The sequence below is a fragment of the Lycorma delicatula genome, chromosome 12, assembly GCF_047948215.1.
Source record: "Lycorma delicatula isolate Av1 chromosome 12, ASM4794821v1, whole genome shotgun sequence".
NCBI lineage: Eukaryota > Metazoa > Arthropoda > Insecta > Hemiptera > Fulgoridae > Lycorma > Lycorma delicatula.
This window is the reverse complement of record NC_134466.1, coordinates 57,493,451-57,631,288: the sequence shown is the minus strand read 5'-3', so window position 1 is coordinate 57,631,288 and position 137,838 is coordinate 57,493,451. Positions and strand designations below refer to the sequence as shown.

Genomic DNA, 137,838 nt, shown 5'->3' with positions numbered 1-137,838 from the left:
GTAATATTGCAGCCTAAATGTATTCAACAAACTTTTTCTTTGATATTAAAATCATGGAATAAGGTGGCATGTGAATGTATTCAAACTACACACTGTTCATCCAGATCTTTCCTAGAAGGAATCTCTGAATAGAAAACAAAGAGTCCATGGACAACCCCGAACATGTTACCACCTTAATCAAGGATATACAAAGGTTGTTGATAGGAAGGGGAATCAGTCTGTGGTAAGACTGCCGTAGGAAAACATCAATGGAAATAGATCAGTATAATATCTCAAGTAAAAAGATTTAGTCAAAAGTAATCATTAACTATTTCAGCATAAAATTTTATAAATACGTATTCAAAAATATCCAAGAATGATGTTAGTAAAAAGATTTAGGTAGTGTTTAAAAAATTAGAAACTGCTGTACCAAAAAAAAGTTATTGTATTTTCTTCTAAAAAAAAAATTGGTTCTTTATTTTAGGATTTTTTCTTCTGAAAGTGCTTCCAATCTTGGACAAGAAACTTCTGCTAGAAGCTTTTATATTCATAACAGACAAATATCAGCAAATAAACGTTACTGTTAATCATTTTTAAAAATATCATTTGATGGGATTAAACATCAAGCAAAAAATTATAAATTTTATATAACAGAATGAAGAAAAAACATAAAAAATTTCTGATCACTGTAATTTTGACCTATTTTTGTCTTAAGAAAGAAACTAGGTTTATGTAGATATCTTGTATCTAAGAGGAATTAAAATTAAAAAGAAAAAATTAATAAAGTTGACTTTAAAAAATCACACAAAAAATTTAAAAATAACATTTTTTCAAATATTCAATAGATTTCAATTTTTGTAAGTCCGTGCCAAATTAAAAACAACCAGCTATTTACCAACCTTTACACTGGTGCCGACTTGAAATTTAAACTGGTATTTATAAATTTTTATTTGAAATATAGGTAAGCCTTCAAAAAATACAACCATATAAAAAAATGCCATTTATAAATAATATAAAGACTAAAATTTGCTTATATGATGTATCTGAAAATAAAGAGAAAATTAATGAAATAAAATCATGATCATGCCTAACATTATGAAATAGGGAATATATGATTTTTTTTTATCTAAGTTCAACTACTTAAAATGGTTCCGATGATAATTCTGATGTAATATCAGAATATTACAAGGATATATAATAAATAATTCTCCATTACTAAGGATTGTCCTTAAAAAAAAGAAATGATCTTCGAATCTTATATGTAGCTTTTTTAATTATTTATTAAACAAATTGTTCACTAATTTTTCTGCAAAAAACTTACAATAAGACCACCAAAAGAACTTAAGCTACAAAGTAATCAGTCAACAGGGTCCAAAGTTATAATACATATGTACAAACGTCCATCTGATAGAAATAAATTTTTTTTGGACTTGGGAACACTGGAAATAAAATAAAAATTTCAATGATTATTTACAATTTATTTAATCTATTTTTTGATAATCATTTTTAAAAAAATGTATTCTCAAGGCACAAAACTTAAAAAAAAAGACCAATCTTTTCAGCTTTATTTTTGACCGATTGGTCATACACTATCCTGTTATAGCCAGAAAAATAATAGTTATAACAGGATATATCGCTAAATTTACAATTCAATACTGAACTAAAGACCAGAGGATTTGAAAGTTAGCGGACTGAAATTTATACTAACTGTCCATTCAATAATACATTATATACACACGTATAAATTCATAATTGTACAAAATATATAATTACTATAATTAATTTCTTTGCTCTTTAGCAGTGTATCAAATAGCAGTGCTATTAAACATTAGATTATTATCAGAATACTTATTAAATAACTTATATGATTGATTGTAATAAAATATATGAAATATACTATGACATAATACATTTCCTTATGGTTTAGCATTACTTATTACAGAAACATGATACATGAATAAGAAATTCAATTCCTCCAAACATTTCATTATATCTAAAAAAAAAGTCTCATTATTTAACAATTAAAACTTATTGAATTAAAAAATCAAACAATAAGAATATTAACTTTTATATTCTCTAGTGTTGTGAAAATAATAAAGATAAATATAACTAAAATATCATAAAAAATATAAATAAATAAAAACATTATTTTATAAGTTGTGTAAAAACTTTTGATGATCTGAAGAGAGAATAGAACGTAATGAAATTCCTTTTTGATTACAAATATGAACATGATTGTCTTTACTCATAGTTTCCTCTGTTTCTAGTTAAACACTTTTTCTGAAACTTCAGCTATGAAATAAGGGTCCATAAATAATTCTGTAAGCACACAGTCCTTTAAGCAAACAACAATGTTGGTGGTTACCAGATGCCACAGACAAAACCAGGGTCGTTGATCTATCTTCCATTGTACTTATCTTGGGAAAAAGGAATAAAAGGTAAGAGGAGGATAAACCAACAGATTCTCTGATTCAGGCAGTTGATCAGAACCAAGTTCCTGTTACTACTTTCTACAGTAGGAAGATCTTATGAGTAAACTCATTTAAATTGATGGATGTGAAATAAGCTAAAATACTAATAAAAAAAAGCATTAAATAAATTGGTTTCTACGTATCAGTTAAGTTAAAAATTCTGCTTGTGGAGTTCACATGTGGAAAAACACAATCAGCAGCTGGAAGATCGAGTGAAAAGATGAACTTGCTTTGATTTATCAAATTACCGATTATTTAAAATAATTGATAATATATATTATGTTAACTGCCATTATTATCATAATGGCTGGAGGTGACCTGATATGACTTACAAGTTAATTGTGAAAATGATATAGCCATATTTAAAAATAACACGACCCCCCATTCCTGGCAGTCAGTTTCTCATCAGTAGTTCAACTGCAGTCTATATTCAGTTCAACAAATAAGACCTTTATTCTGTTCATCACAGGGAATGGCTGTATAATGAACATCACTAATCTCAAAGAAAAAACTCTGACACTATAGTTGCAGCTAAAAAAAGATTTACACAGATAATAGTGTACAATAATAGACTAAAACCTCTTGTAAATGTTTCAATATAATGATTTGATACAATGAAAAAAAATTAAATGGGCCAATTCAGTGCCTCTAATAAATATTTATATAATAAAAACATCATATTTGGTTTCTAGCAATATCACCAACTGTCAGTAAAATATAACTGAACAGACACTAAAATTTGTTTTAGAAACTTTTTTAAATAACTCATAAAAGGTCTAAGTCAAAGAATAGAGTATCGATGAATATTTATAAATTTGCCTATATCCTTTGATTTACTTTTTCTATAACATTTTTTTTTTAATGACAATTTTGTAGCATGTGAAGATGCCACGACTGACCAGGATTCGAACCCAGAACTTCCGGATTAAAGGCCGAAATGCTACTCCTCGCACCACGAAGGCCAGTTTTATGTTGTAAGTTAAGTGCATCAAACCCAACCAGAAATGGAAGAATGAAATATAATTATCTTAAATCAAAAACTATACAATTGACATAATAATAGTTTTCATTAAAATAATGGGATAAGTACAGAAATAAATACGGTTATTTATTGGATTAGCCCTAATCAGTATGAGGGGCAATGTTTGTCTAAGTGGTTTTGGTGTGATGACTCTGCCTGTATGTTTAGTCTGGTTTGTTCTTCATTCAAAGGATGAATAAAGAGACAAACTAGTGATGCAGTCACTAGTCTAATGTCAAACCTTGTGCTTCTCCTATAACCAATCTAATTTTAAGTATTATTTTTCTCACTAGTTAAGTTTTTTAATATTTAAAACATCAATAATTAAATGTGGGTTAATTTTTTGTTTCCAGTAATTTTTAGAACATTGAGGAGGTCTAATTGTATAACAAAAACCATAAAAATTAAAATACAATAAATTTGAAAATTATCAATACTATATTTTTGATAACCTAGAATAAAAAAAAATCTTTTCTCTTACCGGGCATGGAAAGAGCTTTTCAACTGTCTTGGTTGGGAATATTTTTTATATATACATTACATACTGTATATACATTTGAACAAATTAAAAAACCAACTTCAAAAAAAAAACAACCTTAATACCTTTTCTTTGAATAGTAGATAAAATATAATAACAGCTAGACATTAATAACACACTTCAAATTAATGATACCATTTCTTTCAAAGGCCTTTTAGAGCTAATTACAGGTACTTTTTCAGTGAAGTATCTGCTGGCACTGAATGAAGTGATAAACAGGCAAGTGGTACTTACCACTTGCCTGTGGTTAAATTGTGAAAAAATTATAATTCGTTCCATCAGGCATCTGTAAGAAAAAGTTCATTAATTTGAAAATGAGCTGTTAAATAATTTAAATACTTTTTTAATTCTTAAAATTTTGAATTTTAGAGAAAATTATGCAGATGAAAAATTATTGTGACTTCTATTAAGCATTAATTAAAGGCTATGGAATGTGAAAAAAAAATGATTATTTTTTTTTTTAACTTTATTTTTCCAAAAAATTGTCTTGAATTTTCATGTGAAATTTAATTTGTCAGAATAACTTCAGGATATATATTTTTATACTACAAAAATCCCACTAAGCAGCAATAAAAAAAAATTTTCTATACAATTACCTTGATAAAAACTTAAAACAAAATGATAAGAGGAACTTCTACAAAACAAATATATTTTTATATGGGTCAAACTGAAACTTCTTTTTTTTTGAAGTCGGTTAAAAATAAATAAATAAAACAAATAAATAAACAACACTAGAGGTAGATTTTACATTTATTAACTATGTAAAGTACAACTGATAATAATAATTAAAAATAATTACTGATATTAATTGAATATTTATTAATTAACGATAACATGTGATTATTTATTAATTAATTAAATGGACTATTAATGTGTCTTTATACAAACAATAACATTTATTTCTAAAGTAAAGTAATATAATAATAATTTATTATTCTTTTTTAACTGATTGACTAAATTAATAATAAACAAATAAATGTTACTGAATTATATGTACGTATAGTTAACAAAAAAAACAGTGCAACCAACTAAACAATGCATAAAAAACAATAAAAATAATATTCTGTCCACCAAATAAGTTATATTTTATAAAACATCTATAATAATAGTAATAATAACATAACAAAAAAATATAAAAATTACTAATAAAATGCACCCAATTCTTTCATATAAAGTTTAGTGAATTGTTTATATAAATAAAATGAATCATACAGATTCTGTTTATAATAGATCATGATCCTTGCTGAACAATAATCATTAGTTAGCACATGAGATTATATTAATTTTTTTATACGTATTATGGTCAGTAAATTACCATAAAATATTAGCTTCTAAAGAGAAAACCATCCCACGAATAAAGAACTATTATTTATTTATAATTAGAACATCCTTTTTTTCTTTATTTGATAGCTTGTAGAAAATGGACAGTCCGATTGGGATTCAAACCTTCTGGATGAAAATCAAAGACGCTAACACTCTGTCCATGGAAATTGGCAACCTATTATACCTTTCCAGTGCTGTCTATATTTTAATTAGATGATACTCAAAGTGTTCATGTTAATAAGTTCTACAAAAAAAAAAAATATTTATAATCAACATTTACAAATTATTTGACGATGTAGTGTAGTGTGTAGTTTTTTTACTTTCTGCTTAGAAACATACCTTCCTGACAGGCAGTGATGTGTAAAGATAAATAACTTTAATACCCGGTTGTAATAGATAATTTTTATTGCTAACAATTCACTCCTGCACATGATGTTGTACACCTGTATCACAAATTATATTGTTTAACTTCTATTCAAATTTTCCAAACAGGATATCAACTTTTAATTTCCTAATCATATTTTACATTATTAATATATTTTAATTAAATAATAAAACATCTTGACTGAAAAGAAGTAGAGATCTAATGTAGCAAAACTTAAGAAGGCAATTCTGTGTTAACATCTTTGAAAATGACGTAAATACTGGAATAACGTTAATTCATGATACGTTCATCAAAGTCTATAATAATAAGAAGCTATTACATTTCAGTCAATGAGGGGGGATTTTAAATGTACGATTTTATTAGAATCAAAACAAGAATATCATTTTAAAGGAAGCCTTTATATACATTAACATATAAATTATAAAGCATAGACATCAGGAAAAAGAGAATTGAAACTTTAGAGATACGGGTATGGAGAAAAATGAAAAGGATGGATCAAGAGAGAAATGAGAGGGACTTAACAAAGTGCTCATATTGAACATATCATGTAGAATACAGAGAAAAGGAAAATGGAATGGACATGCTCTTAAGAGGGAAGGATTGCTCATAATAGCGCTAGACATAACAATTAAATGAAGAAATTGAAGCAAATAGATAGTCAAAAATAGAAATGTATGACAAAAGAGAACAGAAACAACTGGATACAATACTGCTGTATTGGACCTTCCATTCAGCAGAACACAACATGAAAATAATTTAAACCTTTTACATTACATGCTTGTAGATTTACAAAATGTAATACGTTTTGTAGCTTTAGAAATAAAATATGAGGAACAAAAAACTAATATGAATGGAGATATATATATATATATATGAATTTGAAAAACATATTTTCTATAAGTGTAAATGGACATAGGCACATATCTAAATGAGTTTTACCAATCCTCTACTTGATGGCAAACAATATTTAGTCATCTTCAGTTAGTGCCTTAAGTTTTTTTTTAGAACTTTGTATAGATTTAAAATTCTTTCATTTTTTTATTATCATATATAATAATTGAGTGATAATGACCCATAAATTAACCAATTAATTTTATTCAAAAATATCTATGATTAGAAAGATTTGGAATATGTAAAAACATTTTTCTGGTGAATATGTAGATATTATTTATTTAATTTTTATTCTGAAAAAACAGAGAATAATATATTAATTTAGAAAAAAAGATTCACAATTAATATAATCAATTGCAATAAATAATAATTAACAAATTTTTTTCTGATAAAGTAGTTGTTAATTTTTCACTGATCACAACTCTAAATTAATGATTTGTTAGTAAAATTTAATATATGGATCACAACAGCATAAAATGATAAAAATTTGTACTACTTTTGTTTTTATATTTTTAACTAAGTTCTAATTTAATTTAGATAACCAAATTTTATGCAAAAATGTCTCTATTATATTCTAACTTTTTTTCATGAAAATTGGTTACGTAATTTGCAAAAGATATATGTAAGAGCATTCTTGCAGATTCACTCATACAATTTTTCTTTTCTATAATTTTATCAAATATGGATCGGTACAAAGATAATTATCAAAATTAATTCTATCAATGTACAAGTTACTGCTACAGTAAGATAATTGTATCTTAAATTTTTGCTTTAGTTGATAAATTGGTTTAGAATTCTTGTTGGGCTGTCTGAAAGGTAACTTCATATAAAAAGTGTAATCAATGAATGTGCAATGCAATTTTCTAACAAGTAAGAAAGAAGTACAGAAATAAAATCTATAAAAAAAATTTGAGTAAATACTTTTCTATATTACAAAATCATTCTTTAAGAACTTACTGGATTTAAAATAAAATCTATATATAGAAAAACCTGCTGCAAATTAAAATTTACAATTAACAACATTTTACACCTATTTTCCTAGATCTTCCAGACTATCCAAAAAATTATAAACCCTAAATATTAGAAATTTTACATTATTGAGATTCATTGTTATCTGGGTAGGAGACCTTGATTCTACTTTATTTTTATTATGAGAAATTACCAGTATTGTAGCTCCACTTACACTAAGCCCTATTAATAGAACACATCAATTTTACAGACAAAGTTGATCGATGATATATTAGAAACCCATATACTACATAAACATGTTTCACTGAACCTTTTGAAGGTGGAAAGTTTAATATTGACATTTGATAATACAATTTTATTATAATTTAACAATTGTTTCATATGTTCCAAATTTCTCAAAATATACGAGTGTTGAAAGTTTTCATACAAGGTACAGTTTTTAAGATTTACAGATTGGGAACCAGACCTTAAGTATATCGTAGGAAAAACTAATAACTAGTGGTACACAAACACTTCTTCAATGCGACATCATCAAAGAAATAAAGACTATTATTGTTAATGTAATTATGTATTATTTGTTTAATTTTATACTTATTAGGAAAATGAGATTAATGAAATTATAGGCAAAAAAATCCTGCTGGGAATCAAGCTGAGACCAGCTGATCAAGAAGCAAATGTGTTAATTACTACATCAATAGTTTGAACTCAGATTTCATAATTATTAAGCTTTTGTTAAAATTATTTCTTCTTGACATCATATTTAGGTCACATAAAATATACAAGGTGCAGCAAATACAGGTGATCAGACTCTTGTCAAGCGATTATGCAGCAGTTTTTCAGAGATAAGAGTACAATAGGGATGAAATCACTACTGCTATTTTGTAGCTTACTAAAAATAGATTTTAATGTAATATAGTGGAGAAAGTGTTTTACAAAAACAATGACAGTTATATAATCGTACAGCATGAATTTCGAAAACAATAAACAACTTGTTAAAATCATGCTGTTCTATCAGATCATGCCATCAAGACTTTGGTTTGAAACTTTGAGGCCACTGGTTCTATGCTAAAGAAGAAAGGTGGTAATGTAAAAATAGTACAACACCCATGAACATTGGGACTGTGAGACGAGGCATTTGAGTAAAGTCAACATAGGTCAGCATATAGCCATTCTGTGTCACTCAAGACTGTTTGACCATAACATACAGCAAATTTTACACAATGACCTTAAAATTCACCTGTATAAAATGCAAATAATATATGAATGTGACTATGAAATCAGGGCAAATTTCTGTCAATTTTACAAGTAATTAATGAAAAGCAAAACCTTGTAACCAAGCAAAATTTCCAATATTGGACCTACAAAAACCCTAGAATTCCCCTAGAGATGCTGAAAAGAGAAATGGGTGACTTTAGCAAGACTTACTGAAAGTGTATGGCAAAATGGTGGTCATGTGCAAGACGTCATTTTTGAATGATAAATTTTTCTTTTTGCAGACTTAAACCAAAAATAGAAAATGCTGTGTTAAAATATTGTTAAAACCAAATAAAATTAATAATTTACCCTTAATAATGATTTTAAAATTGGCTGATTCACTGCTGCATCCTGCAAATAGTGGGAAATGAGATAGTTGGATCTTGTAGCATAACAAGAAGTAAATTTATTTAATTTCAATGCTGAATTAGAAACACTAATTAAAAACAGTTATAACTACTGGGTTTTGAATTAAAAGTTAAATAAACTATAATCCGCCATTTGAGCTCTAATTAGGTTTTAAGTGAAATAAATAAAATTTAATATTAATAAAAAGAAATAACATTTAAAAGCTACTAATAATATTTTCTCCAAATGTTATAACTTATGTAAAATGTAACTATCCTGAATTGGTCTATTTATTTCTAGTTATGAAAGATAAACTAATGTTCGCTTGGAGTAATAAGAACCTTGATTATTTTTAATAATCATTTTGCTGTAATTTGATTAATGTATAAAACTCGCGGTATGAATTTATAACCATTAATCACAAAAATCTTTATTTTACATTAGTTAATAAATTCTTATTCAATTTAGAAGCAACTTTTTTTTCTTGTTTTTTCATACATATTAGATAAATTAGTTATAACAATAGGAAACCTGACTACCCAGTAGGCACTTCGCCTCAATTTTTTATGAAACTCCTAAATAAGAAATATAACTCTTTCAACAATTACACATGCCATACATTGTTGCTAAGTTTAATCAAAGAAGAGGCTATCCTGCTGACTACCAGCATTTTCCATCATTGATGGATCCAGGGTAGTTAACTTACCTTCAATGGCATTTGTCCAAGAAAGAAGAAATAAAGGATAAAGAAAATGGAGTGTAGATGAAAAAGATGACCATCCCACACAGTTATTGCCTTTGTTCAGGGTAATATCAGTGCATGACATCATACTGAAATAATCTTCTTAATTCAAAATCATTTATACATTAATTCATAGTATAAAGAAAAAAAAATTAATAATGGAAGACAAGCTAAGTTATGTGTAATAAAATGTATACAAAACAAATAACATTAATAAAAACAGTTAGGGCAATCAGTCAATTAAATTGGAAGGGAAAATAATTAATTATTAATAACATATTTATATATATATATAAAAAAAAAAACTATATATCCATAAAGGTAGAGGCTAATAAATAATTAAAAATTTATATGAATATAAACTAATAAATGAATTTTACAATAAAACAAAATTAAATAATAATTATTATAAAACATAAGATAACTATGATCCTGTGATAAATAACAACAATAAAATAATTGATAAGGCATTAATTCTGAGGGGGAGAAAAATAACAAAAATTGTAAATAAAGATTACAAATTTACAAACTTAAAAAAAAATTGGTGCACACATAACAAAAATAACAATGTATGTAAAATGTTGTGAACAAAATAAATATATATACACAATTTATATAATTAATTATAACTAATATTTTATTTAATATTAATGATTATTAATAAAAGTCATTTGACCAATAACTGAAATAATTTAACAATAAAAAGGGTGTTCCTCTTCCAAAGAGATATGAATGTGATTTAAGGATAAAATAACTTTAAGAGTACGGTGTAAGGATCATAACTGTTCAGTTGATATTATTTATGATACTGTATGATCCAGATTTTCAAATTTAAATAAATATTTCTTTAATCTTTAAAGGACTAATATCACATGTACATGACAATTACAAAAGTAAAAGTATGAGCTATATATACTTGTCTTCAAACCATACTTATCAATCCAGAGGTGTGATCAAATAATTTTTGTATTATTGTCCAAAAATAAAATGTGCTACATGGTATCGATTTTAAAATTAATTATTTTTACTATTGAAATGTTAAATTTAACATTAACAGATACAGGTGAAGAATATTCTATCAATATCCTTAACTAGGATCCAGTACCCAAGTAGACAAGCATGGAAAGTTCACTGCACTCATATTTACGCACGTTATATGGATGATGTGGGTAGTTGAAATGAAATCTTTATTAATTCTTAAGGGTGTGATGGATGTACAAGTGGTAATTAAAATGTAAGTGAGAAAATCTAGAATGGGAATAGTAAAGGTATTTTTTGTCAAGAATAGTCACGTACAATAAACTTATGATTTCAACAAAAAAATTTTAGTCTGTTATTAACATGGATAAAAAACTTATATAAGTAGATAATTCTTTATAAAATGCTATACTGAAAATATTAATTATAATTAAGTGATTAACACTTATGAACCAATCAATACATCCAAATATCAACCATCAAATACACTTCTGTCCTTAAAAAATGTTTTCAACTTCTTTAGATTAATCTTTACGTATTGTTTGTTATCCTGAGAAAGGCTACATCTTATATATATAACATTTGTTGTATCTTAGCAATGAATAATCTGTAATCTTAATTTGCTGTGGAGGCTGAACAATAAAATCAATTTTATACATTTCACTGATTTTTAAACAGTATCACTATTGCAATTTTTGTATTTTTTATTGTGCAGATTTAAATTAACACCAATACTGTTAATTATTAAAACGTTATGAGAATACGTTGCCAAATGGCAATAAGCTACCTATACTGGAATATGTATATAGTTTAGATTAAAAAAAAAATTTTTTTTTAATTATTTTTTATTAATAATGAATGATTAATCCACCAAATAAGCTTGGAAGATTATGCATGGAATACGATATGGAAATATAATAGCTTAGGAAAAAGGTCAAATTTGACTAAGATTGAGTCTGGAACCTTAACATTACCAATTTGTCAATAAAGTTGGTACCAATAATTAAATTCTAGCAAAAATAATAAAATATTTTGGTATTATATAACAATAAATCTGTTTTATAGAACATCAAAATTTATAATATAAATCTGAAAAAAAAATAAAAAAATAGTTTCAGACAATAACTAATCCTGTCAAAAAAATGTATAAATGAAAAAAAGCAGTGCGATTTATTTGGCACCTTCTTAAAAAAAAAAAAAAAATGAAATCACGATAAGGGTAAAGGTGATGAACACAATTTCATTGTAAGACATATAAAATAAACGTAATAAAATTATAGGGTATAATAATAGTGTGTAAAGTGTTTTAGGTATTTAAATATAACAGAATTAAAATAAAAAAGGGCATATATAGAAGGGTTAAAGATATCAATTTATGAATAAATAAAAAACAAGGTCTAATGTTGATTCAAAAAATAATAAAGTTGTAGAATGATTAAAGAAATTAAAAATCTGATTAAAAATGTCAAAAATGCTCAACATTATTATAAATCCAAAAGCATACATTCATAATTTTATCAATTTAATAAGTCCATAAGACTATAATGATAGATCACAAGTGTAGGATCCCTTAGGTAAACTGAACTGATTTTGTATGCTTTGATTGGAGTGATGGACTAGTTGAGAGGAGTGATCAGTGGAGGAATGTCTTTGTATAAGGCAAACAAAACTAATGGGAACGAATGGTATACTTATACTGTTGTATATAGATGCTGTTGATGGATTTCTTATATGGATTTTACTTCTTTTTTAATAACTATACATTTAACTGGTAAGTATTTTTAAAATTTTCTTGAATGAATAGCAGTTAATTACCTAGTGTAGGAGGAACACCCTAACTGAACACTATAAATGATTTCATTGGTTAAAGAAGGAAAAATACCAGTTCTAAGTCTAAATTAATTATTATAATGCAATTTCTAATAATAAATAACTAAAAACAATTATATATCAATAACTACTTTTATATCTAACAATTAAGCTACAAAAAAAATTAAATAAAAACCTAATAATTGCACATTCACATATTTTATCTATATACAGATTCAGAAGAAAAATCTTATATATTATTAAATGATTATTAATCTGGTTAAAAATGAAACCGATTCAATGGTGTCAAGTTTGTGCATTAATGTTTCAATAGTAAAACCAATGAAAACATTTTTCATCCCACAGTAACTTTATTTAGAAGAAATATTGTAATTGTAAAACCAAAAATATATCAGTAGTATAAAAAACAAATAAGAAATCAAAGATACTTAGATTATAAGCCTTTAATAGATGTGTAATGTCTAAATCTACAAAAATATTAAGAGGAAATAAATAGCATCAAAAAATGATTACTTTATGTTAAGAAAATCGTATAAATTTTACAATTTTTGGCAAGGCCTGACTTAAATTGAAAGAATGTATCTTGAATTTACTACCAAAACAGCTGATCAAAAATCATCATTATGAGTCACATAACGATAAATATACAATAACATCAGAATAAAATATCAAGATGAAAGAAAAATTTAACTTTAACTTATCTACAGTATATACTAAGTTAAAATCTATTAAAAAATTGTAACTTCATTAAAACTTTTATAGGGAAAATAAAATTTTATCAAAATCTTACAAATAAACTTTTAAAACTGATGAATTTACAGTATAATAACCTGTTATCAGATTCAACTCTTAATCCTCTATGGAAAAATGATCAGAAATTAAAATTAATAAAGAAACCATTAAAATTTATAAACAACTCTGTAGAAGAATTACAAAAAAAGCATTCTTAAACACCCTCTATCAGTTATAAAATTATTGACTGTGCTTATATTAAGCCAATACATTTCAGTTTAAGGACACCATTTCCCCCAAAAATTAGTATTTTTCTATCCTATTTTCTACTTACATCATAACAAATTAAGAGTATTTTTGTTATTGTAATTTTATTTCTTTTTCAGTTATTCAATGTTAATTTTTATAATGAGATTGCATTTTGAATTGTTCTATTGAATTTTTTTCCATTTTTTCATTCCTACTCTATTCTCCTTCCTTCTGTTGGTGTACTTATGGGAATACAACAGTAAATTAACAAGGGGCAGAAATAATTACACGTTGAGGAATCAGCATGGGTCTCATAAATATCAATGGAAAGAGTTAAAAACTGTACATCTAAGATTGTAAATTGCAATTCTGCATGAAAATAATCACATCCGAATTATAACATGTTTCACTGTGCAATCAACCGAATTAAGTATAAATTAACAAATGATATTAAAATAAATTTAGGCATAAAGTAACTGGCTTAATTTATAATTCTTGGTTGAGGATACCTGTTTAATGATACCTTAGTTTATTATATATCAATTAATGGTAGTTGTAGAACATTCAAACTTGCTTTCAAGATGACAAAATTTATAGATTAAAGATAAAGTTTATGATCATTATTTATCTATAAAAATAATAACTTCAGGAAAACAGCTTTAACAAAAGATTATAGGGATATTAACTGATATTGTTTTAGGTGTTTAAAAAAATAATCTAATAAATTAAACTGACGAATCTAACCAAACAACAGCTAGGTAAGGTTAGTAAATAATTACTACAAAGGATCACAATACTTAAATAGATTATGACCATAAATTACAAAGAGATGATGCTATATACACAAAACATAAATTTGTAAAAAAACCAATATGAATGTTAAATCAGAATAAAAAAAAATTTGAACAGATGAAAAAAATTTATGATTTTGTAAAAATAAAAAATCTAATATTAAAAATATGCTTATCTAATGTAATAATATTATAAATAAAAGCCAACTTTTAAAAAACTGGCCATCAGAATTAGTTTTGTAAAACTTAATATATATATATTTTATAAATATGTATAAAACAAAGAAAAAAACTATTCTTTCACCATTTTTTAACAAATATACAAAACAAACAAACAAATGAATAAACAAACAAACATCCATTTATATCTAATATGGAAATACAATAGAAAAAAAAAACTAAAACAACAAAACAATCAAATGACAAAAAGAAAATCAACTCAAATCTTACTCTGTTCACATATATATAAAAAACCATACCCAACACATTAATAAGTTTACAAAATTAATAAAATACATAAATCATTTTTTCTTTTAAATCAAATGTAACAAACAATTAAGAAATAACCCATGCAAAATTTTATTTTATAAAATGAAAAATCCCTTTACTCTTTATTTTTTTTAATATTTAGAAATTATTTCTATAAAAATGTAAAACATATCTATTATAGTGATAATATTTATAAAATATTTACTTTATACATTATTTATATTTATCTGCTATGCAGAAGTTAAAAAGAAAAACTATAAGATTTTCCACAATGTGGATGAAATTTTTATTTTATATATATATATTTTTTAATTGATATTATCAAATTTTAAACCTTAAAGGTTCGTTCACTGATTTTAATATAATATAAAATAATAATTTATCATTAATATTATAATATGTAACAATAATAATAAAATTATAAGGTAATAAATACCTTCTATACAACAATTAAAATAGTATTAATAATATATATATATATATATATATATATTTATATATATACACACACTGAAAAATGCCTTGTAAGCATTAACTTTGTTATGTTACTATAATAAACATACAATTACTTTTATAACCACAAAATTATATATATATAAAAATGATACTGTACATTATTATTTATATTAAATAAAAAAATTACCATTATTACTGCTTCTATTGTAACTATTATTGTTATAAACAATTATTTTTGTTATCACGTTTCTGGTTAAAATATTAATTAAATTACAGTAAAAGTTTGGTAGTTCATCACGGTTAATAAAGATACAGTTCCAGCAAAAATACTTTTCCCTAATATGACTAAAGGGATATTTCAGTCTGCTAATAATCTTCATCGATCAATGTAGAAAAAGATTCTGGTCTGAAATTTTTTCCAAGAAAAATGTTCAAAATTAGATATCTTTCAAGAATCTAATATCTGCTACTTAACCTGCTTGAAAATAGGGGTTTAAATGAAGAGGGGAGGTAATTTTTTGTTTTTTTAAATTAATAAACGTTGAGATTTCTTTCAAAGATTTTAATACTACCTTTTTAATTATTTTTATTTTTTTTTATGATAATAAACACTCACTGGGGAGATCTTTTGTTAGAAATTCTTCTGCATGCGTTTCTTGGATTTTCCTTGAAAATGAGGGTTATATGTAAAAAAAATAGGTCATACAAAATTAAAAGTTTATTCAATTTTTTATTTTCTAAACAAACGATTTTAAAATAGGTCTAACTTTTTTCCTTGAATGTAAGTAAATCAGAATATGATTGACTAGGTGAGTCTAGGTTGAGGTAGCAGGAAGGATGGTGGCTCACAGTGATATTGAAGATATAATAACAAATACATTAGAAGAAAGTGAAGAAGCAATAAGTACAGAAAGACAAAAAATAAGATGCTTAAGGTTTATTGATTATATGGTAATTCTAGCTGTTGGCATACACGTTATGCATACTTTAAAAGCTCTGGAGGAAGGAATAAGAGTACAGGATGAAAATACATGTAGGAAAAACTAAAATAATGGAAGTAAACAACAACAAGAAGGATTTAGTGGTAAGGACAAGTGAAAGAAGTAAAGAAAAAGTAAAATTGTTTAGATATTCTAATGTACAAGCTTCAAGCTTGTGTAATTCCAAAAAAAAAATAAAAAAATTGGGTACTATGATGTCAGAGGTCTGGAAGAGCGCAATGGAAATAAAAGGAAGGGTAGCGATGGCAGAGGAAGCTTTCAGTGAGACAGAATTATTTCATAGTAAAAGTCTTTAAAGAGTTAAGGAAGAGGTTAGCCTAATGCTAGGAGTGGTGTGTCTTCTATGAGAGTGAAGCATGAGGAAAAGGAAGGTAGGATTGATTGGATTGAGCCTTTTGAGATGTGAATATGAAGAATGATGGGCAAATAAAGGAATGAGGAAACAATGAACATGATTAATGAAGAAAGAGCACTTATGTAGGAAATACATAAAATGGAAATCGGTTCGGACATATGATTAGAGAAAGTTGAATCAACAACTGCATTGGAAAGATCAGTAGAAGTAGAAAGGAAGAAGGATGAAGTGAAGATTGGAAACTAAAGGAGGGAGGGTTAAAGAAGGCTTGGGGTGAAATGGATGGAGATAGCAGTGGCATAAGGAATCTAACACCAGATGATTAAAATAAAACTTTACAGCCTTTCTTTTGTTGTTCAACTTCAAAAAGTAAACATTCTAATAAGGGGGAAAATATATAATTTCCAACAATTTTGTATTTTTCTGTCTTCTTTGATGAAAATTTATTGATTTTTTTTTTTCAATAGGAGATTTCCTGATTTTTCTCTCTTTAATATCTATGTGAAATATGAAAGAAAATTTAAGATAAAACATTCTACGTAAAAAAACCTGTAATAAGGTAATCTTATTAAAAAAAACAAAAAAAAAAAAAAAACGAAGAATATGTCATGTAAAATTTCAAAGAGTATTTAAAAATACTCAAATTGATTTGCGCGTATCACTCACTGTAAATACAAACAAATAAGAAATTAAAGGAAATTTTACAACCTTTAATAATTTCCAAATATTAACTATTGTAAATTCTAATGCAATACATTTGCAGGCACATTTATTACACGCGTTTATTTCACAGGAAAGTATATGAACACATTTCTCAGCATACTTATTAGTTGGATTAATTACCTTATTTTTGACATAATAAACTAATTAATTGATAAAATTGAAGAAAAAACTTAACAACATTAATTATATTATAAATGAACGTCTAGCTAAACAAAAGGATAGTCTCATTTATTGGACTTCTAATAGCTATGATTTAAAGAATTTTTTTTTTTTTAATATATAAGATATGGTATACAAAATCATTTATTTATAGAAAAAAAAGTAATTTACTTATAAAAAAACATGGCAAAAACCATGCAGTGAAAAGTCACTAGTCTCAAGTCAAAGTCACAATTCTCTTAAAATTATTATTTTTTTGAGCTGTTTACCTTAATCGGCCAAACGTTCTTCAGTTCTAATTATAGATCGAACATGTTGCAATGTTTTTGGGCTATTTTGATAATTTTGATCCGGTAAAGGACCTTTGATACATCTAACATCAATACTATGTGAAATATCAATAAAAATGATACTTCCTTGGAAAATAAGGAAGTTCTTTTTTGTCAAATTTAACGCCAAAATTTCATTATGTTTTTTCTTTCAGGTAATAAATACTATTGCCTAAAAAAAACTGTTTTATTACCTGATTCCTGTAATCCAGTCCAGATATTATCTCAATTGCACAATTAGTTTTGCTATCACCCCTTTGTAGCTTAAATTGTAATATATAATCATTCTAATTTAATGTTTGTTTGAGATTTACTGGTAACAGAAGTGCACAAAATATTACTGATATCACTTAAATAACAATTGCCAGGAAATTAGATTTTTTAATGCAACATTAAGGTAGTAAATAGATAATTGATTTGATATGTGGAAATTGGCTAGAGGGGTCAATAGAACTAATAAATAAAAATAAAACTGTTAATCAGAAAAAGTTAATGCACAGATTTTACTTTACCGACTTTACATGCAAACTTTGAATTCTGAAATAGTTAAACTAAAGTTAAAAAAAAAAAAAGGTTATTCACCAGGAGAAAGACCAATGCTGGTAAGAGTGCTTCACCTGCAATCAATATTTTTCACAGAAACTAAGAAATTGTTTTTTTTTGTATATACCACCAAATAATTGTGTTTCTATTGTTTGACCTTGATTTAGCTTAATAAAAAAATACAGTTGTTCAAAAATTGTTTTAAACCAACTGAAAAAAAAAATCTGAAGAACTTGTTCATATGCAAATATTGATTCAATTTGGGTTTAGATGAAGTGGAAGAATAATTTCATAAAATTAAAATAGGTTACTCATACATAAAAATTCCAAAAAATTATGTAAAGAAAAGAACAGATAAATTATCTCAGGTATTTTCTCATATTTTTTTCCTAATCTGTACATTACATTACAATCTGTTAAACTAGTGAACATTAGTACTCCTCCCCCATGGCCCAATGAAATGAAGATGATATGTATGACATTTAAATGAAGAGCAGTCTTGTACAAACTCAGGCCTACTGTTCCTAAGACATATGGTTAATTGAACCCCAACCACAAAAGTACACAGATATCCACTATTTGGTATTTAGATCTGTACAAAAGCAACTAACTTTTACTATGATTTGAATCTCAGAACCTTTGACTTTGATAATCAGCTGTTAAACAACTGATTTGCGATGAAGATTTAACCACTAGATCAGCCCAGTGAGCTACATTTTCTCATATAAAATTATTTTCTCTTTATTTAATAAGTAAAAAAAAAAATTAAATTATTTTGTAAAACAAGCAGATTTGATATGTGTTTGTAACATCTTACATTTGCTATCGACAAAAATAATACAGTACACTTACATTTAAGAAAGGAAATTGATGAAAATAAAATATTAGTTCATTATAATAAATTATAAATAAAATGAGGAATTACAGTATTTATACAAATCATTGGTATAAATGTTTTGAAGATATTATATAATTCAGCTAAATGAAATGACAAACTAGTACAATTCTAAAAAAAAAAAAAAGAGTAATAATAATAATCACCCGGTACTTAAAGTAGTTCTACAAACTACCAAACTTCCACTGTCTATTACAAATAATAATTATTGAAAATAATCAAAATACAAATAAATTATTTTAACTTAACCTATATCTTAATAATTAAATTTCACCGGAAAGTATTTTTAATATATATAATCACTATTTTATTCATCTTAACAATTTTTACAAGTTTCTTGAATTACATTCACAGTTCTAAACATAACACGTTTATTGCAAAATTATAAATAAAAAGGTCATTATTTTTAAACATATTATATAGCTGACAGTTCATTTTGCTTCAGGTTTAAATTCTCTTCTATGGTACATGTGCTTTCAAGATTTATATTGTAGTACCAATAATGGCACTTAGATGAAAAATTCTCATGCTTTATTTTAATAGAGCAGATTTCATTTTTATATCTACAAACCATTTTTACACTTTCAAAAATGAATCCTATATAATGTACATATAAATAATAAATATAATTGTACATATGTACAAGTACAAATTTATTAAAGCATGTGAAAAATTGCTATGTTTGGCCAGGATTTGAACCCTCGGGTGAAAGGAGATGCTACCAAACTGGTAGCATCTCCAAAGCTAAGACGTATGGTATACATCAACCTAAAGTTAACTCGAATTCAGATGACATCCTTTGAAGTTAGAATTGTTACATATATATTTCTTAATCATCCGATTTAATATTGTTACTGTATTAATTCCTACAAAACATGTTAAATGTTATTTTTGATGAAATATATTAACAGTAATTTGTTTAATACTAATCACATTTTTATAATTGTAATAAGCAAAATATATTGACAGGAAATATTTACACAATAATTAATGAAGCCAGTTAGATATATTCAAAAGTTAATTTTTTAAGAAACAATACAAATAGTTACAAGAGGAACTTTGCTTTGTGGCCGCCTAACCAACAACTTTAAATCACAGACTACAAGTGAGTTGGAATTCATTTTTTTTAGCAAGATTTTATACTCTTAAATAAAACAATGAAATTTAGTATTAATTTCATTTAAACACCGTAAAAAAATCAATAAATTATCAAATAACGGTAATAGAAACCATTTACAATTTAAATCTAAATACAAAAAAAAAAAAATGATCGAGTTCAACTGCTTCTTTTCTAGATCTATTTTAATTTAATTAAATTTTAGAAGGAATTACAAAGCCTGATTTTATTTAAAAGATATTTCAGTGATTAAATTTATTGCATTCCTACTGGATTGAAACAGTATATGCCAGGCCACTTGCAGCCCCTTACATCACACAAAGGATGCAATAGATCCTGAAATCCACTTCATGGTTCTATCAGAATCTAATATATACCCACATAATCAAAAGTATGAAAGAAGGGATCGATAATAAAAACAAAAAAAGTGTGCGATAAGAAAAGGCTATTTTCTAAAATAAATTCACTCAAAACGTTTTCTAAGCAGCAAGAAATTCCAGCCGAAATTCTTTAGGAGATGGACATTTTTATTCAGATGGAGTCTCTGTACTTTACTGATTTACAATTTTGTGTTGATCAGCTTAACTATTATGTAACAAAAACTGATTTTCTTCCAAAAATTAAAAATGGATCCTAAAGGAAGAAACTATTTCATTCCAGAATTACGTACAATGTGGAAATACATATCAACTCACATAAATACATATCAACGCACCTCATTAAAGTGCAGATCTATGATAGTAGAATTTAACTATACAGGAATGTTGAATATAATTTTATTTTTCTGTAATTTTTTTTTTAAATCAAATTTTGCAGATATCAATTAAATCGGTGATGACCCTAATAATTTATTTTTATTCTTCTTATCTTGCAGCTGAACTTACAATCTGCATAGGTTTATGGAGTTAGGGATATATCAATAACTAGCTTATGGTTTTATTGTGTTTGTCAATACGGGGGAGAATTGTATTATTATAATTATGATAGATATAAAAGAGGAAACTAGGGGTGTAGCTAGATTAAGATGGTTAAAAAATGAAAACAGCAAGACATAATAAGGATAAATTGAAATAGAAGGAAATTTGGAAAGGTAAATAAAACGTTTAATGAAATATGAACAATTACAATCATTATGATTCAATATTGCAATGCTTTTCTAACAGATTAAATAAATACAGTAACAGTACAGATAAAATTTTAAAAACTTAAAAAAATAAAATAGACAACATAAAAAACGTTTAGAATAAATTTTGAATAGTGTAAGAATGATGTTGATATTGTACAAGTAAGACAAAACCAAGTTAATTTCACTAAGACCAATAGAAGAGATGTGATAAAAATAAAATATATGTATAGAAATATAAAACCAGAAATAAAATGTTGATTTATTAAACTGATAAAAATTATTAATTAACTATCAAACAAATTAGAATAAAATTCTTAAAGAATAAAACAATAACGGTTATATAACATAAAACAATAAAAATTTTTTTATAATATTAATTATAAATACATATATATGTTTTTCTAATTTTTAAAATATACCACTGTAAAACAAGTTTCATTTATATTTTCTTAAGTTCATATCAACCCCAAAACAATAGCTTCAGTTTTCTTTTTAAAAATTTCAGTCAAGCAATAGAAAATAAATAACAGAATAATTAAAGAAAGTAAAACTAATTAATCTACAGAAGTTGAATTTGCAATAAAAAAAGAGAGAAAAGAATGATAACACATTTATAGCATACTGTTTTCAGTTTTACCACATACTCACACACTCAAGTACCCTTAATCTGAAAATATGATCTAATTAATCATAAAAGAATAAAAATTAATTAAAATAAACTTATATCTAATTCCACTGAATTATTTCTTTGAGTAAAAAAAAATTTTACAGATTTCACAATTTGTTATGCATAAAAACAATTTTGTTTCAAATTATTATTATCAAGAGGCAAAATATGTGTATGTAACCGCAAAACAAAAATGTAAATTACATATTATAAATATTTATTTTCTAGTAATTATTATATTATCCATTTCTTAGGATACAAGCCCAGCAAAGAAACGCTTACTGTCTTGTGTTGTAGCAATGCTTCATGGGAGCATAAACTAAAACTGACTGTCACATGGAAGTCAGAAGAACCATGGTCCTTCAAAGATTCAAGTGCAAAAAACCTTCCTGTTCATTATTATAATCAAAGAAAAGCCTGACGGACATGAATATTTTTGAAAATTGATTTAAAAACATTTTGTTCCCCAGGTTAAAGAATATCTCAGCTCCAAAGGCTTACCACAAAATGCTGTACTGATTATTGGCAACGCATCATCACACTAAGGAGAAAGTGTTCTTACAACTGAAAATGTAATTTTTGTAAAATATTTAGTGCCCAATGTTACTGCTATTATACAGCCCATGGACCAAGGGATTGTAGCAGTCAAGAAGAAAAATCAAAGGCTTTTGGGAAAACTACACTATTCTAGATGCCATTTATGACATACCAACTACCTGGAATTCAGTTAAAACTCCTACTTTCACGAAATCATGAAGGAAAATGATCCCAAATGTGGAGAGTTTTCAGCATTTTAACCAACAAGTGGAATCAGTGACAGTCTGTGTCTTGCATAACTGATTTGACAAATTTAGCAATTTAGCATCAGTAGCCAGAGGAGGATGTGCAAAAAAATATTTCTGAGTGATTGAAATGTGACGTAAATGAATCAACATTTGAGTACTTAGGTAATGAAGAAATCATTAGTAGAACCAAAGAGGGGGGCTGAGGATGAGGAAGACAGCTATGAAGAAGAAAAAAACTGCACAGCCTAAGATTATACACAAACGGTACTCTTATATGGCAACAGACCATTGGATTATTTGGAACAACAAAATGACTCATTGCTGGCCGATAAACTAATGCTATGTAAACTACAATCTAAAATAAAGCAATCAACAGATTATTTCAAAAAAAGTTTAAAAAAGGTTTCTTTGTTTATATATATTATATTGAAATAAGGTAACATATTAATGTATTCACTTGTATAATTTTCACAATTTAACATTCATTGCTTTTTTAGAATGTTTATTATACTTAAAAATGAAATATAACAAAAAGAATTATAAATAAACATTTTCATTACAAATTTACTTCAGTATTAGTGGATTATCAATGAATTTCATGCTAGCTATTACCGCAGATAATCTAGGTTACTGTATGTATATCATTTACTTTATATATAATTAATTTATTTAAAATTACCAGTAACTAGACACCAGAAAATAAACCATACCAAATATAGTCAGTCAACAGTTATCTACAAGTAATGATCCAGAAGCTTTTGAATAAGTTAAATTATAAGTACATCAAAATATTTAGAGAAAACCTAATAATACATAAAAAAATTACTAATTGTAATTCAAGTATTACCATGAAATTGGGGTTAAAAGCTAATGATCTTGTATCATAATTTATATATATGTATAGATAGCTCAAAGATTATAGAATTGTAATATACAAAACATTATTTTATTAGGTGTGTATATATATATATATATATATATATATAAAGCTCATAGGTGAAAAAGAAATAAAAGAGTTTTTTAGGTAAAGTGCAATTACTGGATAAATGAGAAATATACAGTATCTTGTATAAGTTAAAGGACACCCTAGAAAGATTGTTTTATGCGAGTCTGGGCTTTAACTTATGAACAACATTCAAATCGCATATATCAAAGAGCTTTGAAAAATACACCTTTTGGTGATTACAGCAACCTTCTAACTTATATGATTAAAATTTTACGGGATAAGTTCTTAAAAAATATTTAACTTGGCTGTCAAGTGTATAATTTTAAAGATGTTTTTTTACCGAGTAATTAGCAAAATAAAAAACAAATCATTTTTTGAGTTGTAAGGGCTTAACTGATTTTTAGCTTTTTATCAATTTTAGTCTAAAAGTTGTTCAAGCAATACATTTAAAAAAAAAACACCAATCATTTTAAAAGCGTCAGGCATACCAATTATTATTAAACATATTAAGTTGGCACTATAACCAGCTGATTCTCACCAAAAATGTAATGAAATAGCATCATTTTCTTTGAGATTAGCTTGGTGACAAGTTGTTTAATTAACAATGGGAAAGAAAAGTACTCGAGTCGAAGTTAAATTGCAAGCAAAGTCTGTGGAAAGATAATAAAATGTACAGACACATTGTAGAAACATTAAAAATATGAGCACAAGTTGTTTAAAAACATTGTGATCATGAAACTGTTGTTGATAATAACTGGTTGACCAAGAAAAACTTCAACAAGGCAAGACAGAAATATCATAACAGAATCAAAATTAAATTGATCAGAAAGTTTGCCTGATACAGCAACAGAAGCAGCACAGTTCAGGTTATTACTATTACACTTTCTATTAGTTTAAAAGAAGTTGCAGTGGAATAACGTTTTGCACTCCCAAAGCTTCTTTTAAACAAAGTTCATAAATCTAAATGTTGTCAGTTCTGTAAAGAAATGAAGAAATTGTTAAAAAAGGTTTGGTGAAACATTGTATTTTCTGATGAAAGCAGATTGCAGGTGTATTCAAATTGAAAAATTAGGGTCAGGTGAACAAAAATTAAAATTTTTATCAGCCTGCAACATTCCTGCTATGTTATGCTACCCCATACCTTGGTATGGGGTTGCATAACATTATATGGTCCTGGATATCTTAGAATCATTGATGAGATAATGAACAGCGTAGAATACATTGAAACAACGGAAAAATTCATGCTTTTTAGTGTCCACAACCTGTTGGAAGAGAATTTCATCTTCCAGCAGGACAATGCACCTCATCATAAATCATGAGTTACTAAAGCATTGTTTGATGGTAATGGTGTGGAAGTTTCGGACTGGCCAGCTCGTACGCAATACAATTGAAAATTTATGGAATTGGGTGGCATTGCAGCTGACTAAAAGAAAACCAAAACAAAAGGCCAAATTATGATTTAAATTTGCAAGTCTGTGGTAACAGGTGATGAAAGAAAAATGTTTGAAACTGATTAACTGAATGACTTACATGCCTAAAACTGTATTGAGGTCATACAAAATATTAAATGTTTCTCAAATGACATTATGTTGTTTCTGTAATTTTTTACTCATTGTGAAATAAGATTTCTGCAAGAAATACTGTTTTTTTTTTTTTTAATGTGTCCTTAAACTTATGCAAGATAACTGCAGTTAAATTAATTTCAACTTCATAAAAGAAGATGAACAATGGACTCATAAGGAATGCCATGGCAAAAGTACAGTTGATGAGGTAAAAAATATATTCCAAAAAAGGAAAAAGCAAGTGGATTATTACAGTAGGAGTAGCAAAATAAGTAGAGGAGTGGAAACGTGGTAGTAATTTCAAGTGGCATATCCTATTTCCAACAGAATCCTACAATCAGTGATTATCATCTGAATGATAAAACACCTTTCAGCTCTTGTTTATTTGATAAGACATAAATAAATTAAACAAATCTCTTTATAAAATAAAATTCTGAATACATCTGCTGTTTTGGTAGGGGAAATTTTTTTTGGCATTTCATTGTTTAAACAAACTTATATAACGAAAGGTTAAATTATTTTATTTAATTAATATAGATATTCAATGTTTTAGTTTAAAATTTGTAAAAATAATAGAAAATGGAGACTTTCTATTAGAGCAGAACTTATTTTAATAACATTAAGGTAGACTATTTGTGTCAAAAAAATTGAAGATTATGTACTTGACTGGGTCTGGTCTACTTCATAGAAAACATTTATGTGACGAACAAATATTGCTGTAGAACACTCAGCCATCACACTCCTGTAAGATTGCTCCTATTGGTGCCATTGTAATGGCACCAATTCAATTTTGTTAATATGAGTGTCACCACACCATTCTATGGGCATTCAAAATGACAATTATTTTCTAATTTTTATTTTTGCAAAATAAAGTTACAGTATAACAATGCTAGATTGCATGAAGAAGAACTATAATCTTGTTTATTTGCATAAAGATTATCGCTTTATATATACAAAACATCACTGTTGAAAACAAAATTAACTATCATAAATTTACACAGTACATACCAAAGAGAATTTGAAAATACAGAAAAATAACCTAGAAATAGAAAAGTCGTCATTTTTGTTTAAGTTAGTCTGAGTAAAGCAAAAAACAATATAACTTCCATGCTCCTTATACGATACAAAAACCAGCACCACATTTATCATACAGGATTCATTGTTTAACCCAAAAATTAACCTATTTTTTATTACTCATTGAGTTTTTACCCCTAAATATAATTTTACATTGGCGTAATAAGTGAGAAGCAACCAATATTATAAGATTGGATTTATTTTTAGAGTTTAGACTCATCAATCACAAATTAAACCTACAAGATGTATAACCTATATTTCTCAGGTTAATTTATTTTACTAACCTCAGGTCAGTTTATTTTATAAAAACTACTCAAGTAATTCCAGTTCTTGATTGAAACAAAAATTAAAAATGTAATTCATGCTGCAGTCAGAAGAAAAAAGTAATACATTATTCTTATTCTATATAGCTAATTAAAGAAACAAACTTAATATTTAAAAAAATTATAATTTTTTTAAATATAACCTAAAGCAATATTAATGGTAGTTTTGTTCATTTTAATGAAGAAAATAAAACAAAATATAAATTATATAATTTATCAATATTTCTCTTAACAAAAATAAGAATTAATAACATTTATATTAAAAGGATCATTGATGCTGAAATAAAAAAAATACAAATAAATAAAAACAAAGAATCTTTAAAAGACTTTTAATAATAAAATGAGGTAATAAATATAACATTAAATATTTAATGTATTTTTTATTTTAAAATTCCATTCATTTGATAACAGAATAAAATTAATATTGCCACAGATTAATTTAAATAAAATAATGATTATTTTATTTAAATTGAAACCTACATATTTAATATATTAATAAAAATAATTAACAAAAACTATCAATAAATGGTAACTAATAAAATATTTTTAGATCTCATCAGTTATATTTTGACCATAAAAAATACTCAATTTTACAATGTTTTGTACTTACCCTGATATTAAGTAAAAAATAATTTAATTAGAAAATAATTATATTCATTATTATAAAACTCTGATATATGAAATTTTAAAATTTAAGATTTAGGTTATGTTCTTAATAAAATATAATTAAGATATTTTATAAAAATAGTGCCAAACATTTATGGTAATGGGATTCAAAATTAAATTACAAAATTTTACAAAGGTTATAAAAATTCAGTTTTCAGTAATTTTTTTTTTTGTTACCTCTGGGACCACCATTAGGTATTACTTCAGAGGATAAGATGAATGACAATTTTTGTAGTGCGTGAAAATGTCATGCCTTATCAGGATTTGAACCGAGACCAATGCCACAGAGGCTGGCAACTTTCAGTAATTTAATTTTTACATATATATATATATATAAATAAATATTATAAATTTTATAAAATCTTTTTACAAGATATAAAAATAGCAATAGATTACAGTACAGTTTCTAGGATGAAAGTTCTAGGTAATGATTTTGTTTTAATTTACAATTGCCATGTTTATATAACTTTTATAGTTTACTGCAAAATTAAGAATATATTTTAAACAAAATTATGTGAATAAATGCTTGAATTATTACTGTAAATTTGAAGGTGAGATCATTTGATTACTATAAGAGAAAAAACTATTAAATTTTAAAATACCATGGTCAAATTGAAAACAATTTGAATATGTTGCAAACCAAAATGTTTCTTTTTTCTATTGATTTAGGCAAAACAGTATCAGTCGAAATTAAGAAAAATTATTACGACAGATTAATACCAGAATATGAATAAATGTGTAATTAATCGGACAAAATCAGATCTGAAAGATCAAATATCACTGGAGTTCTAATGTCATGCACACAATGTTATAAACTGTTAGCACTAAGAGAATAATGGAGTGATCACGTTTACATTTTACGAGAGATGACCAATAATTAACAAGACAAATTGATGTAGAGAAAAAACTGTTCATTCAATGGCAATGAAAAATTCTGAGGATCAAGTTGGCAACCTCGGGAACACATTTTATTAGCTGTTCAATCATAATTAATCTAAACATAATCTGTTCTGTTGATTTCAGTATGTCAGCTCTGCTTGATATGTGTATGCCGGAAGAGCAATGTTCAGTGATAAGATTTTTGTTATCAGAAAGTGCGAAACTGGTGGAAATTTACTGAAGAATGTTGAAACAGTTTAATTTGAGCAGAACAAGGGTGACTGATCTCAATCGCTCTGGAAGACTGGTTGAAGTTTTGACTACCACGCTGCAAAATCGCATAAATGATCTTACCTGCGAAGACAGGAGAGTCAAATTTCCATATTGCTAGTTTGTGTAATATTATTGTTGGAACTATGTATTCAATCATTCATGACGTGCTGAATTGCAAAATGTGTTTGAGATGGAACCCATCTCAAACACACAGCTGACTCAAGCCCAAAAAGACACCCAGATTTGCATTTGTTCTGAGCATAAAGATCAGTTTGAGTAGGATGGTCTTTTTAATTGTATGAGCTGATTTTAATTTGTTTGGCCTGCTCAAAGACTTTTTATGTGGCAAGAAGTTTGACGACAATGAAGCAATCAAAAAAGCGGTACACAAATGGTTCAAACAGCAAGGTAAAGCTCACAGAACAGTGGGACAAGTGTCTAAATGTTGCTGGGGACTATACCGAGAAGCAGTGCAAATTTCATTGTCATTGAATAAATCATTTTTTTTCTCTACATTAATTTGTCTTGTTAATTATTGTCTTCCCTCGTATTATATTACAGTTTGTATCAGCTGGATATGTTGATTATTTTCAACCTAGGCCACACTGTTTCAGTCACAATTTTTATAACGGTAATTTTAATCTTGTTCCTTTCTTCTTATGTACTTAGCCTTATTAAGTAAAAGTTGTTAAATGTTACAATAGCATAATCATATCGCATTTAATGTTCATTTATAAAACCAGATTTAATGAAAATTTTCAAGTTGTGTTGATTTAAACCGCGGTATGATTGATTTTAGTAAATTAAATTTATCAGTGTAGGTTTAGTCAACGATATAATAATAAATACATACTACTCTTCAACAAGTGTTTTTGAACGTTTATGTTTGTGTATGTATGTATGACAGTGATAGCAGGGTCTTGTAGGCCACTAGTAGGAAAATAAGGTAGTTAAAAGCTTAGTAACTGACAATAAAGTATTCTAGTACTTTAATCTGAGAAAAAATTTCTCACAAATCAAGCAATTTTTTAATCCTTAAAAAGATGTATAACTGCAGATATTTCCTATGTAAAAAAAATTTCATAAAATGATGACCTTATCTTACCAGAGTATTATTATTTTTTATTCTGAATGGGTTTTAAGAAAAAAATCTCTGTATAAATATTAGTGAAAAAAAATTAATGTTAAGGATTGCAATAAAAAAAAGCAACAGACATACGAGGTACTTTTAATATTAAGCATAAACTAATAAAGAATAAAGATAATTATTTCCATATTAATAACAAAAAAAAAAAAAAAATTACTGTTTTTCCTTTATTGATTAACAAAAAGAAATAAAATTTAAATCATTTATAGTTTTATATAAAACTATAAAAAATTTAAGATCACTGACACTAAACAAGCCACAATATGTAAACATCACACACATAAACATATACCAGCAGTTCTTTTTAAATACAAGCATACATTTTCACTACTTCTAAAGTTAAATATGTTATTTGGAATTATTTATTCCTAAGTATATTCTTTTTTTTTTGAATTCACACACTAAATAAATAGGGAAAACACTGTTATAAAAAAAAATTGGTAAAATCATTAACTGAACTACAAGTCCAGTTGGACTTTCATATTTTTTTTGAAATTAAAATTCTCGTTAATTATAATTTAACTATAATTTTGAATTCCATAGAAACAATGAACAAGTGATATTTTGAAAACAATGAATTCCCTTAAATAGAAAATGCAACTGTTAAAAAATCAAACAAAAGATCAACTTTGATAAATTAAATATTAAAATAAAATTTGATGTTTATTCTAATTTCATTACAAATAGGAGAAACACTTTAAAAGAGCAAAATTAAAGAAAATAATTTTAATGAAATACTTACTAATTTTAGAATTCTAATAAAAATAAAAAAAAATTTAAACGGTTAAGAAATTACAAACTCTTGGGAGCATATAATGTATAATGATGTGGCAATAACATCATAATGATAATATGGCTACTATTTGTCTGGGTAAACTTAAAGGGAATTATTGGTATCAGAATCGCAAATTACAGAAAACTTTTAGCTTGACAATTATTAAGTAAAAGACCAATAAAATCATATAGCAACATATGCAGTCTATAATTTTTTCTCCATTTGTCTTTGGTTTTTTAGCAAATTTTATTTGCAGTTGGTAATTTATGCCTTTAAAATATACATTCCTTTAAGTAAACATACTTGTAATCTGTTCACTGTCATGAATACACTTATGTGCAACAAAACTTTTTTTCAACCTTTCCATGGATATGAAGCATATGAAGCTTCAGAATTATCTAGTATGTCTAGATAGCTACAATTAAACACTTTTCTATAAAAAATAATTCAGAATAAAAGTGGGAATATTTCTGAAATCTGTTTTAAATAACATTATGCACAACATTAACCTTTTTTTTTGTTTTCCTAAGAAAATGAAGAAAGTCGTGAACATGATATTGTTAAAACGGTATATTCTTTAAGTTGTAGCATATATCTAGTTTCTAAAATGTATCATGAAAAATATATAAGATTGCGAAGAAAAAATGGAAAAAAATTAATCAAAAATATTCCATTTCATCATTAAACAGAACAAACTTATATAAATCAAATCAAGAAACTGCACTAATATTTATTTATAAATTATTTTATTCTTGAAAAATTGGTTAAATATTACGTACAGTAACTAATAATTATTTAAAAAAAGTAATTATGTGTACAGTCAAGCTTAAAAATAGAAATCTATTGAAAAGCACGTTTATAAAAAAAAAGATCACAGAATTTCCTAGCTGATGACTTCTATTACGAATGGAAATAAGATTAAAAAAGATTTTTTAAATTTTTTCTTAGCTGGCAACAAGTGTTATTTATTTAAAACACACAATGAAAAATAGGCTCTGGATTATTTTAATTTTTAATTAAAATAATTAAATCTTACATTATGAGAGTTTATCCTTGCATACGTACACTTAATCATCCACACATGTAACCTGGAAATGTTTCACATGAGAAAAAAAAATAGAATAAAGAATATTCACACTAGATTAGAAAAAAAAGAATAAAGTATGAGGAAGAAATTGAAAAACAAAGAAAAAAACCAGTTTATAACAAAGAGAACACTTTTGAAGTGTGAAAAATACAGTAAAAAGAAATTACAGAAGATATTATTTTGGGTATTAAAGCTACATTATTTTTTTTTATAATTACAAAATAAACCTAATATACATATATATATATATTTCCTTTTATAAATTTAACATCATTATATAATGTATTTTATTCACAATAATAATTAATAATATTAATTAATTGATACAAATTAAATGATTAACATAATAACTCATTAACGTTTAACTATATTTTAAAGCTTTTATCTTTATCTTTCACTCTCACAAGTTCTCTCTCTTTCAAAAACCCATTAAATAAAGATCAACAAATGAAAATTTATATATACATATATATATAAATTCATAGGTAATAAAAAAACTGTTATTTTTGTTTTCTTTCTAATATTTTAATTAAACAAACATATATAATAAAATTACTTTTTAATGGATTAAAAAAATGATGAATAAATAATAAAATTATACTTTTTTACAAAAATATCAAATATTCATCATTATTTACATCCATTAAAAAAATATATATATTAATAATAACCACCAATACATTCATATTCATAAAGAACATTAATTGCACAAACCTTAATGACCTCTTTTATTGTTATTACAATCAATAATACATTTCTTTAAGAATCATTATATTTACGAACACAAAAAAAAAAACGTCCCGACATTATTATTTTTATTCACCAATCAACTAACAACTAATCTTGTTAGTCCCATAACAATTGCTTATAATAATAATTTAAAAAGAAAGAAAGTATTAAATACTGTTAGTGTATTTTCTGGATTCTTATACATAGAAAAAAATTGTTGTCAGAAATAATTAGTCCTTAATATATATATATATATATATATATATATATATATATATGTCTAAAATTATAACAAAAAACATAAAAATACAATAACAAAAATAATTGTAGGGATTTGTAACTTTAACAAAGTTTATTTACTATTATAAAACATTAATAACTGTAGTTTTTGTAATGATTTTATAATTTGTAAAATAATCAATTATATAGAAACAAAATATATTTTAAAATTAGAAATGTAGAAAACATATTTTATGTAAAACTGTATAATTCATAAGAATAATTACAACTAATAATTTTTAATAAATATATAAGGTTTTTTAAATTTTTAAATAAATTTTTTAACAATGATACAGATTTTTTTTTATTGCTATCAAGCGATTTGCAATTACTAATTTTTGTTTCTGATATAATGTAAATATTGTAATTATATGTATGCATTTAGAAGGTCCCCATCTAATAAATTATTTTTAATAAACAAACAAACCAGAAACAAAAAAGTATTATTATTAATATTATATAGAAAGAATGGAATGTAAGAAAATAGAAATGTAGTCAAAACATAAAAATAAATTATCAGCACAGAAATACATTTAATTATTAATAGTAATTACATCTCATTCACAGTTACGATTATAAATAAATAAATAAATTATTTTCCAGCGCAAGAAAGTAAATATCAAGAGGCCTCTATTTTATTCTTTCTCAAACAGGGGACCATGGAAATTATATGAAGTCTTCTGGCTTCATCTTCGGTACCACGCTGACATATTTTAATAACCAATGGGGCAACTGGTTCTTTGCTAAGAATTAGTAAGAAGGTTACTGACTGATTGTGTGACTATGCTTCTTATCTAAGAAAGGCACACAAGTCAAACTAGTGGCTGAGGTGCCTTTCTGAGTAAAAATAAGAATCCTCATCTTTAAAAATAAATAACATGGTAAAATTAACATAAGTTCTAAAAAAAAGTAACATTAACAGAAAAAAGTCTATTGTTTTTATTTTATTTTTTATGAGTGAGGGAGGAATTAATCACACAATGCAATTCAAGACATTCATAATACTGCTGTGTATCTGCACTCAAATCTGTTTTATTAAAAAAAAAAAAAAAAAAAAAAAAAAAATGATGACATCAAGTTAGAAAACCTAATGGAGTTGTATAAAATTATTTATCTTACTGAATGTAAGAAATATTGATCATAGACAGTTAAGAAACATAATTTTAGAAACGGAAAAACTAATATTCTAACAATATTCTAGCCTGTCTGGGTTTCAGCATCAGATTAATGAATTTAAATAATTCTTGCACTGATTTTGAATGAAAACAATATTTTTTAATACTGATTATTTTTGTAGATATAAAGAATATAATGTAATATACGCAATATAATGAATTGTTAAAAAAAAGAACTTCCAAATTGGAAGAAAATCATGGCTTGAGAGATAATGTTATGGAACAAAATTTTCAACCCCATTAGTTCTAGACAGTAAATTACTCTTCATACTGCTACAATAAGAAAAAACTCCCATAAATCATTAATTAAATGGAAAATCTAAAGCAACAACTTTATAAAAATAATTTTATCTGATGGTGATTATGATGATGGCTAAAGAAAGAGATTTGAAACGAAAAAAACAACTGATAATTAAAATAAGGTTTTAAACCTTATTCATTTAAAAGTTACATTTGGATTAATATTTTAAAATGTTAGGGGTTTATATACAAGCAAATATGGTATGAATAATATATATTTTTTACATTTAACTTTTAAACTTTCTGAAGTTAATTATTAATTACAAAGAAAAATCTTTTATGCAAATGGAATGTTATAATCTTAGATTACACTATTTATTGCACATTATTGCTTTTTGTTTTTATGAATACTACTAACAGTTCTAAAGAACTTATCAAAATATAATATTTAAAAAATAGATACTAATATATTAAATATTTACATTAAATGTAAAAGGTATTTTAATAGCACATATAAAAGTATCAACATAATAACTATAAAAAAAAGAAAGATTTCTCACTATTTTATATAAGAACACAACATATGTTTGGGCACTCAAGATATACGAAATTACATTTCAAAACTACAAGAAAAATATAATACAATGCTAATCAATACCATATATATGTATAAAAATTAACAAAAATACTAGAGCTTTTCCTTTGTATTCAAATACTTTAGTATTCGCCTTTACTTTAGCTTTTATTTTAGTAATAATAAATAGTACTCTACAACAAATAACATTATTAATGAACGGTTTTTTAAAATAGCTATTTATCTTTATGAATATAAAATAGCTATTTAGTAATAATAATAAATTGATACAGAACACAGTAGAAACCAATCCCTTCTATTTCTGTACGTTTGTTTACTACTTGTTAAAAAGTCAAAGAAGAATTGATAATCCCCAAAAAAGAAATTAATGATTTTGTTTTTTAAGATGATTTATTCATGGAAAATTTTAAACACGTATAATGTTTATTTGGAAATTTAATAATAATTAAGTATGAGCAAAATTAGTATATGAAGTACTTGTTATTGCAGAAGATTTAAAAACAAAATGGTGCTACTGATAAGTGTGATTGGGTACATGTGTGGTAAAAATGGTTCAATTGAATCGTATAAATGTTAAGGTGTATCTGCATTTATATAAATAAATTTATATATATATATATTTACGTTGCATTCACTGATGCAGTCTTAAGTCAAGTATAATTAAGTCAAAAGAGAAAGAGTGGCACAAGTCAATTAAACAGGCTATATCATTATCCTGTAACATACTTATTACAGATAGCAGCCAAACTGTTATCACCATAAATGTGAGTTTGTTTGTACTATATTTCTACTATAAGAAATTTAAAGTACTTTTTTAATGGGACCTAGTTAGATTCTGACAAACTAAATACAACAAGCAATTACCATAATTAATTCTCATAAGGTTTAATTTTTCTGTAGTAGCATTTGGCTTCAAAACAAGCTATTCTCCACATAAAATCCTTGAAGAAATATTAGGCGTACAATAAGAAATATTTTATAAAAGAATTTTTACTTAAAAAAGCATTTTAATATTTTGAAGATTTTGTAATTTCATAATTTTAAAATCCTAACAATTTATGAAAATTGCTTAAGATTGTTGTGACTTGAAAGTGGTGGTAATCAATAAAATAAAAGGTAAAATAAAAATTAATAAAAAAAATACCTACGGGTTGTAATATTCTGCTATGTATATAAAAAAAAACTGCAGGGTATAGTACCAACAAACAAATAAATGATATTAACAGTAGTGTGTTTATTTGTTACTGTCATGATAAGACTTAAAAATGTATCAACTGCAAAACAGGAGAAATGATGACATCACAATTTCTCTATTAATATACTTCACAACTGTTTGGTTATTGGTCGTAATATGTTTCATAAAAATACATAATTTTAATATGTTACATACTATTTTTAAAACAAGTTAACTGATTTTAATTTGGTATGCTTTATGATATAATCTTAATCATATTTTTGCATTATTTGCCTCTTTGTAATATATTTCACAAAAATATCTAACTAAAAAAAAAATTTTTATTTCATAATTTAATTCTAGACCATGACTTAAAAAAAAGTTTATTTATTTTTCATCATTCCATAATCTCTTTATGTTTTTATATCATTGTAATATTAATTGGTAATTTATTTACAAGCTGCAACTAAGGTTGCTTCCATTGCTGTTACAGTTTTATCAAGTTATAATTTTGAGCTTTCAAGCCTGAGGCAATTGGATAATGCAGAATTGTATTAAAAACTAATACGTACGAGAAAGGGTGCTTTAAACTAACATTGTAAGAGGTCTGTAAAAAAAGTAATGAGACTAGTTTTTTTGGCAGCCAATGTTGCAACACAGTTACTAGTAAACAAACTTTTCGTGAAACGAGTTTTGTTATGTGTTACAAAAGTGAGTGATACTTATTATGAGCAACATTAACCAATCAAGTTTTTTGTTAAACGCTGTGAGAATGCTACTGAAACTTTTTCAAAATGGGAAAGAGCATATGGAGATGATGCTCTGTCAAGAGCCCAAGTTTTTAGGTGATTTAAGGCATTTTCAGATGGCCAGGAATCGGTTACAAATGATCCACGCTCAGGAAACATCAAAAAGTGACGACAATGTTGAGCGAATCAAACTTGATACGATTTTATTAACTGTCAGAATGATTGCAGAACAATTGAATTTGAACCATATCACAGTCCATCAAATTTTGACAAACCATTTGGTCCCAAAAAACCTCACTGTTGAACAGAAAAACAACAGGTAAGAAGCATGCCATGATCTTCTAGGGCAAATTGAAACTGATCCTGATTTTCTAAAAAAATGTTATTACCAGTGATGAATCTTGGATATTTGGGTACGATCCAGAAACAAAACGTCAGAACAAGGAGTGACACACTTTAAACTCACCACATTCCAAAAAAGCAAAAATGAGCAAATAAAAAATCAAAACCATGCTAATTTGCTTTTTCAATAGTAATGGCATTGTTCATAAGGAGTTTTTGCCTACAGGACAGACTGTAAATCTATATGTTTACCAATAAATTATTGAAAGAATGCGGAAAAGAGTTGCCCGTGTAAGACCAGCCATCAAAGACAACTGGATGCTACATCATGACAAAATGCACCTTGTCATATTGCACTCTCAATTAATGAGTTTTTGACAAAGAAAAACATTTGTGTAGTTCCTCAACCACCTTATTCACCTGACTTGAGTCCCTGTGACATTTCCCTGTTCCTGACTTTAAAAAAATACCTCAAAGGCCACCATTTTGAAACGGTAGAAAACATAAAAAAAAAGAAAAAAGTATATAACCGACTATCTGAAGGATATTCTGATTTCTGAGTTTCAACACTACTATGAAGAGTGGTAAAGCCATTTAAAACGTTGTGTGGCTTTCCAAAGGAAATATTTCTTTAAGGTGAGAGTCCATGTATAATTGAATTGTAAATAAAAAGTTTTTCCGAATCAGTCCCATTACTTTATTTACAGACCTCATATGTAAAATAAATTCTTAATTTTAAGGTTAATATCAACATATTTAAGTAAGGGATAGTAATAGTAAAAGAGAATTTATTATTTAAAAGTTTTTAACATCATTGGGATCAGGAATAGGAAAAATATTCCATATTTAAGAATATTGCTTCAGTAACTGGAATCATGTTAAATTTACAAACCATAAAAAAAAACCATGATTTCTAATAAATTGAAATACAATTTGAGCACCACATAATTTGTTAATAATGCCTTAGAAAATGTGGGTTGAATTCGTAATTAAAATTCACAGAAAAGTGAACAAAAAATATGTATGATAAACAAAATTTTCCTCATAAAAACTTACTAGGGGGAGAAAAAGTTATTTAATAGTAACAATACTACGCATACAGAGCACTTTTATAATAAAATTAATCTGCAACACATTATATTCAATATAATTAATTTTAAATTAATTTTTTACAAGTAGAACTTTGTTATTTATTACTTTTCAGTAAAATATTAGTTCTTTCTTCTCTTCCTACATTTATGTGAAATCTACAGAACTTAATCACAGAAATTAAAGCTAATATAAATAAATCAGGTAAATTAAAACAGATATTTATGCCAAAATTCTAACACTTAAGTGAGAACAAGAAAAAATACTATTATCTCATCATCACCACCACCACCACAACCGTACATGTTTTACTGACAAAAAGACGTGTACATGCAAAGTTCAATTGAATAAAGATAAATGCCTCTATTAATTTATGTTTTGTATATAAACTATAAATTTCTGACAACAATAAGAAAAACAAAATTAAAAACTTATAAATTAACAATTATTGTTACTTTGGAATGAATTTATTATTCCATATTAACTGTAAACAATAATAATAAATACCAGTTTTTATTTTCAACAACAAATAAGTGGAATAAGGATCCAAGCAACTGGTGAGTGAACAGCTGAGATCAACGGCATACATTCATCATATATGCGATGTGGTGTTCATTATATAGTAATAACAAGAATAATTATTACTATCATCATCACTATCGCAACTGTTATGGTGGTAAATAAAAACCGACTGATGGGAATACACAATCTTTAGGCATGAAACAATCGTGAACCGTTTTCATATGATTTTTCATTTTATCCGGTCTAGAAAATTCCTTTGCACAGACAGGACAAGGGAATACTTTACGTTGATGTCCTTCATGATAAAGGAATGCATGTCTTTGAAAACTATATTTATTCTTAAACGTCTTAAGAATATCTGACTTTGCGCATTCCATACATTTATAAACGCCTTCTGATAAACTCGCATACCGGAATAAATTTAAACCTCTGACAGACATTTCTGTTAGCTGTTCGGCCGGATCCGATGATGAAGTCGCTCTTCTACGGATTCTTCTACGTGTTGGAGCAGGTCTGGTTGGAGGCGGCTCAGAGAAACAGACGCCAAACAGATTTGGTGCAGGCGAACACTTTGCAGCTTCACCATCAGCAACGTAATCATTATTATTATCGTTGTCACCTTCGGATTTAATTACAATACTACCACCGCTCATACTGGTTGCGCCACTACTGCTTACAATACTACTAGTAGTGTTAACACCACTGCCTTGATTTGTACCAGTGGAATCCCCACCAGGGCCTCGTATATTTCCAGTTTCTTCATTTTTAGGCATCAAATCAGCTCGTGGTACCAAACGTAACATTGGAAGATCTGAAACAACAGATTAAAAAATAATAGAAAATTACAATTAAAAATTTAAATTATGGCACTTTTAACATCTAATAAAAATAATTAAAAAATATACAATCAACAAACATGATAAATTCTACTATGCTTCTGTATATTAATATATTTATAATAATCAGTAATATAATCAATCTACAGCAATTACATTAACTCAACCTCCTGACGAGTAAGTAAATTTTATCTAAAAAAAAAAAAAAGCTAATACCACAATCCTGAATTCACATATTTATCCAGGTGATAAAAATTTTAAATCTTTACCGACCAACTTAAAAATGTGAAAACTAATATTTCAGTTATTTATTCAAAGTAAATGTCATGTATCATGCTGGAAATCATACAGTATATAAGCTACATAAAGAGATGTTATTGTTAAGATTCCATGTGTGGCACTATTGACTTGAATATAAATAAATCTTAAACATAAATTTTACATTTAAAAAAAAATTCTTAACGTTTTTTAAAAAATTACTTATACTTATTTCAATTCTGATAAAAACTAAATGCTATTGTAAAATATTATTTTCTATCCATTTATAGTTCTATTTTTATGGTAGGAAATATATGTATATATATTTACTACAAATTAATATTTTTACAGTAATCTGAAAAAATATATGTACAATAAAACCAAAAACCAGAAAAAGAGTCAAATTTATTATTTAATGAAGAAATATTTTATGGATGGCAATTAAATACTTCTGTATTGCTGACCGTCTCAAATTGTGAGACAAATTATACAAACTCCACAATTTTAAAAGTTTCTTACATTTTAGAGATTACGATACCTGAATACAATATTTATTAATCTTATTTCAGATCTACTAAACAAAACTAGAGAAACTTCACACTTCAAAGGAAGCTTTTCAAATAGATCAAACCACAGATGCACTGCTTACAGGATCTGGCATCCTCAGAATGGGTTTGTCTGGCCTACATAAGAGAAACAACTTCACTCTGATAAAAACTCAAGCCACCTCCAGGCAGTCAGTACTCATACTATATATAATTCCTTAAAAGATCAGGACAATTTTACTCAGATAAAATGTAACCATTATTAATATATAATTTTAAGTCTATCAACTTAAATATATAGTAAAAAAAAGTTTCCTCCAGAAATCAAACAATCATTCAAGAACAGATTCTAAAAGAACCTTGCATACCTCTGGTATTGTGTGGCATATGTGGAAGTTTCCAAATGATTTAATCAAACTGTTTAGCCAGACCCTCAACTGGATATTAGAGCATGTAAGAAAATGATTATTATTATAATATCTACTTTTTTTCTATATTAATATATAAATATATATACTGGGTAATATTTCAACTATAGAAACATCTTTATACTGCATATCTGAAAGGTATTTAGAGGCAGAAAGAAATGGAGTTCTACATAGTTAAAAAAAATGATTTCAATTTAAAATTTTACAAGAAAAACAAAAGTGAAACCTTTAATGCCTTTGTTATCGAGTTATAAGCATTCAAAGTTGCAATGATGGAAAAATTGTGTTAACAATAAAATGAGGTAAAATGCACTGTATGAACAATTTTATCGCATTTTACATTAATAATGCATACAATAACGAACTTTAAACAGCGTTATAATATTGATAATAAACAATAACTAATAATTAACAACACAATAAAAAATTAAACAATTACAACTGATATTATTTTCTAAATAAAAATTAACTTCCACTGTTAATATCAGCTGATATTTGTTTCTTATCGTAAATGAACAAATCAGCTGGAAACTTACAACAATGCAGTTTGTATTGCGTTGAAACAATGCAACTTATTAACTCCTTATTTCACCTTTTTACTTTACTTATAACGGTAAAATATGATAGTGCTTGTAAAAATTTAGTTGCAGGCCTAACGGTTTAAATTTGTTTTTTGCCTTCTTAAGTAAAACCAACAGAATAAATCTGTTGATGATGTATGAGTATGGTTTTAGAGTTCAGCCTTTACAAGGGATATGTGATTATTTAATAATAGATTTCCAAACAGAGAACTAAAAAATAAATGGACTGTGATCAAGACAGTACAGCGATCTGAAGAAACCGGTACTGTAAAGAATCATCCTTACACCGTAGACCGAGAACAGTCACAACTGCTGCAAAGTCATTACATGTATTGCAGACCTTTGTTGAAGACTCTCCTTCATTAATTCAGAAAGCTGTTGTTAGACATGACATTAGTCTTCTTTTAATTCACAAAATTCTTAAAACAAATAAATTTCAGCCTTATAATTTACACCAGATGCAAAAACTTTCAGAAAATTATTTTGACTGCAGAGTTAAGTACTGTGATATTATAATGCAAAAATTAATGCAAATTTTCTAAATTTAATAATATTTACTAATGAAGCAACTTTTATGCTAAATGGCCATGTGAATAAGCAGAACTGTCAGTGTTGGAGTGAAAATAATCCCAGATGGATGTTGGAAGCTCATACATAGCACCCTCAGGAAAGTGAACGTTTGGGTGGGAATCGGTCATTGTGTAGTAGGGCCTTTTATGTTAGATAACAATCTTACAGGAGATTGTTACTGTAACTTGTTGGCCAATAAGATTTTACCAAATATCTGGGAAACTGTTAGAAAAAAATTAAATAATGTATGGTTTTAACAAAATGGGGCACGGCTAATTTTAAATGACCAATTTCAAAATCGCTAGATAGGTCATAAAGGAGGTACAGAATGGCCTGCCAAGTTCTCAGACTTCTCTCCACTAAATTACTTTTTTTGAAGGTATCTAAAACATATGTTTGCAAAACAAAACCTGCACACATTAATGAATTGGAAAGAAGAATAATTGATGAATCTACTTGTGCACCACCAGACATGATACAAGAAATTATAAAGAAATATTACTTGAGGTTAGGATACTGCCAAGATGTAAAGGGGGAAACATTTTGAATGATTATTGTAGAATTAGTAGTAGTATACTTTCAAAATTTATTTCAATGAAATTTAAAATTATAAAATAAATCTTTTAATATTTAAAGTAATCAGTTGAAACAGCCATTTAATTTGTTGTTGTGTTGTTAATTATTATTTATTACTATCAATATTATAGCAGTTTAAAAATTCGTTGTTGTATGCATAATTAATGTAAAATGTAATCAAATTGTTCATACAATACATTTTAGCTCGTTTTATTGTTAACACAATTTTTCTGTCATTGCAACTTTGAATGCTTGTAACTCAATAATGAAAGAATTAACAGAAAAACGGGTTTTACCAATGTTTTTCTTGTAAAATTTTAAATTGAAATCGTGTCATATGTCCACCTTCCTATTTAAAAAAATTAAGTTTGATTCAATATGGTGGATCCAAGATGAAGACAAAAGTTAAAAACCCACCAAATGTAGATTTTTTTAATTATATAAAACCCCCATTTTTTATGCCTCCAAATACCTCACAGATAAGCAGTTTAAAGCTATTTCCATACTTAAATATCACCTTTTACATATATATTTTTTGTTGTATTATCATTAAACACTGATAAATTTATTGTTTTGGATGAAAACTAGATCAAAGGCATGAATGTTAATCATTTACTTAATCTCAATTAAATGAAATAATTTTATCAATTTCTTAAAGTAAGCAGTGCTCTATAATTTATTAATACATCACTTGGATCAGGTTAAATTTATTCTGAGGACATTTTGAAACACATCTGTCTTTATCAAAACTAAATAAATCTGATTTCTCCAAGATTACATGAGGAATTTCTTGATTTGAAAATCCATATAATTATGATTTAAAATATTCATTTGAGAAGTAGCTAACATTAAAATTATTAATATAAGATAATCGTTTCTGCTGTACGGGAATGACATCCTGTACATGACATCTGTCTCAGCAAATATAATGCAACACTTATAACTAAAATACACAACTCTGATACACACAGAAAGCAAATTAAAAAAATCTACCACATCAATAGTTATAAACAAAATAAATATTTATAATAAACGTGCTTTATTATAATTTACACAATTAAATATATATATATATATATATATATATATATATATATATATATATATATATATACATAAAAGCCACAATATCTACTGAAACAAATGTAATTTAATGATCACACAAAATAAAAACATCAAGAGAAACTTTATTAAATAAAAACGTGTCGTACAAAAAAAGAACAAAAAATAACATTAAATACAGTGATAAATAAACATAAATAAAATAATAATTATATTTTTTGAAATAAAGAAATAAAAATAAATAAGATGTTTTTAATGATTAATTCACCATATAAACTTGAAGCTTGTGATGGGAATATGAAATGAAAATTTGTAGCATATAAAAAATGCTGTGTCTAACTAGGATTCGAACCTGGGGACCTCTGGATGAAAGGCCGAGATGCTGTTTGAAAAAATAAAGATAATTTATCAGTAAAAATACAGATGAACTTTTATATTATGAAACCTCAAGAAGTATTTGTTATATCAACAAACTGTAACTGCAGTAACAAAAAAACCATTGTAAATTGTTTTTTTCCATCACTCATTTAAAAGGCTTATTTAATGTTCTTCATTCCTTTTAGTTCTGTGCTTATCCTTAAATTTCATTATTATTTTTGTTTTTTAGGCGCTCTCATTCAATTATTTTCATTCCATAATTCTAATCTTTGTCTTCCCTCTATAGTTTTTATCTTTTACACTTCGTTCTATTACTAAATTAACCAATTCTTGGTGCCAAAATATTTTTGACCAACAGACCTAATTTTTTGTGTAGTAAAAATTTGTCACAGGCTTCTTTTCTTTGATCAGCTTAAAAGGGTTTTAATTTCAAATTTTATAAATCACTTCACTTACATCATACTTCAAATGCCTCTACTTGTTGCATTTTTGGCTTTCCTATTATTATCCATGTCTGCTGCCATACAATGCTATACTCATACAAATATTTCTTTCTCATTCCTACACTGATATATGTGATAACAGTAAATTTCTTTACTGCACAAAGGCTGTCCTATTTTTACACTAACCTACAATTAATATCATTACATTATTATACATTCTTTGAATGAAGTATGAATTTCCTATGGCTTCATACAAAAGTATTAACGAATGTAAAATCGAATTACTAGCACAATTATATTATATTTTCTGACCATAAATTGTGTTAAAAAATTAGGGCAATTTTTTATTTCAATTTGATTTTTGGGGAAAAAAGCCTGTATTTTATAACACTGAATGAACTAAAAATCAAAATCCTAGCACATTTAGTACTATCACTACAAGAGATGATAATAATAATATAAATTAGTACAGTAAAACTAATTTACTAGTTTTGAAAAATATAATTTATAACAGAAAATTAAACATTTTTAAATGAAAAACAGAATATTTGCTACAGTCTAGGTTCCACAAAATAATTATAATATGAAAATTTATATTTAAGAAAATCAATAAAATAAATTCAAACTAAAGTAGAAAAAAATACAGCCAATAAAGTAGTAAAAATAAAAATCTTCTTCTGCAAACTACTTGGTAAAAGTGCTAAACAACATCTATTTTGCTCCAAAAACTTTTAACATCAACTGACCTGCATTTAGTTAATATCCACTCAGTCTGGAAAAAAAAATGCATAAATTAATTGTAATTATAGAATAATAATAAAATAAACAATAGTATTTACTATACATTTAAAAAAAGTTATTTATTTTAATAACTGCATGCTCACTACATATCAATTTTTTTAATGATGAAATGAATTTCATAGCGTATGAAAAAATTATAGATCAACTGATATTTGAATCCAAAAAATTTTGGATAAAAGAAAAAATGCAACTACCCTAAAACATTGATCTTAGTTAATCACAATTAGTAATAGAATTATAAATTTTTTTTTCAAAAAAGTATAGAAATAATTTTATTTCTATTGTATATAACTGATACCACTGTAACCATATTCACATGCATTATAAATCACACAGAGTGAGTCAAAAAATATGCAACCCTAAATTCAAAACCATACTGCAGAGGGAAATTTAGTTTTTACTGGTGGAAATGTGTTGGCCAGGTGACCTTATGGTATAAGACTAGCACACGATAACAAAGCAATAATTTTTTATTACAGTGGTGCGTAAGCTGTGTGAGCAGACAAACATGTGTTTCCTCCAGGCTGAATGTGCGTTCATTGTTGAAAGTTACTTTAAATTGTAGTCATTCTTAAAATGTGAGGAAGACTTTAAGGTAGCTTTCCTAAATTGTGGAAGCCTAATAAATCAATGATTTCATGCGTGTAGTCGCTTGTTTTAGAGAAACCGGTAATGTGGATCAATGTAAACAATCCAGCCTACCAATGGTTTTAAGTGATGCATCCTTGGAAAGTATCCGCGTATTCTTGCTACAGTCACCAAGAAAGTAGATACAAAAACTGTCTCAACAAACCAGAATGTCTTATGGAGTGTTCGCAGAGCCATAAAGAAGCCGAAACTCTATCTGTATCGCATTCATGTTGTACATGAGCTTCAAGAACCTGATAGGGGAAAAGACTTATAAAATTTTATTCGCAGCAGTGCTCGGGTGTTGGATTATGTTTTCTACTCTGATGAAGCACGGTTTCATGTTAATTGGATACGTAAACAGCCAGAACGACAGATACTGGAGTTTAGAACCCCCTCACATTTTCCATAAGATCCCATTATATTCACATAATGTTGGAATTTGTTGTGCGATTTTGCAGAAAAAAATTATAAGTCCAATCTTTTTCATGTAAATGATAATAGCTGAATGTTACCAGGACATCATAATGCAATTTGTGTCACTGTTAAAGGCAGATGAACAAAACGGTGCAATGGCATACACAGCAAATAGCATAACGATAATGTTGCACGAGTTCTTTGGGAAACGCATAATTTCTCGTGGATTGTGACCGCCTAGATCGCCAGATTAACTTTATCCTGACTTTTTTCTTTGGGGATATCTTAAGGATAATGTCTATAAGAACAACCCTCACACGATCAACCAACTCAAGCACAACATCGAAGACAAAATATCTCGTATAAGTGTAACAACCTTTTGAAAAGTAGCAACTAACATGAAGAAATGAGTTGAGGCACGTGTAGCAGCAGATGCTATACATTTCCTGCATCTATTGTGAGAGAAATAAACAAATACAAATACTTTTCATTCACCTACAAAATACAGTGGAGTATATTAAGTTAATAAAGACATTTTAAGAATATTAATTACTGGGTTGCATATCTTTTGGTTCATTCTATAAAACATATATAAACAGATTTCCTGAAGAGAAATTACACCAAAAAGAACTTTTTTCTTTTTTTTGTTAAAATATAGGTAAAATAAATAAGGGGGATAATTAATCTTAGAATAATAAATAACCAAGAACAACATATATTAATGACTATATGTTTATCTTAATTATTGAATAACTCTTGTAATTTAGTAAAACTGCTTTCTTCAACAAATTTTTAGAATCTTCGGTAAAAATCTGATACGAATATGAATATTTTATTAGGGATTACATACAAAATTTGAAGTTATGATAATTAGTGGATATCAATGCTTCTTCTTAGCAGTTTTCTACAATATAACAAAATATAAAATTACTTTTATCAGTTAGCTATCTTAAAAAAATCATAATTTTATATTTAGTAACAGTTAATGGAGTAAAGGTTTCATGTATATTTTTATTTTTCTTGGTATAACTGAGATTAAATATATTCACTAATGGATAAAGATATATCAGCTTCAAAAACAGTCAAGACCAATCAAACTTTACTTTCAAAAACTAGAGAAAAGGCACAAATTAATATTAAAAAACTAATTAACCCATTGTTAATCCAAAGTTCAGAAATAAATCTTAAATATATTTTAGAGTACACTTACTGATTTGAAGTACACATACACACATATATATATAAGTCTGCAGTACTCCTCTAGGCCTATATATTTTTTAAATTTCTAATACTCTTATTTAAAGATTAATTTTTTCATTATTATTATTCCTAATTTAACATAGCAATCTGTTCAACTGTAAAAATAAGCAAAACTTCCGTGGTCCAATGAGATGAAAATAATATGTATGACATGACGTGTAGTCTTGTACAAACATAGCTGACTACTCCTAAGTGAATGGTTAACTGAAACCCAACCACCAAAGTACACCAGTTTATTTTATGATTTGAGAAATAAATTTTGAATTCAATAAAGTATTAAATTTTATAACTACATGAAATGAGTTTTTAAAATTTACTGAAGTTTGAAAATTCAGTCAAAAAAAAATTACAACCCAAAGATTTTGTACTCAATTAGTCAAAAAGTATTAATACAGGAACCACTCATATTTACTATGGTAGGATAAACATTTGTCTTGAGATGTCAACTAAATTAAGAAATTTTTACTTTTTTTTTTTTTTTTTTAGAGAGTATACAAAGAGACATATTAAAAAATATACAACTTTAAGAATAGATGTACATACAACTATATCACAAGGTTGCACAATCACTTCAGAGATGAACAAAACTGTAAATTATCCTAATCAGAGGCAGTCTCCTGTGAAATGATCATCTTCCCTACTAATCCTTCTTCCTTCGAGTGAATGTTTTTAGAACTGGCTCAGCTGTTGATACTACCAGTAGTGTATTACACAGCACATTCTAGTAGCCAACAAGACAGAAGTTTTCTTATAAAGACTTAGTATGGTGATTTCTCTCTGTTATGCCTGCGGAACTGTGTCTAAGAATTTTGTTTCTTATCTGGCTATTGTACAAAATGCCAACCTAGAAGGGCGAAAAGCCCACTAGATAAAGTCAATCTCCTATTCTTATCTATAAAAATCTTTAAAGTAACTAAGTTTTGATAAAAGAAAAATATTATTTTTTAGATTCTTGTTTTTAAGATCTGTTAAATTATACATTTATGTTCTATTCCAAACGTTTCCAAATATGTTCTATCGCATGATGCTATATTCGCTTGTTGAGAAATTCCAGCTGTGTATATTCTGAAAAAAGTAGCAATAAGTATATTTGTTTTCAACAATGCTCGTTATTCAAAAAACTTATACCAACAAATCCACAAAAAAATCTAATAGAAGTCATCCTTTTTTTGCAATAAATGAAGCAGTTTAAAAAACATACGAGATGATTGCTCTAACATGGTTGATCTTGAAGAATTTATACCAAAATAAAACTTAATTTCTTCCTTCTATATATTATTAACAATATACAAACAACTATTAATGTAATAAAAACAGCGATACTTTTTATAAACTAAATCAAAATTTAATAACCATTTATTCTTTAATTTGTAAAAATAACTCTTGGCTTCAACAACCAATTGGTTAAGTAACTTAATTTCAATAAAATATACTTAATAATAATATTGGACTATCAGGTTTTGAGTAACTGCTGATTATTTTATATCCCTATATTTTTAATCATTAATTTACCACATAACTTTGAAGCTTGTGTGGGAATATGGAATGGAAATTATGCACCTGACTGAATTGTATACCTGACTGCGATGAAAGCGCTTAAATATTTAGAAGCAGTGTATACAACAATGCATTGCTTCAAGTACAGTAATTTTTTGCTTAAACCACCTGGTCTCAAATTTTTTTGATTATACATGAGATATGATATTCCAAGCAAATTGAATTATATTTATTATAGCTTTGCTGACTCAGGAAATGTACATGTATTTATATGGTACATGTATTTATTTAAAAAAAACCCAATAACATGATGTAGACCAACAGAAAATGTACAGGAACAATTATGATTATTAAAATAAAAAGAAAAAAAACAAAATATAGCTGAAATGTCTTCCTCTCAGTAAAATAAATGGTACCTTCTGTACGCCAAATTTTTTTTATAGCTTAGATATATATAAATTACAGAGTAATAAGTTTACGTAAAAAAAACTTATGTATGTAATTATGTGAACATAATTACATACACTATCAGTCCCAATAGTGAACAGGGTGAGATGTCACACTGTTTCAGTGGGCAACGCTGCTATGCCAACAACAATGCTTAATTAAAAAGGAATATGGAAAATCACCTCGATTCTTATTTTCCTTAGGAAGTGTGGCATGGAATAATTATTTTTCTAAACTGACAATGCAACTTAATGAACATATCTTTTCATTTTGTTTAAAAGGAATAGAATTTGGATGAACAAAAAAAAAATAATGTTAACAAATTAGCTTATTAATATGTCTGATAATACTGATTTTTGATATGTCTCTAAAAATCACATACTTGGTCATGTCAATGTTTGAAGCTGATCTTAATTTACTACATAAAACAAATTATCAAGACAAAATAATAAAAAGACAATAAATAACTTACCTTTTAGAAGAGATTTTTAAAACATGAAACAAGTAATGATGAACTTATTTCTTTCTTCACAGAAGATCGTACAGCACATTTTAGTCAAAAAAAAAGAAGAAAAATATACACGTATATAAATTTTAATATTAATCAACACTTAACAACTCTCTTTGTTATACGTCTCCAACACAGAAGCACATTCTGATTCAGTCTGTAAATCTATATGGATCAGATGTTATAAATGTCGACTAAATTTTAACTATAATGGACAGCTAAACTGTAATTCGTTATTTAAATGTATAATAAAAATTGGAATTTTAAATCATAGAGAAAACAAAAATTAACTACTTTCATCTGATAAAGGATTCACAACTTATTTTTACAGTAAAACAACTCTAAATATACTAAATAAATATGTAAATATTTTAAATCCCTATGGTTTTTATTTTATGTTAACATATAATTTTTTTTTTTAGGGGATAGGATCCAGATGATAGGGATTACACTTTTTATTCCAATTGCTACAAGAAAAAGTAAAATTTATTATGTCAAATATACCTATTAATATTTATCTTCAGAATATGTGCACTTGTTACAACATGCAGGTTGAATTATCTCCTAAATTGTCTATTAATTAACTCGTTAATGTCATTAATATTATATTAATTATAATTATCTATTAATATGGTAAGTTCTATACATCGGCGTACATCCTATATGTAATGCGAAGGCAATAGAATAAATCATACACATTCTTGGTTTTCACAGTATAACAGATTTTTTTTTTAATTTTAAGGAATAAACATCTTCATTTAATAAATACATACAGAACTGAACATAAATATCTTTTGGTGTATAATTCTGATTGTTCTTATCAAAGTAAATAAAAAAGAATATTCTAAGAAAAGAATTCTTAAGGTTTAATATGTAATAAATACATATGCTGATTTTCATTTCATGACCACGATTTCAAAGAGCCAAGTAATGATGAAAATCAAATAAATTTATGGAACAATTATGAAGAAGAATTCATTTTAATCAGTTTTTGATTTCACTAGTTAAAAAAAATTTGTAATAAGTTCAAATTATATATTTTTATTAATAAATAAAGGCCACCATTTATAGAATACAAATAAAGATCCAAATAATTTATTCTGTACAGCAGCATTTCCTATAAGCAACATTAAAAAAGTATTTTTCTACATTTTACCATCACAGGTAAGGCAAAGTTGTCAACTTTAACTGAGGATTTGGGAAAGTTTAGTTGGACTAATTCATTACTATCATAAACAAGAAAAAACTTATATATGATTTAAAAAATAATTTCAGATTAAAATGTAAGCACATATTTTACAACTTTTTGTTAATTAAATTAAAGAAACTACACATTTTGGTGTAATTAGACTTATAAAATGAAATATAATAAAACAATTATGAAAATACAATAAAACCTAAGCAATTCAATGTTAATTCCTATAAATTCATAAAACACTGCAGTTGACGAAAATACTGAATTCTAATTGGGTCCAACCTGAAATTGTTAAAAATAATTGAATTGTTGAAATCAACAATAGCAATAGTCAAAAATAGTAAAAGTTTAATAAACAGTGGAAACTTATTTTCACACGATTAAAATAAAAGGAAAGGTATAAAAGAAATTTCAATTTTTAATTAAGTTATACCATTTAATCAATAACAAACTAAATTATTATAATCACAATTACATAATTAAACATAATTAACAAAAATATATAATAACAATTATACATAAATATAAACAATATGTTATATATTTCCCCAACATAAACAATATAATATAAACAATGGTAATAAAATGTAGTTTATGTATATATAGGCATATACATATGTATATATAAGAACCCGTTATAACAACATTATACAGAATTATAACTTTAATAATATTCTAACACATTATAACTAATAATAACAACATCAACAACAACAATAATAATAAATCATAGTAGTTAACATTTGTAAAATAAAATTAAAGGTAACTATTAACCAATGACTGTTATTAAAATTGTTAAAATAATTAATTAAAACTAATAATTTTTAATAAGTAACATAAATAAATTTTCTTCTTCTACAATCCATGAATAACAAAAAACAGAATAACTTCTCTAAGGATGGTATTACACCTTCAAAGCAATATTGCTCTGTAAACAGGCTTTTATCAGTAACTAATTATCTTCATTAAACAATAACCCCCTTCACCAAAACATATAAAACTCATTGAAGGAAAAAAAAATTGTTTTCATATAGATAGATAATGAACAAGATTTTTTATCTGACACACTTTTTAAACCCTCCTCCAAAAAACACAAAGATTATCACGTCACCTACAAAAAAACTTATTCAGCATTTTGTTTTGTTTTTAGCAGTTAATATAAAAAAACCATATTAAGAAAATTAAAATTAACTTTTAGAACCTTAAAAATAACAACGCAATCAAAATCTAAACTCGTTTTAAAAATGAAACAACCATTTTTTTCCCTCTTCACAAAAATATACATTTCAATGCACTTTAATAGAAATCAATACACAATAATTATGTTAAAAACAATAGAAATAAATTGAGAATTTCTGAAAAGGTATACAAGTTTATAAATTAAAATTTATCCCTCTTTCTGAAATACATTAAAATCTTTGGCATAATATAATGCAATTTTTAAAGAGTCACAATGATAAAGGGAACATTAGGTAATAAAATTTGTCATATGACAATACATTAACATAACCAAATTATTCATGATAAATCATTATTTAAAAATGATACTTAAATATGTGAACACATTATCATGATGCAACATTGAGATCTCGCTTCAATTGCATTAAAAAAATTTCATTTTCAGTTTATGTAATAAGACTGTAGTTAATTTTAATATTACGAATATTACTTTCTGTAATAAAATGAACTATAACAAGTTTTGAATATAAAAGACATCATGAGGTACAATAACTGAATTATGAACAAAATATATCTTTGAGCTTTTTACTGTGTCTAAACACCTATAAACTAGAAAAAAAAGTCCACTAAAAAATTGAAATACTTGTATATCCTTTTTTTTTTACAAAATTTGATTAACAACTAGTTTGATATATCAAACAATATTGGCAATGTAAAAAAAAAATTATTCTAAATAGTTTTTGGCATTTTATCTAATGATTTTAACCTGTCCTAGTTTGTATTTAAGAAAAACTACAATGGAATTCAAGGGGGGAAAAAATTACAGAAAATGTCTTATCTGTGTCCCTTAAAACCTAACTATTTTACTAAATCCACACTATCCTCGCACAAACTAGCAAAATCTGCTCAAGAATGTACCTACATTGAACACAATGGTAGACATATTAGACTAATACCAGCCATGACCAACCAGCACAGATTGTGGCAATCAAGGACTGGCAATTCCTAGTATCTATGAAGTACTTTCTCTTCCAACCGGTAAAATTAATTTGTAGCACAGTCATCCTGGTTAAGAAACCTACAATTAGGGAGGTTGAAAGGGTGTGATCCTTAATTATCACAGAAATCATTAACAGAAATGGTACTACAAAATAAAATAATGCAAAACCATAATAGATTTTATTGTATAAGAAAAACTACTGAAAATTTGTCAAAATTGAATATATTATCTTTAATAATTCAAATGAAATAATCTTATTTAGAAAAAATACCAAACAAAAACACCTTAAAATTCCCATATCCCACAAAACAAAAACAAACCACCACAAAACAGAAGAAAAACAAAACTATATATTAACAATATTATCATGGCACTGATTTAGAATATGTACATGTTTAAATTGTATCTTCTAAAGGAAATGGATAATTCCCCCCCTCCAAACAAAAAATCCACCAATTCAATTATAAATTAAAATAAACTAACATCATATTTTATTTATTCTTGCAACAATAAAATCATATGCAAAAGGATTATCTTAATAATATAAATTTATATTATATTTTCAGTAAAAAAGTTCCCACTTATAACACTTAACAACATATTGATTTTGTGTACTGGTAATAATAATAATTTTAATTTAAAACAGGCACTGTTTTATCTTATAAGCTAAAAATTGTTGTGTTTTTAAAATAATAATTTTTTAACATTATTCTTCTATTAGGATTAAGAATATTATTAAATAATATTTATACAAAATTATGGCATTTTGAATTTTACATAAAATAGCTAATGATATATTATCATATTTGATGAATTAATTATTAAAAAAAATATAAATATTTACAAGTGATATTATATTAAAATTTCACATTGATATAAAACTATTTCAGTTCACTAAGATAATAAACAAAAAAAATTATTGATAATAAAGATAAAAAAGTTATACATGTAAAGCAATTATTGACCACAAATGTAACTCACTTTTAAGTTACAAAAAAAGATGAGGAGTTTTTGATATTACAATCACAAAAAAACAATTAATTATATATCATATTTAGTAAAAAAAGAAAAACCTATCAAAAGGCAGTAAATTGTACTTTTATAAGTAAAATTATCTTAAACAGAACAAGGTACAGAATACCGACATCTACAGATAAGAAAGCAAAAAAAGAGGCCAGACAGAAAACGTAAATCAAAACTTTGCACATATATATAAAAATCCAGTGAGGAAACCTGCTGTTGGTTTGTTGTATGCTACAGTAATTTAATGGAAGGGATTAAAAACTTTAACATGAAAATACACCATTTTGGTCATGTTTGTGTTATCACAGTTCAAATTGGGTCTATGTGAAGCCCAAACCTGTGCAGAGGATTACACGGCTCAACTACAGACATGTTGAAATCCAACAAATATATGATAACATTTAAGGCTGTTAGCATCCTTGCTTCTTGATACATAACATTAATTTATTTTCTGTGTCTGGTGAAATTCAGTTTTGAACTTGTGGAGGTAATTGTAATTATAACTGAGAGCAGGCAGGAAGAATAAACTTTCAAATTTAGAATGGGCTCATCGCTGCTCAGTTTGTCTCATGTTTCATCTGATTTTTTTGAATAGTGACCTCTATCTGGCATATCCGCAAGCCAGACCAAGCTTCCTTAAACTAGGTTAGGTTGAATACTACAGTGTGTTTACTGCCTTGTGTTGTGAGTTGGCCGGAGCAAGATGACTGTGTTAAGATACATATGGCCTTTCTAAAAGCCTACAATGGGCTGCTGAACCGGTTTTGTTGCTGAAAAATCTGTTTCTGCATGCAGAACTCCACTAGAAACAGAGTTGATTTACACATCTCTCAAATAGACATACTGAAAGTGTTCAGGAGTTGGGCAACTAGGAATCTTGGTGAATATGGTTTTCAACTCAAATATGACATAATATTACCAAAATAGCATATAACTTATTGAACTGACAGCTGATCCTGCATCCATCAGGTATGGTCTACCAGGTAGATATACAATCACAGCCAATAGCAGGGAGATATTGCCATAATGCTTTCAAAGCTAAATATCCAATCAATTGCCAAACAGATTCTATAATTGAACTATAAAAATTCAAATAACGATAATTATTTTATTTCAAGTATTAAGAGTTGCTTCTACACAGCGTCCTCTGGTTACTGCAATTAAATGACTTAATCAATTTGTTTAATTAATGAATTAATCAACAGTAAAACTTAAATCTTACATTATACATTATGTCATGAAACCGTATTTACAAATACGATGTTTAATATAATTTACTGTGGTTTGATGGAAGGTTGTATCAAATCTACACTTTCTACAAATTATATATGAAACAAACTAACTCCTCTCTGTCATCACTTGCTAAGATAAATAAAACAAATATGAACGGAAAGTTAATGATGTTGATCACTAATAAAATACAACAATCATAGCTTTTTAGCCTAGAAGCAGCAGGTAAAATTTTTGATTGTATTCCGTACTAAACCATCAACACATTCTTCTTATACAGTGAATTTCAGTAGACTTAAATATAATTGTAATATTTAAAAAAAATATATAGGGAATAATATAATTAATTACCCATACATTTAATTTCTACTAAAGTGCAACTATTATTTACACTCTACGTACCACTTTTGTTGTTTATTTTTCTGTACGCTTACATGTTAAAAGTTAATTTTTATAGTTCATTCATGCTTTTATAGTTTTCTTCCTTTTTTCTTTTTATAAAAGAAATTTGAATAATTTCAAGATAATTATAGGACTGCTTAGGTTTGAATGGAAAGCTTTTATGTTAGCTTATATAATTATTTACCTATTTGATTATTATTTTTATATGATTTAAGAATGTAAATGCTTTAAATTTAAATTCACTATTTTAGTTAATTAATGAAAAAATTCACTACTTTGGTTAATTAATGAAAACTGCATCAAAAATCAACTTTAAAATCTGATATTACAGATTTTAGGGATTTCAGGAGTGCTAATTTATATGATTGTTGGCACAGCAATATACATGGTTGTTGGGAGCTAGTCTCGTCAATTAAACAGTATGGGAGGAGAGGGAGGAAGTATAAAACAACTAAACTTTCATAACTGGCAGAAACCTGTTGAGAGATTTAACTGCCACTCAAGTTGTTGAATCAAATTATCATAAAAATGCAAAAGTTAAAATAATGTTAAAGAAAAAACTGATGATACATTACTTCATATATTTTTATGTAAACTAAATAAAAAATCCCGAGTAAGATAATAAACCTCATTTTTACAATCTGATGGTTCCACCACACCAGCAACCTTTATGGTGTTTCATTCTAGAAGTCACAGGATATGAAAAAGGTCAATGTAAGTCATGTTAAAAAACCAGTACCTCTTTTTTTTAACCTCTGGGGCCACCGTTAGGTATTGCTGCAGAGGATAAGATGAATGACAAATAGCATGTGAAAATGCCATGCCCGACTGGGATCTCCAGATGAAAGTACCTCCGGATAAACCAGTACTTAAACTCACTGAGTTAAACACAGCATGATGTTGGGATTTTTTGTGACATGACCATGGGGGTAAATACGAGTTAAAAAAAACAAAAAACACATTAACCCAAAAATAAAATAAAAATATCTTTGTTAGTTATTACACAGCATGAAAACCCTTTTTATCATCAACAAAATGACAATTTGTTTTTTTTTTTATATGTTTCTGACAGCTATAGATATTTTAAACCTACCACTAACCCCACTACAGATGACCCTTAAAGTTATAAAAAATTAGCATAGTAAACAATGAATGTATAGGTTGTGATTTTTACTATGTGATCAAGGGATAAAAAAAATATATTTACAAATAGATTTGACCTGTGAACGATGATAAATTATCTTACTTTACATTTATCATATCCCCCTTCTCTAATTCTTCATACCTTCTTCCTATGGTATATACAGTGGAAATTTTATCAGTGAAAGTTTTGGTTCCATCTGTTATGCCATGCTGGCATATTCCAGAAGCTGGAAGGGGAATGATTCTACAGAAAGGTGAAAATTCTGCCTCAGGACTACATTTACTGCCTTGGATTTCTATAAAAAGACTGAATAGCGAGTGAAGTTACCTTTTTTTGGTACAGTCAGGTTGACTCTGAACTTTTCGAGCAGTGTAATAAATATGTGTAGTATTGCAGTTTTACTTCATTTAAAAACACAAGATAATTAATTGGCAGTAATGGTGGAAAGCATGGAATATTTTTAAATAATGACATCATAACAACATGCTGTTGTATGTTACTGTATAAAGAGCTGATTTTAAAAATGCATAATATTGCAGTTCTATGGAATTTCAATTAACACTTAAAGGGGTTATTAAAAATTTTAACCAACTTTGGGTCAATACACTTTGTATACAGCTTAAAAAATAACTAAAGTAAAGTAAAATTTTGAATCTTACAGGTGACCAATTTTTATTACTTCACATAATTTTCTACACCTATTATAGAAAAGAGATCATAATCTAATCTAATGTAACATTACATTAGATCATAATCTAATGTAACATTAAACTGTGAGAAAATATAAAAATTATTTTCGTAGTGAGAACAGAAAATTAATGAAAGCAGATTAATCTATCTTAGTGAAAAATAAATATGATGAAAAAATTGTTTAACCTCTTCATATATATATTACATACATAAATAAATACAAAGTGTTTCTAAAATGATGGGCTGGCAATACTTTTTTCGTTTTCTACTTGTAAAACTAAAAAAAAAAAATATCCTTAGGAAAAATGACAATTTCTCCTTCGTTCTTCCATTTTTTGTAATTTTTATAAAAAAAATTATATTTCAAGTTTGGATATACAAATCACATTAATATTTGGTAAGTGTCTTGATAATAAAGTTATAAAATTATCAAAAAAACAGGACCTAAATACCTTCGCAAATTACAAAATGCTTATTTTTTAATCTGTTATATCTCCATAAATATTACTTTTATCAAAATTTATGATATTTTCTAAAATACTAAGCTTTTATTTTGAACAGACATTTATTTTTTAAAACTGGTTAAAAAATAGTCGAGTTATGGGAGAAAATTGATGTAATTTTGTGTCATAGTTATTAGGTCTAATTATTGTGAGAAAATTATTACTTAATATGATACTAATTTACAATAAATAAGAACAATTAATATTTAATCAAATGTAAAGTGGAGGACATGAAAACAGACACAAAATTACAACATAAAGTTTCTTCCATAACTCTGCTATTTGTTAACTGATTTAAAAAATAAAATCGCCATTCTGTTCAAAATAAAAAGCTTAATATTTTAGCAAATAACATAAATTTTGATAAAACTAATATTTATGGAGATGTAATGGATTGAGAAATAAACATGGCCACCATTTTGTAATTTGCAAAGGTATTTAAGTCTTTTTTTGCTAATTTTAAAACATTACTACCAAGATGCTTACCAAATATTAATGTGATTCGTCTATCCAAACGAAATATTTTTTTTGTCTTCAGTCATTTGACTGGTTTGATGCAGCTCTCCAAGATTCCCCATCTAGTGCCAGTCGTTGCCATTTCAATATACCCTCTACATCCTACAGTCCTAACAATTTGTTATACATATTCTAAACATTGCCTGCCTGCACAATTTTTTCCATCTACCCATCCCTCCAATATCAAAGCGACTATTCCAGGATGCCTTAATATGTCCTATAAGTCTCTTCTTATATTTTTCCAAATTCTTCTTTCTTCATCAATTTTCCGCAATACCTCTTCATTTGTCATTTCATCCACCCAACTGATTTTTAACATTCTCCTACAGCATCACATTCCAAAAGCTTCTAACCTTTTGAATTTATATCATGAGATATATAAATTTTTATATAAAAATAACAGTATGGCAGACAGGGGGAGAACAGAGGAGAAATTGCAATTTTTTCTAAGGATACTTTTTGTTTAGTTTTACAAGCAGAATCCAAAAAAGTATAGCCAGCCCACCATCTTAGAAACACTAAATAATATGTGTATATATATATATATATAAAATTCATTTTTAACTATTTCATCCCAGAAGTACATAACATTTAATTACCAATCTTGCCAAAGCATATATTCATTATATTTTAATTTCAGTGAACAATAATGGATTGTTCCAAAATAAAGATTGAAAAAAAAAATTTTCCTATGATTTTTTTGGTCCTCTCAAAATACTTCCCCCTCTATTAAGAGTTTCATAAGTTATATTTTTTGTTTCTTTTTTGAATATCTCAAAAAGTTAGATATGATCAAAAAATTAGTTTACAAAAATAATAAATAGACAGAAATATTATTTTATTGCTTCCATATACAGATTTTCCTCTTTCAATTACCTTATTTGATTTTAATTTGTTATTTCACCAGATAAATAAAAACTTGTGCATGAGAATATGGAATGAAAAATGTTTTTAGTGTTAGAAAAAATGCTAAGCCCGACTTGGATTTGAACCAGACCTCTTGGATGAAAGACTGATGTACCACCACTCCAACATGGATATCAGAAAAAACCCTATATTAACTTTCTATCTACGATCTCAGGTATACTTTTTAAGGCATTTGCAATTAGTCTACAATAATGTGTACAGCAGCCTATATTTCAATCCATATGTTCAGTTCTTGCAATATTTCATCAATTTCTGAAAAAAATATACTAAATTTTAACATGAACTTATTGCTTATCAAAAATGTTAAAATAAAGCTTTGGATGAGAGGAATTGGGTCAGCCGCTATCTAGATTCCATCAGTTGCAACAGGCAAGTACCTTCTTTCTAACAATGTCAGGGAGCTGATTTTTTACTAGGTTTAGTGGAATGGCAAACAGTTTTACTTGTACCTGTGGAATTGTGTGAATACAATTTCCCACTATGAAATTACATAAAAAGCCAAACTAATATCCAATAAATTATTTATTAAAATTAAAATAACCAAAGTGAATTTTAAAAACTGTTAATAAACAAAAAAATTTTTTCAGGACAAGAAATTTAATGAAATAACATTAACAGTAATGAATAAGATTTTAGAGACACGACTCTAAAAATTAAACTATTGAAAAATTTGTAATATTTGTGATGAAAATAATACAATATATTAAAAGGAAACAGAACAATGCAAATTAAATTGAAAAATGCAAAGAATGTGCAATCATATAACTTTTTATTTCTTAGTGTAGATGATCGATAGTCATTATTATAAGCTAGTAAAGAAAACAGTGTTGTTGAGATAGAACAGAATAATGACGCAGAAACTTAAACCATTAAAGAAAAGAAACAAATTCTGCTGTCAGACAAAAATCATTGCATATACTAAAACAACTATAATTATACTTCAGGGCTTAAGGGGAAAAACTATTTACTGGTTTAGAAGCTTGAAAAAAGTTTACCGATGTGGAGTCATTTTGAGAACATGGTAAATAATTACAATACTATTTTCCTATTGTTAGTAATGATAACAAAAACATGTTACAATATATATATATATATACATAGATAGCATTTGATTAAAAAGTTAAAATTTTTATATCAAAGAAGGAAAGACTTTTTTATGACTTTCAAATTTTTGAATTTAAAATTAACAAGAATACTTCACTACATTATTTATCGTAAAATAATTTTTAACTCTTTCTGTGCCTAAACCAACTTCCCTGGCAAGAAAATTTTCTATAAGTTTCTTTAATCAGCTTAATATTAAAGTTTACTTAAACTAGTACTAAATTTGATTAAAATTGAAGGTAACACTTTTAAGCCATATTATTCAATTAAGCTTTTATCATTTAGTCTCATTAATATAAAAATGCACATTGGATTGATACATATGGGGTACAGACTATCACTGTTTAATCTCTTACTTTCATATCCATAAAAAAAAAATTAATGCTAAAAACAACACAATACACTTATAAAAGTTTGATTATGAGTATTAAGGCATACTAAATATGCCTTAATGCATAAAAATTTAAAAACCATTAATAACTGAATTTTGTAATGTGCGTCACCAAAAAATGAGTATAATACACATTAAAGAGTTCAACATGCTGATTGTGAAAAATTGATGCTGTAGTTAAAATACTTTATTATTACATTTTGGATAAATAAGAGTTCACCATCATTTTTTTACTAACAGTTGGGTGGGTGGGGGGGAGTTAGGTGGTATGAGAAGATTAGATACGGAACAAGATGGATGGAGGACTTTGATCAAAAACACCCCTCAATGGCCTGATAGGCAGAATGGGGGATTATACAAATAATAAGAAGGGTAAAAAACATTTTCGAAAAACTTTTACTAATTTAAACTAAAATATATTCTAATTAAAGAAATTAACATTTTTTAATAGTTTCCTTTGGATTTTGATATAGAAAGGCTTTCCAGGACTACAATAAAATCATTTTAAACATTCTACTGATAGAATTTAATTCTGCCGTTTAGGAAAATATTAACTGATAAGCAATGCATTCAACCACTTATAAGCAAATACTGAATTAACTAGAGGAGTTTACAAATATGATACTATCTATCTAGCTAAGTCATTTGAACCTTTTTCAAAATTTAATGAAAATTTTTGGATTTCATTCCTTGTTTGAGGAATGTGAGCCACTCCTACATATGGGATTTAAAACAATCCTTTGCAAGATGGTGTCAAGTAGCCTGCCTTTTTTTTATGTTGTACACTAATTTTAATGAATATCCAATACACAGAGGATTTGAGATAAAACATTCATACTAAAAATGTGAAAATCGAGCAATAGCCTACATTTTTTTTTAATATAAATTCTAATTTTTAAAATGTCAATAAAAAGGTTGTATGGCTTAACAAGTACTGCTAATAAATTTCCAACCATCTATGTAGAAATGTTTTTCTAGTTTAACTTCCACTTAAAATCCAGATACTTGTAAATCAAACATACATTACTATTTAACATAGCATTATCAGATTACAAAACCTTTAGTTTTATTATTTGGTACTGTACTGACTGACAAAATTAATATTCGTATAGATATATTAATTTAAATCAAAATTTTGAACCTAGCTACTTAGTTTATAAACATTTCTAGAGATATGGAGTCTCTTATACATTAAAATGTTTTAGTAAATTACATTTTTTCAAGGAGAAAAACTATTGATCCTTCATACCTCAAACGGCTCAAAATGCAAATTATTAAAATATTTATTTGCATTAGCAAAATTGTAAGTACTAAAAACCATATTAAAAAAATTCATTAGGACATTTTAATGATTTGAAATTTCTAATAGTATTAACTTTTTCAAAAAAAGGTAGTGTTTAAAACTAGTTTGTTACAAAAATAAGAAAACTAAATAACACTAAATGTAATATCAGAAATTTAGAAAAAAATCACCACTTAAATTTACAACCTGAGTCTGTGTAACAAAATTACTACACATCCTATTGTATTGATAACTTTAATAAAATCAATTAAACTGCATAACCAAGTAAAAAAAAACAATCCAAAACACAACAATAGTTGAAAATTAGAATTGAATAGTGGATTTTAATACAGAATTAAGCAGCATTAGAAATGAGATGAAATAAATACAATCTTATTGCAACAGTAGCAGACTAATAACTACTGAAAATGGAAAAACTCCAACAGTAAGATGAAATGGCCTTCAGACAACGATACACTAATGCAGTTCTATGATCAGTTGAGAACTTTAGATTATACACAATTAAAAAAAACAATTGAAACAATAATATAGATGCTTTCAAGACAACATCTGTGATATTCCATTTTGAATTCTTGCACCTTCTAAACAACTTTTAAAAATAAGTTTTAAACATAGTTTTTTTTTAATAAATAAATTTTCCATCAAAATTCATCCTAGTAGCAGAAAACGATAAGAAATAAATTACACAATTTACATTATAGAAAGGTTTCTTTTTATACTGCGTTTTCATATTGTTCATTACTTATCAGCAATATTGCATGCGTGCGCGCGCGCGCGCACACACACACACACACAATATAATATTTTTTTAAGATTCATACACTATTAAACTATACTTTCAATTTTATTAATATGAACCACCTAGTTCAGAATAATGAGATAAGATGTATATTATCATAATTTTATCATAAAAGTTATTTCACGAGATTCCGTGTTTTTGGTAATAATTTTTCTTTTAACCTCCAGGACCACCGTTACATATTGTTTCAGAGGATGAGATGAATGACAATTTTTTTAGCGTGAGAAAATGCCATGCCTGACTGGGATTCGTACCCAGGACCTACGGATGAAAGGATTTCTGTTTCATGAATGAACAAACAAAAATATTACAAACATTATACCACCGTGCATGGTTTATTTTTGTGTTTTTAATATCTTATATGCAGTTTAATTAAATGAATTCAATCATGACTGATGCGGGATCCAGTGAAAGTATTTTCATGATAAAATTAAGATAATATAAGTTTTATCTCAATATTCTGAACTAGGTGGTTTATATTAATAAAATTTAATATATATATTCCAATTAAGAATTATACAATAATAAATAGAAAGAGCTATCATGCTCTATAAATAAAATTTATTTAAAAAAAGATCAGTTATTAAAACTATTTTAAATTTAAATGATTTACCTGAAAGAACATTATTTTTTCTACTTTTTAATCATAAAAAAGTTGTTAGCGATGGTGAAAAAGTATTGTGGCTGTACAGTAAAAAACCATTTACAAATATAAGATCGGTGTACATGGTAAATTTTTACATTAAATAAAATATATCTATTATAAAAAAAATATAAAATTAAATTCATGAAACTGTTAGTACACTATTAAACTGCATAAATGAAATTAAACTTCAAGTTCTGGTAAGACAGCAAAATAAGACTGCTTTAATAAAACTCTATTGTAAGAAGCCGATATAATATCCTAGCACAAATAAACCAAAACAGTCATTTTGAAACTTATTAAACTGTCACCGTGTAATTATTTCAGTAGCAATCGTTACATGAATTCATTATATTACCCCATCTTTAAATTGCACAGCCTGACTTGTTTTTGGATTTATGTTTCAAAGTGTAAATAAACCTTAAATTAATGTCTTCTTTTTGTTTAATAGATAAATTAATTAAAAACAAGTTTCAACTAAAAATAGTTTTTCATAATACATAACAAATTGAATTTCTACAGATTGTAAATAAATATTCTTTTATAAATCTATTATATTTACAAGTGTTTTAAATAATTCTTTCCTCAATCTTTTTATAATATAGTTGTAAATTATATTACAATATTCACAAACTTTATTTTTATGACTAGTAAATAAAATAACTAAAACGACTAGGAATTTTCGTTTGAACTAGAATATAGCTGCCGATGACTAAACAATAAAATTAATTACTGAAATTTATTGAGTTAATAAATTACAAAATTACATATTTATAAAATAAATAAAACCGAAATAGTTTTGAAAAATCAGAAGTTTTATATATATATAAATAAACATGAATTAAGTCAAATCTCTCTCTATAACATATCACCTTAAAAAAAAAAAACATTACTGGTCTGTTGAAAAGTCTCTATACTGATCAATATAATCCTAATTTCTATGAATATGGCAAGTAATATTTTATAACTTTCTTTTTGACAGGGAAAACAATTCATTATAAATACCTTAATTTTTTCATTTTTTAAGAAACTTTCAGAGAAGTTAAACATAAATTTTATAGGTTCTACCAACTAACCGCTTTAGTCCTCACACACTTGTGTCAGAAAACTACATTCAGTGTAAAAATGTAAATATTTGACAAACAGGTGTGTGTGATGATTTCAGTAGAAGAATAGTGTTCATTCACCTAGCGAGTGATAATAAATTTTAGAGAAACATTAACATTTATATACATATAATAACATCCTTAAAGACATTAACATAATATAATAATGACCCAGAAGAGAAATAATAAATTAAAATAAAAAAGGTTCTAAATAAATTAACTATTGCATATATAAAAATTCTACGGAAATTTGGTGTTAAATAATTTTAACTCTTTGAATGTCAGATCTGATGAAGATTGTATATAACAGTTACTGCTAAACTGCCGCCAACCTTAAACATATATCAAGGCAATAATTCATTAATATACAGCTATATTTTGACAAATATCATTTTTACTGTTATATAATGTACTACCATATACTTTGTTCAAATATTTTTTTCATTTCTTTTATCAGGCTAAAATAACCACATTGATAGCTTTATATCTGGTCTGTGTATGCTTAGTTATGATCAAGACTAATATGGTTGATATATAATCAAGTTGAAAAATGTAGCAGTATTTTAAACAAATAACTTTAGTTAACTTCTACATATAAGCTGTTCAAATTTTGTAAAGCTTTTAAATAAACTTAATTCCCAAAATAAAACTTTTTCTAATTAAAGCGGTAAACTTAGCAGAACAGCTTTCATCAACAACTTGATCAAGCGGTAATTATTTTTTATGCAAAGAAATTCAATCTTATTGAAGTTTGCTATTCTATTAAATGGAATATTCTGAATTAAACATTGTAAAAACTACAGTAATTTTAGTTTTTGAGAAAATAAATTTCAAAATTAGTAGAACAAAATAGGCATTTAAATTTGGTACTATTAGTAAAATTCCCATTTGAGATCTGACAGTCAAAGGTTTATCGGCGATAATTTTCTTTTTTTAAATTCATTTTAGATTTGAACAGTTAACCACCCTTATACTCAAATTACCATGAAAAAATATTTTTAAGCAAAATTCAACATTTGTAAATAAATTAAAAAAAAAAAAAAAATAACAAAACATCATAATAAAATTAACTCTTCTTTAAAATATGAAAATTTAACACCACTAAAAAAATTCCAGGCTTTAATTTTTTAAATTTCTTAAAGCAAATTTTAAAATTAAAATACCTTTAATAGAGGAAAGACCCTAGAAAAGTGATAAAAAAAAATAATAATAAATAAATAAAAATATTAAGTGAACATGTTTACAATACCACAAAAATAAACAATATAAATGTCAACATTTTTAAGCTGCAAAATAAAAAACGACAAAGCTTTTTCACAAAGCGAAAAAGAAAACATACAGTAATGAATGAAAAAGAGTATTCTTTACTCATTTAAATCTTTCTAATTTTTAAAAAAATAAACAATTTTTTTAAATACGATGTATAAAAATTACATTATCTTAAATTTTATAAAAATCTGTTAAATATATTATCTGTTTTAAACAAATAACAATTAAAACACTTAATTGACATTTTGTTCTTATAAATTCCCACCACAACCATTAAAAATGGATAAAATGAATATGAATTTAAAAAAATAATGTATCCAAATTCAGGAAGTTATTATTTCACGAACTAATAAAGAAAAGAGTTATTACTGTTGATGTATTTTTATTCAGATCTGGCTGTGTTTTCTTAATAGAAATTCACACTTAAAACATGTTAAGTTATTTTAATGAAATTATACATAACTTATAACTGTCATCTATAAAATTTAAATTGGTAATCACACTGACTTGTATATCAGTAGAAAATAGTTTTTTTCTGTTTAGCCTCTGGAACCACCGTTAAGGTATTACTTCAGAGGATTAAAAAGGATGATATATATGAATGTAAATGAAGTGTAGTCTTGTACAGTCTCAGGTTGACCATTTCTGAGATATGTGGTTAAATCTGTATAAAAGCAACTGTCTAGTAAAGGCAGTTACTTTTATACAGATCTGAATACTAGATCATGGATACAGGTTTTCTTTGGTGGTTGGTTTTCAATTAACCACATATCTCAGAAATTGTTGACCTGAGACTACACAAGAGTACACTTCATTTACATTCATAATATCATCCTCTGAACTAATTACCCAGTGGTTCCAGAGTCCAAATAGAAAAAAAAGGATAATAGTTTTGTCAAATCGATTTTATTAGATCAAATTTTATTAATTTATTTAGAACAAAATTATTCGATGTTCATTAAAATAAACTCTGCTAATAACCAAGTTATAACAGAATCTTATATCATCTTTTTTTTTTGCTTTCTCCAATCAAATATTTGCTTAAATTTATTGTTAATTAAAAAATTATTTTACTAGAGGAAAAAATGGAATGAAGTTATTTCTTCAGATTACAATTAATTTTGTTGTTTTTAACAAATGTGATATAATTTGATCATAATAGAATTCTTAAAATTTAACAGTAGTTTTATCTGTATATAACAAATTTTATTGGACAATTAATCAAGAGAAAGTATTCTCTATATATTTAGGTAGTAATTCTTTTTCTTTATTTTTCCATGATTTCATTCCAGTTTTTGTCTACATAATTAAATTGTCTATTTATGTAAACTATCATTTATTCATAAGTGCACAATTAATTAAAAATAAATATAATTACTGATACGATCACCAAATTAACACAAATTCATGTCTCATCAATGAACCATATTAGATATGGTATTAAACATTCATATTCATATTATTATTACAGGGATATTGGATCCCTGAAATTTTTATTTTCTCTAGGTTTTGATATGTAAAATGTAAAAAGTTTGAAAAAAAAGTAAGTTTTACAGATTTGACGATTGTGAAGAAAATATTTCATGAGAAATAAAAGGTTCATGTTATCTCTTTCTCTTAAAAAATCTGTACATTTATAACCAGAAAACAATTCTGATTGTGTTTTCCATTTTCATTCATATTTATGAAATGATATACCAAAGACAATTTTTTTCTGTGTAAAACAACACGACAGACACCACACAAATCATTCAAATTAGTCAACTAAAACAATCAGGTGTAATTTGTCACTAGGAATAATCAACGGTTCTATTAATGAGAATTAAATATCTGTAATTAAACAGTAAAAGTTTCAATTGATTAAAGAAGTATGCAGCAGATTGTTTGGTAAAACCACCAAGTAAATCCAATAAACAACTTGTTGAAAAATTAAAGTATCTTCCTATTAATTATAATTAATCAATATGGTTTGGTAAAACCACAAGTAAATCCAATAAACAACTTGTTGAAAAATTAAAGTATCTTCCTATTAATTATAATTTATCATTTAAACCATTTTATTAAAACTGCATCTCACCAAAAATTATATGATTTACTGGTAGCACACATTAAAACTACTTTCTATACAAATTTCTGTAGTGTGTTAAGATAGTATAATTTAAGTTGTAAATTTTTTATTGATTATTAGTAATTCTTTACACCAAGGAATATAGTTGAGCGCAGAATGTGAGATATTTATAAGTGGTGTTGTAGGGAGAAGTGATATACAATTTGTTATACAAATTATATTGCAAATATTTCTAATTTGGTTTGAATGCAATTAGTAATACAAGACATTAATGAAAATCTAGCTGATCCTAACCAATTTGTATCAGGATTTGGTGCTGTTCAGAAAATAACAAGAAAAATATAAATTTCAGAACCATCCAACCAGAACCAGAAAATATGTGTTGACTGTTACCTAATACCTATGAATCTGAAGTTTAGACTATAAAATATTACAAATATCCACAGTAACAAATACTTTCATAAAGTTATTGCAATTTGCTGAGCATATTTGTCTGCCTTTGGCCTGTATTACTGTGCAAGGAACCAGTTCAATTACCTGCACATAATTAACATACAGATAAAAGAATATATATGTTAGTCATCAATGAATTTGAATTGATTATTCTCTTATAAATGGTTGTTAAAAACAATTGATAGGCGGCAGTGTTTGGGCACGTATACAAAGTAAAAATATTAACAATTTATTGAAAATGACTTTGTACTGTAAAAAGGATAAATGAATTGGTTGACCATCAACATTAACTGTACAACTTCAGAAAAGATCTTCTCATATGTCACAGTTTCCTGCAAAAGGAAAATCAAGGGCCATTGTGCTGAGCATGTGTTTTGTGTAACAAAAGCAAAAAACATAAGCTTATAAAATCTTGAAATTTTAAAGATGAAAAGGCAAGAAGTGGTATTTTAGAGAAATTTAACAGATTAAATATTACCTATCAGGAACAATGACAAGTTTCACACATATCAATCAATCATTATGAAAGAAGGAACTGGCCTTTTTTATAGGATTTTATATTTTTGATTTGTGCAACAATTTTTTTTTTTTTAACAGTTATGATTATAAATTCAACCTATTTGAATCAATATGCTTCAAAAAGATGGACAGCTCTAAACAAGTGCTTATTAGTTGAATATTTCAAATGACATCAAATTTATAAAAAGCCAAGGGTTCTATTTCTAATAAAATACATAATTATGAAATAACTTGCAAAACAACAGTAGTCAAAAGCCACATTCTATCAAGAATGCTTTGAAAAATTACTTATGTAAATACGGTGCTATAAAATTTTCAAGAATAAAAGATAAAAATATAAGAGAAAGAAGGAAAAATATAAAATTATGGCTAATAAACATGTTAACGTAATAACGATAACGTACTGTATAACAATTTTTAAAATGAATAGGAATACAGAACGTGGCAGAAAAATTTGAGAGATAAGGGTTAAAAGAATATGCAACCCTTATTTATGTAGATAAAACAATTTGGATGAACTGGCAACCCTAATGAACAGTTCTTAACAAAAGAAAAATTGTTATAAAGAAAATATCAATTATTTGATTTTAATATGAGGAAAATGGTAATACATGATAAATATCTTTAAGATACAGAAGTTAATTTACAACATTTGAGGAAGATGAGGGTTTTTTCAATTATTGAAGGTGATTAACTTTCAACAATAATAAAATTATTAGTAATAAATCGTTATTTTTATGTAAGGCACTCATTTGAAAATTCATCTTATTTCAATCAATCTTTAAATCCCTTTAAACTAATCCTTGAAGGTGCAAATCAGCTTTTTTCCTTTAAAACAAATTTATCAATATGCTAAAATGATAACAATACCAGTAATTATTAAAATATTATAACATAATAATAAATAACAATTATTACTATTAAGGCACTTCTAGTATGGTTCTAACATACATATTTATAAGTATATTTATTATTTTAGACAGTTTCTAGCCGATTTCTTCAGTTACTTTTTAAAACAAGGCACATACGATATGAATAACATGATAATGGCACTTCTTTTAAAATTATGTAAGTAAAATTATAAACCATATGAATCATATACTATAAATATATATAGACACAAACATACATACATATACAGTAAAACTATGATATATAATGAGCTCTATTTAAATAATTAATAAATTAATTAGGATACTGTAAATAAAAAATGTTTTGAATGGATGTTTTTTTTTTTATTTGTTTGTAGAAATATTTCACTTGATTTCTATTTAAAAACTAATAGAAAATATGATTTGATTCTGAAATCAATAATGATAAAAAAGTAAATTATACATATGCAGCACAAACCTGAATGCAGTGCAATTCTAGATAATGTGGATGTTCATTGTATAGAAAAAAGAAAATGTGAATTAATATTTCATATGGAACTTAAGATTTATTTTGTAACAGGTACAGCTTAAAGAAAGAAAAAAAAAACATATAAACAATTAGTCTCATATCACAGACAGAATTGGCTTATGATAGATCTATTTTACAGTATCGTTTTACTGAATAATTTTTTGCAATTTAATTTTGTCTAATCCACTGCAACTATAAAAATATTATGTCGAAACAATTTTTTATATATATAAATGATGTGCTACATATAAAAGTAATCACATATTTAAATAACAATGTTTTTTTCCTCGATATACAATAAACCACATATGCTCAAAGCTTGGAATGGGAATTTATTATATTTATATTCTGCGCATATTACAGTAATAAAAAAGCAGCAAAAATGAAGAACCAACACAATATCAACTAAGTTAATCGACAATGTTCACAAGCTAGTTAATTTTGAGAATTCTTACAATTACCAGAGGTAAATTCATCGGTGCATACATGATGATGTCAAATGTAATACATACTTGGTATATACTAAACGACAAAGTTGGTCGGGACAGAGAGAAAATCAAATAGTTTAACTGTAAATATATGTATGTATGTATATATAATTTCCATTTTCTATATATATATATATATATATATATATATATATAAAAATTACTTTTTTCATATTAAATATTTCACCACTAAGTGTATGACCATTAATAAAATTAATTATCATTGAGAATATAATAAATAGCAATATCCAATGTAATACAGTAAATATATTTTATTCACTTTTGTACTATAAATTTATAATGAATAAACAATATACAATTAAAAAGGAATCATAAATTATTCAAATAATAAAATAGTAATAACAACTAACATCCAGAGTAAAAAATTAATTAAAGCTGACAACTTGTCAGCTTGTCTTATGAAGATTTTAAACATTTCTTTAAATTAAACGCATCTTGGAAAAAGCACCAGAAATTCAAATACTATTTGGATTGCATTATGCAGTTAAGTACAAAAGAAAACTATCATATTATCCACACCTTCTACCAACTTATGAATGAAGATTTGATTTCATAAAAAAATCCTACTTTACAGAAAAACTAGAAAAATAATTCAATACAAAAAGGTTGTTAAAAAAACAATTTAGATTAAAATCAATTTAAAAATAAATAAATGGTATGATGGGAACGATGGTAAAATTTATTCTTTACATTCTATAACAACTAGAATAGCTTCCTGTAAACTAAATCAATAAAAACAAAATGCCTAACAGCAACCATGAACTGTTTTCTTATACAACACCAAGTCAGCAATGCTTCGATGTTTCTTTATTTTACTTTTTACCAATGACCATTGCTGTGTCAAATCAGTTAAAGAAAAGCTGAAAAATAACAAAATACGTATGAAAAAATAAAAAATAAACTATTAAATATCATATGCAGCACAGAATGGTCAAATCTGATGGTATTTTAATCTTCTACTGAAACCATTATTTGTTGGTTTCAATTAAAAATTTTATAAAAAGAATAATTAACATTAAAATTTTAATTGCAACTATGATTTAAAAAAAAAAATATGTTGAATAAAAAAATCATACATAATACATTAAATATTCTTTTGTAACAAAAGTAATGATATTCGTTAAAATTAACTGTCAATTTCATGCACTGATTTCATTATCATAAGGTCAACAAATGACCTGAAAGGCAAAGTGGACAGGTGTGTTAAATTTCAATCACTGTATTACATTAGATATACTAATTTCACGGGTGGGAATAAATTTTTTTCTGTATTATGAATTAAAGAAGAAAATCATCTACTTAAAAAAAAAATATATATATTCCTTAGCTAGAATCATTGGATGAATGTTGTTGCTGACCAGTGTTACCAGCATTTGAACTAGAATGTTGTAGTTGAGGATGGATTAACAACTGCTCCTGGGTGATATTACTATCGTGCGATCCAGGTGTCGTCGATGTCATACTAACACCGGAACCTCTTAACAAAGCTAGACGATGAACTTGTTTTGTATGTGTCATCATATTATCCTTACGTGTAAATAGTTTAAAACAAACAGGACAGGGGATTTCTTGGCGTACTCCATGATGAGCCGATAAAAAATGGCGACAGAAATTACTAATATGCGTATATGTTTTGGCACAAACGTTACATCTATAAACATTATCGGCTTCATGAGTACAATAACGACGTACAGATGCTTTATCTATCGGTCGATTTCGAGTTAATCTTTCACCACTGCCGATCGAAGGAATTAAGCCAGCCGTGGTCGATAATGAAGGACTAGATGACGATATCGATATTCTAGGAATAATCTGCGTCGGTGTGTTTATAATATTTGTAGTTGTACCGTAACTGGCCATCATGGATCGAAATGAATCCATCTCGTATTGGGATATATCTTCATCCATAAAGTCGCTATCACGTTGATAATCTTTCTCTTGTTTAATAACCAAAGACGTATCAGATCGATTGGATGATAAATTTATCACCCTTCTGGATGGATTTCTATCGTTATCGTAGTCTTCCTCATCATCACCGTCATCCACATCATCTTCAACATTACGATCATCATGATCTGAACCGTACGATACCGGTGAACAAGCTATCATATCTTCATAACATTCATCGGCATCATCTAGACGCTGTTGTTGAATATTGCCATCATTATTACTATTATTATTATTAGTCGTGCAATTATTAGATACATCAGTGGCAGTGGTAAATTCTTCTTTTATTTTCATGCAAACCAGATCAGTTGATGAAGAAATAGTCACTGTAAAAAATAAAATTAACAAATTATAAACAACTGTACATAAATACAAACAAACTTACAAATTATGTTAATATAATAATAAAATGCTTTTAAGCACAATCTACTAATAATAATTATTTTGTAAATCATAAAATTATAATATAATGTGAATTGGATAAATTCTAAACGGGTTATTACTGTATAGTTATAAAAAAAAAATTTTGAAACCATTTTAGTGCCAGATATATGCTGTCAAACATATCAAACAATTAAAAGTTATTTTTATCCTACACTGTCACATCATTTTGAGAACATCAATTATAATAATGTAATTTTTTTTTTTTTAATTAATTTTGATAAACGTACATATATAAAGGGGTTTATTAATTAAAAAATTAAATATCATGTAAAAAAAATACTATATAATTTATGTGTTGTGTATAATATGTTGTATCATATTATGTATTATATAATTAATAAAAAATACTATACCAAATCAGAGAATATTATCACCACCTCTAAAACTTTAAAATTAAAATCAAAAAGTTGTCATTTTTCAACTCGTCTCCATTTTTAAATTATCAAAAATAGCTTTATAATAAAAAAGACAACACAAAAAGAAAATAAAACTGTACTCCTCAAAATATAAATAAGAATATATACTGAATATCATTTTGGAAAAAAGCCAATAAAAAACCAGCAAGAGGCTGAAATAGTAGTATGTATAAGATAAAATAAAATACATATATTATATTTAAAATATAATTTTATAATTATTTTGACTTTTCAATTGAATGCAGAACTAATCTAAACAGCTCATTGCAACTTTCAAAATGTTTAGGTTGCAGTTTGAATCGCTTAACTATTCTTAAAAGAGTAAAACAATTACTAAATCTTACATAACAATTAAAATAAAACATTAATTTTAATTGGAAAACATTTATAAAAAGAAAAATTAATTTTTTTATGGAATGCTTTAAGATTTTTAAAGGTTCTTTTAAAGATTCTTCTTTTAAAGATATTTTTTATACTTCTGGTAGTATATGTAAAGAAAAAAAAAATTGAGTTGCAATGGAATCATGGCCATATAAGAGGCTAAGAATTTGTAAAAGAAGAAAAAATAAAAAAAAGCAGAAAATTTATAAGACAAAAAAAAAATTCAAATTAATTAACAAACACAACTTAGGATTATTGCTCAATAAACAAAACAGAGGTCATCATCTAATCTGTGAAACATTTGAAGACAATGATAAATCCATTAAAAAAAACTAAGAAATCTATTTTAACTTTGACAATGGTCATGCAATACTATGGAAAAATGAATGGAGATATTGTTTGGAAAATTAAAACTTTTTTGCATGCAAATAAGCAATGTCATCTATTTAAGAGTTGAAAGAGAGTACTAATGAAGATGTCATGTGGTTGTCATAGTTTATTTTCATTTGAAATTAAGATATTTTAAAATATAGGTAATGACAGTGAGGCAAGAAAATTTAAAACCTAGGTTATTCATTTGATATTTAAGTGATCTAAACTGGAAGTTATAATCAGTCATTTAATTCCATTTAGTAATCATGGAATCAGGTGCACATCGTGCTTTCTGTGTAAAAACTGTTTTATCAACATGGTGACCGCAACAACTGTACAAAGGTTATTTCAATCAATTCAATACTCTGTTCATTCAATTAACTTACAGGTTTAAAAGGTTTGAGAAAACGGGGTCCATGATAAACTTAAAACATAAAGGAATAGCAAAAAATATTGATGTGTCAGAAAACTTTGATAGAATTCGAATTGTGCAACACGCAATCCAGAACATTCTGTGAATTACACATGAATTGGCATTGAATATCAGTGAACCCATCATAAATCCATTGAATCTTACAAGTACTTAAGTTTTCACTCCTGTGAAATTCAGACTGTTCAGAAATTAAAATATTCTGATGTGGTTGATTGCATGAATTTTTGTCAAGAAATGTTGCAGTGTTTGAATGGTGATGAAAACTTAATCCACCATATGTTTGTCATATGAAGCTCATTTTTACCTCAATGGCTACATAAATAAGCAGAAAAATCAATATAGTAGAGCTGAAAACCTGCTTCGGTTATATGAGAAATTGTTATATAATCTGAAAATCACAGTGGTCAGAAGGCCATAGTGTCATCTACTTTCATCATCTGGCTTTATTAGACTATTCTTTTTTCAAGATGACCGAGGAAACGCTACAACCATTACTGAAGTATGTTCATAACATTTTTGAAGGAAGAATTAGTTTGATTTAAAAAAATTATAAAATTCCAGCAAGACAGTGCTGTAAGAGGTACTACTGTTCATTTGTCAATTACTGCTTTACGATAACTCTTTTTGAACCATGTCTTATCCAAAAATGGGGACACTGTTTGGCCAACTAATTCTCCATATTTGTTTGTATGCAACCTTTTTCTTTAGGGTTTGTCCAAAAGCAAGATGTATTACTTTGAGCAGCAACCAAATGTTGTGGTGCTAAAATTAAAAACTTACAAAGTTGCATGCATTACACTGGTCATGTTACAGTGATAATAGAACATTTTCAATTAAGACTACAAGAATGTGTAGATCATAATGGACATTGGATTGTGTAGCGTTATTTTAAAATGAAATGGCATGCTCTCTTAACAGAACACTGTAAAAATACAAAAGTTCTAAATTTTCTCACTTCATAATGTACCCTGTATGAGTACGTATGTATATATGTATGCATGAATGTGTGTGTGTATATATATATATATATATATATATATATATATAAGTATATTTATTATTGTTGTAGTAACTTAAGATAGCAATTATTAAAAAAAATGGTTTTTTTGTCAATTTGAGTGATACAACATACTAAAAAAGAGAAATTGAAGCATGGAAATGTAAACTACAATTCAATTTTTTGTGTGGTGCCATGAAAAAGAAAGAAAACTGAGATCACTGCATTCACAAACAAAAATTATAGACCTGAAGGTAGGCTAAGAAGCTGAAAGTACCAAATTAATTGCTTGGATATGGAAAAAAAATCAGGTGGAGCTGTGTTGGGGCACATGGCCGTTGGTTTAACGTGAAACATTACAGATCTTGGATGAAGTGCCTCTGAGCTACAGATCAACCAACTTATCTGTAGAGTTAAATGGGAGAGCTACCACAATATTTTTTTTTGAACAAAACTGAAAGTCTCCAATGGAAAATTTTAGTTCCTTCATTTGGCCAACTCTACAGATAAATTGGTCGGTCTGTATGTCAGCGAGTCACTTTTAGTGTATTGGATTGAAATGAAAACAAGATGTTGACTGCGTACTAAATTTAATTTTAATGTAAAACAGACACTAAATGGTACATAATATTTATTTTGACTAATATTCAATGACAATTTTGTTCTACATTGGTCTGTGATATGAGAAGTAAGGCATAACAAGCAGCGGTAGAGGTGCTTGCACTGTCTGTGTAATTCACTCTGCAATGCTCCTGAAACAGTCTTGTTCCTTCCCGCTCGCCAGTGACGCAAACTCAGTCGTATCAGCGAGGTGACCATGTAAGTTACAAACTGACATCGCATTTACGTCTCTGAGATTAATAGTTAGGGAGTTACTAAGGCAGGACAACATAGACCTTTTCGTTATGCTATAAATTTCTGTTCTGGTACCTGTACATTGTGGTGTGATTTTAAAGACATTTCAAGTCAAAAATCCCACAACCTCCTAATGAAGACTTTGAAGATGTGTCATTTCAGTTCATGAAACTTTAGGTTCTGAAATAAATAGAAATGACAGAAGCATTCTGTTACTTAGGAAAAGGAATGATGCCATAGATCTTTCACCGATGATAGTAAAATTTATTTATTAACAGGAAGATAAAACGTGAATATTAAAGAAAGGAAAAATTAAAAAGGTTTCTTTCTACAAGTCACTTCAGTTTTCTAAAAGATCTTTTAGAACATATATTGAATCATTATTATCAAGCACAGGATAACTGTAGCAGTTGGGAAGTCTAAACGAGAAAATTAATAAAAATAATTAATTATATGGAGTAGAAGATATACGTTGGTATGATTGATGGAATTCCTAGCATTTTGCTGAAATCCTTAAAATATGTTTGTGATCTTAAATAAGTTGTCAGAATGAAGCCATTAAATATATAAAAACTAATATTGAAAACTAATCTTATTTCTTTTTTACATAAAAAAAAACATAAATGTGAGAAAAAAAGTTAATTTCTTTGTTAATAAATAAGCTTCAATTATTATGAAAGAAAATTTTCCATAATTTGGATATAAAAAGAGGTAATTATTAAAATTAATAATTATAGTGATTACGGTAGCTATAATGAGCGTTACAGGGCCAATTGGAAGAGTAATTTCATTTAATGTGAAAATAATATGTATTACCATTAGGCCAGATAGCTTATTTGTAATGACAACTGATTAAATTTAGCATTAATAATAATAACTTCTCGTTCAATCTGGGATTCATTATATAAATTTCACAGTTTCTTGGAATTTATTTTTGTAAAGATACAGAATAAAATTTTAGTAATGTACATTAAGTCTGAAATGCACTAGTGGCTGATATGCAAATAATAATTTATTTGATTTTGAATATAATTTTACGATGAAGGGGACATGGTTTTAAATCAAACAATTACATTAAGTCATCATACATACAATTAAATGCTTGTTAATCAAACTGAAATAGACTTAACATCTGCAGGTTTTACTTATTCCTGTTAGCTAACAAAATTTTAATCATAACTGAGTATTAATGTAGATTTCAATCATTTTTTATTCAAGTATTTAATAAAATTGTAAAAGCAGAAAGATGTTGACAGGAAAAGAGGGAATGAAAGGCTAAAACTATGGGTTAAAGATAACTTTTTAAACAGAATCTGTAAATGAAATGAATCATATAAAAAGCAGTAAAATGAAAAATTAACACCATACTATGTACATGAATGAGTAATCTACTATAATAAAGTATGGTATGAAAAAATGTGACAATAATTTCTATTTTTGTTATTAAATTAGATTTTACAAGTTAATGGAAAATTGTAATGACTTAATTGGCAATTCTATCAAGACAAATAAAATTGTAAGTCTGGTGAAGAAGTGTATGAGGTTTGTTACAGGTAAAGGCAAGAAAATTTAATTATTATTTCTTGGTGATAAAATTAAGCAGGAGAAAATGCCAATGTAGAAGTTGATATTAAGCAAAGTCAGCAACATCTTTCATTTAAATAAAGTTATTTTTTCTTGTTTCTACAGTTAAAAATTAAGTTTATAAGGCAATATGGTGAGAGGAACACTCAATGTGTTTTGTAGCTTGCTATGTTTGAGTCAGCAACACTTGTTAGGTGTGAATAGTGACATGTGTTTAATAAAGAACCACCAAATGAAATTAACAGTTAACAATGGGAAATCAGAAAAACAGGTGGCCTACTGAAGCAGTCATGAATAAGTTACAAACCAAAAAAATCATACCATAAACATTCTATAGTTAGGTGTTACAAAAACAACTGGTCACAATGATTTATAAAAAAAAAAAAAAAAAAACTGATGTGCTTTACTAGTTAAAGGGGTTACATAAAATTTATGCACAGGGCAAAATTAAATCATCTGAATTGGCTACAGACATTATGATAGGTTACGTCATTATGGGGAGATTTTACACAAGTTAATTTCTAATGATAAAGCTACATTCCGTGGAGCTTTATGACGAGTACATCAGCATAATGTTCGAATAAGATGTACTGAATCTCCACATGTTAGTATGGAACATCAATGTAATGGCTCAAAAGTTAATGTGTGGTGTGCAATTAGATGAGACAGAATTAGTGCTAATTTCTTTTTAGCTAAAAAAAAAAAACTATAATGGGTAACAACTTCTTGGATATGTTAGAAGGGTATGGAGTGTCCCAAAAACCAGATAGTTACATTCTCCAGTTACGAGAAACTCCTCTGAATTTTACCACATTCATGTGGGATTACTAAATGAAAAAAAATTTCCTCAATGATGGGCCAGAGAAGAAGAATGGACACCCTGGCCTCTCAAGATCCCCAGATATTATTCCTACTTATTTTTATTTATGAGGATATGCAAAGTCACAATGCCATGTTTTATAAACAGTCTTGCTTAACTCAAAAATCATGACCATTTGAAATCTAACCATTATTTTACAGACAGATTAAAATAAATTGTAGAAATACAAATTTTAAAAGAAACACAGTTCTTATAACATTTTTATCGTAACATTACTATGCTAAAGTCTTTCTTACCTCCTACAAGTAAGATTGTTAAAAAGATCAATCAAATCCAAACTTTTAAAGATTTCTTAACAAAAATTTTATTTTTAGCCCTTTCAAGCTATTTAATATACAGAGCATTTATCATTCTATAAGAAGGAATGTACGGCAGTTAAGAGAAGAGAGAATGTACATAATCTGTTTAAACTCTATTTGGATTATATACTTTGAAGTTTATGACCGATGGAACATTTCCATGAACCTGAACCAATAAAATATGGAGGTCTATTCTTGGTCCTGTTTTATAATTTATTTATGTGAAGCTGTCAAACTAAAGGTGTAAAAGCAGTCTAGAATCGTTTGGTGATTATGTAGTTTGGAGTTATTCCAGTTTATAAACTAATAAATTGAAAATGGATTGAAAGATATGACTGTAGTATTTTATCCGTAAGTATATCAAAGAAATTAGCTATTGTAAGGTAGATAAGGGCCTTTGAGGGTGGTGGACTCATCATATTAATAGTCTAAAATTGAAGTTGTTTGTGAATCGGTCAGGGTTAGGGTGTTTCCCAAAAGTGACACACAATGCTCAATTCCCCAGGAGTACAGTGAGTAGTGGATGACTAAGGAAAAAAGAGAGTAAAGTATGGTAAATGTAGAGGAGAGAATAGGGCAAAGCAAAAGGAGAAGGAAATAGCTAGGATGACAACAATGAATGTAATAACATTGACAGGAAAGATTGAGAAAATAATGGACTGTATGAGTCAGAATAGGATTGTTTTGTTGGGACTAAGAAGACTAAATGAAAGGGAAAGGGGGAGAAGGAGCTTAGGGAGTAATTTATACTGTTTTGGAATGGAGAAAAGTGAGCTAAAATATAGCAAAGGGAATATAAATGAAAGGGAGAGAGAATTTATAGTAGAAGGGGAGTGGCTGACAAACACTGATTCAATAACATTGAAGAATGTGGAATGCCTCAGTAGCAGAATAATAAAGAAATGAGTTAAAATTGAAAGGAGGAATTTATTCAAGGGTATGTACTGTAGACGGGAAATCAAGAAGATATAGGATTCCTCAGAAAAGTCAAAGAAGAAATAAACTGGGAGGAAACTAATAATTACGGGAAAATTAGGGCACAATATAGAAGTTATTGGTCGAATTAATAAATTACTTCTTAATTGAAAAAGAACACTAAAGGAATTATAGATATTACAGTCATGTCTAAAAATATTGCTTTTGAAGGGGACCACAGTCTTGTTTTGACGAAGATAAGATAAGGGCATAAAGTTGAAGGAACCAAGAGTAAATAAAGTTAGAGACTGGAAATTATGGAAACCAGTGAAGAAGAGTTCCATGAGGGTATTAAAAGAATGCTACCAACAGATGAAATAGGGGATGCAGAGGGAAAGTGGATAAGGTTCAAAGTGGGTTTTGTCAGCAATGCAATGAGGATATGTGGAGTTATCAATGGAAAACCAAACAGTAAGGTAACACCTTGGTGGAATGAAATAATAAGAAGGAAAAAAGAAGCATGGAATATGGGGAGAGGAAAAGGGGAGGATGAGAAGAGACAGTACCAAATCATTAAATAGGAGTGCCAAAGAATTATTAGAGGAAAAAGGATTTTGGTCGGAATTTGTAGAAGGATTAGAGGAAGATGTATTACAGGAAAGAAGAAATTGTAAGGCCTGATTAGGAAGAAGGGGGGCAAAGAATGGGTGCAGAGTTTAATCAAGGACAAATGGGGCGACAAGGTGAAAATAAGAGAAAGATGGAGATCAGGGACTGATCAATGTGTAATGGCCAAACCTAGGAGAGAAAGAAGTAGATTCAAGTGAGGAAGTGAGAGGGAAGGGTAGAAAAATCAACATAGCAGAGGTAGAGTATCTGAATAAAATAATGCAAGAACAAGCAGCAGGAAAAACTGTTATGTATTGGTGGAAAAGAGTGATGAAAATTATAAGATTGAGTGTGATTATAAGATTACGAATGATTGGAGTGATTATCCTTATTTTTAAGGAAGAAGATAGAAAAAGGTGTGAAAATTATAGAGGGGTAACTTAGAATCCCAGGTAGCAAATTAACAAACGGAATTAGAGGGAGAATGAGATAAGGTGGAATGGAAGAATAATAGCATGAATTTTGAAGGAGGTCTACAGACTTGTTATATACAATAAGACAGATGTCAGAAACGTGTTGGGAATTTGGGAAGGATAGGGTGTTTGTTTCATTGATTTTGAAAAAGTATATGAGAGTGTACCAAGGGAGTTAGCATGGGAAGCCTTGGAAAATAAAGGAGTAGAAACCAGCCAGGTGAAGATGATCCAAGCAATGTATATAAAGACTGTTAAGAGTAAGGTGAGAACCAAGGTGGGGGAAAGAATGGTTTGCTGTAAAGACAGGACTGAGGCAATAGAGTACACTCTCCAGGATGTGATGGTAGGGTTGTGAGACGGGGGAGGAAAGCATGGCTATTTGCAGATGATATGGCAATTTGGGGTAATAGTGAAGGAGGTGCAGAAGCAGCTGCTTGTGTGGAGTGGAGAATGAAGATCAGTGTGGAGAAAAGTAAATTAATCGTGTTAACCAAAGGGATCAAAGAGGGGAGAGATATGATAAAAATAAAGGATGAGGTATTGGAAGTTTTTACTATCTAGAGAATGCACAAGAAGGGAAAATTGGACAAATAGGGAAATATTTGAAATATTTTTTCAGAGTTAGGAGCTTGGTTTGGGATAAGAAAGTTCTTTCTAAAATCTATTTCACCCAATTCTAACATACGTATCGGAAACATGGATGATCTAAAGACGGGAATAGAGTAGAATAAAGGTGGTGGAAATGAAATATTTGAGAAGCACGATGGGGAAAACTAAAAGGGACAGAATTAGAAATGAGGGTATTTGAGGTAGTTTGAGCATGTGGTGAGGGTGACAGAGGAAAGGGTGCCAAGAAAAATGCTGAAATCGTGGGAGGGAAAAGAGACCGTGAGGTAGAACTAGAAGGCGATGGATGGAAAAGGCGAAAAAGGATATTGGGAAGAAATCTAAAGAGGCAGACAGGGTAATAGAGAAGGGAAGGTTATTCACTGATGCACTGTCTGATCCATGACAAAGGAAGGATGAATATACTTGTGTAATAAGGGATGCTGATTCAGTTAAGTTCCTGAAAATTACAATAGACAGTCAGTTATAGGAAAAAAGTACATTCTGAATTTAAAGAATCAAATGGGTAAATGTGAATCTTACACTTCCTGAAGGATTTATTCTAAAGTACAAATAATATATGTTGTATTTTCTGCTAATATTGATCTGGCATGGCATAATGTTTTAAAGAGGAGCAACATATAAATCTATTACAGATTGAAAATAGCAGCACAAAATCATGTGATGATAAAATATTTAAAATAGCCACAGGTATCTCTATAACCTGGATTTTATTTAGGAATTACTTATTACATAACTTCTTATCTAAAGTATTCTAAATAACTTTTGCTTAAAACCTGGGAGCTCTTGAAACTACAGATGTCATTGAATAGCCTAGAAAAAGTATTGGCAAGATTGTGTCGTTCTTGCCACCAAAGAAACTTTTGATAAAAACAAAACTAAAATGGCCCCAATTTTTGTTGTTGAAATTCTTTATTGTAACCAAGGTTATAATAATATTCATACAAATTTAGCAGATTACATTTAATATGATTGGTGTAAAGGAAACCATCATAAAGAAAATTCAAAATATCAGGAGAAAGAGCAGCAACAGAAAAATTTATAACAAATGGTACCCCATACTTTTGGTAGAACAAAAATTTTTCAGGTTAATTTGTTCATTTAAGTATGGTTTATAATCTTTATATTTTACGCAATATATCAGGAAAAAGGTCACTACAAATTCTAAAATACTATTTGAAAAGTGCAATTATCAAGTTTATCACATTTCTTTGTTTACTGTATTTAGAATATAGAACCAATGTTACTGAGAGTACATACTCTAAACAGCATATTTAGCATTTAATTTTTAGTCATACTGCACTTCCTTTATCATTTGTAAGTAAATGTGTAGTAAAAAGAAGTTTATGCGTGCATCTAATCAGATATTTAACAAAAAGTTTCACAATACAAAATGGAAATTTGAGGTAATGTAAATTTTTGGGCCAGTTATATCTTTTAATTCTAAACTATTAATAATTTTTTTGTTTATTTAGCTATTTTTTTAATTTACTGATATTACATGTAATTGCAAATTTACTATATATTTAATTACTTAAGTAAATGAATGTTAATTACTACTTATGGCAAATTAGACCGACAGTTTTATGAAATTGTGTTCTTGGTTCCATGAAGAATATAATGTCATTTTACTCATGCTTCGTTGAGTCTGTTTTTAATACATCCTATCAAATATTGATCATTTACAATTGTCATCAAAAAGAAATTAAGCGCTATTTTTGTGAATTCCATTTACAAATGGAATTTTTGTTAGACTGTAGCATTTATTAGATATAAGTTATTAGAATCATTTTTTCTACTTCCCCTCCACAGTGGGTGAGTGTTATGTATTTTTTTTAAATTGTATGTAGCTAATTTTTTTAATATATCACAATTTGTTTTTATTTTTCTTGTTCTTAATTTTAAAAAAATATATGTAAAATTGCAAACTTTTAGATTTTTTAATTTATTGAATATTAATATATTTAATTATTTTTTTAAACACAGCTAAACCTTTTGTAATAGAATTATTAATAGTAACACTAATTCCAAAGATTACTTACTTCACTAAATATAGGAAAGTGTCAGGACTTTCCTTATATGAACTGACTTTTTATTAATAAAAAAAAACTATTTCAAAAAAAATTAGAGAAAAAATGAAGAAAAGAATGTTAATGAGTTCGATAGAACAAAGATAATAAAATCTAGGACTGGATGCACATAATAAAATTAAATAATTCTGAATGCTGTAACAATTAAACGACTAAGTAATCTTAACATAACTATAAAAAGGAGGAATGGCACTGACGGGCTAAAATGAATTGACTATGGTGGAAACAAAATCTAATATGATTTCTGGAATTATGAAATCAATCTAAAAAAAATAATTTCTTTATTTCTTCCAGTAACAACTGACTCGATTACTTGATTCTTCATGTTAGATGAAGTTTATAGGGTATGAAAAATACAACGCCAGACCAGAATTCAAACCCAAAACATTTTTGATATTAAGTTTTACAGCTAAAACTAATAAAGAGGTTTTTGTATAGCTATGGGGCTATTCATCAATTGAAAATATCATAAAAATCAGATGATTTCTATTACATTATTATTAATTTATAATGAATTATAGCTTTTTAAAAAGCACTTTTAGCTGATGATAGAGTTGATTGCAAAATATTCTTTAATACTGGTTAAAATCATTGTGTTTTAAAATGTATTCAGCACTGTCTATAACTCATACAATACTGAAGAAAAATATTTTAATATATTAAAAAAACCTTTAAAAACTAAATTATGTATTTAAAAGAACCTTTTTGTAATTTTTATTTAATAAATATATATCTCTTCATTCAGACTCCTTAAATATGAAAAAAGCAAAAATTTGTATATCTGCATATAATGTTCAAGTTTTAATAAAAATTTACAAAAAATTAAAATCGACAACATTTAACAAACAACACAGAAAAATGAAACTACAATATTTTTTTTATGATGTAAAATGAAATAAGAATAACAAACACAATACAATAACAATTTTTTTTATGAATTAAATGAAAATGAACACAAAAAATTGAAATAGCTTCATAGTATTTTCATACATAAATTATGAATAAATAATAATAAATATATTTTTTAAACCTGATTAAAAACATTATTGCAAAAATAAATTTTTCCCCTATTTTATTCATCCAACACACATTATATTTAATTATTAATAAAAATAAATATGTATTTAATGTCATAAATGATTATTGTAACGTAGATGATAAAAAATGTTTACATAAAAGATGGGGCACATTCCTCCATAATAAAAACAAATTTAAATTATAAAAATAAAACAGAAGTACACTAAAAAAGGGCATCATATATTTTTTTTTCCAAAAATTAAATAAGTGGCATAATAATTATAACTACATTAAAAATAATAAATAATAATCTTAATACACATTATTAAACTTACCTGCAATCAAATAACATTTTTTCATATAAATTCAGTCTTATTTTTCACTATACGATCTGATAGACAAAGACAGATAAACATTTACTTTATGTACAAGAACAGGATACTAAAAAACAAAATCTTCTCTATTAACGATTAAAAATCTTCATGAGTGCACTAAAGAGAGAAATCTATCAAAAAACTTGATTTATATATTATATACTTTAAATATAAAAAATACAACTACAAAACTGGGCATTTATAAAAAAAAAATAACAAAAAAACAAAAAACATCCAAATAAAAATAATGTATAAATGTTGAGAAAAATATGTATGTATACAAATATAAAAATGGACTACTGAGTAACATTGAAAATACACAAACTGTATCTTCTACCTACACAAATATGTATTCAATAATTAGGAAAAAAAATACAAAAGTACATTATTAAAACTGGATTAATCATTTAAAAAAATAAATAAAATTAGAACTGAAAATTGCAGATGAAGTACCTTTCTCTTAAAAAAAAGTTATAAATAAAAAAATAAATACATTATACCCGAAAATCAATTCTTCCTGCTGTAAGCAAAAAATTATAAATAAATAAATAACATAAAAATTTATGCCACTAATTTATTATTACTGTAATAAATTTCTTTATATGGTTATAATAACAATAATAAAAATAAATATTATGTGGCGAAAAAGTAAATTTATATATATTTAAAATAATGAACAAAAAATAAAAAAACACCGATTCCATTCTATTTAAGAGGAAGGTGACCCATCTGTTAATAATACTGAAATATGACATAATTAAATTAACATAAAAATTAATAATAATTATTACTATAATAAAAAATGAGATATGCAATGATTTGAAAAATTCAAAATAATGAACACCGATAAAATATGATGTGTATATAAAAACAATCAAAGCAAATATAGACGAATAATAAATGAGATAAAATATACACATGATAAATGTTACTCTCTTACAAGCACAGAAAAAAAAAATTATGGTGAAGATACATTTCCAAATGTGTAACCGCCAGAAAATAGATACATCACATACACCCTTAAAATTATATAAAACAAAAAATCCAACTCATGAAATCTAACAGTAAAATGTACGTAGGATGCGCGTTAACTACCACTGGAAACAACAAGCTTGCATCAGTAAAAATCAATATATATTCATGTGTATCTTATATATTGCACCAAAATGTACTAGTACAAAAATAAAAAAGTAGTTAGATAGCCAGTGGTCATTGCTGGCTAATAGAGTCACTGATTCAATCCCATAGTAAACAAGGAAACAATTTGTAAAATATCCTAAATGTGCAGTAGGAAAGTGAAAAGACATCAAAATAACTTCAAAGATTATTGATAAACTTTTGCACCATTTACATATAGTTCAAAATTTAACTCCGCTGCTGGGTCATAATATTGAAGTAGGAAAGTTAAATTAGAAAATTACATTATAGGTACGACAGTAAATTGTGGCCCTTATATAACATTATGGTTCTGGAACATCTGATATGTATAAAGGGGTACCCTTTAAAATTGATACTTTCCAGGAGTAGTATCCTGGAAATTGTAAGATACGAAGTGAAACAAAGTAAAAAGTCAAAGCTGTGTTTAATAAATGCTTTCTGGTAGATCTCTCATGGTAAACATTGGATGCAGTTTTATAAGATTTGAGTGTGGCATCTATTATTTAGACCAAATTGGTCAATCAGAAATTTTGGATTTTTACTCCAAAATATTTTAATGGTTTCGTTTTGCTTTTGAGAAATTAACAATTTTTAATTATGGCAAAACTCTTTTAACAAATAGCATTTTTTCATAAGTTCTTACATAACTTTTTTGGTTTTTTTCCTCCAAAAATAAAATAATTTTTCTTAATCAATAGGCTAACATACTGAATTTCAATTTTTATAGGTTAAACCATGCCCAATACATTAAGCAAAAACTGAGTCATACGTAGAATAGAAACTTTTTATAATAAACCTTGTCATACTTTTCAAACTAAAAAAACACATGAAGTAAATAAATTTATATATTATTTTGGAGAGAATATTTTTTTGACTAAATTACTTTTCCTTTTACACATCCACAGGGATGATATAAATAGTGTTAGACACAATTACTTATAAAATGATATCACAAAATAATATAACAGAATAGTTTGTAAAAACAATTATATGAAATAAGTAAACCGTAAAAAAAGGTAATATATAAAGAAAGATAAAAATACAACACAATAACACAAATTAAAATATAATGCTTATCACTAACACATATATATAAAACTTGACATTTTAAAGTTGTAACAAATGTGATATATACTACAACAAAAACACACTAATCAGCTTAGAACATTTAGAATGGAAATCATTAAATAAACAGATGAATATACATATTATTAAAAAATAAATAAATATGTTATAACCATAAACATTAATGTTAGTAATCATTTTAATATTAAAAATAGTTATTACATTACACAGTGTTTTAAATCATTATTAATGACTAAATTTAATGAATTGAAACAAATCAGTTATAACAAAAATAATAATATAATTTATGTTAACTCACCGGATGGGTACCTTTCACCTTCTCCAGTTCCACCTATTAAAAAAATTACAATAGTACTATTTTACACCTATACAACTAAACAAACATATTTATATATTAAATATATTTAACTCTAGAAATGACAGTAGTATAGTTCTGTGTTGATAACCCTATTTATTGTATTATATAAACATTACTCGCTAAAGTTATCAATGTTCTTGAATTATTAATTTTGACATAATTATTGCTTTACATCATTCTTGAAGCTGTTATGAATGTAAAACACTCGTCAACAAAAAATGCGAAAGTGTATTTGGTTCAGTGAAAAAAATAATGGGAAACTATTCCACTTCTCACTTTTCTTATTAAGCCTGACAGGATGCTTATTATCGTGAGGATGGCTACACCTTTACTAAGTGTTAATAAGCGACACTTATTTGAGTTACCTTTAACATTGCTATCGTTATTGCTATTGTTATTGGTTATGCATGTTATTACTCTCATCTGTTGCCATTTGTAAATTGATCATCCTTCACTGCAGTACAGTTTTGTTCTTTGTTGTTATGTTTTTATAAAATGCCTTATTTAATCGAGGAAAGGGTTGCTACATTGGAAGCTCATGTGCGTACTGGATCATGAATGATTTAGTTAGGAAGTGGTGAACAATGGGATAGGGTTTCAAAAACCAGATGAAATAGGCAACCTTCTGTTAGGATTCCGGAGGTGGATATTCAAAGAATTTCAGCCAATATAATAAATAATCTATACTTATCACAACAAAGCAGTGTAAAATGTACATCTTGCTACAAGTCTTCATGATTTAAATTTGAAACCGTATTACGTAACAACCCAGACAAACTTAACAGAACAGACAAACCAAAACATCTTAATTGTTGCGACTGACTTCTAAAAACACAGTTGATGGACAATTAGATCTGATGCTATATTACATTTCAGATGAAGCCCGGTTTCAATTTTCTGGGCACATTAGTTTGCACAAAACTAGGTATTGAATGACTGAAAACCCTTATTGACGTTTAAGTCCCAACTTCACAACATGAAAATTGGTGTATAGTGTGCTGTTTCTGGTAATTGTACAGGGGGACCAATATTTTCTGATCACACTGTCAATATAGAAGTGTACAGTACAATTTTGAAAAGTTATATGCTTGGTTAAGAGACTGTGAAAAAGAATGTTGTTTCTTCCATTAAGATGGAAGAATGTGTCCCTTCAAAAAAGATCCATTTCAGGCGGCTTTTACAGAAGAATGAACTGTTCCTCAGAGTGGCCTCCATGTACCTCAAAGAATGTAGTTGTGATTTCCCCTTTAGGGGTATTTGAATGATAGATCTTGAATCAAAATCCCGTACTATAAATGGACTCGAGGCAAACATTTAACAAGAAATCATTGGCACTGACAATAACGTTTTGGACCAGGTGACTATCAATGTGGTTTCTCTAGTACAAAAGTGCATCACAGTGCAGGGCATTCACTTCAAACATTTTTGTAAAAATATGATAAATACATGTCACAACTGTGTTTAGTCTGTAGTGGTTTGGTTTCAAGTTTCACAACCGTATAATGGAAGTTTGCAAATCATTAGACAGTTACAGTAGCATTTTTATGAAACATCCATACATAATTACAAAATATTTCTAATTAGTAAGTTCAAATAAAATTAAAAAGTAAATGAACATTACATATCTGCATATCACCTGAATTTCAAGTATTAGAAATATTTTTTTATAATACAATTGAATTTTTGAGTCATAGTTTTCAAAAATCCTCCTTTTTATCTTGCCCTCCTATGATGTGTAGGTCTTCCTCTACTATCAATTTCTAGTTTTTTCCATCATTCTTGGATAACCAGTTCAAAAATCATAAAAGAAAACTGTTATCTAAAACGTTTTCATAAATATTTCTTTGCCACAACCATATAACCGCCATTATGTGTACACAACAGGTATTTACACCAAAAAAAGTAGCCCTAACATTATATACCAAGCATACCTGTCGATGTCAATTACAAACCTTTTTGACTAACTAATCAACATTAAATAAAATTATAAAATAAACGGACAACAACAACAACAACAGGTACATGTGTAACCTTACCATAAATTCAAAGTATTACTTTGATATCCACTCTTTTCAAATGTGAAACAATTCATATAGAATTTGTTACTCTACAGGTTTAGTTCTCATTTTCCCTTCCAGGAAATGAAACACAACATAGTCATACAAGTGAAAATATCTGTTACAGATTCTTTTCTGTAACAGATATTAAGTTAAAATATTATTATAATTAAAATTATTATCAGATATCACAAACTGTCAGTATAAGCAAAAAAGGGTAATATTCTTTGTACAGGAATTTGGAAGATTAAAAAAAATAAATGTTACAAAGAGATAATTGTTAAAACCAGTAATAAATATTTCATTATAGTTTTATTACAACTTATTTACTTTACGAAAACTTAAAAGTAGATAAGTTTTCAAAGATGTTGGCAGTTATAAAAATGCAACTGCAAGCCTTTACAACATTCTGATTAATTATTACTAGAAAAAAATGAAAATTTAAAAACTTACCGTGCATTGAAGTGCTTGGTGTTGGTTCACACTGTTGTCCTCCAGTTGTCTGTTCTGCTTTAATGGTAGCTGTAGCAGCATCAGGCGGCCGATCATCAATCAAATCATCAGTTGAATTCCCGTCAGCATTTACACTGTTACCATCCTGCTGTGACTCTTTTCCATGCGACTGTGCTGATGAACCACTACCGGCTCCACCAGGTGAATGTTGCATTTCGCCCATGTTGACCTCTAACAGCTCGGGTGCGTTGTGCAACACTGAACACAACATCGCTACAAAAAATTAGTATAAAAAAAATAAATAAAAAAAATCAGTGTTCAAAATCAAATAGACAAATAGATTACATTGGGAAGGAAAGAGCTGCCTACTGATAGAAAAACAATTCTTTTTTATCAGCAGCAGAATGAAAGTTCTGTTATTGAAACTGATGAAATTTAGTGTGCAATTTATGATGATAAGTATATGTTTGTACCATTATATAGTACAAACAAAAACATCAACAAAATCTGCCATTATTATTATTATGTAAAATGATATTATGCAGAAGTAATGTGTTGTATTTTGTCATTTGTCGAACACCATAAGATGTGCAGTTTCCAAATTATAAAAGTTAACAACTCTCTTCCAAATTAATTTTTTTTATCTTCACAAACCAAAATTAATAACAGATTAAGAAAACTTATGACTTTTTTTTAGAAGATCTTTGTTGAATATTTTCTTTCAGAATGTTGTATGAGTTCACTAATATTATTCTGTAATGCCACATCTTAAAAATTTTATTTTTTCTTTCTGCATTACTGCTGTCCTTGTTTTACTATCTGCGGTACATTCATCAAAAATATCTTCATTAACTTCTTTCCATTTCCCAAGTAAATGATGACAATAGCAGATATCTTTATCTTTCCTACTTTGTCTTTTCTTTGTCACTTTAATAGCTAAATAACAAAATTCTATACTTGATATGTTATCCTATCTTATTACTGTGAATCCTCATTATTTTAATCTGTAGCAATTAATTACTTTTTTTTTAGTTTCAAATTCAATTTCTCTAACAATAAATGAGAATTTATACTGTTCATTTTTACTTATTCATTTATAACTTCAATCCAAAAATTTAATTTCATCAATCGGTCTTAACATTTTAATTTTTTGTTCCTGAACTGTTACTCGGATCCTAATTTCTCTTTTAATTCTTTTACCCTTCTATAAGCGGATTAATCATTATCTCGGTCTCTTCTCAATTACAATTTGCATTTCATTCTTATTATGGCTACCTTATTTCTAGTAAAAATTATAAATAACTCTTCTTTCTGTAACTTTCAATCTGATGTTTACAAAAATCTTTTAAACTCTAACACATGCTTTTTTTTACAAGATTTACGAATGTTAAGTACATATCAGAATGCTTAATTCAAAGGCCTAAAATTGTTTCCCATGATTTTTTTTGTAAATAAACTGGTCCTAATTCTACAAAACATCCAATCTTCTCATCTTCTAAGTTACTATACGTAAATTGAAGCAACATAAGATTTAGAAAATATACAATAATATAGTTTGATACCTGACCCAACCAACCTTATACATTTTGAATAATCAATAATAGTTTTTTAAATTAATACAAGCAGGAAAATGTTATAAAGAATATAATATTTACATTGTGTTTAGAAATATGATTTTTAAATATGAACTCATGAACTATTAAATACCATATGAAAGAACTGTCAGGCCGTTAAGGTAACTGGTAATACTGTGTTAACATTAAATTTGTAAATAACAGCCTACATATGACTGTGAATTGGATTTAAATGGTAATTTTGCTATTCTACACACCAAGCAGTTCTGAGTTGGACGGTGGAATGGGGAGTTAATGTTTGGTGTGTTAGCGAGAGGGAACTGGCATGGTTACATGCCAGTCACTCTGTTCTATCGTCAGTACAGTTATGAGTAAGCAAGAGATTTTGTTGTCTGTTGCACGATGTACAATCTTAAATTTTTCAACTGCTGAAGGTAGATGACCTGTGGAAATTTTAACTCCTTTAAATGTACAGTTTGAGGACTCTACATTGTCCCAGAATCGAGTGAACACGCTGGCCAGACAAGAAAGTGTAGTAAACGAAAGTCATAATTGATACCCAAGGTCAAGTCTCATAGCTGACAACATCTGTGGTTTGAGAGCTTATCAAAGGTGATCGCCAATTCACTGTTGAAGAAATCCCATCAGAAGTAGGTATCAACTATGGGAGTGCTCAATCCATCTGGGCATCTTGGCTTTAGAAAAATTAGGGCTCGATGGGTTCCGAATGTTCGAATAACTATACCTTATTGCACCTTCAATTATTCTGAACCTTTACGGTGCTGGATCATTGATATCTCTAAATAAATTCAATGTTAATCTGTTCAATATATGTTTATTTACTATATGTATATATTTAATATATGAATGATTTAGATTAACAATACAATAAATAAAAAGTAATATATCATAAAAATCAGCTGGTGAACTTGTCAACTGGAGTAACAAATTTATATACTTTTATGAAATAAGAAGAAAAGTTAGTTTGTTTACCATCAATAAGGAGGAAACAAAACATGAAACTGAACACCAAAGTTGTGGACTGAAAATCAAAAACAAGTCAGGTTGGAGATCTGTGAGAGAGTTCTGAATCAATTTCGGCAAGGGAATGATTTTTTCAGGTGCAATGTCACATGTGATGAAACATGAGTCCAACATTACACTCCGAAATCAGTAATGGCGAGTAAGGAGTGGTGAAGGAAGAATGAGGGTTGCCCAGTGGAGGCCAAAACATATCTGTCAGCCAGAAAAGTTCTTGCAATGATTTCTTTTTGACTCAAGCGGAATTTTACTCATCGGTTTTCTCCACAATTCACAAACAGCAAATGCGGCTTACTATTGCCACCTACTGAAACAAAAAGATGGGGTATGCTCATCTGAGATGTCTTCCTTATCAATGACAATTCCAGGCTGCACATAATGATTTTGACAAGGGATAAATTGGAAAGTCCTTGACCATATAGTTCAGATTTGTCTTCCTGTGACTGTTTTTTGTTTTCGTCCTTGAAAGAGTTGCTTGGAGGGGAACGGTTCAAAAGCAATGAAGCCAAAACAAGAGCATATGCAAAATTGGTTGATGATTTGTCCTCAAACTTTTTATGAAAAAGGAATATTCAAGCTTCCAAATCATTGGTAAAAGTGTGTGGATCATGCACAGAGAAATGATGAAGGCTCGTCCCTCCCCACCGCCGCATGATCGCATACTGGATACTTGTCTGGATCTGGGAACCAGATCCCGCCTCACACCTCACAGACGAACAGCATGTCTGAATGTATCGGAGGTTCCGGAGCACAGAGAAATGCACAGAGAAATGATGAAGGCATGAATTATGTATATTATTAATCAATATATTTATTTAAAAAAAATAAATTACTGTTTATATTTAATTCAATTAAATCAATTGTAATTAAATCACCTTATAACCATGGTAAAGATTAATTTTATAAGAACTGATTACTTTTAATGAAGACACATTTGAATGTGAACATTTACATTTAATTAACTGAATAATCTAGTAATATAAAACATTTTTCAGGTGAGTCCTCTTTTGTTTAGCCAACTTGATAGTATAAATTACAACAATATTTTAGTATTATTGAAGTGTCATAAAAGTGTATGGTACACCACCAAAGAATTCATTAAAATTTGTGAGTTTAGTGATGAAAACTAACAACTTATTTTTTTTTATGTGTTAATTCAGATATCACTAGTTTGTAAATATTATGAAAAAAAGTTTTTGTTAAAATTCAGTAGCCTGCATGGTCAGTTCTGTTGTGACCCTTTGAGAACTCATATGAAAACAGTTAAGAAAAACTTACGACAAATAACATTAGAGAAAGCTCTTTTTTCAAACACATTTTTCCAAATTTAAATTTAGTTCCTGGAAAGTCTCTTTGTGTTAACTGTTTCAAAAGTATTTTTTCTCAGCAGAACAAAGAACTACATGAATGCAAAGACCAAGAACAATTCATTGCCCCATATAATATTGAAAATTAGATGCTGCTTGTAGCATTTTGGGTGTATCACTTCCATCAAAATTGAAAAAAATAAGCATGGATCGAAGGCCATCAATATTAAAATTTAAAATAAATAGAGTATCTGAAAAATTGTCAGATATCACAACTATTGTTTAACCACAGTAAATAATAAACTTTCATTGCTATAAAAAACAGGCTACTTCATTGAAGAATAATTAATAGTTTACAACTATTTATTTTTTCTTCGATAGTATTTACAAAAACAAAAATTAATTCTTGAAAAAAGATGTAAGCTCATTGAAATCTCAGCTTGGGTAAGTTTTACAAGCATTTTTGAACCAAAATTGTATTACATTACTGGTATTGGTTAAGTTATTATTAAATTACGACCTACCATTTATAAGTTAAAAAAAAATATTTTAAAAATAATGAAAATGTCAACTTCAAAAACATAAGGACTAAATATAAGAAAATATATAAAAAATGAAAAGTACAAAGACGACAAGAAACTTTTCTATTTGCCAAAAAATATCTACAAAAACACTGCTAGTTGTACAAACTTGAGATTTTTATCACCAACCCCATCAGAGTTATTTGAAGCAAAAATTTGAATTTAAAAAGAAATTTAATTATAAAAATTCATAAAAATTTAGAGGTAAGCATTGATATTATTTATGGTAAAACTACTAACATATACCTACATATGAAACAATAATTCAAACTGTGTATTCCGTCCCTGCCTCTTGAAAGAAAATTACCAAAAGTGAAATTCCACGGTTTTTCATGTTCAACTTTATTGGTGTAAATTTCTCATAAAAAGAAGAGAGACAGATACCAATGTTAACCATGTTTTACCATGAGAAATATAAATAAATTGTTTCATTCTTCCAGGACCAGTAGTTTTTTAGTTATGATCTTTTCCGTACACCCTTACAATCACAAAAATAGGTGTGCGCATTGTAGCAAAAATGGCCACCACAGGTTAACAATTTTAAGGTCCTGAAACATGAAGGAAACAAGTGGGTAAGTTTCATTTTTTTTTTGAATTGGTCAAGCAACCAACTTATGTTTTTTGGGACACTTCAAATGGACTGACCCATTATCAATTTTACTCTAAACTGGCAAAACCAAAAAGACAAAGTGAACTAAACTTGTTTATATTAATTTGAAAACATTACAACATTACGTGATAAACAGACAATTAAATATTTTTTTTCAAAACTCCGACAATTATTTAACATCTAATTGTATATGGACAATATTTACAGTTATTTTCTGGGACATTATAAATTAATTACAAGGATATAACATTTATAAAGAAATGTAATGCATACTGGAACGTAATGGAAGAACAAAATCTTGTACAAAGTAACAGATGCTGCAATTTGTAGTTTTATTCCCCGATTACCATCATTACAAAACTTGTTGATTCACGGCCTCTAATTTTCTGTCTGTTGCCACTGTTATTTCTGTTGTTGCCAAAGTTGAATATTCCTTATATGTAATCATGTCTCAAAACAATGTGCACTGATAAAATTTTTAACAGTAAAAAATGTGGGCGTAAAGTGACATCCATCATCATTTAAAAATCATTTATGGTGATGAAACTGTTATATGGTGGGTGATTGAAGTACTGCAAATAGGTGGGCAACAAAATTTTGTGCATTAGGAGTCAGTGCTAATACTGAGAATGAACTTTGATTTGCAGCATTTGACCGGTTTCTATGACTGATGAGAAGCACCAAAAGAAGGTGGATGAACCGGGGGTCAAAATGAAGTCACATCACACAAGGTTTTGGCAGCCGGATAGGCATATCAAAAGAATGATTAGGACATATTCATGCACAACTGGGGCTATTGTAAAATCTGTGCTGTGAACAACTTTGAAGAGTTATTATGACAAGGGAGATGACTTCCTTATCAATACTGTGACGGGAGATGAAACTTGAATGCATCATTATGACCCAGAAGAAAAATGGTATTATGGTTAACTACAATCAAAAATATTAAAAAAAACCTTCCACAAAAAAATTCTCTTAACAGTTTTAAGGATTCCAAACTATTTGCATTATCTTAGCTGAAATATTTATTCCATTTTTTATTTCAGATAATCACTTTTTTTGTAGAAAAAAATTTACTTTAAATAAAATACATATTTGTGACCAAGGCAGTTGAAACTGTAAAAAATTATTTGTGTAACTTTACTCGACGGTAACTATGATTGCAATGTATGCATTCCTGCTACAAAAATTACAAATAAAATTATACCACTTGATTTCTTTTAAAGTGTAAAAAATTAATTTTCAAAATTAATTTTTCATAATTGTATACTGAATTCAAGTAATTATCCATAAAACCTGTATTATCTGTAAAATCAACTGCATCATTGAGCATTATCTTACTCCATTAAATATAACAAACCAATACACCAAAACTGTTTTTAAAAAAAGAAACTAAAGGAGAATCTAAATTTTTTTTGATTTAGCAGATTTCCACTTTAAAGAGGAACTTTTCTTATGTAATGTAAATGTTGCTGTTGCATAATCACTCTGTTAGAAAAAAACCACCAGTTAAACTAAACAGTATTCAAACAAATTTTAATGCACTTCGAAAATAGACTATTAAATTTATTCAATATATTTATCACTATGGTCAACCAATGATTTTGATGGCAGTGATCTAAAATATAATCAAGTTTCACCATCATTAACCTATCTTTCATATCATATTTTTGACAAGTGACAAGAACAACCAACCAGCCATCTGATATTTTGCATTAATTTTTTTTAACATTACTGCAACTTCAATATTAGGTCTTAAATAGAAACCCTTTTCACTTGCGCACTTAAAAACTATCCACAAATAGATGCTTAATTAGTTATTACTGAAAAATTGTTTTTTTCCCTTCTCTTCAATATTTACAATTACTGCATCTTTATTTCTTATTGCATTGCATCTTAGAAAAGTTTTTTATTAATTTTTAAATATGGGAAAATTTGCTCAACATGAAAAACTATTTTACAGATAAATGTAATACAATATTTATAGAAAACAGTATACGCATCAACTTATTTAATTTATTACAACATTTTTCAATTGTTATTTTAAATCAGCTTAATAAAAAAATTGTATTCATTATAATTAATCCTTAATTAATTGTCAACTTAAAACCTGAAGAAAAAATGAACACTGATTGCAATAAAATTGATGGTAGGTAAATCAGTTTCCAAAGAATTCATTCAAAGTATTTCCTTTTAAGAAAGCATTCCAGAATCAAAACAAAGGACAAATATAGCCTGAGTTACAATTGATTTTAGAATGCTGTAATACTAGAAAAAATGTAATGAACTGTATGTCTTTTACAGCAGAAAATAATTAACTTCTATTGATTATAAATTCATCTCCTTTATTCATTTTACCGTTATTCAAAAGTAAGACATTTCACAAGAGTGCACAAAACAGGAAAGAAGCTTTCACCTCTGCATTAATAGGTTTCTGGTCAATTAACTTATTCTTAAAAACCACTAACAATAAATACAAACACATCTGTGTATAGGTTAATTTTTTTTTAGTTTAAAAATTAAAAAAAAAAAAAAAAAACAGGGGACATGGTAATGTTAAAAAATATCATACTCTCACTTATTTTTCTCTACACTGACATTAATTCTAACTAAATAAATTCTTTATTCTCTTTAGATTATCTTTTTTTGTAGCAACAACATACAATTTAGCAGTCGCGTTAGATTTACGTGTGTATGTGGATGATAAAATTTGATATTAATTAGCATTTTATTTATTTTTTTTAACTTTTGTTTTATTGAATAAATGGAATTAAAACATGTATATTTTGTTTCATGAAATTTGCCTATTTGAAAAAAATCTGATGTGGACATAACATGACTTCCTTGCACACCTATTAAATTACATACACACATTTTTTTTTAATGAAAAGTATATAAAATTCTATTTCACTAATAACTTCTGATTTTAAAAAAAAAATTTTTTTATTGTTATTATTGAATAATTTTTTATTGAAAATTTTTTTACAATCAGAGATTAATATATCAATATATTTAAATTGAAAAAAAAGGAAATAAAGTTGGATTCAAACCGATGTGCTTTCTCCTTGTAAGATCCAAATATTTCATTAATTAAAATTTTATCTGGCTATAACTCTGGAACCAATGAAAATAAGTACCACTTATGATATATCATTGAAAAGCTCTCAATGAGAGCTTAATACTGCAGCAGTTAAGATAAAGTACAAAATCCAGATTTTTGAGTTTTGGAGTTTTTTGGTCAAGTCAATTGCAATCAAAAGGGAAGGTGCACAACTAGAGTTACTACAGTCCTAAATCCAAAATTTCAACATTCTAATTCTACGGCTTATCGTTTTTGAGTTATGCAAAATACTTTATACGTATATATGTACAGATTACTATCCACGCTGAAACTAGTCAAAATAGATTCAGGGATGGTCAAAATGGATATTTCAGTCGAAATCTGTAAACCGAACATTTTTGTGATCACAATGTTTCCTTTACTTTGTACAAGTAAAAAAAAAAAAAAATTGTAAATACATTACTCTAATATATACCCCTAACTATTCCAAAAAAAAAAAAATTAATTAAAATAACAAAACTACCTCCAATAGTAAAATTGCAACACAATAAAAAATACTGCTAACTGTACATAAGAATAATAAATAAAAAATAGTTGTAAGACCCACAGTTTATGAAAAATTTGTCTGCATTGAAGGGCTGTGAATCGATTGAGGATTTTTTTTGCTTTCACAGTTTTCCTCTTTATTGAGATTCTATAGAAAGGCTTTGCTGTAGACTAATTTTAAGTAAATCTTGTTTTTGTTTGAATACAAACAATTTTAACTGTTACTTTTCATCTTCTACAACAGTGAGCTATATGAAATAATTGGTGCTACTTTATTATGCCGTCTACCTTCATCATGAGGTCTAAAGTAGTATCATCCCACCTTCTCAGTTAAGTGTTCCATCTAATTTATTTTAAAAAGTAAACTAATATTATAAATTATATACAAATTGAATATAATTGGTATATTTAATGTTGATTAAATGATGTTAGCAAGCAAAGCAAGTGTTAGGTTAGGTCGACCTCCGTGGCATGAGTGGTAGTATCTCACAGCCTTTCATCTGGAGGTCCTGGGTTCGAATCCGAGTCAGACATGGCATTTTCACACATGCTACAAATCATTCATCTCATTCTCTGAAGCAATACCTAATGATGGTCCTGGAGGTTAAACAAAAAAACGGTAATGTTGCTGTGTACTCAACTACATATGATATCGACATAAAATAAACTAACCTTTTTTTTTGTTTAATCCGGGACCACCGTTACGTATTGCTTCAGAGGATGAGATGAATTATTTGTATAGCGTGTGTGAAAATACCACGCTTGCCTGGAATTCGAACTGGAACCTCCGGATGAAAGACTGAGATGCTACCACTCGTGCCATGGAGGCCAGCAAACACAAAAAACCTAACCTAACCAAACTTAGCCTAAAGCTCACTTCACTCATTAACCTTATCTAATTAACATGAAATATACAAATTATATACAATTGTATATGCAATGGTACAATAGACCGCATGTAGTGATAGACCTCATGATGATGGTAGACCGCATACTACAAGTACTACCCAATAATTTCTACTCTGTAAAAGTTATAATAAAAACCAAATATAAAATATAATTTTTTTTAAATATTACAATTTTCTTTAGAATTTGTAACTGCTGACCTGGAGAATCTGTTCTATTTGGTTGAGAAGAAACTTCATCCTGGTCCTGATCCTGCCCATTACCAGAACCATTCCCGTTTGTTTGATCACTGCCAGACAATTTTCTTGGCCGTCCTCTTTTCCTTTTAGGAGCGGTTAGAGCAGAACCAAGTAATGGATTAGCAGCCATAGGTGGCAAACTACGTTTATGCTGAGGCAAATGGTGAATCCTATGTAAATGTGGTGGCGGTGGTGGGGGTGGCGGAGGTGCAGAAGACGACAGCAAGGAAGATGCAATGGATGGAAGATCGCATCGTTCCTCATTAACTTCTGTTAAACCTTTTATCCTCAAAGATTCTGCAACCTTGAATCAATAAAATAAAATTTGTTAAAAATAACAAATATGGATTAACACAAACATATTCTAGAAAATATAAGTATTATAAAATGTATCTTCAATTAATAACATTGTGATCAGTAAATACTCAATAAGAAGTATTAAGATCTGTAAGAGAACACCAGACAAATATACAGAGACTATATAAATCCAATAAAAAATTTGTATTAGAATAAATTTATAAACTTATCTAAAAATCTTGAACTAGCAAAATTATCATATACAGGATGATGTGGGCAGGACAAGTTTTAAATACAAGAAAATTCTAGATATGAGAAAGATATTTTTTATTTTAAAATTAGTAAACTAATGTTGTTGACCTCCACAGTGTAGTGGTAACATCATGAAATGTTTAATTTTCATCCAGGCTATGATATGAATTCCAGCTAGGCATGGTATTTTTCATGTTATAAAATTTCCATTCCATACCTCCAAGCATAAACTGCAAGCTTATGTGATGAATTAAACAAAAGAGAAAAAAATCAGAACTGATATTAAAACCTTTATTTAAACAAACTAATAGCATTGAAAATTTTTTCTGGCTTCCATGATATAGTGGTAATGCAGTCAGACTGATGAATGTTTTTAATTACCCACATGATTTTGTAAATTTTCTTATAACTGTAAGCAAAAAACAATTATCTCAAGAGGCACTTAAAGGATAAATTATAACCATTTTTTCTAAACTTTTTAGAAAGGCACCTGTGTTTTCTGATTTGATAACAAGGATCATCACTGATAACATCTTGAAATAATATATATAATTTTTTTTTTTGTATAATAATCAGCAGCATTATACATTTGTTTTTCAATTCAACTATCTTTATTACCAAATGACTGCACAACACTTATAAGGTAATCATCTGATAATGTAATAGTAAGATTTCCAACTATCCAACCGACCAGAACTGCTTATTACCATCATCTACATTTCATTAAACATTCATAGTGGCACTTTATTACTTTCAAGTGGTTAAGCACATCTGCTTTTGCAGAGAATTTTAATAGTTTTTTTTTCTTCATTGACATTTGCCAACATTCCAAATTTAAATTGGCTGCAATAGTACACAATTCACAATTCTTCCTACAGCAGGAATGATGATCAAAACTATTACAACCAGCGTATCTGGTGCGACAAGAATCCTCATGGTACCATCCAAAGTAGCCATCAACAAAGATTTTCCCAGAACATATGGGCAGATATTTTTAATGACTATCTTTTGGGTCCTGTCATTCTACCAAATCATTTTATCTCTAAATTATCTTGCTCGTTTAACCGAAAATCTTCCATATTTTTTGGAAGATCTACAATTAAGAGAAAATATGTGGTTTCACCACAACGGAGCTCCACCACATTTCAGTCAGTCGGTATAAGATTTCCTGCATGAAACTTTCCATGAAAAAATGGATATGCTGTGGAGGGGTAGTGCCTCAGCCTGCTCGATGACCTGACTTAAACCCCCTTGACTTCTACCTGTGGGGCCATTTGAAAAAATATTATTGTTTATTCAACTCAACATTGAGGACCTTCAACAAAGGATCCCAAATGAATTTCAAGAAATTAGGAATACTCCCGGAGTTTTTGAACGGTTAAGACAATATCTCCGAAAAAGACTGGAGACTTTTGTAATTTCTAATGTTGAACACTGAACATCTCTTATAACCTTTAACAATAATTAACTGTTTAATTACACCTAATGTTCTACAATAATTAACATAAGATTATCACAGGCAGTTCTTTTATTTTTTTAATTATTAGGTCTATTATTGTGAAAAAATTATTACTTAATTTGATTTTAATTTGCAATACTAGAACTAACAATAAATAAAAACAATATTTAATCGAATTGAACGTAAAGTTGTGGACATGAAAACAGACATAAAATTACAACATCAATTTTCTGCCATAACTCTGCAATTTGTGAACTGATCTTAAAAAAAAATCATTTTGTTCAAAATAAAAAGCTTAATATTTTAGCGAATCACATAAAATTTGATAAATATTTATGAAAAATAATGGATTGAAAAATACACATGGCTGCCATTTTGCAATTTGCGAAGGTATTTAATTCCTGATTTTTTCTAATTTTAATACTTTATTACCAAGACGCTTACCAAATATTAATGTGATTTTTCTATCCCAACTTTAGATATAAATATTTATATAAAAATAACAAAATGGTGTACAGAGGGAGAATGAAGGAGAAATCGCCATTTTTCCTAAGGATATTTTTTGTTTAGTTTTACAAGTAGGATCTGAAAAAGTATAGCCAGCCCACCATTTTAGAAACACCCTGTGTACACACACACAGTACTTCTAAATTATACAAAAATAACCTTTAATAACGAAAAAGTAAATAACTTGCAAAATAGCAAAATTGCTTAAAAAATCGTAAGTTTCATTCTTCTCCAACACCATCAGCTCCTGATGTTCTTACTACGTGGCACACGCAAATGAGTAATTCCATCAGTCATCATAGAGTTGTATACTGGTGAAAAGTGTCCTCAGTGTTCACACGGCTTCATGAATTCAAATCATATACCATTTGGAAACAGTTCATGACTAAATATCACAAGCAACCACCTCAAAGACAATCTGTTATTGTATGGTACAATTGTTTCATTAAAACAGAAATCGTTTCTGAAGTAGCAATTGAACAAGTGAGGCAGACAATCTTTCGTAGTCCAGGTAAATCAACCAGACATGCCAGCTTAGAATTGAATATTTCTAGGGTTACAGTATAGAGGGTATTGTGTAATCGACCTTCATTTAAACCCTACAAATTACAACTGACACAAGCTTTGAGTAAAGGTGATAAAGAAAAATGAACTGAGTTTTGTGTAAACATGTTAAACATAATTGAAACTGAAAATAATTACCTTAATAAAACTCTGTTCAGTGATTAAGACCTTCCATACATACCAGCGGTAAGATGGATTGACATAATGTTCGGATACGAGGTGAATAAAACCCACATATAATCAAACATGTACAGGACTTGCCTAAGGTAAATGTTTTTTGTGCTATAAGCTGTCACAAAATTTATGGTCCTTTCTTTTTTGCAGAGTGAACTGTAACTTGCACAATGTACCTGGACATGCTTGAACATTATCTAATGCCACAATTATAACAGGATATGGACACAGACTTCATTTTCCGGAAAGATGGTGCGCTGCCACATTATCATCGTCCAGTTATTATATATCCCAGTAGCGAAGTGCTTACTTTGATTGGACGTGGTGTAACAATTTTCTGACCACTATGATCGCCTGATTTAACTCCAATGGACTTCTCTGTATAAGGTTATGGTTAAAGACACAGTGTTTGTTCCTTTGCTTCTAGGATATGTTAACAAGCTGCTACACTGGATAACACAAACAGTTGCCACCATAGATCAAGAAGACATGCTTCATAGGATTTGGCAGAAAATTGATTACAGATACGACATCTGCTACATTACTAAGGTATATTGTAAAATATTGAACAATTGTAAAAAATGAAACTTGAAGTTATACTGTATTCAATGTTGTATCAAACATTTATGTAAGCTGTTTACTTATTTCATTATTAAAGGTTATTTTTGTACAACTAATTTAGAAATACTCTCTCTCTCTCTCTATATATATATATATTTTTAATATTATATTAAATATAAATCACCAAATCACAGTAATTAGATAAGATAAACTTATATTAATTTCAAATTACTAATTTTTTTTGTATACCTCATCTTCAGTTGGTATTAAATTCTTTATCTATTATATTAAAACAGATTCATTTAATGAATTGTCATTTTTTCAAAATTATGTTTTCTATTGGTATGTTTAACTTATCTAATTACTGTGTTCTGATGGTTTGTAATTCATATAATATTAAATTTTATTAACACAGTGGTAAAAATGTTAATGAATTATTTAAAATATATATATAAAAAATAAAAACAGTACACCATTTATCTTTGGTTTCAGATAATTATAATTTAATGTTGTTTGTACAATAAAAACTACCAGCTTATCATTATAAATGATATCCACAGTTGGGTATATATGAAGGTAAATCAAATACAAATGAGATTTTTGTTCCTGAGCGTCTACGGTTGGTAGGATTGTGGCCATGCTTCTAGTATGCTTGGGTGGGGTCATTAGAAGTGAGGACAGCCAGCCATTCCACACTCCTAACCAATTCATCAGTAATGCTCATGATATCGGAGCAATTGACTTCACTGCGTAACGCATAATAATAAAATTTCTTGCTTGTGAAGGAGTTCAAGCGACGGAAATTCTCTGGAGATTGACTTCACAGTTCGGGGACCCAACACTGACAAGGACTTGTGAGTTTGCTTGGCATAGAGTTCACAGAAGGATGAGAGCAAGTGGAAAATTAGGAACATGACCGCCATCCTTGAACCAGCATTACAGATGAAAACATTTGCATGGTTTGAGACATTCTTAAAGACGATTGACAAGTGAGAATATCTGAAATTGCAGAACAGGTTGGAATAAGTTATGGGAGCTGTCAAGCGTTCATCGCAAACAACCTACATTTCCGTAAAGTGTGTGCCAGATAGGTCCCTTGCCTTTTGATTACAGATCAGAAGTTGAGACGTTTGGAGGCCTGTCAGAGGCTTACAGCAAGGTTTGCGAAAAAAAAGTGATGCATTTTTGAGTCTACAACAAAACGTAAAGGAAAGGGGAGGCAGCCCCAGTAAAAGCCAAAACTCGACCGTTAGCTGGCAAGGTTTTTCCAACTGTTTTTTCGACCTGCGGGGCATTTTGTTCATTGATTTTTTGCATCAGTGATGCACAATCAATGCTGCTTACTACTGCGAGCTGTTAAATGAGATGAGAGCTGCATATCACCGCAAAAGATGAAACCAACCGATTCGAGAGGCTATCCTCTTCCACTACACCAGGCCCCATACTGCAACTCTAATGATCTCAAAACTTGAAAAAATGCACTGGACTCAACTTGATCATCCTCCCTATAGCCTGGATCTGTTGCTCTTCTGTTATACTTCATACAAGGAAGTAAAAATTGATTTAATATTCAGCATTACCAATCATAATTGATTAGTACAGTTACATAATTGTAACTGTGATAAAGAAACTTAATATGTTTGTATAAATGCAAGGTACTATATAAAAATTAACCTATTAAAGATATTGATAGATATACATACCTTAAGGAATGCTGTCAATCTATCCTGATCAACACTGACTTCACCACGATACATAAAATCAAGAAGTGATCGCATATCAGCGTAAGGGACATCTTTTAATATAACTATAGGATGTTTGTCGGGGTGACCAACAAACAACGTCTGGAACAATTAAAAAAAAAATTTTATATCCTGTGATAAAAATTAAAATTATACAAATATAAAAATTTTAAATATTACTGTAATCTTTTTGGTGCCACTGTGGTACAATACTTAAATTTTTGTCATCATACTATTCATTAATACTTATCCAAATGTACATCATAAGTATATTTACATTGAAGAAATGGATAGAATTTTATTTTGATCTATTTTTTCAACAAATTACACTTCAGATAGAAAAATTGTAATATTTATATCAGTTAACATCTACCTATACCACTTGTGATATGGATAAGGAAATACAATTAGCAAAAAAAAAAAAAAAATTGCATCATAGTCAAAGTAACAGTCTGTCAATGTAAGTTAATCATTTGTTATATCATATGAAATAAATTACAGTGGTTATTTTAGGATAGATAAATTAGAAGTTTTTTTGCAAGAATTATTTCATTACATCTTTATAATGCCCATGGTAATAACATGCTTATAGCATTGATAGCTTGATTGTAATATGTAGCAACGTTTTAACTTTTATTGTATCAACATCAGACGTAACCATATTATCAGTTGTAAATTCTACTAATCACTGCTTTCTTGTCTAAATTAAAGATGGCAAAACTCTTTTCATTGAGCTTAAAAATTATCTGCTAAAAATTCCTTTGATATAATAAATGAAACACTGATTTGTTAAATACTAGTATTAAATATCTATCTAATATTACAGTGAGAAAGCCACAATAGTGTTCAGTGAAGAGGTAAACAATGGGTACTTAAAAATGGAGTAAAGTATGAAAGAATGTATTATCTAAGGCGTAGCCACTAAGAGAGATTGAAAATTGTGGGTATTGTAAAGAAAAGTTCACATTACAAGTAGAGGGATGATTTCATGTTCAGCTTGATGATGTAAACTTCTCCATTATACCTCTTTGTCGTTCCCATCTAAGATATTTGCTGCAATTTTTAGAGAAAATTGAATGAATAATCAATTTACACAGATGTTGTTCTGCATTGTTGCAATCAAAATTAATGTAAAATTTCATTAATAACACAAACATGTTTGATTGCAACAGTATTACAAACCCCATAAACAGAAAAACTGACAATGGTTGAGTTAAAGAAAGCCTCGTCCTTTCCTCAAGTCAATAAAAGAACTGGACTTATTTTGTAGTTGGTAGCACAGTGATGTCATATTTGCAGAAAATGATAGATTAGGTCATTAATAATATTAGTCACGAGAATTTTACAGCCTAATGAGGATTTCATATTTTTTATTTAGGTTATATTAAAATTTATTGAAAAAAGGCACATTTCAGACACTTACAGCTAAAATTGGAAATGTCTGGTAATTTTTTATGCAAGTGCAAAAAAAATTGCACTAAAATTTGATCTGATAGAGATTACACTGATAGACAAAAAAAATTTATTTTAATGTTTCTCTAAGTGTGATACCATTTCTTGAATTGCTTTTTTGTGTACATTACAGATCTGTAAATACAATTTTTCTATCACCCTTAGTTTTAAATAAATTACAGTTAAAAAAAAAATTAAGGAAAAAAATCATTAAAATCTGTAAAATTTATAATTTTGCATGGCCATACCTGTGTTAAGAGTGATCTCGCTGATGCTTTTCTTTTATAAACAGCCTCAGGCACATCTCGAATTAATGTCCAACAGTAATCGGCTAGTATGTTAGTATTCCACTTCCCTTTATTAGCAGCTTTCCATCACCGAAATGTCCTGATGGAAACGTTCATCATGTTCGTCCCTTATGTCTCCGAGGTTGTCCAGGGAAAAATCCAGATGCGAGTGGAGTAACTGTATTTTCAAAGACATATTGCATCCCATAGCTCTGTATGAAGTAAGAAGTTGATTAACAATATCGTGGTAACTGTAGGATTTTTGTGTGCCGAGAAAATGTTTGCAAATGTCTTTAAGTGAAGCCCAAGCCGCAGTTTCTATATTATTTAACATTGAGTTAAATACATCATCTTTGACCAACTCTCTTACTGGAGGACCAACAAATATTCCTTCGTTAATTTTCCCTTCATTTACACTCAGAAATTTCTGCCTGATGTACAAAAATTTGAGACAATTCTTCATGGCTTTTAAAAAATTTTTCATTAGTCCTAGCTTGAAATGGTGAGGGGGTAAACATATTTTTTTGGGTTCAACTATGGCCTCATGAATAATATTTTTCCCATTTGGAGTTAATTTTTCTTGTTTCTTCCACTCTCTCTCTTCTCTTTGGTAAGATAATGTTTATTCCTAACTCGGCTGTCCCATTTGCAAAGAAAACACATGTACTTAGTATATCCTAATTGCATGCCTAACAAAATAGCTATAACCTTCTAATCACCAGCTATGTTTTACTTATGTTTACATATGTTTTGCTTATGTTCCAGCTATGTTTTTTATAATTTATTTTTTCAAGAACATCTTTCATCACATTGTATGTCTTTTTCAAATTAAAACCATAAGTGATTGGTATTGAAGGATAGTTACCATTGTGTAGTAGAACCACTTTTAAACTATACTTGGATGAATCTATGCAAAGGCCTCAGTCCTCAGGTTTACGAACTTGCACTAAAGTGCAACATAAGCTTATCAATATTTGTGCAATAAACAAAATTATTTTCATCAATAAACTACTGAGAAAGTTTTTTTTGTTGACTTCGAAAGCCCAAATTTTTGTATTTTTTTGAAGTAAATTCCAATCTTGCAGTCATGATCCTAACAGTTCAGCTTGATTTTTTGATAAATTTAAATCCCTAACCAAGTCATTTAATTCACCTTGTGATATAAGATGTGTCTTATTGGAAGATAATTCAAAATCAAAATCGTTGTCTTCTTCAGTACTGCCCGATTCTTCATCACTGCTTTCAAAACATCATTCACAGGTGGCTCAGGAACTGGAATAATTTCATTGTGAGATACAGGCCTGATTGCAGATTGGAATCAAGGATATTTTACAGTATGTTTACAGTTTTTAGAAATTCCAGACACACTTGTTAAACAAAGGTAACAATTGGTTACACGATCCTTTGATTCATGCCAAACAATAGGTACACCAAATGGCAAAGCCTTCCGTGTACCTTTCAGCCATCCTCTTAAATATACAGAACAATTAGTGCATATTATATGATGAGCCCATGTCTTATCCTGATCACCAATTTTACACTTAAATATCATTTTTTAAATGATATGCTTTTTTAATTAAAGGTGTAATGTTTTTTCTACTTGATTTTATGGTAAACTCACCACATACATAACAAAAGGCATTCACATAATTTACACAATTTCGAGGCATTATGACACTGCACTGTTAACAAACTTAAGACAGCAATAAGACAGAACAAAATTAATTCATTCTTAAATCCAGTGCTTAATACAAAAAACACAGCAGTTTTCAGCTACATGTTTTGACCTGCACAGACATGATTAATCTTGTTCATGAAGGCTCGCTCTTCAGTATTAGATATGATGTAATATCTGACTATGATATGATTTAATTCTTTGTCTAGTATTTGTTTATTTATAGCTTACAAATTATGTTAACAAAGTTACACAATACAAAATGAGCTAACAAAATACAATATAGGAACTTAAAATGCTAACTATACACTGAAAAATGAAAAAAAAATCCTTTAATTAAAATTTAAAACATTTTTCAAAAATGGTGGGTGATAGAAAGATTCTGAGCTCATATTTGTTTTCAGCATCAAAAACAGATTAAAATCATCTATCGCATGTTAGGAAATAAAAATTATGTTTATCAGTGTTACGGTTGAAAGATATTCCCACCAAACAATGGTTCTTTTAAAGAAAAAAAGGATATGAATTTGGTATGCATAAGCATTATCAGTTAAAAAAATTACAAAATCTCCATCCACCCCCCTGATTTAAAACAAAAATTGATTGGTACCAATAGATCAGTATATCATACATACTTCGCTACTTCCAAATGTCAAGTTTTGATATTTATGTTCAGAGGTAAGAACAAGAATTAAAATTTGTTACCCTCTTTAAGAAAAGGAAATCTATCATTTTTTGAAAAATTTGTAACTATTAAATTAAAACTGTACATTTTAAATTTTGTGAGGAGGATTTCTGAAAACCTTTTCACAAATATTAATTACATTGAAGAGGTGTATAATTAATATGTAAAAAACTGTCCCTTCTGAGATTTTTACTGAGATGAACAACAATGCCCCTTGTATAGAAGCCATCGTACCAAATTCCATGTATTCACATTAACACAGTTCAGTGACATAAACTGAATTTCATTACCTTCCATACTCCTTTTGAAAATTCATCAAAATGAGAATTAACCATACCTAAATACATATTATTACACAGATAATTAACTATTAAATCATAATAGAATTAATAAGAACCAATACTGATTTGAGTTAATATATTTAAAACAAATGCTAATATATTTCTACTCTTACTTTAAAAAGATTATTCAGAAATACTTGTTTTATAATATTACGTAAACATTGTTTCTCAATTAATACATCTCTTTAAATGATGATTTTTTTTTGTAAAATCATTATACGCTTAAATAAACCAAAAGAAAAATCATATTTTTATTTTTTCTGCTCCCCCACCTCCAAAATCATCTTCCAAGAAATGTTTTTGATTTTTATACACTTACTAGTTAAATGGATGAAACCTAATTTTTTTTTTGTTTGGGAGATGGAGAGTGAATTATGATAAAATCTTATTGTTATATTATTACTAAAAGTTAAAATAAACCAAAAATTTTTGAAAAATTGATATTTATATACTTTGATCGGCTCCTCCACCCCCAATATTGCCCCCCCAAAGTATTTTTTTTTTTTGGGGTCGCTTGCACTACTACTATGCCTAAGACAGAAAATATTTTGTTAAAAAGTATACAATAAATAAAAAAACAATGTTTTTTGATTTTTGAGAAAAAGGTCATGAAACATCAAGAAATGCAAAAAAAGCCATACTAAATTTTTTACTGATTACCATACTCTCCTTCTTACAGCATAGCTCTACAGCTAAGATGCCAAAAAGTAAAAAATTTAACTAAAAACTGAACCAATTAATAAAATTTTAATACTATAAAAAAAAATCATGATGAACAAATAATAAAGATATTTAAATTAGAAACCCTCAGATCCTACATTTTCTGTTTGTTCAAAGTTCATACAGATTTAGCAGTTACACCTTTAGTAAATTATACAGATGCACCTACATATACAAAAATTTCAACAGTTCTATCTTATTTTAAAAATAATTTATTCTTAAAAAACCCATCTCCCTCTGCATACCAAAATGTCCGCATGTATAAGTGTGTGTGTTCAGTGTTTCACACTTTAAATCTCCAGAACTGCTCAACTGATTTTGACTTGGTCAGATTACTTCTATACATGTGGTATTAATGCTATTAAATTTTCAACTTAAAAAATTAAGGGAGTGAGGCTGTAGAGCAAAGTGAGGGTAGAATTAGATAAATGATAATAGTAAAACTGTAAAAACGTATTTTAAATGGCCGCTAGTACCGCCACATCCACACAAATGATATATGTACGGTATGCGTGTGCATTTTAGTTAGAATCATTAAAATAAATAAACAAAAAATATTATATTTAAATAAAATGAAAAATATTTAAAATTAAGTTGTGTATGTAAGCCATGCATCAGAAAAAATCTGCGTGACAGGAAAGTTCTACAACTATGTTGTCAGCTTTTTATAATTTATAACAAATCAATTTTTAATTGATTGATGATGATATTTTTAAATCTTTACCAAAATTCAGAAATAGAAAATACTAATATTTTACAATGAACGTAAACACTTTACGTTAAATCATTATTACCAATAACAATAATTAATAATAAATTCATATCACTAAAAAAAAAATATTACCTTGAAGTATTAAGTACATCTTACACTACATTGATGACAAAAATAAATTAAAGGATAAAATTAATAGCAGCAATAAATGACATTTACATAAAATTAGGCTCAAACTGTATAATAAAATTATAAATTTATTACATCAAAAGAAAGATTTAAATATTTATAAACCTATAACTTAATAATAAAATCACTACTAATATATATGCACATGCATGCATGCATGCGAGTGTCACCACCAGTTGTAGTAAATACAACAGATAGCAATAGTTTAAATAAATTAATTAATAGAAATAATTCTAACATAAGTACAAACAACAAATCAGATATTTATGAAAGAAAATTATAAGCAATTAAAAATATACAAACAGCCGTAAAAGTTTTTAAATAAGCATGATATTTAAAAAATATGTTACTATCATTTATAAGATATAAATGTGACAAACAACGACCTAACCGTGCATATCATATTAAAAAAATACAAACTATTTTTAGAACTGAAGATGCAACAATAACGGATGTTCATAATAATTAAATCACATTTAAATAAACCACCAAATCATTATTCTGAATTTTCAAACTGGAATAATACCAATAGATAATAAATTTTAATAGATTAAATGTATAGGAAGAAAACATGTATCTTCCTATATTTTTAAATTTAATCCCAATCTTGTGGTGTAGTTGTAGCATGTCGGCTTTTCCTCCAGAGGTACCGGGTTCAAATGTTGTTCAAGCATAGCATTTCTCATATAGTGTATTACAAAATTTCCATTAAGTAACTTTTGTGGTGAATTAATTTATCACACAAAAAATTACACATGTTCATCTGATGAAGTGATGTTTATTATGAAAGCGCTCATGAGCAAATAAAACCTTAAAAATCATTCAATTTAGGCTTGATTAAAACAATTCATTAAAAATAAAACAGAGGCAAATTAAATTATTTATTATTACTTTAATGAAAATTAAGATGACCATCTAATAATAAATGCAAAAGTATAAATCAATACTTTCTTTTCTACCATTGAATTTATTATGGGCATTGCAAAGAAAAAAAACAATCATTTCATCCAGAAAAAATGGCATTTATGGATTAATTTTCATTATTGGTCCAAGAAGTGAGGGGTTTAATAAGTGTTGTTTTATATTGGATTGAAGCCCTAAACCCTATAACTTATTTAATATCTTTTTTAATACAACTCCCTTTTTATTATGGTCTATTTTATAAAACTGTAACACTCCTTCAAATTTTTCAGGGCTTGAATTTAATTGATCATAACATACAGATTGCTCCATCAAGAGCAAAGTGGAGCAAATAAAATGAAATATTAATGGTCAATTTAGAAATAATAAATTTACTTCTTGAAGTCAATGCTTAAACAAGTAGAACCCACCTTTAAAATCTTTAATATATACAGACTTCAAAAATTAAAAATTTAGAAAAAAATTAAAAAACCTAGGGAAGGGTTCTTATGTTGTTAATATATTTCTACAATTTAAGAAATTGATCAATTTACAAGGTTTAAACATGAAAAAGATTGGCACAGCACTGATAAACCTTTCCAGCAAGCGCTTTTTACATTTAAATTTAATACTAACAACACATTATACAGATGTGCACCAAATATAACCGAAAATGCCAAATTTGGAGGAGGATGAAACTTCTACCTAAACATCAAATAGTTTTGGAAGAAACTTTATAAAAGACAAAATCTTTTAAAAACACTAAAAATTAGAGGAGTAAAATTTTCAGTAAGTCCACCACAACCATAATTTGACCTGTAACCCTTTTGAGAGGCCTCCCAATTCTTAACTCTGATATATACAAATCATCAAACCAAATTTAAAACCTTTTTTAGGCCAATCCAAGGTTATTAACCCAACATGACAGAAGACAAATACATGCATGTGAATGATCACAATTAATATTTATTTTGACTAATAAGTGAATATAAAAAAATTTATAGAAAATGTGAAAATACCATTCTTATTGTAATGTTTACTTTATTTTAAATATCAGGAAAGTAAAATTACATAAATTTTTTTTTGAAACTGGTTAAAAGTACGTCACTAGAGTAGTAATTTGTCACAGTATGCTCAGGTAATTAAGATTATACATCTTTAGGCTAATAGTAAATGTTAGGTAAATAATAATTACAAAAACTAAATAAATATATTTAATAATCAGTTGCGTTAACAACAAAACAAAATTTTAAATAAAAATTACTGTAGTAAATATTGTAAATAAGAGAATTTCATTGTAAAAGGTTTTTAAAGCTTAAATTAGGGGGAGTTTCAGCTCTGGTAGAATAAAAGTGATGATACATAAAGGTGTATAAAGTATACTTCACAAAACATAAAAATTAATTCAGAGATCCTCATAACTTCTATCACTCCTTCATCAACATGTAATTTACATATAGCATCCCTTTAAGCTGAGAAACCTGATGCATGATTAGGGTTACCGAATTCCAATAAGAAGTCTGGTCAGCAAGCAGATGTGTGTTGAAGACATCCTCAATTATATCACTGCAACCTGATGGAAGCCAAGCCTCATCTTACGAAGTAAGGGAAGACTAGATTTAACATCTGAAGTATGGATATTTAATAGCAGATATGATCACTAAAAAAGAGGCAGCTCTTCATTATGATTAGGAAGTTTAGGCCAATAAGCCTGCATGCTTTAAATCTCAACCATTAAAGACCTACATGAAAAGCTAAGCAAATTGGATTTTGAGACAAATAATGGATTTTTGAGACGTAGAATAAACACAATTTAAAAACAAAAGAACAAGAAACAACTAAAAGAAAACCCAACAGCATACGGAAAAATAGTGTTCGTATAACTTCACACATTGATTAAGTAATTATTATTGGGAGATGATCTGTCTAGGTGAAAAAAAAAATTACATTTCATAAGTTTTGTAATTAAAATTATTCATATATAATTTAGAATCTAAGGTTTATTCATTCTTGAACTGAAAATATACATTTTTATTTTGTTTTCACTACCATAATTAAAAATGTTAATTATTTATCCTGGGATACCAACAATATTTACCAAATAGCTTCAATGAAATGATCACAGTATTGGTGTTTGCCACAAATTGTGGTAAGAGGTCGAAGAAAGCATACCGAAAGCGTCAGTATAAAAATTTTATAAACATTGTAAAAGATTGAACAAATAAATAAACGAAAAAAATAAAAACATTTAATAATAAGGAATTTTAGAATAAATATTTTAATTTATTTATTTTTAGTAATTATTTGAACAAGAAAAACAGTAAAACAATTTTTTTTTGGTATGATTAATGACAAACAATATTAAGACCTGATATGATAAACATCTGATAAGGGATAATTAACAAATAAAGGATATAATAATAAAGCTAAAAACATGTACACTAATAACATTAAATTCGTAACTGATAACTGGTATTAATAATAGAAATAAAAAAAAAAAAATCCTTTGACAAATCTACTTTCATAATACACTATTAGGAAATATTATGAATATTTAAAATTTATCACCCCAAAGTGATTGAGTAATTAAACTCTAACTATTCTCAAACAAATTGTTTTGATGTAAAACTTTTCTCTAATCCTACTACACCTAAATTAACAATTTTTTATTAAATAAATGATAAATTAAAATGAAAGCAAAAAAAAAAAAAAACTCCAATCAGATTATACTATTCTCCATTTTACAAGACACTGTTTTAGGGTTATATGTTTTATCATAAAATGATGTCTGGTATTATGTTCCTTTGTTAAAATTTCACATTAAAAGTTCTTTTTTGGCTAATCCAACATAGGTTTCAAACTGAAAATATGAGTGAGAGATAGAGAAAAAAATTTATTGGTTGACTAAAGCGAACAACATTATTTATTGTATCAACAAACAGTTAAACTGTCCTGAAATGAATTTTAGAATTCAACAGGAATTTTATCTGAGCCGGGCACCTTATTTGAAGCCCATTTTAACCCTTTCACGTGTAATCAACCTATGAAGCTCTTTATTTACAATAAATGGCATGGCATACACAGTTACAGATCTAACCAAATTATTTAATAAAGCACTAAAATATTTAACCCAAATCTCGGGTCTGATACCACTACAACATTTAGAAGTATAATCCTTAAATTCCCTTACAAAATTCTAAAAATCCTTAGAACACTCAATGCCATTAAACTGTAACGTAAACCTGTAACCCATAAACAAACAGTTTTTGATATAATGATTTAAATATTTTTCTAACTTCAAAGTGCTCCTCTCAAACTGGATCGAAGCATTTTCCCTAAAAATACTGCGATACCAAAATACCCTCCTACTTGCCTTGACAAATTCATCATCAAACCAAGCTATAACTTCTTCTCCAGCCATGCCGATGCCACTTACTCTTTTATGCAGTTTCCACAATAAATGTCTTAAACTCTTAACATCTGCTCTACATCCAATAATCCCTGAAGGTTAAATTTACCTGAAGTGCTTATTGTCATTGAATATCCACTTCAACTTTGGTAAAAGATGTAGTATGTCCCCTGCCCTATTGACACCTCTAAAAGAACATTTCCTATAGGACTGAAAAATCTGTCATAATTTTAAAAGCAACCATCAGCCTATAACAGATGTATTACCGACATGCTACTTTCCTGAGATAAATTTCCCTCTCTGGCTGTCCCATTTAGCATCATCTTATTGAATGTTTCACATAAATAATTCCCTCACACCATTAGAGCCTGAATCCCTTATAGCTGGTAGGCAAATAATTTGAAACGCCAAAAAATATTCTCCCTTTCTGCAACATTTTTTGATTTCATTTTTTTAAATATAAATATTCAAATTAAAAAAAAATTAATAAGAACAAAAAACATTTTTATAACATTTAGCTATGTTTTTAAACAATTTAAACTAACTATTGAAGCTAAGAACCGAGTATGGTATATCTACTAAATAGCGTTAACAAAAACCTTAAGCAATAAAGAAATCCAAGGTCCCATCACTTGAATTGAAAGTCAAACCTGCTTATGAAATGGTGGTGATCCACACAATTACCTCAATGTTTTAACAACTGATGACGATAAAACTTGAAAAATTACTATTGCTACTGCAATTACCAATTTTGACAACTGGACTTCCGAAGACATTAATTATATCAATTAATTAGCAAATATATAATTTTATCAAATATTATGAGATACACAAATCTAAATGTAAATTAAAAAAATCATTTGACTGACCTGGAAGTATGGGCTACATGCTGAGAGGACCATTTTATGTGCACGTAAGAATTGGCCCTCGACAGCTAGTGTCACGTCAACAAACGCCTCATCATGTAGTAATTGGTCAAATACAGATAATAAATTTGATTGGTGATTATTCCACCGAAGACAAAATCTTTGTGATCCTAACGACATTTTTATTAGCACCAAATATTACTGGCAGCAACTGCAACATTAGTTTCCGTTAACCCACTGCAAAAAAAAAAAAATTAGTAAGAAACTAATAAAAATTGTATAAAATATGCAATAATAAAATTGTGTGTAAATGCATTCAACATACATAAGGAAAAAACAAACATAAATAGTTAATAGCATCTTAAATCAAAATTCAAGGCACCTTCAAAACGTTTGTTGAATCGACATCTTTAATTTAACAAGTATGTCCTTATTTTTCTTCAACAACAGCAACAGCTGTTGCTATTAAATTAAACTGAAAAGCATACACAAAACAAATTTTTCCAATTTTTCTTTAACTGCAATCAGAAAATGTTGCTTGAAAAGCACACAGTGAAATGATGAAAAAAGGGTAAGAAACTGAAAATAATTTCCTTGACTTTACTAAGTGCTGATGGTGAGGTCTATAATGGGTATCAATCAACTGCAATATGACAAAATTACTGAGCATTTTTGAGATGATAGCAGGAAATTTAAGGAATAGGAGGTTTTAAAAATGATCTGAAACTGCATCAAGAATGTCAACATATTGCAGTATTAATATGACAATTACAAGTCAACAATAGTTTTTGACAATTATGACTGACAACATCTCTGCATATAAGAAATGATACTACCAGGAGACATGGAGCATTCTGATGAGAAGAATATTTTTAACAATGAACTCATCTCAAACAGTGATTAAGAAAATGTATATTAATATCCTTCATAAAAAATATTAATTCAAAAGGCATGAAAAATGGGAAACAAACTGAACTCTTTTATACAACAAAAATTTGCTGACCAATGCTTACCAAAGAACAACCACAACATGAACTCTGAAGCATCAATTTGGCACCAGCTGATTCTATCTGTTTTTTTCATTTGAGACATCAGTGATATGACACAGAAAGGAATTTGTATAAATGGGTTTAAGGATTGTTTAAAAAAATATATTAACACCGGAGAAATCAGGTAGCTACTGAAGGTAATTACTTTGAAGGCTCATAATTTTTACCAAGTTAATTTGAAAGAAACACATTCCAGAATTGTTTTGGGCTGTCTCATATACAGTTGATAGTTTCCAACAATTAAAAATGTAAAATGATCATATAAAGCAAGCATTTCCACATATTGTTTTTTTAACAAAAATTTATAGATCCTATAAATTTTTGTTAAGAAGAATGGAGGTACAACAAAAAAAACTTAGAATTGACAGTTTTTAAAATAAACATTTTACCATAAGAATATATATTAATTAAATTAAATATGGATATCATCAAATTCTTTAATTAAAAAAAAGAAAAATACACATTTAAAAAAATTCTGTATGGCATTCTTGAAAAATACAACAAATATTTCAACTTCTATAAATGAGAAAAAAATAAAATCAGCTTGCAAACATTTTTTAAACTAATAAATATTATTGCCTCATGTTGTTCTTGATTTTGCATAAAGCACACCTGTAGAAACAGGATTACTGTGTTCTCAAAAGCCTGTTTTACATTTAGTGTTGAATTCAAATCAATTTAATTTCAGTGATTGGTTTTCATTAAAATGTATAGAAATTCATGTGATTTTACTTTAGTAAATACATTAACATAAGCTAATGTAATTTTTCAGGGCTATAATTACATCATTAATCTCATTAAATAAGTATTCCTCATATCATCCCTCTCTCTCTCTCTCTTTTTCTGTTTATCCTCCAGAACCATCGTAAGGTATTACTTCAGAGGATAAATGAGGATATGTATGAATGTAAATGAAGTGTAGTCTTATACAGTCTCAGGTCGACCATTCCTGAGGAGTGTAGTTAATTGAAACCGAAGCACCAAAGAACACCAGTATCCACGACCTAGAATTCAAATCTATATACCACTAGACGAGTTCACATCTCATCTAGTACACCACTAGACCAACCTGGTGGGGATTTTCCTAATTTTTAAAAATGTAGAAAAAATGAAACTGCTACTAAATAATAACTGGGGTCACCCTTTAACTATGGTATGACATTTCAGATGTATTATAGTAAAAGTCATTTCCTTCTAAACGTCACTCTTTCACGATTTTCTAGCATTAACCTGCACATCACAATGTGGAATGTAAAGAACTTTACTTCAATAACACTGCAAAACTGTAAATCGCTGATCATAAATCATTTTTTATGCTCTTAAGAGTTCTTTATTGTCCTCTGTAACTACTTCATCATTCATTTCTTCTGCTACCTTCCAAATTTGTACTATAAAATTTAATTGTAATTTGTTTTACTACTAAAAATACTCCACCCTAATTAAACATCTATTCCCAAAGTATTTGATGCTTTATACTGTATTATTTGGTCCAGCTTTAGATTAGATGGTTTAATTGATTTTGGGGTTCATTACCTGATAACCAGCTCAGCCCTAGGCTGGGTTTTTTGTAGATGAGAGTTCCTGGACAGATCCATTCATGACACAGTCTTCCCATTAAACCAAATAAGAGATAGATTAATTCTAACTGGTTAAATCCACACAGATCTGATGAGCATCAAGCAAAATAATTAAAAAACCAATGAGGAGAAAAGGATCAAGAATAAGGGGAAAATGTGGATGATGATAAAGGAATAACCTACCAACTGAGGGAAAGTGGATGAGTTGGACAATCCAACCACAGAAGACTTCAGATCCGTCCAGGTAGTGTTGTGTATCTACCCTGCCCACAATCCAACAGGATATCAAGGTCTTTTTATCCAGATCAAGAGTAATACATTTTTTCAATAACTTTGTGAATACTAACTTAAATAACTGTTACAACAAACTGCCTTACAATATAATAGCCATCTGAAGAAAGACTTATGGAAATTCATGCTCATCCCACAACTGTGGGACATATAGTATCTAAATGCAAGTCTTAGCAATAGGTACATGGATTTTATTTTTCTAACAATAAAAAGAAACAGTACTTCAAATTTACTTGATATTATATTTTGAAGAATCATTATATGAAAATTAAAATTATTATTTATTGAAACTCAAAATATATCTTTACAATTAAAAATTTGTTCATAGTGCCATCTTCTAGAATAAGATCTAGTTTTTCCTATTTCAGAATTAAAATATTAGACTTGCCTACACATGTAATTAATGAGAAAGATGAAATGAAAACATGGAAAACCTTTGCCAGGAACTGATTAGTACAGATGATCTAATAACAAAAGTGATCAAATAGAAACACAGATTGCAATACTACGTTCATATCTAAAACTATTTTACCTTTAAGAAAGCCTTTATCTAAATTTTTTTGAATTTCAAATTAATGTAAAATGTTCTAATTTGTACTGTAAATGAAATCAACACTAATAAGTTCATATTTGACTAAACTGACAAACAAAACTGTGATAAGCAACCAATGGATTGTGCAGCAAGCCCTATATATATATATATATATATATATATATCACAGATACTGAATAAACATCATTGCTTAAATAAGGTGAAAAAAAAAATATATAATGCATGAACATAACATAATCATATGTGGTACATTCCTACAACAACACTAAAACTGAAATAAATTTTTTTTATCTACATATTTTGTTTTGTACTGTTTACAATCAATTATTTGGATTACAATAAAATATTTTTTTTTTAATTAATAAACCCTATTTTAAGAAACTGGTAACCTCAAAACTTCCCCACGTTTAATTAGGTGTAGTTGGGAATTTCCCATTATTAATGATTACATTTTTTTTGTACAACAGCCTTACACATTATGTACATTGTGTATTCTTTTGTAAAACTTACAGCTTTCTTAAAAATATTGTTGGTGAGAATTTTGAGTGTTAAGTGCCATTCACTCTTTGTAACTTTTTTGAGCTGATATTTGAATTAGATTTTAAAGTATGGTTTTTTTAATGTTTATACACTTAGGGCTTGTTTCAATAAAGTAAAACAAGGAATCAATAATGAATTTCACATAAATGTAATGTTGATTACTAAATAACACATTTGAATTATTATTCATCATCCTTAAACTTAACAACAAGGTTCTGATTTATATACACTAACAGAAAATAAATACATTTTAACAAGTAGCTGGGAGTTCAAAACAATTAAAGAACTTGTTATGATATTTCTTTTAAAGCATCAATGATTTTGAAAATTTGGTTTTGCAGTTTTTTTAAGCAAAATTTTCTATTATACTTGCATTAACAACTACATTATGCAATAACCAGCATCAACCTTCATTTCATGTTCCATTATATCCTCTATAACAGACTTCCCTGTTTCAATAAACACAATTCTGGTTGGGTTATACAGTGGTGGATATTGTGAAAAACAGATAAAAACATACAGATTCTTTTAATTTAATTTTTACTTGCATTATAAAATACATTGATTACACTGTGATCAAACTGGTTATTTTCTTGTCCAAATGTGGAGGGGCATTCTCCATTCTTTACCTACTGAAGAATGAAAATTATGTAGTTCATTGCAGGAATTGTTATAAGCATATAACAGTAGTTTTATTTTTTAATTAGCTATGCACACAGACTTCTTAAGGGAAATGTGATTTCTTATTAACACAGTGAATGATTTAAACAATTGTGAATGTAATATGTTAAGAAATAGCTAAATTATAACATAGAAGGAACTTACAGTACAAAAATTTGATTATTTTTATTTTATACAACCTCTTCATAATAAAGTTATGAAAATAGTAAGTAACAAAGTGTTTTTCATATGAGGTTATGTTAACAGAAACCCAACAAAGAATGCATTATACATTGATGCAATCCTTTGTGTTGTTACTGTAGAGTAAACAAAATCGAATGTAGTTTCACAACAGCACAATGTTAAATGTTAATTTAGTAAAAACAATCTTAGCTGATGAAAAATGTAACAAAAGCAAGCGATTCATTTTTTATTAGATTTAATTTGAAATTAATCTTCATTCTTCAGTTGCAATGAACTACATTAACTGATCGACCAAATAATGGAGTAGAACAGAATGAGTTTTCATAGAAAAGTTTTATTCTTAAATACCATGTTGTGCATACGTTGTAAAACTACCTTCTTGCCTGTTTGCTAATTTATTATATGCAGTGACATATTAAGAAATATAAACCAAAGTTTGTCAATTACTGCAATTGTGTTTCTCTCACACCCTTCTAAACAGCCACCATTCATATTCTCTAGCTCTACTAATGTCAATAACACAAAATATTCAAAAGTCTTACAATATTAATATTGTGGGTCATCTCACTTGCTATGTGATAAATATGATGCTAGGTAAGGTAATAACAATATCTTGATAAATATGATGGGGTAATTATACATAGTTATGGACTCACCTCGGATTTTAATGAATTTTGGAATATATCTTAATTAGAACCTAACTTATTTGTTACAATTGAAATAATTCTTCTGAAATGCCTTTCACCACAGTTATGTCCCTCATAAGTTACACAGTACCCGTAGCCAAAATTCTATTTTGCACTATACATGTGTAACATACATTACTTGCTGACTAAATAATTTTGTTTCAGTTAAATTTAGTTAGGATTACAGTTACATTTGTTTAAGGTTACGTTGACCAGAAGTCTTGAATTGTGAACTCCTCAAATAAATGACTAAGTATCTGCCAAATTTATAAATCATTTATAAACCAGCCTAACACAACTTAACCTTCACTTAAATGTAACTAAACCCAATTAAATTTCACTTAAACTAAGTTATTTATTCTGTAAATAATGTATATTGCACATTTACCAAAATCAACACCTTAAGCTTAACCTAACTTAATTTAGCTGTAAGTATATCTAACCTCATTCTTAACTTAATTTCATTGAAACCAAAGTATTTGGTCTTACTACCTTTTTTTCTGTTTGGCCTGATTTAGGGAATCACCATCGGGTATTACTTCAGAGAATGAAAGAGGATGATATGTATGAGTGTAAGTGAAGTACAGTCTTGTAAATCAGCTGATTTGGGAAGACGCGTTTTCACCACTAGACCAACCCGGTGGGTTTAATTATTTGGTCTAAAAATAGCTAATATTACATGTATACAGTGCTGAATTATGATATTTTTGGTGAGGTAACTGTGCAACTTACGAGGGATGTAACTCAGTTGAAAGGGATTCCGATGAATAATTTCAATTGTAACAAATAACTTAAGTTCTAAATAAAGTATATTCCAAATTTTCATCAAAATCAGAGGTGGTCTGTAACTATATAAATATCTATGATTGTTCTGTTATCACCCAAACATCTCATGGAATACCAAAAGAAGTAGAAGTTTGTTTAACCTAACTGCTAACAAATTTAATAAACTGGTTTACAAAACCATTTTTTATAAGCTAAACAATGACAGCATTTTCCCCTGCTGTTGGCATTCATTAAAAATAATGACAATGTAGAAATAAAAAAAATTTGAATTTGAACTTTTTTACGTAACATTTAACTTAAATATTAAAAATCAGAAATTAATAATTATTAATAAATCAATATAATTAAATTAAAAAAAAAGGGGGAGATGAAGTCTGATTTGACCGATGTGCCTTCCTCTTGTAAGATCCAAATACTTCATTAATTAAAAATTTATTTGGCTATAACTCTGGAACCAATGAAAATAAGTACCACTTATAATATATCATTGAAAGGCTCTCCATGAGGGCTTATTACTGCAGTAAAGAAAAAGATCCAAATTGTTTTGTATTTTGGGCTTTTTTGGACACTTTTGGTTCAGTCGATTGCAATCAAAAGGGGAGGTTGTACAACTAGATGTTACAACAGTCCTAAATCCAGAATTTCAACATCCTACAGCTAATCGTTTTTGAGTTATGCAAGATACATACGTACGTACAAACGTCACACCAAAACTAATCTAATGGATTCATGGATAGTCAAAATGGATATTTCTTTGAAATCCGAAATTTTTTGCAATCACAATACTTGCTTTACTTAATACAAAGAAGTAAAAAAAATATTATAGCTCATTAACCAGCTGTAATAAAGTCACAAATATATTTTAAATCGTCTAATCTATGGTAATATGAAATAGGTACAGATTTTAATAGACAATTAAATCAGAATGCGAAAACTAGTCATGGTTAAAACAACTTTTTTTTATTAACATTCTGAATATTACACAACATTCCATGAAAAATTATGATGATGAACATCAAGGATTAATACCTTAAATAGCTTGGTATGTTCAATAAAATAGCTTGGTAAGAAACTACTTGTAACAAGAAATTATGTTACAAGTTTAGTTTATTGCAAAAAAAAACTTGCAATAAACTACCTGCCAGGAAACAAAGATGTCATGTTCCCTCAACATATTTAAAAATAAATGTGGAAAATCTTTATGAACGGAGAAAAACATCCATAGAGTATGCTTTACATAATAAATCAGTAAGATTCTCTTAGATACAATGTTCATCACTATTTTAGACTTGCCATCAGCAGTACTGGTATAACTGCAACTGATAACCAATTATCTGAAAGAAAAACACTCTAATAACGATGAGCCTACAATTGCAATAGTTTTGAGATAGATCTGTATAAAGTTTGTCTTTACAAAACAGGTATTTCATATAAAAGGTTATGATTAAACATTTCCTACACAAAGAAATGAAAAAACAGAATTAAGAAATTAAATAATTATTATGTAATACCTACTTTATTGACAATTACAGCCAGCTTATTAAAAATTATCCAGTTAGGATTAGCAAAAATTTGCATTATTCTAGGTCCTAGAAAATCAAGAACCGCAAAAGTATAAATAAACAACTCCTCTTGTCATAAAAGAGGCAACAATCGTTGTTTATTTATTTCAAAATGCTTATTATGTATTTATTTGTTATTGAAGCAGAATAAAATACAACTATGATAAAAAAAATATAAATAAAAATTTACATGTAAAACATTTAATTACAGTATGGAATTAGATTTTTGTGATTTTATAATGAAACGCATATTTAAAACAATTGTTATTGGTTATTTTTTAAAAACAGTTTTTCTTTTTAAGGGTTAATAATTTTTTTATCATTTTTCCCACATTGTCTGCAGGTGTGAGATTGTAACTGTGTAAGACTACACAATTTTTCTACAGAACCTTCCAAACATTTTTATACATGCAGTGCAGTAAAACAATACTATTCTACTGCGTTGCATAAAGTAAGTTGTTTAAATACCATATTTTATTACATAGAATATTATATTAAAAATAGTACAATTGGTAACTTTTCAAATAGATGTTTTATTTTACTTCAAAATAAAATATTTTGTACATATTTTTTATGAAGAAAAAAATCTGTAAAAAGATTTTAATAAAATCATTAAAATTTATAATTTTTATTAAATGCTTCACCGTTTGTTTACATTACCAGAAGTCTGCTTTATTAATATTGGATTTATATTAATAAATGTAATTTTAAAAACCACTATCACTTTTTTAAAAGAAATGTCAACAAATTCTATACAATTAAATTAATATATATCTTATAAAGGAATTGACATATTAAAATAATTTGACAAACATGATGACATCCCATGACATCTAATAGACAAACTGAATTACAGTAAAAATTTTAATTTGTCCCAAGACGTTAATATCAGATAAGTAGGTTTTAATTTATTAAAAGGATAAGACTGTGAAGAGCTTTTTCGTAAATGCATAACATACTTTTAAGAAATGGTACCTATGTTTACAACCATATATTACAGGACTTAAAAGCCCTAATGATAAGATTAATGAGAAACTCACAGCACACCTATTGTGAATTGTACCTAAAGTGATGTTTATATTTCCTGTTACCTTTCTCAGCACAATTGCAATACTTCAATATCTAACCACATTTATCATTTATAGCATTCTCAGATTCACAGAATATGCTGCTAAAAAAAGTGCAAACACAATAAATACTACTTACACAATGGAAATGACATTGTTATATGGTAATAATAAAAATAAGAAGAAATCACAGAAAATTTATTCCGATATAAAAAAAACTTCCTCAGAATAAAGAAAAAACATACATGTTTTCTGAAAACTAATCATTCACCTTCTTATGTTTATTATAAATATATATTTATTTTTAAAAATCAATTTAATTTTTTTTTAGATCTAATTGGATGGAGGTCTAATGTTCTTTACTTATTACCATAACAATAGCATTACATCCACGATACGTATTCAAAAAGTTACTAGTTAACAGTTAATTCAAGTTATATTGATGATTAATGACATAAAATTTGAAATGTACATTAAAATCAGAATAATAAATGTATTATGTCTAACGTATATTCACACAAAAATCATGAAAACAACAATGTTATGATGCAAATTCTTGCAAGTTGTTTTAATATGAATGACTGTTTATGAGTTTCTCTGCTCCATCAATGGGAAGGAACTAGGAGCATTCAACATTAAAACACATCCCCCTCATACAGCTGCATCAAAACTGGTTAATTTTTTGTCCTTTATCTTTCTCTTAACTGCTTTTATCAGATAAATTGCCGAAGATTCTTTTGATAGTATCAATAGCAATTGTGGGAATGGCAGGTTGAAGTATGTTTCTTTCTGATCGCCAAGCGATGTACTACTTGTGAATACAGTTATTACTTTTATTAAGCGACACAAACACAAGTTAATATGCTTCAGTTTCTATACTGACTTTATAATATTTAATTATTAATAAATATTAAAATGCATTGTTTTTTAAATAAACATTTCAAACAGTGACATTGAAAATAAATAATTAATTTTAAGTTTGTAAAGTATTATATTGAATTTATTTTAACATAATTCAACTTTGTCATTATGCTAATTCTGAATGGTATCTTGGTTATAATATTTTACAAAACTGCAATTTTATTGTTCCTTTTTGACATTAAAAAAAGTAATTAAAGTTTCATTAAAAATGAAGCGATCCCACAATTATCATTTAAATATCACTGTACTAAAGTTACTCCACCTAACAAATTAGGTTTTAAAAATATTTAACTAAATAAAGTTACAAAATTAACTTACTTTTATCAGGAAACACAAGATCTTTACATTCATTTATTAATAAACATAATAATGGTGAGAATGAAATTAAAGTAATCAGCCAAACTTATTAATGACGGAAATTAAGTGAGGAAATTTTAGTGTAGTACTCAATGTAAAAGAAACTAACTGTATTCACACATAATCACAAAATACAACAGGAGATTGTCTAATGAAAGTGATTTGATAGCAGTAAACCAACTACGCTGTACCACTTCCACACCTCACAAATAAATAAATATTGTATTCAGACAGATATACAAAAACGATTATGTGTGGAATGGGTAAGGGTGTGCTACGCCACACATTAGAAAAAGAAATTGCCACAAAATCTGAAAAGATGATAAAGGGAAAATCCTGATCAGAACAGATCATAAAAATAAGTTAAAATCCAAACTAATTATTAAATAGTATATGAAATAAAATTGAAAAGATATAATTGGATAAACGTAATAAATTATAAGACATTAATGAAGATTTTTTTAAAGCACATATTATTTGTAAATGCTGAAGAATAGTGCAGATACTGAAAATTTAAAAGTTTATTTTTTTAATTAGTATATTTAAAACTTGAAAAGGGTAATACTGTTTCTATAAAAGAAAAAAATCTTTCAATTTGTGGGACAGCTTTTTAAATGGGTAACTAATGTATTACAAAGTTAATGGAAATATAAAAAGGCCCTTTCTCATATGCTTAAGCATTGCACTGAACCCTGAATTATTACATTACTTTCTGTAAAAAATAAAATATCACGTGTATTGTACGTATTCAATTTTTTTATTAATGAAACCAACAAAACAAACACAATTCTTTGTAAAAGAAAATACCATAACACATTATAAAAAAATTAAAAGAAATTAACTGCTATTCCTTTAATTATATGCAAAGTCTTGCATGACAGCAATTTATTTCTACAATGATCTGGTTTAGTTTACTTAATATTTGGCACAAACTTTCAAAAGGAAGGGAAATAGTTCATTCGCATGGTTCTCCAACACTAGCTGCCATAATAATTCTGCCAGTGGTTTATTAAAGCAATAAATAGAATAATTATGACATAAAGTGAAAAAATAATATTTCTGAAGGCAAAATACTAAATACACAGGAGTATCACAAATGTTAGGTTTTTTAAAATTTTTTGAGGTCTTGAAATCTAAACATAGTACTTTATGTTATTTATATGATCACAAAAATATCATTAACCTTACTTGTATTTTAAAAACAATATTCTTTCACAATGGATTTATTTTTGGAATACCAATTTTAAATACTTTTTAAAGAATTTTCAATAATTAAATTTATTTTCAAACTGTGTTTTTATATTAATCACCACATTTATTTCAGTTTTTTAGTTTGGAAAAAATCAACTCTGTTTTTTTCTGTTATTTACCTTATCTTTAAAGTAATAAGTAAGAAAGTACATGTGCGGTAGTTTCTTTGAACAAATGTTCATGAAATGCTTTGTCAATCTGAATGATTTTTTAACCAATGGTTTTATTTACATTCACAAAATGAGTTACGGCATAAACTTATCCAGATGGCTATTACTAAGTAAGCTGTTACGATTAAATTATACACAGAGCATGTCATTTTTAAACGCAAAAAAAAACCTGAAATTGTATTCTTAACATGTCCTTTGTATGCATACAGGCAATTAAAATATAGTTTATGTTAAGTTTTTATGTACTATACATATAATTCAAGTCTTCCCTGTAACTGATTGGTACGATAAATTTTGCATTTTTATATTATGTTCTTGTTCGACACAAAAATATATCAAAAGTTTTGCTAAATCGATTTATTTCGTTTAATTTATGACCAGATCACTACTTTATTTCTGTCTGCTCTACTGTTTGAATGACATAACCCAAACACAACATAACTTCTTTTAAAGAAACCTGAAGAATGGATGTGTTTTAAGTAAATATAACAATTTGCATAAATAAAATTAACTTACTTAGGATGCACTTCAAAAAAAAAGAAAAAAATTAAGACTGCTCCTCTTTTGTAAAACAAATGTTAATTTTAGCCAATAACACAATTGTAATTGTAAATCTTTTACAGAAACTTCTTCCCCCTTCCAGCAGGAAGAATGCTTTCTTGTTCACAAATTATATATCATATTTAATAAGATATTCCAGTGGAACAACAATTAAAGCAAATAAAAGTATGCGTGATTTTCATAAAAATATTTTTTATGGTATTTTGAGTATACTATCTGTATGCTTACATGAGTAATGTTTTTCTACTAATGAAAAATCAGTTAAGACAGTCTATTTTTCTGTCACTTTTCAGTAAATTGAGATTTGATTTTTGCAAACCTTTTAACAAGAAAGAGCCTTGGTTTAATCAATTAGCTCATAAATTTAAAAAGTATGCAATAGCTTGAGCATTTCCCCACCAAGTAATCAGTGGTGAGCATACCTTTTATTAAAAAAAATTATTAAGTATTATATGTTACTTCTTTCTGAATGTCTTTTGCTCACTCTAGTAAAAAAAAAAAAAAATTGATGAATTTCTTGTCTAATAACAACTCTCCAGGATAGTGTAAGTAGGGATACATGTATGTTAATGATTCATTACTACTGAGTAGTGGCACTTTTTATTCAGCAATCTATGTAATTACTAAGCACTTAAATAATGTAACTTACCGCAGACCATTTTAGAAAACAAGAAATATTTAATAGTTAAGGAGATATGGTAAATTCAAATTTAGAATGAATAAACAGAAAAAAAATGATAACCTAATACGGGATGTCAATTGTGAATGAAAATAGATAAAAAATTCAATTATAATATAGATTATTATATTAGAAATTTCATACATTAGCAGGATTTTTACAATAACAAATTTAATTCAATGCAAGATTACTAAAAAAAATTAAAACACTTCAAGAATGCCCATATCAGGAAATATAAAATGAAGATAAATATTAAGTCAGAGTATTACTTAAACATCAATATTCAAATACATCATTCTCACAAATAGTGATTAAAATAGAGCATGGCTAAAAAACTTTATAAAATAACATTTAAACTAAATTACAGCTCAAGAGATTATCAACAAAAATAAACCATTAACTATAGAATGCTGGTCATAGCAATAAGTCAACTAAATAAACGCTCAACCTAGTTACTGGCAGTCTTGAGAAATAAAAGAAGGAACAACATTAACATTTAATACAAATGGGATAACCTAAACAAAGTAGTTAACAGATCTATTACCTAAGTAAGAAACAATGTAATCCCAGGAATCAACATTTTAAAACAAGATTCATTCATGCTAGGAGGAATTCTTAAAAAATTAAACAGCAAACTAACATCATACCAACTTAATCGCCAACTATCTATTTTAATAGTTCTAATTTAAAGAAATTATTAGTTAGAATAATGCCAGAAATCAGATGGCAAAACAAACTCTTAAGTAGATGAAATTTCTTGGGAAACCATTAAATTATAATGTAAATACTCTACATGTATAAAAAAAAATTCATACAAGAAATATTTAATAGTTAAGGAGATATGGTAAATTCAAATTTAGAATGAATAAACAGAAAAAAAATGATAACCTAATACGGGATGTCAATTGTGAATGAAAATAGATAAAAAATTCAATTATAATATAGATTATTATATTAGAAATTTCATACATTAGCAGGATTTTTACAATAACAAATTTAATTCAAATAAAAGGTTTGATTTTTGCAAACCTTTTAACAAGAAAGAGCCTTGGTTTAATCAATTAGCTCATAAATTTAAAAAGTATGCAATAGCTTGAGCATTTCCCCACCAAGTAATCAGTGGTGAGCATACCTTTTATTAAAAAAAATTATTAAGTATTATATGTTACTTCTTTCTGAATGTCTTTTGCTCACTCTAGTAAAAAAAAAAAAAAATTGATGAATTTCTTGTCTAATAACAACTCTCCAGGATAGTGTAAGTAGGGATACATGTATGTTAATGATTCATTACTACTGAGTAGTGGCACTTTTTATTCAGCAATCTATGTAATTACTAAGCACTTAAATAATGTAACTTACCGCAGACCATTTTAGAAAACAAGAAATATTTAATAGTTAAGGAGATATGGTAAATTCAAATTTAGAATGAATAAACAGAAAAAAAATGATAACCTAATACGGGATGTCAATTGTGAATGAAAATAGATAAAAAATTCAATTATAATATAGATTATTATATTAGAAATTTCATACATTAGCAGGATTTTTACAATAACAAATTTAATTCAATGCAAGATTACTAAAAAAAATTAAAACACTTCAAGAATGCCCATATCAGGAAATATAAAATGAAGATAAATATTAAGTCAGAGTATTACTTAAACATCAATATTCAAATACATCATTCTCACAAATAGTGATTAAAATAGAGCATGGCTAAAAAACTTTATAAAATAACATTTAAACTAAATTACAGCTCAAGAGATTATCAACAAAAATAAACCATTAACTATAGAATGCTGGTCATAGCAATAAGTCAACTAAATAAACGCTCAACCTAGTTACTGGCAGTCTTGAGAAATAAAAGAAGGAACAACATTAACATTTAATACAAATGGGATAACCTAAACAAAGTAGTTAACAGATCTATTACCTAAGTAAGAAACAATGTAATCCCAGGAATCAACATTTTAAAACAAGATTCATTCATGCTAGGAGGAATTCTTAAAAAATTAAACAGCAAACTAACATCATACCAACTTAATCGCCAACTATCTATTTTAATAGTTCTAATTTAAAGAAATTATTAGTTAGAATAATGCCAGAAATCAGATGGCAAAACAAACTCTTAAGTAGATGAAATTTCTTGGGAAACCATTAAATTATAATGTAAATACTCTACATGTATAAAAAAAAATTCATACTTATTTTATAGTTTTTTTTGTAATGCAAATTTAATACTAGTCAGTGTTTACTTACTTATAAAATAAAAATTGCTGTTAAACAGAAAATAATTTTTGGCTTCAATAGTTGATATGAAAATAATATTACTTTATTTACTAATAAAACAGTGATAATTTTATTTAATATAATTTTTTTTTTTTTTTAAATTGGACTAGTATGAAAAGTTAATAATAGGTGGTAAAACTAGTTCAATTTTTTAAAAGGCAATACAAATTTCTACCTGTTGACGTAAAATTACTTATCACACGATAGGTAGCTTTTGTAGGTGTAATAGAGGTTGAAGTCTGATAAGCGCATACGTAACAAAAAAAAGATAATTGAACACCGCACCAATAACCGATCTTTGAATGTTCACATCCATAAAAAATAATTATTTTACACTAGAAAATATGAAAAAATATATGAATATTTATTCTACAAACAGTATAAAAACAAAGTGGTGACCTGTCGTCCCATATAATCGCTAACCATGAATCATACAGGTGTTCCATTCACATGATCTAAGACTAGCCAATAAGAAAACATTGTAGGAAGCCTACATTAGTTTTCAAACGGGAATGTACCAACCACTAGCCCGACCTTTATCAGCTGAAAACAAACATTATCACAATAAAAATGCTCCTTTCAATATTATATAAAAATAATAAAACATTTAATGAATAATTAATAACGCCTAACGTTAAACGCCCAGCCCTTCCGCCATGTTGCACAACCATTTGCCCCTCCTTTCCCTCCTTGTTTTACTCAACCCTTTAACCGATCGAATTTGTAAGAAAACATCTACAATAATTTTCTTCCCCAAATATAATTTCACAGTAATAATCACAAATTATAACACAACCTATCACATAACTGAACACTTAAAAATAACAAAAAAAACCACAAGATTACATTAGAGAAATATATTGATTTTTATCGGGGTAGAGGTGTCGACGACCCTACTGCGTATTTTCCAAGCTATGACAATACTAAATAACAAATAAATTAAAACACAAAATAACACAAAACTGTATCACAACGATAATTACGCATATTATAAAATTAATCACAATATACCTTAACATTGTAAATGTTTTTTTATAGTTGAGGGTGGGATTTCAACACGGATCGAAATTATTCACTACACTTCAAGACGCCATGTCAGCAAGGCTATCGCTGTTGCTGCCCCGCCGAGTGGTGGGAAAAGCCACAACCTCTAAACGGAATTCCAAGCCCCAAACAGCGGAAATAGAAACAATGAATACGCGCCACTTTTAAACAATAACACGGCTTAATATAAATCACCCTTTGAATATCTACACTAAAAAAAAAAACATCATAACCTTAAAAATATTTGAATTTTATTTGGAAAATAGTTATATATTATGGTACTAAGATTAATGATTTTTTTCCATAATAAAAACATTTTAAAAATAAACACTATCAATTCTTTTTATTTAAAAAAAAAGGCTATTTATATTACCTCTTATGTTAGGGTGATGTAACTCGTATTTAAAGCACTGATATAAAATCTTTTATTTTTTTTAATTGGAGCACATTTTACCCCTTTCACTACTATGATTCATTCAATAAAAAAAAAAAAAAAAAAACAAACAAGGATCAATTAATTTAATAACAAACTCAAAACGTACCGGTAAAAAATAAATGGATAAAAAGTGATGGCAATAAACTAACAATAAAAATTGTATAAAAGGATAGATTACCAGATTACAAATTACTAATCATTAAACCTAACAGTGTGTGATGAGATAGCGCTCAAAACTATTGAAAATCATTCCGTTTTACTTTGATTAAACATTCTGAAATTATTTAAAAAAAATTAATTACACGTCTTTGAACAAAATAATGAAAGAAAGAGCACCTTCACTCATTTAAACATGACAGCTAGCTGATAGAAAGATTAACTAAATTTTTACATAGACCAGACAGGAAGGATATTCAACAAACTAAGAGAAAACTAGTATAACTTACTCAACATCATAAATCTTTTCATATGAACAATTTATCACATATTTATTACACACAAACTTAAAATCACACATCAATAATACACACTTAGAAATGGTACATAAACATAAAATAACCTTGGTGTTATGAAGTATATATTAATCTAAAGAATTAGTAGAATAATATGAAAAATTAGAACACACCAAAATATATCATACACACATATCCTTCAGGAATGCTCAATTCAGGAATATTGATAAATGTGTTTATTCAGAACATTAAAATATTTCATCAAATTGTTTTTCAACCTTTCTCTTCCTTAATACTATCAAACAGCTAAAATTACATCAACATCTGTAAACAAAAGATGCATGAAGACAATAACATAAAACAGCCGTGTGGAAATAAACTTCAGAAAATCTTGCCATGAATAAGTATTTGTAATATAGAGGATACTCTTCTTTTTATTAAAAAAAAAATCTGTAGATAACATGTTATACGCACAAAACTTATGGTTATCACAGGATACTGTCAAGTGAAAGTTTTATGCTTAATTTTTATTTTGTATTTTAGAATGATTGGAAGATTTGAGTTTATCTGAAAAGCACTTTGGCCATCAGGCATAATGTACAAAAATCAGACAGCAACAGATTAGCTAGTGCACTCCCCCCCCCCCCCCAAATTGGATCATACAGGATTAAATCTGGAGATCTCAATATGCTAAGCATGGACCTAGTAGGGACAAACCTATCTATTACCAAAAACGGGGATGTAGAGATCAACAAGGAAAAGGAGAATGGCTTGAGAAAGGATAATTTTAATAATAGTAAAGGATAACAATCTTTGAAGGAACCATAGTGCAAGACAAAAAATCTCAACCAGAAAACCTCAAAACCCTTTCCAAACAACAGGCTTCCATTCTGCTCATAAATTATCAGGCAACTGGATATTTTATTCAGATGGGAGAAGCAAATTACAGATCAATGATTTAATATTCACATATGATGTAATAAAAACTAATTTCCCCTTCCCTAAAAATTTAAAAACCATCTTAGAACAGAGATACAGTTGTTTGCTGCTCTTGAAAACCCTGATTTCTTTTCTCCTATGATAATCTGGTTAGACTCTAGTCTAACTGGTTAAAGTAAATAGTGCTTCGGTCATAATTGACAATTGTTATCAATAGTTAGAAAAGTATTTTTCATTAAATCAGACACATGATAATCAAGAATTACATAAGAAATTACTACAGAATGCATTAGGACATTCAGTTTGGAAAAGATTCAAGATGGGTTTGGGTCAACATTCTTTCCACCCATATATTTATAAAAATCGTTGTGCTTCAAAATACTTGTTTTGTTGTTTAGTTTTGAATCTCAATTCAACACCCATTTACTTGATAAATTTTTTTATCATTACATCAGTTTTTTGTTTCTAGAAAATTTAGAGAACTGAAACCAGGCTTTTATCCAATAGGCACCACAACCAATAATTTTTTTTTCTTTTTATGTATGCTCTTAATAGGAGAGAAAGCTCGTGGCTATGCATACAGTCAGAATTATTAAGCCATCAAGCTCCATAAAAGAATTAGGTACATTCAATATCTAAACTAGGAAGAACTTCACACAAGATATATTATATATATTTAGAGATAAAGTTTAAGTTGGATCTCTCACAAGCCATATAATTTTCAAGATGAACAGTAGTTTTTCTTAACAAATTCTGGGTCTTTTCTCAAATGACTGTTTAATTGCTGAAGGAAAAGTAATTTGTTGCAATATGTTTGACTTGGTCAACACAAAACTGTCAAGTAATGTGCTGCCTCCATCCTTGATAGTAGATAAGATCTTCTGGAGAACTATGAACATGATGAACTTCACTACCTGAAGAAATTTTTAAGTACTTCTTTGGATGGGTCTTCTTATCTAGTTTTATAAATGACTCATTGTCCTTTGAGGATAAATCATTCCTTTCTTGCTACTCAGCTCTTTTCCCCCAAGTATTTAATATATATTTTATCTAAATGCTCAATAAATCTTTGCTAAGGCAATATAACTTGATCTATAAACCTATCCAGGTCTTTTCCTATTTAGTATAGATAGAAATACCAACCCAGGCTCAAGGCACTTGAAAATAAACATCCCATACAGGGGGATGGATTAGTAGGAAAAGATTAAGACAAATAATTCATAGATAGGTTAATAGCCATTTCAATAAATGGTTTTAGTTTACAGTTTTGCCATGGCTTAATTTAAATTATATGATATAATTGCTACTTCTGTAACTATTCAAAAAAAGTTATAATGAGTGCTAAACATTTCTTTATAACTCAAATTTCCCATTTTTATTACAGTTTAAGAAGAAATTTTATTTTCAGATTTTTTTCTAATTATAATGTTAAGAGAGAAGTTAAAGCCATTAGCAACATCTGAACAAAATCATTGGTATATTTATCTATGCAGAAAAGATAATGCAGAGTGACAATTAAAGATAGTATAAGGAGAAGGAGCAAAATTACTCATTATCTTAAACAGAAAAGGAAAATTTTAACCAAATTCAAATTGAATTAACTAAAAATTGTTTTTATTGACAAAGAAGAATGAAAGATTTACTACACTTCAGTTTAACAGTCAGGACAGCATCATCACTTCTAAATCACACGCTCTTAGATTCAATTTTTAGAAATTGTCATCATTTTTAACAGTTATTTAATTCATCTTTGTTCCATATTATACTGCATGACAAAGTTAATAAAATAAAAAAGAAATGGTTTTGCAATGATGATCTTTTGATCTCTGTTTTACATAATGACAAAAACTCTACTATAATAAATCATTCATGAAATGTTCCAGGTGTAAGTGAATCATA

At 27.5% G+C, this 137,838-nt stretch overlaps 2 protein-coding genes across 5 annotated transcripts in view; both read right to left on the bottom strand.

Moving 5' to 3' along the window:
• LOC142333313 (uncharacterized) overlaps positions 1-2,810 on the bottom strand; it is a 6,482-nt gene extending 3,672 nt beyond the window's left edge. Inside the window, exon 1 of the mRNA XM_075380336.1 lies at positions 2,783-2,810. Coding sequence (XP_075236451.1) covers positions 2,783-2,810 — 28 coding nt within the window. The remainder of the gene's footprint in view (positions 1-2,782) is intronic.
• Positions 2,811-38,529: 35,719 nt separating this feature from the next.
• ttk (zinc finger and BTB domain-containing protein ttk) lies at positions 38,530-134,171 on the bottom strand. Of its 4 annotated transcripts, none has more exons than XM_075379639.1 (7): positions 134,080-134,171; positions 117,869-118,102; positions 106,591-106,731; positions 101,035-101,377; positions 91,209-91,481; positions 88,639-88,671; positions 38,530-39,583 (listed from the first exon to the last, which is right to left on the bottom strand). In XM_075379639.1, the coding sequence occupies exons 2-7, from the start codon at positions 118,043-118,045 to the stop codon at positions 38,919-38,921; spliced, it is 1,632 nt and encodes a 543-aa protein (XP_075235754.1). In that variant the 5' UTR covers positions 118,046-118,102; positions 134,080-134,171; the 3' UTR covers positions 38,530-38,918. The 4 variants fall into 4 exon arrangements, with proteins under 4 accessions (XP_075235754.1, XP_075235751.1, XP_075235753.1 ...); XM_075379636.1 differs by lacking the exon at positions 38,530-39,583 and adding an exon at positions 72,575-73,653; XM_075379638.1 differs by lacking the exon at positions 38,530-39,583 and adding an exon at positions 72,575-73,653 and having other exon boundaries at positions 91,209-91,466.
• Between the last annotated feature and the right edge of the window lie 3,667 nt (positions 134,172-137,838).

Excerpts from the sequence above, each read along its gene's own strand:
- ttk (XM_075379636.1), bottom strand. The coding sequence starts at position 118,045 with ATGTCGTTAGGATCACAAAGATTTTGTCTTCGGTGGAATAATCACCAA. Across the intron at positions 91,482-101,034 it reads AAATAGAACAGATTCTCCAG|CGATGTTGTGTTCAGTGTTG; the intron begins GTCAGCAGTTAC and ends AATTTTTTGTAG. Across the intron at positions 73,654-88,638 it reads AGGTGAAAGGTACCCATCCG|TGACTATTTCTTCATCAACT; the intron begins GTGAGTTAACAT and ends TATTTTTTACAG.